The following is a 144,179-nucleotide window of genomic DNA, read 5'->3' as shown; positions in this document are numbered from 1 at the left end:
GGAACAGAAGCTTGGTATTTTAGTTAGCTAAAGCTGTCAGAATGCAATATACCAGACATGGAATGGCTTTTACACATGGAATTTATTAAGTTGCAAGGTTATAGTTCTAAGGCCATAGAAATGTCCAAACTAAAACATCCAGAGAAAGATACCTTCACTCCAAAGAAAGGGCCACTGAAGTTTGGGGTTTCTCTTTCAGGTACATGGCAACATCTGCTAGCTTTCTCTACTAGGGTTTCCTCCAAAGGACTTCCCTAGGGGCATTTTCCTTCTTCATCTCCAAAGGTCTCTGGCTGTCTGGGCTTTAAAGATTTTTCCAAAATGATTCCCTCTTAAAGGCTCCTGTAAGCAACCCCACCTTGAATGGGTGGAGATGCATCTCCATGGAAACCATCTAATCAAAATTTATCACCCACAGTTGGGTGGTTCACATCTCCATGGAAACAATAAAAAAGATCCCACCCAGGAATATTGAATGACGATTTAAGAACATGGCTTTTCTGGGGTCCACAACAGTTTCAAACTGGCATACTTGGGGATAAGAAATTATCTCAATCAGAGGGCAGGTAAAACCATGCTGAGCATAATTATTAAGCTGATCCTCTGGGGAGGAGGAACTTCCATGTGTTAGGCTCCTCCATGAATTGTTCTGTTTCTGTTCGTTCATTTCCTTGTCATTAGCTCACCATCAACTGAACCAACCACACTTTTTTTTTTATCACATAGTTGTGTATTCATCACTGTGATCATTTTGAACACTTGCATCACTCCAGAAAAAGAAATAAAAAGAAAATAACCATACATCTCATACCATTCTCCTCTGCCTCATTGAACACTAGTATTGGAATCAACCAATGTTTTTACCCATTATCCCTCCCATTATTTATTTATTTTTTGTCCTTATTTTTTTCACTCATTTATCCATACCCTGTGTAAAGGGAGCATCAGCCACAAGGTTTTTGCTATCAAACAGTTACATTGTAAAAGCTATATAATTAGGTAGTTGTCTTCAAGAATCAAGGCTACTGGAATACAATTCAACAGTTTCAGGTACTTTCCCCTAGCCACTCCAATATGCCATAAACTAAAAAGGAATATCTATATAAGAATAACCTCCAGGAAAACCTCTCAACTCTGTTTGAAATCTCTCAGCTGCTGAGACTTTGTCTCATTTCACTCTTTCCCTTTTTGATCAAGAAGTCTTTCTCAATCCCATGATGCCAGGTCCTGGTTCACTCCTGGGAATCATGGCCCATGTTACCAGGGATTTTACACACCCGGAAGTCATGTATACATGCGACAGACTATTGAGCAGCTGCAGAAGGAATGAAGTGGTGAGGTATGCAATTAGGTGAATGAACCTTAAAGAGAGTATGTTGACTGAAATGTGAGAAACAATAAAACAAATGGTATCATGCCTCACTCATATGAACTAACTATCATATACAAACTTGGAGAATTGAAATCAAGCACATGGGTTATCAGGTTAAGGCCCATTGTAAAGTTTCCTAGATAGTAAGCTCTTACAGCAGTCACATCTATTCTGGAGTTGTGATTGCTATTTCTAAATTCTGAGATGCTGGAGTTCTTTATATATAACCCGGCCATTCCTTGGAACTTCAGGTGCTTGTGTGACGTGCTATTTCTTCCCTACCATGTTATTACTACTCTGGAAAAGGCTTTTTCGAACAATTTTGCTAGCAGATCCACTTTACTTTCTTAAAAAATTACTGAGGCACCCCCAAATTTTTGCTTACATGGGTTATATTTATCAATCTTTGTCATATTGTAGATTAAAATGGAGATTTAAAAATATTCATTTATTAAATCGGTTAAAATAGCAATTCCATTACATGAGGATAAATAATACAGTTTATGAAAAATTGTTATATTTTTATATATAAAACCACAAAATGTTTTAGTGAGGAGAATTGTAATATTGTCAAATTTTGCAAGTCTCTTTAATGTTTGGTTGAAGGGAAGATAGATTCTCATAGCTGCTCCTACATTCAGATCTGCTGTGCTAGGTTGCGATATGTGAAAGGTTGAAATACATGAAGAAAATTCAGCTTCATGCAGATATGAAGTTGGGAAAGGGAGAAGAATTTAAATAGCCTTTCCAGATAATTGTGGATATTTTTCTTTGAAGAATTTTCGAATGGGACTTTGAAACCTTATCAATGAAGATTTCATCCTCTGTTACTAAAATTCACCAGTCTCTCTTCCACTTTGAATGGATCTTTTACCCACAAAGGATTTTGTAACATCACTTATTGGTCATTTGAAAATATCAGTTTGTAGGTTTACTGACTGATGTCAACCTTCCTAATGGTAGCACATTTTATTATCAACTACCTAAAAATCACAAGTATGAATATCACCACTGATGTCTTCAGAAAAATCTTTAAGTATCGTGACATTGTTCAGCTCAAAGTGGCAGATGCAAGTTTTCCAAAATTCGACTCTTCACTTGAAAGCTGACATTTTATGACTGACGGTAGGTTCACTCAGTTTTCCTTGAAGTGAGAGGTTCACTGTATTCAATTTTTAGAACAGGTCTGCCCAATGCCCAAGTCCATATACCATGTTTTATCAGTCATTCTTTCAGGTAAAAAATTATATTCCATGAAGTACAGGCAATTTAGTTCACAGGTCAGGTCACGCAGGCTTTTCCTCAAGTCCAACATCATATTTAGGAGTGCAGCTAAATATGTCTGCTTCTTACACATACTATAAGATCAAGATCTTATTTATTTAATCATTTTTCCGTGGGCAGGCACTGGGAATTGAACCCGGGTCTCCGGCATGGCAGCAAGAACTCTGCCACCGAGCCACTGTCACACTGTCCAAGGTCAAGATCTCAAAAATGAATAATTTTATTGCGTTGTCCAGAATTTTATAACATTCTTAGATGGAACTGAGACTTCCATTTATTTTTCCTATGTATGTCTGGTGGTAAAGAAAATAACCATCAGTACAGTTTGTTGTCACTGATTTTGATTCTAAGTTCTAAGGAGCCAGCAGTTTTGCCCATGATTGCTTTTGCCTGATCAGTGCAAATGTCAATACAGTGAAAAAGGCAAATGAGACCCTAGTGTTATTATAAAATTGTTTTGATTTTGTGGACTTCTTGAAGTGGTATTGGGGATCCTTGGGTGTCCATAGACTTCACTTTGAGGTTCTGAAAGAACTGCTAACCTTTCAGAGCATGTCAATGCGAGTCTCCCCTGGGTGCCTGGACCCCAACGTGACCCAGTCATCCATGTGCAGGCTGGAGGCGTGAGGACTGACATCCAAACATGAGAATTTGAATCAGCCTCTCTTCTTAAATCACATTTTTCCTGTCTTCGTGTAACCTATATGTTAATGGGGAGACACTGACAATGATCACAATAAATAAGGAAATTATATAGTATATCAGAAGTGACAAGTGCAATGGCAAAAAAAAAGTAGGGAAAGGGGCTGCGGTGGGGAATGAGTTTTGATGTTTTAAATAGAATGATCTGGGAAACCTACCTCAAGCCTCAGTTCGACCTCAGTGACTTGATAAGGCAAATAGTATCCCCATTTTAGAGAAGAGGAAACAAAGTACAGTGGGTTAAGTGATTTATTCAGTGTCTCAGAGCTAGTAAAGGACAGAAATGGGATTCAACCTCTAAATACTGGCTGTCTACTGGTGCGTGATTCTAAGACCCGTTGTGGACTGAAGACAACTTCGGCAATGTTCTAGTGACTCAGCTTTAGAGTTCCAAGTCAATTTAGGGAAACTGGATGACAATTTTTCAAATGACCAAAGAGAAGCAAGAAAAAGGCATGAAAATGTCAGAAGGAATCAGAAGCCTATTTTTTGGACTTTGAATGGGTTTCCTTCTAGAACTTGGATTTCTTCCCTTCCTTTATTCCGCAGGTGTTTAGTGGGCATTCTCTTTCTGTCTTGTACTGTGGTAGCTGCTAGGAGAAGAGACACCTGTAACCTGTGCTGAACAGTGCACAGGTTTATAGGGGTGGGAGAGAAAGGGGGTAGAACCTATCAGACTTTAACCAGCAGCATCAGAGGGTGAGTTTCACTTAGTTCAGCATTAAACATGCTCACATGCATGCACACACATGCATACACACTTACACACCACAGAGATCTCACTAGCAAGGATCTAGGACCTGTCACTGGGAAGAGTCCTGGACCTCTCCCACCCATATTGGGTGAGCATAAAAATAGGACAGAAATGACATTCACTTCTGCATGATACGATCTCCTGCTCCACGGGACTATGACAAGAACCTCATAAAACAGAGAAGCAGGAAACAAAAACCCTATTTAATTTTAAGAGTCGTGGAAGAAGGAACTTACTTATACTATACAAATGAGAGAATTGAAGCTCAGAGAAGCTATTAGCTCCATGTCTGTTCCTTTGATACAGGCCGAAGCAACCATGCAAGTATAACCAATTTCCAATATGAGGATGTCTAGAGTGATTCAATCCCATTCACAGGACTTTCCTGGGCCAAGGAAGCTCAGGCCCTCTTTTCTTTTCACTTTGTGCCTACCTTTTGTTTCAGTATCACCCTTGCCTTTTCTGGCTGTATCGTGCATTCCCCAAATACTTCCTCTGGTCTTAAAAAGGGACAATAGATTTGGTTTCTCTGGTTGAACCGTTGGCACTCTCCCTCTTCTATTGGCTATTACTAGTTCCATCTGCTTCTGGTCACCCAGAGTAGACCTCTTTCCATAGCCCTCATGCCCCAGTATTGGTCTCCTTGATCAGAGAGAGCCCTTACTCTCGTCATTCTCAGGGTCATGCAAGGGCAGGGTCAACCCTGAGAGTTAGCTCCTCCTTAAATCTTGTACCTCACCTGACTCTCTTGCATCACCTTAGTCCTGACCTTGTGAAAATGGGATGCTTAACACCAGCATTATTTTTCCTTCAGAACAAAATACTTTTACAATTATTCTCCCAGTATAGGATACGTACATATAAGATTTCCTGAAAGCACTTAAAATTGTACAACCATTTCTGAATCAAACTGGTTTACCCATGCATCCATAGCTCATCCTTGGATTCTTTTATCCTAGTCTATTTCCTTCCCCAATAATCCATTTTTCAAATGTGTTTTAATGAGTTAAGGGACATAAATCATTGATTTCTTCATTACGTCATTTAAATATTTATTAGTGTCTCCTATATTCCAGCATTTCTTACAGTTTCTGTTTTCTAACTGTCAATCAATAATTGAATAAGTAGGACTCACAAAGTATAGTTACAAAAACAATTTTATTATATTTTTACTCTGAAATTTTATCTTCTTCTGGCCCTGGATAAAGACTTGGGGCAGTACCATGACTTTTATGGTCATTTCTAGGTAAAAGAATATCTTATATTCAATTTAAATAAGATTCAGAAATTAGAATGTCTAATCCAATGTATTATTTAATACTTCAATCTTTATTTAATAAAAGACTTCTCTCTCTGCCTTAGGTTAGAGTAGCTAGCAGCATCTATGATTTTTCAGTGTTGGAACAAAAGAAGGGAGAGGAATGGGAGTCCACGGATTTCACACATGGCTGCCGTAAGAATGAAACATCACACTTGCTGGGCCTGGAGCTGTTAATGTGGACTCTTTTTTTTTACTATGGCAACATATATACAATCTAAAATTTCCCATTCTAACCACTATCAAACATACAGTTTAGTAACAATTACATTAACAATGTTGTGCTACTATCACCACCATGAATTACCAAAAATTTTCCATCATCCTGAAGAGAAACTCAGTACCAATTAAGCAGTAACCCCTCATTTCCCACACCCCATCCAGCCCTAGTTTCTGACTATGACTTTGCATATTCTAATTATTTCTTATAAATGAAATCGCATTATATTTTTCTTTTTGTGTCTGGCTTATTTCACACAGAAATGTTGCTTTGAGGTTCATCCTTATTGTCACATGTATCAGGACTTCACTCCTTTTTACAGTTGAATAATATTCCCTTGCATATATATACTACATTTTGTTTATCCATTGATCTATTGGTGGACATTTGGGTCGCTTCCTTCTTTTGGCAATGGTGAATAATGCTGCTATGAACATCAGGTGTGAAAATATCTGTTTGAGTCCCTATTTTCAGTTCTTTTCGCTATATACCTAGAAGTGGGATTGCTGGGTCACATAGTAATTTTATACCTAACTTTCTGAGAAACTGCCAAACTGTTTATACCTTACTTTCTGAGGAACTGCCAAACTGTTTCGCACAATGGCTGCATCATTTTACATCTTACATTTGTAAGCTTTCCTATTTCACTACATTCTCTCCAACCTTTGTTTTTTTTTTTCTTTCTTTCTTTATTTTTTTTTTGGTTAATAGTAGTCATTCCAGTGTGTGTGTGTGTGTGTGTGTGTGTGTGTGTGTGTGTGTGTGTGTGTGTGTGTGTGAGAGAGAGAGAGAGAGAGAGAGATTCATTTGTATGATTTGCATTTTCCTACTGGCCAATGATGTTTAGCATCTTTTTATATGCTTGTTGGTTACTTATATATATTTTTTTTTAACAAATATCTGTTCAAATATTTTGCCCATTTTTAAATTGGGTCATTTGTCTTTTTGTTGATTAGTTGTAGGATTTCTTTATATATTCTTGATATTAAACCATTATCAGATATGCAGTTTCCAAATATTTTCTCTCATTCTGTTAGTTGTCTTTTTATTTCATGATAAAGTCCCTGGGTACACAGAAATTTTAAATTTTGATAAAGTCCCTTTTTTCCATGTTTTCTTTTGTCGTTTGTGCTTTGGATGTAAAAACTATTGCCTAACACAAGATCCTGAAGGTATTTCCTTAGGTTCTTCTCTCGGAATTTTATACTTTGAGTTCTTATATTTAGGTCTTTGATCCATTTTGTGTGAATTTTTGTATATGGTGTGAGGTATGGGTCCACCCTTATTGCTTTGCATATGGATCTTCAGCACCATTTGTTGAGGAGACTTTTCTTTTCCCACTGTGTGGACTTGGCTACCACATAACAAATCAATTGGCTATAGATGTGAGAGTTTATTTCTGTACTTTCAATTCCATTCCATTGATATGCATATCTGTCCTTGCGCCACTATCATGCTGCTTTTATTTCAATAGCTTTGTAGTGAGTTTTAAAATCAGTAAGTGCGAGTCCTCTAACTTTGGTTTACTTTTCCAAAATGGTGTTGACTGTTTGGGGTCCCCTAGCCTTCCATATAGATTTGATGATTGGTTTTTCCATTTCTGTAAAAAAATACTGTTAGAAAATTGATTGGAATTACATTGAATCTGTAAATTGCTTTGGGTGAAATTGATATCAATTTTAGCAATATTTAGTCTTCCAATCTATGAAAACAGAATGTCTTCCCTATTTTTCAGGTGTTCTTTGATTTCTTTCAGCAACACTGTGTAGTTTTCTGTGTACATATCCTTGACATCCTTGGTTAAATTTCTTCCTTGATATTTGATTATTTTATTACTATTATAAATGGATTATTTTTCTTGATTTCTGCTTCAGGTTGTTCATTACTAGTGATAGAAACTCCACTGTGTTGATCTTGTATCCCACCACTTTGCTCAATTTATTAGCTTTAGTAGCTTTGTTGTGCATTTTCAGGATTTTCTGTATATGGGATTATATCATTTGCAAGTAGGGAAAGTTTTACTTTTTTCTTTCCAATTTGGTTGCCTTTTAATACTTTTTCTTGCCTCATACTTCTGACTAGAACTTTGCAGCCCAATGTTGAATAACAGTGGTAAAAATGAGCATCCTTGGCTTGTTTCAGTCTTAGAGGGAAGGCATTCAGTCCTTCACCATTGAGTAGGGTATTAGCTGTAAGTTTTCATATATACCTTTAATCATGTTGAGGAAATTTCCTTCTATTTCTAGATTTTTAGGTTTTTTTTAAATTAAGAAAGGGTGCTGGATTTTATTGAATTCCTTTTCTGCATCAATTGAAATGCTTGTGTCTTTTGTTTCCTTCATTCTATTATTGTGGTATATTGCATTAATTGATTCACATTTTTTCATCTTTTTCTTTCTCCTTCTCAGCCTGTACCATTTCAATTGTCTTAACTTTGAGTGCACTGATTCTTTTTTCCTGCCAGCTTCATCCTGCTATTGAAACCCTCTGGGGAATTTTTTATTTCAGTTATTGTTGTCTTTAACTCCCAATATTTTCATTTGGTTCCTTTTAAAAATTTCTATCTCTTTATTGAGAATCTCCTATTGTTCTTTCATTGCTTCCCTGATATCCTTCAGCCCTTTCCCCACATTTTCTTTTAACTCCTTGAACATACTAGAGATCATTTTTTAAAAGTCTGCTGCTTAATTTTAGATTTGCTTAAAATATATGACTTGAAATTTCTTTGTAGAAACATTTAGTTGTGCTCTAGAACAAACTGTTTTGGACCATACTAAAGAACAAGAGGGAAATGGAGAACTATCAAAAAGAAAGAAGAAAAAAGTCTGTTATGATGTGTAAAGTTTGATATTCTTCATTGTCTGTTTATGAAGTATTATTGTATTCCTTCAGCTGGGCTACCATTTATTGTTTATTTTGTAATCTTTTGTCGCACTCTATACATTTTAATATTTTAATGTGCTGACTCTGGGATTTAGTTCCTGTCCTGTCAATTCCATAAGTTTGTATCCGGTTAGCGATATGACAGATTTCCTTGAGTACCAGGAGCTAAGAAATCAAACAAATGAATGCAAGAAATATTTTTCATGGTCTTATGCTCTTCTTCAGAGTTTGGCTCTCTTATCAGGAAGATCAGCTTGAGGCAAAAGTGGGGAATCTTCTCCTTTTCTTCTGAATGTGCTTCTTGTCCTGAGTTTGTGCTTGTGGACTTAAGATATCCCCAGTTAACAGGAATCCAAACACCACCTCAAATCCTTATGAAATACACTTTCTCTACTCCAGGGTGCTCTATTATATGTCTTAACTGGTAAACCTTTGTCCCAAGCTGCTTTGACTTAATTATTTCTTACACTGTTTTGGCTGTCTGCTAGCTGCTTCTGTCTGCAGGACTCGTTCTGGTAGGGTGAGCCAAACATGAATATCTTGGTTCAGTCTTTCAGGCTGCCACAGGACACAAACATATAGGTACCACAATATGTGTATAGGGGTAACTCTGCTCCTTCTGGTATAGGACCAGGGACCCACAATGAGAGTGCAGGCCAATGAGAGTACATGTAGGGGATGGTGGAGGGCCCAGTGAGGGCACCTCAAGTTTTTCCTACCAATTTTAAGTTACATTTTCTTGATTTGGTACTCAGTCTGTTACTATAACCCTATAACTCTTTTCTAGAGTTTTTCAGAAGATAACTCTTATTTTTTGCTCATTTCTTAAAGATTCTGTGTGTGAATGGAATCCCAGAGCACTTCATACTGCCATCTTAGTTAACCGAAGTCCAGCCTTGTTCTTAATGCTAATGTGAACTCTTTATTCATTGCTAAGTCCTTCTTTCTACAACCATCTTAACTTGGTCAGGGCCTCCCCTTTGAACGGCTGCTTTCTACCCCCCTCAGCTTCCACCACTCTCCATAGCCCCTTACTGCTGCAGTTTCCTCTCCCTGGCAGGTTGGCCATATGAGATGTTACCCATTCCTCTACTGTTGGATGTTTGGAGTGGTTGTTCTAAGGTTTTGCTGTACTAAATAATGGTAGCATGAACTATCAATGAAAAAAAATTTGGTTTGTATTTTAAAACCAATTTTTTAGATTTTAAGCCTAAAGTTCTGTTATATGATGACATGGATTCTCACTTTAAGTTATTTCAATGTGAACTTCAGTCCATAAATTTGCTCCTCCAACTGACAACTGCATTTTATCTGTAGAATAAATGACTTTGCTTCTCATAAAAAATTTTCAGGAATCAGTAGGTAATTTGGATCCTTTTCCTAATCCTAAAATCAGAATCACAGAATTTTAAAACCAGGACATGAAAATCACCTATTTCAGAAGTTATTCTTTATAGGTAGTACTGTTTCCAAGTCAAGATTGGCCCATCTGACACATTCATTGTGCTAGGATAGATTTAGCTCAATCGATCTGTTAGACAACAGAGAAAAACCATGTTTAAATGTGTTATGCTTGTGCCCTACAAGAAAAGCAGGTGAATTAAGAAAAAAGCAAATAAACATTGGTGCAAGACTCTTTGTGGACATATAGAAAGACAAAGGTGTTGAGGGAATTGGCTGAACCCAGAGTTCTCAGAAAGCTTTCCCTGACTGAGTCTTCTGGCCAATGAGCGTTCCCTCAGCTCCAGGTCCTCAGCCCCATGACTTACTGTTCTCAGTCCCACAACTGTAAGAATCTTCTCCTTCTCCCTAGTTTGCTTTATGTTGTTTTTGTTGATAGGGATTTAAGATATGTTCTTCTCGCCAAACTTCTATTGAGCATTTATTACCAGAAAGTACTTACTGAATAAATGACACGTATGAATAAGAAGATGCTTTGACAGCCATCTGTTCTCACTGAGGAGAAATATAAATAATTTACTCTAATACAAGGCAGAATTAAACAAGTATCAAAAAGAGGTGAAAATTACGGCTCAAATAAGAAAGCAAGAAATCTCATGATGGCTTAAGAATATTTTCTGGAGCCATTGAAAGGGGAAATTTTTTTTTTTTTGGAAGTGTGAGTGATACTTCTTGAGGTAAATAAATGGAGGAAAATAGTATAAATAAAAAAATGTAAAAACAAATAATGTATTAAGCAAATAATGTATAAATATAATGTCCTTGAGGAAAAATGGGTTGTAGGTAAGCCTAAAAATATAGTTTGGGTCTATAGCTGTGCTGTCCAATACAAGAGCCTGTAGCCACATGGTCACTGGGTAATGGAAATGTGGACAGTCTCAGCTGAGGGGTGATCTAAGTGTAAAATACACATCAAATTTCAAAGGCTTAGTATGAAAAAATAATGTATTTTATCTCATTAACAGTATTTTAGATACATTGGCTTAAATAAAACACTATTAAAGTAATTCATCTGTTCTTTTTATACACTTTTTGATGTGGCTACTAGAAAAATTTAAATTACCTAAGTGGCTTGCATTCTATTTTTATTAGAGAGCATTGGTCTAGAACTTACAAAACTATGACTTTTAAGACAAGAAATTTGAATGTTCTCTTGTAGGCACGGATGCTTTTGAGAATTTTTGAGTAAGTGACATGTGGTAGATCCTCAAATCAATAAGACCATAATTTCCACTTCTTATATACACTGATCCCCTATAGCATTTAAAGCTGGCTTAACAAATGTCTTCATTGAATCTAGATATTTTATCTGATTATCGATAAAATTATCTTATGAGTTTTCCATTGATGCATCTTCATGTCAGAAAATTCAGATAAGCAAATAGAGGGAAATAAAACTCATCAAAACTATGTATGACCAACCTTTCTGTATCTGTGCACAAAATTTGTCATCACTGCTGCTACATCCTCTCCTGTACAGGTCCCTTCCTCTCCCTGCTTTGGCTCTGACTCCTGATGTTGCGCTGCCCAGTTACCCACCCTAAAGTTCTTCTCACCCCATTTTGTCTCTTCCACCCCCTTAGATTGCCCTTCCTTTTGAGCTTTGGCACATCTCTCTAGGATTCCTTAGCCCTTCTTTCTCCTCCGGATAAGGATGCCTCACCTAATAGCTTTGGGACTGAATTGTTCAAGAATGAAAGGAACTGGAAAAGGGAAGGAGAAGAAGAAGATTTACAATTATATTTAATATATAATTCCTTATTCCTTATTCTTTCTGACCCCAATGGAAATTTACTACTTAAGGCACAAAGAAAGAAACAGTCCTTCTCATTGACAGATACACTAAGCGTCCTTTAAAGCTGTCCTTGGAGACTCTGTACCTCTTATTTGTCTCTGTTACTCCTGTTATACAAAATAGTTTGTTAAATAAGGGGCAGGGGGTGCAGGGATTTAAATTTTCTGTGCCAATTACAACAAAGGAAAAGAAATGTTCAGCCTAAATGCAGAGAGGTTTATCTTGGATTAATGGCATGACATTAAAGAAAGGATAAAGAGACAAACACACTCGAGTCTTGAGAACAGCAAAAATCTATTTTCATTTAATTATCGAACATTGACAAAGGAGCACACATTGCTTGGAATCTTTGCAATTCGAGTAAGGCAAAACAATAAAATGATAAATAAAAATAGAAGCCTCTTGGCTGGAACATCTTTCATCGGCATCCAGAGCTATTCTAAAATGCCTTTCCCATCACCTCAGAAACTACAGTTCACAGAAGTCTGGTGCTGCCTTCTTTACTGAAAGGCTACACCAGCTGGAATGTACTTTTGGGAGTTATCTGACCATAGCAGATAGTTTTATTATCTCACAGGCAAAGCACGGTCAAAGGGAGAAATTCTTGCATATTTCAGAGTAGTTCGAGATCACTTTAAACATTGCCAATGGAGATATGTCATCCTCCTCAAAACTGGGAGCAAACCCCTACCCCTCCCCACCACCTCCCTACCCCCAGACCTCCTTTCTCAATACTGAATTCAGAGGGTCTGGCTTGGAGCAGACAGTGGCATAGCTTCCACTATGACCAGGTCAGTGCCTACAATGCAGGGCTTTTTGAAAATTGAATTTGGTCAAGTTCAGATATCAATGGATATCTGTGTAAGAATCTAAAAATAACCCAAGCAGAGGAAGCTTCAAAGACTTCCTGGAAGGTGGAAAAGACTAGGAGGTTACAGAGGGCAGTAGGATGACTTCTAATGGCCCCATGGAAGCCATCAGGAATTCCCAAATTGCCAGGAATGCTGTACCATGCTGTCTTGAATGGAGCAGAAACAAGCATAATAGGTCTTCAGTATTCAGAACAGAAGGGGCTGGGAGGTAGGGGAGGGGAGGCTGTCTGTCCTCTGCTGAGGGCTTGAGGAAGGCATACTCTAGGCCCTGATTTCCTTAAGGAACAATTACAAAAAAAAAAAAAAAATGGTTTGCCTGGTAGTTCATGTCTAGTATATATCAGATGTCACATTGGTCATGCAATTTCACCAGCTATTAAGGTTTTCCTTTCATCCTGTTATGCCTAAAACAGTATATCTGAATGGCATTCATAGACCTTTCTTATAAAAACAACAGACTTTTGGCTTTCTTAAGACAGTTACACAGACTTAAAGCCTTTGGATTCATGTTTTATTCTTCCATCTCTCTCACCAATACCAAGAGATTCCTTTACAACATCTCCACCAAAAATCCCTTCATTTTTACTGTTTGGTTCTTAGTTCAAACATGAATTAGCTCACAATAGCTTGCTCTAAATTGGGCACATTTTTAATGACTATTTTAAATTTATTGTATTGTAATGGCTTGAAGCTGTTAGTTGCCTCAGAAAATCATGTTCTTAAAGCTAATCCATTCCCATGGGTGTGGACAGATTGAAAGTAGGAACTTTTGGTGAGTAGGATCCTTTTTTTGTTTGTTTTGCATGGGCAGGCACCGGGAATTGAACCCAGGTCTCTGGCATGGCAGGCAAGGTCTCTGCCACTGAGCCACCACTGCACAACCCTGATGAGTAGGATCTTAAGTTAAGATGTAACCCACCTCATTCAGGGTGGGTCTTAATCCTCTTACTGGAGTCCTCTATAAGAGAATGAAATTCAGACACAGAGAACTTGGTGATAAAATTAAGGGTGGATTCTATTTTATTTTATAAACTTTGAAAATTTTCCAAAATATCTCTACAATGAGCATGCATTTCCTATGCCACTTGCAGCATGACATGGTCTTGGTTATTAAAAATTGTTTGCCTACTGGCAAATACACCTTCCTTTCAATTCTTCCCTGTAACCCTTTGACATTTTGGAAAGGTATATTTGTCAGGGTTCTCCAGGGAAATGGAACTGACAGGAGAAGCTGGCTGGCTGAAGTAGAGATGGAAATTCTTCCTTTTAACTGCTGAAATCATCAGCTCTCCTTTTAAGGTCTTCAACTGATTGGATCAGACTTCTCTCATTGCTGAAAGTGATTTACTTAGTTGGTTGCAGATGAATCAGCCAGAGATGCAATCAACTTCCTGAAGATTTAAATCTACGAAATATCCTCACAATAACAATCAGGCCAGTGTTTCCTTGACTGAACAACTGGACACCATAACCTTGTCAAGTAAACACATGAACTTAGCCATTACAACAGGTGTGGCTCAATTGATCTCCAATTGCCAAAAACACTTCTGGGGCAATATTTCCTGCTTTTTAACTTTTGATTTCTTGAAGACTAGGGTCCTTGAACACTTTTATGCCACAATGACTTCTTCACCTTGTGGAATGAGGTGGAGTGACACCCACCAGGAATAGAGAGCCCAGCTCCATTGGTCATCTGAGGATACGGAGCTCTACAATAGCACAGCTGCTCAGTGATAAAAATTCTTATCATAATATTGGAGATTGCATGCTCAGAGTGAATCATTTATCTAAAAATGTTCATTATAATATAGTGCAATAGGTTTCTAGCCCTTGCTAATTGATGAAACTCAGCTGGGACTTTTGGTCTTTTGGGGTGGCCCCTCCCCCACAACCTCTGCCAAAGACATTTGGGGAACATTTAGTTTATTGCTGGGGGAGATAAGGAAAACATCTCTTAACAGGGACCACCAACATTACCAGAACTCTGATTCTCTTCAGTCTGCTTGTATCCTTTCCTGTCAAACACATTTTGCAGAGATCTTTGGAATTGAGATACTGTGCTATGACACTATGTTCATCACAGTTTTCATTCATTTTAGCATCTGGTGAGCATGTAATGCTATTACCCTGTAGTTTTAAGTTAGCAACTTTTCATATGCTGATTGATCATTTAGATAATGTTTTTTGTAAAATGTCTCCTGTATTCTTGTTCATACTTTTAATGGTTGATTTCATGGCTTCCTCACATACTGGAAGATCTGTGTGTATGTAAATGTACTTATACAATTATATTTATATTTACTAAAGATTTCTTATAATATAATAACTTTCTTAAGTTTAAATAGAAGATATAAGGATATGTGTGTACATGAATGTGCCACTGTGTGACTTCAATGATGATAGATAAAAGCTTGATGGTGAAATTATGGGTGGCTTATTTTTTTTCATTTTATTCTATATGCGTTAAGATTTTTCCAAAATATAATTTCTGCACCGAACATATGTTGATTTTATAAACAGGAAAAAAGCATCTTTAAAGACAATAAGATTGGCCTCAATTCTGGTCCCACGTCTATACCTTCTAGATATGCAACCTTCAGCAAGTCAATTCACTACCTCAGGCATGTTACTCTTCTGTTAAAAAGATAAAATAATATTCACCTTTGCCTGATGCACAGGATTATTGGCAAAACCTTTTTTTTCCTTTGCTTAAACATACTTTTAGTGCCTACATATCAGGTCACAGTAATAGCTAGGCAGATATGGTCTCTCCTCTCATAGAGTTCATTTTATAATCAAGAACACATACATTGAGCACATAATTGCAAGAGATTAACAGTTGCCAAAGAGGAGTGGAGGGTGGCAATGGAAGTATATAATTAATCTAACCTGTTATCAGAGAAACCTTCACCAAGTCAATGAATGCTTAAGCTGACTTGGCAAGTAGTTCTTGGTTGGATGAAGTCTCTCTGCAGGAAGTGAGATCTCTAGATGGGGCAAGAGCAAAGGAAATAATCCAGGAGGAGATAAAAGCATTAGGAAGACCAGGGACGCTAAAACTTGGAACAGGGAGGAGAGCAGAAAGTGTTGAAGACAGAAAAGTGGGCAGGGGCTAGATTATGCAGGACCATGGATTTTGGACTTTTTCCCAAGGGCAATGAAGTGACAGGTTCAGTTGTTTATTTTAAAGAGGATTTGGTCTGATAAGTAGACATGGATTGTTGGGTAGCTTTCTCTTAGCGTGGCTGGCCTAGGTGCCGACATAGCCTTTATCACCCCCCAACAATGGATGGTGGAGGCAAGGGTGGAAGTAGGGAGGTGCAATGGAAGAGAGTAGTATCTTAGGTTGGTTTGAAGCAGCAAGAACAGAATCAAGAAATAGGAGGCAGAATGATAGTATCTGGTGGTGGAATTGACATGGGATGACACACATATATTTGTGTGTGTCTGTGTTTGTGTGTGTATGTATTTATTATTTTAGACATGAGCCATAATAATGATTCATAATAACTAGAGAAACTAATTTGTAAATTAGTCAACTTTTTCAGACATGAAAAACCTAACTCTTTCTACTCTGCCATTCCAAATATCTTTGGAAAAGTAACTTATTTACCTTTCCATCTGAAGATTAGACATGATAATATTGCCATGATATGTTTTTGCAAAATCCTCTGTAACCCTTTATGAAAATTTCTGGTATGATACTAGGAATGATGCATCCTAAGTACACCAAACAAAATGTTTAAACTACAAAAAAAAAGTCATTTGATACCTTTAAAATATAGTCATGGGTGTATTCAAAAACAAAAATTATAACAAGCATTTTTATAACAGACAGTTATATTTTCTTATGAGATATCTAATATATATAGATTGTACTCTTTTAACTTAAAGTTAAAAGGAATATATAATATATAAGGGAAATGTTATATAACTTGCTTTCTTTTTTTATAAAACTGTCTCTACATGTTAGCAAATGGATTTTGAAGTTTAACTGGGCATTTTTAAGTCTACAAAATAAAAATATGTTAAGAATATTGTTTTGAATTTAATTTTCAGCAGTGAACTTTAAGGGTATGATTTTTTTTTTTTTTTGCTATCATATACCACCTTTTTCCAGCCTCATAATAATAATTAAAAAAATCACAGTTTTGAACTCCAAAACCAGATAAAATAAATATGACTATAATTTCACACAAAGAATGAACCTCAAGGTCAGATTTAAAAGCCTCATGGAGATTAGAATGGCACAAATGAATGTATGCATGTATTATATTCAATTGGATAGAGCTGAATTACGTACTTAGTGTGTGCATATCAATAGGTACTTTAGGGAAGCTGTTTGTTCTTCTAGGTAGGAATTAGCCTTGGCTGACTGAGTTTGCAGAGTAGATCAAGGTTATTAAATAAACAATGTAGTAAGACATTCCACTTAACCCAGATCATAAATGAAATCAGCTGTAGGCTGTTTGTGTCTGTGAGGTGGAAGGTAAAACTACATCTCTCTTTTCTCAAATGCAGTGATAAAGAGAAGAGATAGATAATGGTTACTGCTGAGCTTGCATTAAAAAGTATGCTACAGAAAGAGAAGAACAGGTACTAAGGCTGACTATTGCTGAGCCCTTCATTGCCTGAAGCCACTCAAATCAGGAGTGCTGCTTCAAGACTTCCCCATTGGTCATAGAAGAGACAAGTTACCTCTGGGGCTCTTCTTTCTGTAGAGAGCATGGTCTGTGCAGAGAGAGAGAATACTTGAAGAGCCCAACAAGCAACAGGGTTCCCTATTTCTGCAGCCTGTCTGGGCCCCTGGTGAGGCTTTGGCAGACCTAGTTCTCCACTCCTGCCCAGTTCAGCCTCAGGAATTGCACTGTGATATGGATGCCCAAAGGGAGATGGGCCAGCTTCGCAAGGGGAATCTGAATATAACCAAATGACCGAAGCATCCTGAGGTCTCACAGGCTCTCTTGGGAGGAGCTTGTTGAGATGGGATTTTAATTGAATCAGGTTTTCTTTCATTTGTGGGAAAGACATTGGAAGCTATCATTAAAGAGAGCCATGAGTCAAAATGTTCTTGAAGTTGGGAAGCCTGCAATGACTCTGGCAAGGGCACAGAATTTAGGGGTTGTCTGGATAACGGTGGTTCTTGATTTTGTGCTTTTCTCCTTAATGTGTTCGAATAAATCAATCTTCAGTTAAATAACAAAATCAGTGCAGCCCTAGGTATTAGACCAGTCAAGTCCTCGTAACAGAGATATTTAATACAAAGACCTGAGAGAAGAAGATGGAGGCTTGCATCCAGGGTTGCTTATGACATGCATCTGTTCTGACTGTACAGTATCCAGGCTGAGGTGGTTCTGATTGACTGATGCTGATGTCCCAACCATTAAAAAGTTTAAACATACATCACCTTCACTGGAAATCCCTCCCTCTGCCGTCCATAGCCCTTAAAGAACCCTTGAAGTTCACAAGAAACTCTCATGACTAATTATTCTCATTTAAAAAAGAAAAATAAAGCATTGACCATATATTTTGGATCAAAAGATGCATAAAATTTACTCACGTTTTTTTCTATAATGGAAAAATAAGTCTTTTCCTCAAGCTGAAACCAAAGACAAAGGGAGAAAGGTCTGGGGGCATACGCGGTCTGCCCCTCCTTTGATACTGCTGAAACATGCTGCACTGGTTTGAAAAGATGTATGTCCCCTAGAAAAGCCATGTTTTAATCAAAATCCCATTTCATAAAAGCAGAATAATCTCTATTCAATACTGTATGTTTGAAACTATAATTAGATCATCTCCCTGGAGATGTGATTTAATCAAGTGTGGTTGTTAAGCTGGATTAGATAATGACATGTCTCCACCCATTTGGGTGGGTCTTAAGAAGTTTCTGGAGTCCTATAATAGAGGAACCATTTTGGAGAACGAGAGCGATTTAGAGAGAGCCAGAGAAGAATGACATAGCTACGAGAGTCACAAGCCAGCGATCTTTGGAGATGAAGAAGTAAAATGCCTCCCAGGGAGCTTCATGAAACAGGAAGCCAGGAGAGAAAGCTAGCAGATGATACCATGTTCACCATGTGCCCTTCCAGCTGACAGAGAAACCATGACTGTGTTCACCATGTACCTTCTTGGATGAGAGAGAAACCTTGAACTTCATCAGCCTTCTTGAACCAAGGTATCTTTCCCTGGATACCTTTGATTGGACATTTCTATAGACTTGTTTTAATTGGACATTATCTCAGCCTTAGATCTGTAAACTTGCAACTTATTAAATTCCCCTTTTTAAAAGCTGTTCCATTTCTGAAATATTACATTCCAGAAGCTAGCAAACCAGAACACATGCTCTAAGGTTGCGGGACTCTGAGCAGGTGCTCCTTCCTCTCCCTTGCCTGGAAGACACTTTCCTTAAGCTTACTTGATTATAATCTTTTGCTCCATATCATATGCTTCTTTTTACTATTAGTTCTACTTTGATAAGAGTTTACACTCCTGGGAGGTAGGGAAGGAACAGATCTTTTATATATTTTGTTGCCTTTACCATGACTTGCATATTAAATATATTTAGTTGACTGACCAATTAACACAAATAAAAAGGGTCTGCTCAGCGGGCTCAATTATCTCTGCTCTAGGCTAAGCAAGACTCCAGAATAACATGAGAACTTTGTCCTAAAGGAAAAAAAAATATCTCTTTGCCAATTCTTTCATTCCCTAGTTTTCTTGGATGGAGAAGACACTGCCAATGGGCACAGCAGACTCCTGCTGTGGTTGTGGTTATGTGATCTTTCAAGCGGTCAACCACAGCACACAGGGGAAGGCTGTGGGGAGAGCTTCCAGCAGAATGACTCTTATTTCCAGGCAGAAAAAGATGATTATTCTTTGCTTAAACATCTCCAGAAAGAAAAAGAGGACTGACATCCTTTCTCAGGAAGCTTTGGCCATATCTAATAAATCTTTTATACAGGAATAGTTCCTTCTGTCCAATAAAAATTCTTCTGCCACAAATTAAGTCACATTATCTGGTTCTCTTCTTTCTAGAAATGGGTCAGAGCTAGGCACCACTGTGCATTCTGTATCTGGCTATTGATGAAGAGCTTCTTTGTTTATAACATTTCACTAAAATGCATACCTTACAAGGAATCCTACTTAGTAAACTGCAGGACCTAAAGGGGGAGAGATAAGTGTCATTTTGCTGTGAAAGTGTTTCAAATTCACCAAGAAGGAAAAGGGAGGTGCGCCAGGGCAACCTTCTCTGTGCAGTCTTGTGTCTTCTGTTTTGCACTGTTTTGGGTTGTCTGAGTAGGCTGTGTGGGAGAAGGAATGGATTTATCCAGTTGGTTTGGATTTTTGAGGTGGAGACATGAGCAGAATTAGGTGAGATTTCTATGTGATATAGGACAAAGAATCCTAAAGTTATCTGTTCCTCTCATACAACATTGGAACAAGCACCCAGTCTAACTCTGTCATTGAGGAAGTGACTCTTACACAGACAGGAACCAAATAAAATATTTTTACAAGATTGCTTGTCGTGTGGAATCTGTAGAAACTAGACCACCCTTCCTATGGGTTCGTTGCCAAAGTCCTGAAATAGCGCCACAGGCCAGGACCTCTTCCTTATGGTCCTTTGCCTTTCTATGTTCCAAAGAACCAGGGGTGGGTTTGGGGGGAAAGTTTCATTGTCATCATACTTCACTGTGGCCTTTCCGGCCCCCTGTTTATTACCCCCCCCTCCCCGTTACTTCCTCCCACACCCAATCTACCTGTTTAAACTTGGGAGAAAAACAGGGAAAGGGGAAAGAGGAAGGGAGACCAGGGCAGGACTTGGGCTGACAAAGCAGCTGCTTTCTCCTGTGCTATCAGCAGCTCCAAGCCTTCCTGGGGCGGCTCCAAATGCTGGCTGACGTAGGAAATTCCATACCATTTCCAAGTTCATATTTCGGCCACAGATTTTGTTATTCATTTTTCTTTGCCTTTAAGCAATGGGGCTTTTTTTTTTCCCTAAATTAATTCATTAAGCATCCTTAAGCTTGAATAAGATATGGTTCAGAATAGGTTTTATTCCTCTTTTTTGTGCTTAGAGACATAAGCATAGAGAAAACATACTTATACCCATAAATGGATGGGAATACCTATAAGTAAATACATCTTTTGCTATAGATATGTCACTCAATTCTTCAAACTCCTTCAATGATGTGCTCCCCTCGAGTCACGTGATGGTGAACCATCATATACCTAATTTTTACTGACCTGATAACTGACAACTTGATCATGAACTTCTTCAATTCATTGAAGTATAAAATAGGAAGCCACTTGATGTGCAGAGGGATTTGGGACTTTGCGGTTGGAGTCCTTTACTTTCTCAGTTTCTGGGAAGTAAGCAAAGAATTTTATTTCTACATTTCTGTCTCCCCCCAAAACCCTTACAAATTGTTCATCTTTATTTTAGAATTAAGTTAGAAATGTCCAATGCGGCAGTAATTGCTCTTCAAGAGTGTGAGGATTAGACACAGGCCTTAAAGTTCATGTCATTTAAAACTCTCATCTTGTAATCAAAAAAAGGGAGAGGCAGAAAGGTAAAAGGACCTACCCCAATTCAGGCCAGTAAGAAGAAGGGGGGAGCACAAACTAGAAACCAGTACAAAAATGTTCTGTGTAGAACTCTGTATAGGATGTGACATGTTCAGTTGGTCGATGACCAACGTAAAGTGCTGTGCTGTGACTTTGAAACAAGACAATAAAACTCCAAGGACGATGAGGATGAAGGAAGAAAAGAGTCGCCGCAAGCTCAGACGTGCTCTGAAATGTTAAATCTCTTGAAATCCAAGGGAATAGCAATGAAGGGAACTTTGTTCTGGGACAGAGAAGCACGCAGAGAGCTATCCTAATGGAGAAGTCAAACTTCAGGACTTTTGGTTTGCCTAGTTAAACTGCCATTATCTAAACATTATGGATCTTCAGTGGGCCATCATCTGCATCTCTCTTTGTCATAACTGACACTCAGAATGTTCTCAAGCATTGCTAGCAGAAAAGAGGAGCATGGTCTGTGATGGTTTGGATGTTTTATAGACCCCAGAAAGGTATGTTCTTAAAGTTTATAAGTTCCTGTGGTTATAGACCCACAATAAGTAGGATCTTTCCAGGATCTTAATTTAAGTTGAGAGGTGACCCATCTCATTCAATTTGAGCCTTAATCCTCTTACTGGAGTCCTTTATACTTTATAAGAGGTGAAAAGACAGAGAGAAGCTCACACAACAAAAGCCCCAGAGATGCTAAGAGATGAAATTCAGAGAAGCACACACAGAAGCTCAGAGAGGAAGCCACTGCAGCCAGGAGCTGGAAGCAGTAAAACCCGGGAGAGAAGGAAAAGACCAGCAGATATTGCCAAATGCCTAGCCAGGTGACAAAGGAGTGTAGGACCGTGAGTAACTGGTCTACTGTCCAGTCGATGCTTTACTTTGTACATTTTTCATGGGCTCAGAATTATTAACTTGTAAGTTAATATATCCCCATTGTTCCTAATATAACTTATGTAGATAGTTTGATTGAACACCGTAAGTACCTGGAATCTCAGGTAGGACATGAGATTTTGTTGGTTTGTCCAGAGTGATGCCGCGATGAATTCCAGAGTGATTTGATCAGTGAGTGGAAAAGTATTTGCAAAGCCCCCTTTGGGGAATGGTGAGAACAGGGAGAAATTCAACTTCCCCAAGTGAATTCTTGATATTCTCACAAGCAGTGTGGACAACCAAAGCTATAGGTTGAGGCCCCAGTCTTGGGGTTTGTTCATATGAAACTTAACCCCACAAAAGATAGGTCAAGTCTACTTAAAATTTAGGCCTAAGAGTCACCCCCAAGAGAGCCTCTTTTGTTGCTCAGATGTGGCCTCTCTCTCCAGCCAACACAACAAGCAAACTCACCACCTTCTCCCTGTCTACGTGGGACATGACTCCCAGGGGGATGGACCTTCCTGGCAACGTGGGACAGAAGTCCTAGAATGAGCTGAGACTCAGCATCAAGGAATTGAGAAAAACCATAGAATGAGCTGAGACTTAGCATCAAGGGACTGAGAAAACCTTCTTAACCAAAAAGGGGAAGAGAGAAATGAGACAAAGTGTCAATGGCTGAGAGACTCCAAACAGAGTCGAAAGGTTATCCTGGAGGTTATTCTTATCACCTTGTTATCCAAGATGTAATGGAAAGGCTGGAGGGAACTGTCTGAAAATGTAGAGCTGCGTTCCAGTAACCATGTTTCTTGATGATGATTGTATAATGATATAGCTTTCACAATGTGACTGTGTATTGTGAAAACCTTGTGTCTGATGCTCCTTTCATCTACCTTATCAACAAATGAGTAGAACATATGGAATAAAAAGAAATAATAGGGGGAACAAATGCTAAAATAAATTTAGTTTGAAATGCTAGTGATCAATGAAAGTGAGGGGTAAGGGGTATGGTAGGTATAATCTTTTTTTTTCTTTCCTGTGTTCGTTTTATTTCTTTTTCAATTGTCTTTTTATTCCTTTTTCTGAATTAATGCAAATGTTCTAAGAAATGATGAATATGCAACTAAGTGATGATATTGTGAATTACTGATTATATATGTTGATGTTTTAAAAAAAAAAATCCCCATTGTAAAAGTCAACCCGTGTCTGTTATATTGCACTGCATCAGCTTTAGCAAACTAAAACACTTTACCAGAAGAACATATGGAATCTTGTTGGGGCCCAGGGGTTATTTAACAATAAATGACAGTTCACTCTCCCTCAAACCACAGGCATTCCTTCTTGTATCCCTCATTACTTACTTCCCTCTTTGAATTCAGTCAATTGCCCACCAGTGACGGATTATTGGTTCAAATATAAAACTTGGTTCAAATATGAAGCTCAGGGCACAGTCTGAGATCAGATTTCAGATAAATTACTTGTGATTTTGGAGACATGCAAATCGTTGGAGTGGATGTCTGTTGGTAGACGCTTCTTTCTTTAGAATTCCAGTGAGAATGCTTAGTGCCAACAATGTTTTAAATTCAACTATTTCTACCACTATTATTACTGATAAAAAATCCAGAAGCAACAGTGCAAGTTTATAGAGCCCTTTGATGCACAGCTGCATGAAAAAATACAGTAGGGCAAGTTATGCTGGACTGCTCTCATTCTTTAAAATGGTCCAGAAGTCCTCAAACTTAAAATCACTGTATAAAAGTGAGGCATGTAAAGGATCCTATTTTAGGATCCAGTACAATGGGTTCAATTTTCCACTCTGAAGTTTGCTAGGGACCCTGGCAAGTCACATCACCTCTCTGAATCTTGGTTTCTTCATCTGTGTAATGAAAGCATTGGATTAGATGAACTGTCAAGTTTTTCTAAGTCTAACATTCTTTGTGCCTGAAATGGCAAGGGGAAGAGCAGGGGAAGGGAACAAAAGTGCCTGGATGATCTGCCTTGTAGATATTTGATGCCTGCATATGGGCAGTTAGCCATACCAGAGAAATCAAACTCTGCAAAATGGAATTATTTTAAACAGGCCCAAGTGCACCCATTTCTTATTCCTACAAAGATCTTATTTCAGGTAAAATGTTACTGATCCTTCAAAAGCTAAATTTTAATTAGTCATAATATAAGAATCTTAAAATATAACCAGGATTGGCTCACAAGTCAGTTGCAAGGTGAATCACTGTATCTGCCTTCCTCCAAGATGATTTTCCATACTAATATTTGAATTCAGAATTCTTAGATTCTGATTTACTGTCTCCTTCCAGACCATCACGTAACCAGATTTTAAAATTAAGATGAACTAACCTGCTGCAATGGCACACTGTACAGTGTGGTACAATTTAGCTGAGGGTAATTCTTCTAATCATTTAGGACTCTGGTAAATGCATTCATGCATATTTATACATAATTGTGTAGTAATTTTGCACAAAGAAATCCATATCTAGCCATTTCCCTGGTGAACATCTCAAGAAATCAATTTTCTATATTAGCTGTGTTCCTGATAATCCAATCCAAAATAGATGGCTCTTTTCAGAATATGAAGATAAGGTTTGTGGGGTGGGATGTGGAGTATCTAATAAGATCTCAGAATCATATTTGTTCTGTGGAAGCCCAAGAGAGAACTCTTGCATGAAGAGGGATCACAAACCATTTTTGTCAATGACCCAAGGGCTTTTCTATCATGAACACTGGGAGGCCTCTACTGGGGAGATTGTGACAATTAGAACAAGAGTCAGAATGTGATCCCCTTGATACTGCTGAGTAATTCTCCCTTGGATGGGGCCCAAGACAGAGCTGGCAGTTCATTTTTCTTGACAGCAAGGTATGCAATAGTGATGCTCAGTGCATTTGCCGTGAAAATTCTCAGCAAACCATCTACACCACTGGTAATTATTATTCTGCCTTCCATAGCAAGATGAGGTAACAGTGTATACTCAGACCCAGCAAACGTTAGCGAGGTTACCTGTTATGCACTGGGTCAGGTATAGGCCTTGAGAATATGAAGTTAATCATACATAATCTTATTTCTCAAGAGCACTTAGTTGAATCTTGGGATCAAGGAAGCCTGCTGAGAGCAAATGATGTCAGCCATAAGCCTTAAAGGACAGGGAAGATTAAGCCATGCGGACAAGTGGGAAAACGGAGAAAAGAACAGATCACAGAAAAGCTTGATCTCTAGGGAAATGCAAGCCAGCTCGTATGCATAGAGCATGGGTTGCCAAACTTTTCCTGTAAAGGGCCGGATAGTAAATATTTTTGACTTTGTGGCCATACAGGTGCAAATAACTCTGCTGTTGTAAGGTGAAAGCAGCCGTATTAGATTGAATGTGCATGTGTTCTAACAAAATTGTGTTTACAAAAACAGATGGCTGGCCATGCATGGCCCATGGGCCATAGTTTGCCAACTCCTGAAGGAGAACATCAATTGTAGGTAGGGCAGGGCAAGCTTGGCAACTGGGAAGGTCAAGGGCCTGTTGCAGCAGACTCCTCTGCCATATTAAGCAGCTTGGGTTTGTGAGAGCTGAGAAACAATTAAAGCCTGTGTTGCTCATATAAAGGTGAAGGCCACACGGTCATTCTTAATACCCCTTGCTAAAACTTGGAAAGGAAAACCTGCCCCCAGCAAAGGCATTGGCAACTTTATCTCTTCTCATAAAATGCCCAGAGTTCCTTCTAGCCTTGCCCTAAACAATTGATGAAGGAAGAGATTCCAAAGTGGGCTAGGCTCTCATGTGCATGTAACCCTAAGCATCAGTTATCTTCTACCAGGTGTCTCCATAGGCACCATGGGAGTTTTCCTGAGGTTTGTTCAAAATGAGGGAAGGGGTACAAGGGTTCCAGATAGCCCCAGGGATCTTCTCCTCAGAACACACGTGTTTTCTCTCCTCACAGAGAGATTGGCTGAGGGTGGAGACCAAGGGCCCAGGCGCTACCTCCATGTTGAGAATAAGTAGCCGCTACAATGACCAATGACTGGGGACAGAAGTTAAAGGTCATGGTATCTCCTCAGGGTAGTGCGGGCAAGAATGTCCGGTGGTATCGTAAACAAAGCATTTGAACTCCCCTCCCTTGATCACTTCTGATAACAAAACCTTGTGTCAGGAGACCCTGCTGGAACTCTGTTCTCACACGCTTGTCCTAAACGCTTACAAGCCCTTGCACTCCTTCATCCCTTTTGCAGAGTGCTAACCTTCCTCTATCACAGCCGGCTGCTGTGGTAGAAGATCTTCTCCTGTCCCTAAGTCCTAATAAAATGCATGCTTAACTCCTTGCCTGATGTGTCCTTTGGTTTTTGAGCAGTCCTAACCCAAGTCCTCCAAAAGCTGGGTTGGAACACTGTGATTACAAGCTTCTATGCAAATGTATCTTCTATTACATTACCATTTCCTATGTCTTTTATTTCCAGATTCCCACTCCCACATTTGCTATGAACTCAACTGAGAATAATTTGCTCATTCCTCTCATTGCATGACAATTTGTTGTACAATGTGCTCCCTGTCACACATTCAAAACGTACCTGTTTTAGTTTGCTAATGCTCCCGGAATACAATATATCAGAAATGGAATGGCTTTTATAAAGGCCTTAAAATTGTCCAAACTAAGGCATCCAGAGAATGGTACTTTGACTAAAGGAAGACCAAATGGCGTCTGGAATTTCTCTGCCTGCTGGGAAAGCAGGTGGGTGGTGTCTGAGAGCTTAGTTCCCTGTTCCGTTGCTTCCAGCTCTTGATTCCAGTGGCTTCTTCTCTAAGCATCTGTGGGCCTTCATTTAGCTTCTCCAGGGCAAAACCTTGGTTTCAGGCTTGCTTAACATCTCATAGGAAGGCATATGGGGACCTTTGCTGGGCTCTGGTTTCTGTCTATCTTCTGTTGGCTTTTTCACATTGCCTGGGGCCTTTGCATTTCCAAACATCTGCATCTTTGTGTCTCTGCAGCATCTGTCTTTTCTCCAAAATGTCTCCCCTTTTAAAGGACTCCAGTAAACTAATCAAAGCCCATCTTGCATGGGCAGAGTCACAGTTCCATCTAATCAAAATGGCACACCCACAATTGCGTGGGTTATTGGGTCAATCTCCATGGCAACAATCTGATCAAAGTTTCCACCCTGAGCAATAGGTCTGGTCCCCCAAGATTGGTTGAGAATTGTAAGGAAATGGCTTTTCTGGGGTACATAACAGTTTCAAACTAGTACGATACACTTAAGTGAAATAGTATATGTGCTCTTCTTGTAGCTTCTGAGAAGGTAGGTCCAAGGTTGCCAGAGCTCAGAGGATCGCAGCAGGGATTAGAGCACAGTAGGCAGGGAATAAGTGAATGAGTTCTTTTAGTTATCAGATCATCATTCTAACATGAAGGCTCCAGCACCAAAGAGAAGGAAAAGAGGAAACCAACACTACTCTAGGAGTCTGACCTGCTTTGTCTCATTTGATATTCCCAACACATGTGCGAGGAGGTAGACACTGCTCCCATCCTCTGGTAAGGAAATTGGGCCTTGGAAAGACTGCATGACTAAACTAGGCTTCAAATCTCTCTGCAAATGATCTTTTCAGTTTATACTTTTGCTTTTGAAAATTAAATGTTATTATTAAGTACATGCATAAGTACCATGAAGACTGAGATAATATCTTAAAGGTCATTGGCATGTAGTTTCCTCAGTGTTACTAGAAGTCCTGATCTGAATCACAACCTCCAAGAATCAAAGAAATTTCAAAGTTTCTCTAGGTAAATGTCCTTTTTTTAAAACTTTTTAAATTGTATATGATACCATATGTACAAAGCAAAGAAAGAAAAAAGCAATAGTTTTTAAAGTACTATCCAATAAGTAGTTACAGGACAGATCCCAGAGTTTGTCATGGGCTTACCACACCATCATCTCAGATTTTTCCTTCTAGTTGCTCCAGAATATAGGAGACAAGAAGGAATAAATTTATTTTTATCATCACAATCAACTTTCTTTTTCTTTTTTGTGAAAAATAACATATATACCAAAAGCAATAAATTTCAAAACACAGTGCAGCCATTGGTTGAATAGATTTCAGAGTTTGGTATGGATTATAATCCCACAATTTTAAATTTTTACTTCTAGCTACTCTAAGATACTGGAGACTAAAAGAAATATCAATTTAATAATCAAATTCATTTGTCAAACCCTTCCTTTTCAGTATAACTCCACCATCATCTTTGCTCTTTCTACACCACTCTTAAGGAGTATTTGGACTATGGTCTCTAGGAAAATTTTTGTAACTGGAGCCCCACCTAAGCTGGGGGTATGTAGTGGTGAGACTATAAACATTCTACCATTGGAAATGTTAAGTGGTGATATAGAGGCAACCCAGAACCACTTCAGGGTTTAAAAATTAGAAGCATAGCTGGATAAATATGTCAGTTAAAAATGATCCTTGTAGGTAGCAGATGGTAGGTATTTTCAGCACATGGTGCATGTAATACCTTTGACTATTTCACAGCTTGAGACAACTGACCAGCCAAACTGCTGACCCTAAGGCAAATTCTGTTTCCAGTAAACTCCCATGTTCCAACTTAAGCCAAATTATTATGGGAAAATAGAAAATGGGCATGAGTGTAATAGGTGTGAAAGAGAACCATAAAATGGGAGAATGTCCACAATAATGAGGGCTCTACAAAATACTGGAAAAATGTTTCATAAAATGAAAAGCTGACAGTTGCCTATTTTCACCACATATGACTTTAGACCCTGAATTTATATATAACACTACCACTGAAATGTCCCCAAAGAGACAGAGGGGATGCTTAGTTACAGAAGGAAATGCTTCCTCAAATGTCAAGGTAAATTTTAAAAAGATACATGGTCTATACATAAATAAAATTAGATTCAACAATTATAAAATAAAGAAAATGATGTCTGGGAGAGAATTACAAGTTTTAATGTAACCATATACATCGGTTGAGAGTCTCTGTTAATAATAATTTAATCTTTAAAATGTTGATCAGCTGTTGAATTCAAAGTGAATGTTCACTGTGGAAATATTTGTCAACACCTAAAAATACTTAACAGCAAACTCCAAATGTTAAGTCACTTGTTAACCTACTTTTATCTTATCAGTTGTGGTTGATGAAAGAGAATAAACTGATGTTAAAATATGTCAAAGATTAACAGAAAAACCAGACACTCTGCAAAGCCACAGGTATATTCTCTAGCTTTATCTTAAGGGTCTCAGAACACAGATATGGAAAGCATGAAAGGCGTGACATTATCAAGTTTTTCAACAATATGTGCTCTTTCAAGGCCTCCACTGTCAGTCTATAAATTCTTACGTTTACACTCAACTGCTGTGTTTCCTACCATGAATCTGGTCCAGTCTTTTCTGAAAACTCAAACTTGGGCACTTTGCTTTCACTTTGTCATACTAATTTTAGAGATAAACAGAAGCACTGTAAAATTAAGGTTCCTCGTTTAGGAATCTGGGTAAATAATGGTAAGTGGGGAAAAAGAATTCATAATAAAGACACACCATGACTCCAACTTCCTAAAACATTTAGACGAGTTCTCTTGTAGTGATGGGATCATACTTGGCTTTTATTTTCTTCTCATGCTTTTCTAAATCCAACAAAATATTAGTTAGGTAGCTAGAAAGTTATTTTTGAATCCTTTGCTCTCAATAAGGCACAAAGAGAAAATACAAGCAGCAAGCATAAAAAGTATTTATCCTTGATAGTTTTTAAAAAGTACAAATTAAAACAATAATAGGATACCATTACGTTGGCTAAAATGAAGAAAACTTGCAAAATCCAAATTCTGGCAAGGTTGCTTAGGAACTGATGTTCAGACACTGCTAATAGCAGTTTAAATTGATAAAACGCTTTTAGAGAAGACTATGACAATAAATAAAAATATCCATAACATTTAATTAATTGTACAGATAGAAATTTATGCCAAGGGAAAAAATTTAAAAAAGGAAAATAAGCCGCAGTTATAAAGTTTACAGTATCTTTGAGAGCAAAAAAATATATGGAGAAAACAAAATATAAAATAATAAATTGGTTAAGCAAATTGTGACATATAATAATAGAGTATTAAGTAGTCATTAAAATATGAACATTATTTAATAACATTATTTAAATTTAACAAATTTAATAAGCAGAAGGAAAATTGTATATATAATACGAAAATATGTATAGATTTGGCTAAATTTTAGAAGGAAACCATGAAAAAATTAAAATAATTGTTGTGTTTCAGTGATGATGCTATTGGTGACATTTCGAAAAAAAATTTTAGATTTTCTTTTATAACGCAAAGTTATTTTAATAATGATTTTAACATATAGTATTTTCTTCAGCAACATAAAGTTATTCTAAAGATAAGACAGTAAACATAAGATTCAAGGATAGGAGCAAGTTGTCACCACTTTATTTCTACCCTGAATCAGGTAGGCGAGCTTCTTGCAACCTATGAGCATCTATTTTCTAACAACAGAGAATTTAAAATTTGGTGTAATTCTATCTTCTTGGAGTGAATATTTTCTATTGTTTCTTTGAAATTATCAAAAGTCTTTGTAAGAAACTACCATAATCAAAACAGTGTGGTATTGGCATAAGGATAAACATACAGGTGAATGAAATAAAATTGAGAGTCCAAAATAAACCCATACATCTATAGGCAGTCGATTTTCTACAAGGATCCAAAACCATTCAAAGGGGAAAGAAGAGTCTTTTGAACAAATGACATTGTGACAACTGGATATTGACAAGCAAAACACATTGAAGTTGGATCCCTACCTCATACCATACTCAACAATGAACTCAAAATGGATTAAAGACCGAAACGTAAGAGTTAAAACTGTAAAACTCTTAGAAGAAAACATAGGAGTAAATCTTCATGACCTTAGATTAAGAAGTGGTTTCTTAGATAAGACATGAAAAACACAAATAACAAAATAAGCAATAGAGACAATGGACTTCACAAAATTAAAAACTTTGTTGCTTCCAAGGTCCCTGTCAAGAATGTGGTAAAACAACCCTCTGAATGGGAAAAAATAACTGCAGATTATATACCTAGGGAACTTGCATTCAGAATATATATAAAGAACTGCTACAATTGAACAATTTTAAAAATTGGGCAAGAGATTTGAAGTCATTTCTCCAAAGAAGACTATATATATATATATGGTCAATAAGCCTATTAAAACATACTCAACATTAGCCATTAAGGAAATGCAAATCAAAACCACAATGAAGCCACTTTATACCCACTGAGATGGCTATTATTTAGAAAATGGAAAATAGAAGTGTTGATGAGTATGTGGAAAAATTGGAACCTTCCTATCCTGCTGGTGAGAATGTAGATTATTATTCCACATTGACTCAAACCACTTTGGGAAACAGTCTGGAAGTTTCTCACAAGGTTAAACGTAGAGTTACCATATGAGCCAGCAGGTCCACTCCCAGATACCCCAAAGAACTGAAAACATATGTTCACACAAAATCTTGTACACAGATGTTCACAGAAGCATTATTCATAATAGCCCAAAAGTGGAAAGAACCCAAAGGCCCATCAGCTGCAGAATGGAGAAATAAAATATATCTCCATATAATGGAATTTCATTCATCCATGAAAAGAAATGTCTTACTGATCCATGCTATAACATAGATACACCCTGAGACTATCAAACTAAGCAAAATAAAACAGACACAAAAATTCATACGTTCTGTGATTCATTTTATATAAAGCGTGCAGTCCATAGAGACAGAAAGTAGCTTTGTGGTTCCCGGGGGGCTGCGAGGGGGGGTGGAATGGGAAGTGACTGGTTATGGGATACAGCTTCTTTCTAGGGTGATAAAAATACTCTGAAACTAGGGAGCAGTGATGGTTGTGCAAATTGTGAATATACTAAAAACCACTAAATGGTGCACTTTAAAATGGTTAAATTAGTGAATTTTGCCTAAATGAATGAATCCTTGAGGGACATGAATGAAGTGAGGATGGGGAGCTAAAAGTTGGCGATATTCGAACATCAAAAATGGAGTGAAGCTACTGCATGCCCTTTTTCTGATCCTGTTTCTCAGCTCACACAGTGATTCTATGAGATCTCACGGAATCTCCTAATGGATTCCTGTTCTATTAAGTTAACCAGATTTCAGAGAGCCAGCAATTTTGAAAATTTTTTACATGCCACTTTAGATTAAACAAACAAAGCATCATCCCAAAACATGAAACCATTTGTGTGGATTTTTCACAAATGTCTATTCTTTATTTTGGCAGTGGGAATTATAGCAAGTCTTAGTGGCCATAAGTTTTGAAGAGATCTAAAAGGTCATTTAGTTCAGCGTTGCACACAAAGTTAATTCAGATGAATGGAATTCTAGAGCCTGCAGAGGTCCAAAAAGTGATCAGAGAAAATATCCTCATTTACTGATGAGGAAACTGCCACCAGGAACAAGGAGTTTTTGCCAGTCATTTCAGGAGTTCACGGAAGATCAGAAACCAGGCATTGGAATTTCTAATCAAGGGACATTTTTTTATCAGAGCTGATAGCTTCTCAGAATTCAATTCAAGAGGATTTCTCATGCCTTGGTCCTGGGAAGAACTGAATCTCTCTTCTTTAAATGCATAATACATAAAGGCATCATCCCATGTCGATGCTACAGTGCTCCAAGGCTTCCTGGTTCATGCATACAGTACAATCTAATGTATGGAAGAAGCCAAGGTCATAAGCATGACTCAAAAAATGAGCAGTCAGTTTGGCTCACACTGCCCAGCATTGTGTTCTCCTGTTGGCCAGCCCTGCTGTAAAATCACATCCCTGCTGTGAGACACCTGGACAGGATTGTGTAAATAGATCAGGAATGTCCATCACCAATTTCAGAACCTGGGACAGAAACACGCACCCCACTGGGGCTGAGATGAAGCCAGTGGTATCAGTTTTACATGTAAAGGCTGTAATATTAGAGCCTTTACCTTAGAAAATAGTGTATTCATCAGTGAGCAGCGAAGAATTATACTTGCTAAATAAAACAGACTTGTGGGTTGGAAACATCTTTTCTTTTAGGGTAAATGCCAGGTATTTCTTCCTTGTTAAGTTTTCTACCCGCCCCGCCCCACTTCCTACTCCCAGATCATGCCTGCCCTTTGAAAGGAGAAGCAGAATGGCCCCAAGTATATTCCATTAGCATGGCTGGACTGTTGCCAACACCCACTCACCAATTTATTCTTGGTGAGGTAAGTTTGGAGAGAGCCAGGAGCACCAAATGGATGCACACAACAAACTTAGGAAAATTCGGAACAGCGAAAGATGTCACTCTGGGCTGAACGAGCTAAGAATTAGTTGGTGAAAGAACTTGTCCTTGAAGAAGAGAGGAGCCTGGGAGGTGTATGGTATTGGAGAGACCATTTATAAACAAAGGCAGAGAGGAGAAAGTGTGCTTTGTCTACTCTAAGCACCCTGCAAAGAAGGATTTGACTGAAGAGGAGAGTTTGCATAGAAAAGAAGTAGGAGATGAGTTTGAGAAAACACAGGTTAAGGCCAAATTGTGGGGGATTGTCTTGACAGGCTAAGCTGCGCTGACTTTCCTCTGTGGGCAGTGGAAGCTATTTGAAGTTTCTCGAGCAGGGGAGTAATGACGATCAGAGCTGTATTTCAGGAAGTGGAATCTGACAGTAGTGTGTAGGTAGTCCTGGAAATATGGCAGGCAGAGGAGGCTGTAAATCACCTTAGTTTACGCAGAAGTCCTGAGGAAGGGTTGGTCATCCAAGGTCTCCATCTGTGATGGGTCAAGGACAGAGAAGGAAGAAAAGCAGCTCTGATGTCCTGACCAAGTGGTAGAAGATGTGGCTTTGTCTTGGACCAACTTATCACAGACCAAGGTTCTGTTCAATGAGCCTGGCCGTCTATACATAGGCAGGGCCGCGTGGGCCTGATGGAGCAGCTCAGAGGCTTCTCTGGACCGCACAGTGCATGGCAGTGGTCTGGCTTAGTCACTCTTTCTTTGATGAAAGATTCTGATTTAAAAAAAAGAAAAGGAAAAACTGTGTTGGACAGAAAACAGTGAAGAACCCCATGGGTGCCTCCATCTACCTGGTTCAGTACCTACCTGTTATGGATTGAATGGGTTTCCACAAAAGATAACTGAAGTCCTCATTCCTGGTACCTCAGCATATGATCAAATTTGGAACTAGAGTCATTGCAAATATAACTAGTTAGGATGAGGGCATATCAGAGTAGGGAAGTCCATGCAATATGACTGGCATCCTCATAAGATGAGAAGAACTGTAGACACAGAGGGAGAACACATATATCAAGACTGAGACAAACAGGGAGAAGACAGATGACCATGTGGAGATGAAGGTAAAGATTAGAGTGATGCAACCACAAGCCAAAGGACACCTGGGGCCATTAAAATTTGTAAGAGGCAAGGAAGCCTAGCTCTCAAGAGCTCCAGAGGGAGCATGGCCTTGCTGTCACCTTGATCTCAGATTTCCAAGCTGAGAACTATGAGAGAATCAATTTCTGTTGTTTTAAGTGATTTATGCTGTGAAAGTCTCTCTTATAGGAGGGTGAGCTGGTGGAACTGGCCCCAGCCCCACTGCACCCACCCTGTCAGCAGCCTAATCTATTTCCCTACATGTTAGAAAGTTGATGGCACCCCTTCAGCAGACAACCAGGGCTGCAAGTTCGGTCCTAGAGTTCACTTCCCACACCTCCTATCTCATACATCTAGGGTGAGACTGAGATGTAAAGGAAGAGAATGAATGTTAGAGACATCACATTCTAGTGCAAGATTGTTTAACTGCATTACACACAGACTCAGAAACTGTGTTACTTCCAGTCTACGTTCTTTGGGTCTACTGGTCACAATAACTTGCCTCAATTGAATGGTTTGTCACACTCTGTTTTCTGTTCAGTTCATATTATCAAAAGACACAAGTATTCTACCTTCCCAGAAATCTGTAGGAAGACTGAGTCACAGATCCTGACATTTTTACCACCACATTTTGAATAATATTCTTTCCCTTTTCTGTTACCACCAACCTCCAATACAGGAAAATGTCCCTGTCCTAACCCCAGATTTGTTGGTCCATCACATAGTAGGAAAAAATAGGCATTAAACCCCAACCAAATCTGTAAGGATAAGAAAAGAGACTTGAGAAACACAAACATGTTTGTGAAATGGCATATCATTGCTACCACTGTAGGCTCTGGCTCAGGAAACAGATGGAGGAGGTCCTAGGTCTTTGGATCACAAACCCCAGGACAGAAGTGAGGAGACCAGGTGAGCTAGACGAAAACCTGTCCTGCTGAGCCTTAGCTCATGAACGTACAGGTACAGCAGGGCAGCAGCAGTCTCTTCCCAGATTCTCCCCACCCCCTTACCCCATAGGGGGTCCAGAGGAATGCTGTGCCCACCAGCACACATTCTTCTATCAGCACTTCCTCCCCTCAATCCCAACACTGAGATGTCCAAAGGCTCAGGCTGCAGGAGGATGCTGGCAGACACGAGGAGTCAAGGGACATCGTTGCCTGCTGAAGCTTCGCTGGCATGTTCAAGAGGCTGGTTTCATTTGATTAAAAAATCCATCTCCCAGGAAAGAAGCCAGGTCAGCCAAGAGCCCGATTACCAGCAGAAGCTCACAGGGAAGATGAAGACAAGTTAAAGGTTTGGGTCTTTGCTGCTACCAATCAAAGGGCTGTAATTGAAAGCACAGGGAGCACTGAGTCTTCCCAATCCATCTGGTCCTGGGTCCTGAGCTTCCGAAGGGCCAAGGAGCTTGGCACATCGGCTAGCAAAGCTAAAATCCTAGTCAGGGAATGTAATAAGACCCATGCCAGAGAAAGGACTGTGCTTGTTATCGGTATGGGACACAGCTGGTATATTTTATGCCAGCGGTTTGCATATTCTGCTGGGGGGGGGGATACTTATGGGGGGGCATGGAAAGAGTAAAAGGAAGGGCCTGTAAATAGGACCCACACCCTGCACTGGCTCAGAGTGGGGCTCCAGCTAAGCAAATGTCACCTGAGGCTTCCTAGCTTTTCAAAGTCCAGGTGAAATTGCCCAGGAGAGTGGTTTTCAATTCCAAAGTTTTGGACAGTGCTAAGTTTTCCCCACAGCATCTTCAGATCCCTAGAGAGCTTAAATTATCTGCTTGGGTGAAATCCTACCTCCCCCTAAATTTCATAGGCACTTTGCTGAAGACAGGAAACTAAGCTACTTCCTTATTTCCATGTGAAAACATCAAAAATAAGATAAAACTAAAATACACCAGCCACAAGAAGTACATGTGGGCACAGAAGATTTTACAAAAGAGCTAGAGGAAGGATTGTGTACCCAACATGGCAAGAAATGTTTAGAGTCTGTATTAGATATTCTTATTCTCTAACATCTTTTCAGTTTCCCTGATACTGGGGAATGCTTTCTTAGCCCTTAACTGAAACAGAGTTAAATGTGTACCTTCCTACCAGCAGCTATTCTCTCCCTTCCTTTCCCTTTCCCCTTTTCTTTCCTTTTCCCACTCAATCCCTGGAGGAACAAGTGAATTTCTGCTTAAGCCCTTGGCATTTCACCATTTAACTTATTCTATCAGGCAGATCACAATCCAAAGAAAGGTATATTATTTGCTAAGAAGCATAATGGTGCCAGGTGTTAGGACAATGGCAGCTTTTTCCATCTTGTCATCTATATATTAGCTTTGGCTTATTATTTCATTTGAAAAATTGGTTCTGCTAGTATAAGGAGATTTAAGACCATCGCTTTAGGAAACCTGATCCATGACTCATTCAAGTTGTGACGATTAGTCTTGGATAGGAAAAGGAAACTGATGAACCTGTCAACCAGGCTGAGTCCTTTATCTAAAGAGAACAAGATCTGCCTGAGTGAACAGGACAGAGAGAGGTGTTCAGAAGTGGATGTAGCGTCTAAGGGAGAGCCTGAGAGTCTAAACATCCCCTATATTAAACCCAATCTTCAAGACCTTTCCTAGTCTCCAGGAATATCTTATATATTATTACAAATCTTGGAAATATTCTGTTTTGCACTTAAAAAACAGCTGATCTCAGGTGTTCTTGTTGAAAACCAGCCTCAGTTTCCTCTCCTGGTGAAAACTTAACCCTGAGGTTCTGGGATCAGCACTGGTTAAAACTCAGTAAACTCATGCTGATGACAGATCTACAACAAGAGATTTTACATTTTGGGAGAGTCATCAAGGTTTCCAGCTATGCCACTGCTAACTGCTGTCACAGCTTCCCTCTGTTTACTTTCAGCCATTAGACATAAGGGAAAGCTATCCAGGTGGGTGCTTCAGTTTGCTAAAGCTGCCAGAATGCAATATACCAAGAATGGGTTGGCCTTATAATAGGGATTTATTAATTTATAAATTTGCAGTTCTAAGGCCATGACATGTCCAAATTAAGGCATCAGCAGGAAGATACCTTTTCTGAGGAAAGGCTGCTGGCATCTGGGGTTCCTCTGTCACATGGGAAGGTCTGCTGTTGATTCCAGTGGCTCTCTCTAGACATCTCTCTCTGCTCTCTTCAAATGTCTCTTCCTTTTATCCTATTCTCCTTCATCTGTCACTTAGTAGCTGTGCGACCTTGAGAAAATCCTCTTTAAAAAGCCTCAATTTCTTCATCTGAAAAATCGTAATGTTCTACCTCCTGGCATCATTGCAGATATTTGATGAGAGAGTGGACACAAAGCCTTTAGCCCAGTGTCTGGCACCCAGGTAGCCATCAACATCACTGGGCAATGGTGCAGAATTGTTCATGAGTGCCTACAGCCACAGCACCCACTTTTTTGCCTCTGGCAGTGCCAGTGGCAGTCGGTTTTCCCGGTCAATGGGTGAGGCATGAAGACTACATTAAATAGCTGAAAGAGTTACTCTGCTTCTCAGAGGATCTGACTTGGAGCTGAGCAGTCATTTTAAGGAACAAGCTGACTCAGTTTGCTGAGCACTTGTGCAGCCAGCAAAGCATTATAAGCTAGTGGCCTATACATATTTTTTTTTGGGGGGGGGTAATTTTTTTTTATTCCAGTAATATATTATGTCTTTATTTATTCTTGTAACAACCTAAAATTTCCTATCTTACCCACTTTCAAATATACATCTTAGTGATGTTACTTACATTCACAATATTGTGCCTCCATCACCAATAAACAGAAATCCATAATAATTAAGCATTAACATCCCACTTCCATCCAGCCCCTGGTAACCTGTATTCCAGTTTCTAACTCTATGAATTTGCATATTTTAATTATCTCGTATCAGTGAGATCATACAATATTTGTCTTTTTAATGTCTGGCTTATTTCACTTAATTTGATGTCTTCAAGTTCCTATTTCTCCAAATCTTCTCCAACACTTGTTAATTAGTTTTTCAAGCAGTAGTCCTTCTAGTGGGTGTAAAATGGTATCTCATTATGGTTCTTAAAAAAAATCTTTTAAAATTATTTATTTCATTAGTGAAGCTCCTAACTGCCACAGGAATTTATGAATGCTTTTAGGGTGAGCTTGGTAGAAGCTAGTGGCCAACATTTTGCACCGGGGATGATGCCAATGATGGCTTGCTTTACCTTTGACTTTTCTGCCATTCAGAAAAGTCAAAGGAATAAAATCAGGAGATTTTATTCTCCCTGATAAGCTGGGCCTGGTTTCCAATGACATATAGTGGCAGCTAAATGCGACTTCCCAAGCTTTGTATTTTTCCCACGGTCATCTCTCGACTTGGCTGAAAGGGAGGTCACTGTTAACCCATGAAACAGTGGGCTATCCATGAAAGGATACTGAGGTCCTGCAGGGAGTCGGAGGTCAGTAACAGAGGCCACGTTGGTCTCCAGTCCCTTGTGCTCAGCTCCAGGGGCGAAGCACACACACTCGCACTAACACGCATAGGTCCTCGGCAGGGCTGAAGACACACGTTCCTCCTAGTCTAGACTACGAAACTTTCCCCTGGGCTACTGAAGTCGAGATGATGTTACATAGAACTGGAAGGAAGTCAGACCTGGCAAAGGCCAGTGATTCCGAATGCAGAGAGATTGAGTTTAGGGGTGAAATACCTACTCTGCCGGTTGATCAACTATGAGTCAAGAGAGAAAGGTATGATGACCATGCAAGGAATTTTGATAGGAGACAACGCTGTCAGTTAGGTAGGGCAGTCAGTTAGGGTCAGCCACAGGTTACGTGAAAAATAAATTAAGCAAGACTACATGCATCACTAAATTAAGAGAAAACAAAAAGGAATACAACATTACTGAACATGAATGAGGGCAGGCCCTGTTTGGGCAAATTGATAGACAGGTCAGAGATTTTCATTTACAAATATAAGCAATGAATTAATTCGGTTGGCCAGTCATTCAACAAACACTGATGTTCTACAAATGACAGGTAATGTGTTAAGTAAAAGTAAGTAAGACATACACCCAACCTCAAGGAGCTTGTTGTCTCTGATATCAGCACAATAAATATTACTTTGGAGGGGTATATACCTAGCCCAGTAGGTGTCATAAGGGATGAGTAACATATAAGAGGTTCCTTATTATTATTTCTTTCTGTAACTTCATATCAACTTCCATATAGTTAGGTATTCCTATACTCAGACAGGTAAAATTAAGTTGTTTTCTTTTTTCCAATGTTAGGAGACCCCAACCAATGTGGAGAAGTTTGCTCCCTAACCAACTCATTGATGGGTACCTGGGTATTTATGGGCCACAAGCAAAAGACCACATAGGGACAGTTTTCTTTGCTCCCCCTTTCCAGATCTTTACCAGGAGCACCTTGGGCGTTGGAAGTACCTGGCATGTCCCACAGGTGCCATGGGGTCTGGGAAGCTGACCTGTGATCAGGCTCCCAATTATGGTCCCATGCTGGTCACTGTCGTCAGATACCCGGATGTGAAACCCTGACAAGGAAGCAGCTCATGGGGCCGTGATAACCAATTGCAGCGTGACCCACGGGAACTGGACCACACCGAAGAAAAGAGAAAGCCAGGAGCTCTTTCTTCTGCTGTCAGGTGTCAGCAGCTGCTGGGTTGCACCCAGGAGACACTTTCCAGGGCAGGAGGCAAAATCACCATTTATAAAAGAGTAAGTTTGTTTCCAGGTACAGTGTGGGCTTGCTCTATGAGTTGAGAATATGCAGTGCGACAACAGAAGATAAGAAAATAAATAGAACGGATGAAATTCCTTAGATGAGTTACATATGGATAAGTAGACCAGGAGCCTGTGAGGCTGGTTAGACATAGATAAAGTTAGCTGAGCGTGCATGTGCTGGACATAGCTAGGAATAGAAGGAAGATCCAAGAGTCACCAGTTCCTGAATCCCTTAATTATGCATGAGGCATAGGAGGCAATCAACACCCATGAAGTCTTAAAGTGGTCAGTCATTGGTGACGTCCACTCTGGCTCCACACGTCTAAATGATGTTGATAAAAGACATGGTGACCCAGCAGGTGAGTTACAGCCATGGGCCACGTGCTCTTGCCCCATTGCTGTCTGATATGGTAAGTGTAGGTTTGCCCCAGGTACCTTCTATCTGTTGGACCCTCCTGCTCAGACCTCATCTGTGGTCAGCAGGGAAAGTTCTTGTGGCAGAGTGGCAGAAAAAGAGAGCGAGAAAGAGAGAGGAGAGGTAAGGTTGGGGGGAAGCAGGAGAGAGAGAGGCAGACAGACATGAATATTGTGTAAGCTGGGGTTCAGTAATGTGGTCCACTCATACTGCACCTTATCCTAAGTTTGGTAACTGACCTATCTCTTTCCCTTGCCTCTCACTCTACAATAATTAAAAAATGCATCCATTAACCATGTGATTTCAGCATCTTAATCTGATCATGAACCTTTTTGTTCCATGACTTTTGAGACAGTTTGCCTCAAAGTGTATGGGAAGGCAACAAGGTAATTTTCCACAGAACACCAGAGGGATCCATTTGCCTGGTGGTATTTCCTAGAAACTAGTTATTTTGGGGTGATTTCTTCGTGAATCCAGCAAATATTAAAGGCTTACTATGTGCCTTAGGTCTCTGTCTTAGGTCCATAAGTGCAGACTTGGCCTTCATGGTAATTACAGTCCTTTAAACAGAAAGATAATCAAAGTTTAAAACAGAGTAAAATTCCCATGACTGGGGAAGTGTCTAGTGTAACAGCATACAGAGTGAGCATATAACTCAGTCTAGAGCAGTCAGGGAATACTTCTGGAAGAATGATTATTTTCTCCAAGACCACAGGAGGAGCAAATGATGGCAGAGAGAATGAAGTTGTGGCTCAAGCAGAAGCAAGAGATTAAGGAGAGGTCTAGAGGTAAGTGGAAGCCTGACACTTTGTAGAGCTGAAGAGAATCTGGTATGTTTTGAGCCAAGAATAAACAAGAACAGGTAAAACATGAAACTGAACAAGTGAGTGCAGTCTTAAGTCTTGTATAAAGATTAGACTTTACCCTAAGTCATTGAGAACCCACTGAAGGGTTTTCAGGCAACAGAGTGGTATCATGAGATGGTCATTTAAGAAAGATTGCTCTTGATGTTGAATGGTAAACAGGCTAGACAGGAATTATATTGGAGGTAGGGAAACCAATAAAAGCATGCGACAGTAATCCAGGTAAAAGATGGCAGGGTAGGAGGTCAGGCAGTGGAAATAGGATGATTTCGAAGATAGTTAGGAGGAATTATCAATGAGACCTCAGGGAGGATTGGATGTGGGAGGTGAGGGAAAAGAAGGCCTACTGTAGGAAGTTAGATGAGTGGTCTTGAAACTCGGAAAGGAATCTAGGGAAGATAAATAGGTCTACATGTCAACAACTTATTTGCAGGTGGAAATTGAAGTTGTGTTAGTCATTTGGCCCATAGCTAGAGCAGGAAGTCTTAAATCAGGCCATGGATCAGCCACAGGGGATCCAGGAACCACATACAAACCAACCTATAAACAAAATATTTGTTCAGGAGATCTGCGGAGATTCCAGCAAAACACGATATGACAAATGAGGGACATAGCATGTAACAAGCCCCTCCAATGGTGAGATTGCTGAGGAGGCATGGAAAAACTAAGAGGAGGCTCACAGTAGAAGATCCAGAGTACCAAAGAAAAAACTCCAGAATATGGATTCAGAACTTAGAATTTCAAATTCAATTCATATCTAAAGGTATAAAATATATACTTGATAATGCCTATTTAATTTAGCTATTTAGCGCACACGGTCTTATTTTTCTTCGTGTTTACTCCATTTTTAGATTTAGTCTCAAATGATTCTTTTTAAAGAATATCTCAGTCTGAGAACCATGAAAAGGTATCACTAAATGAGAAACTTCTGAACCTGTGTTCTTGCAGAGGCAAACACCCTGAGGAGACCCATCTGTCTTCCAGATGAAGGAGAAGAGCTAGCACACCTAGCGGACGAGGCTGGGCAGGGGTCCCAGCACTAGCCCTGTCACAAACTGCAAAGGAAGGTCAAGGTCGGGCTGGACTGCCCCAGAGGCTGCTCAGAGATGACTGGAGAATGGGTATGGGATGCGAGTAGAAGCCTGACACAGACTCAGGAGCCTTCACTGCATTGTACCCCTGGGATGGAGATGCACCTGTGAACACAAACCTTCCTGACGTAGGATGATGTAGGTGGAGGGTGAAGAAAGGAGACAGTGAGGTCTTTACCAAGATGACTCTTCTGCAGAATAACACAATTTCCAATTCAGGGGAAGGAAGAGAAAGTCGAAGGGGAATTTGGGTGTATTTACTCCTCCCTCCCACCTACTCCAAGAATTACTTTAGGAACATGCTTTATGACGTAATGACCCACATTCAGTTTCTCACATAACATCAAGGATAATTTGTCTCTTTGTGACTCCTATATCAGTATATTCAAAATTCAGGTCCCAGATCCTGACAGCTTTTATTTTGTAGGATTGATATTTTCAGCTGCTTCAGTATTGATAAAATACAAAATGCATTTACGACAATGCAGGGTCAATTACATTAGCAGGCTCTTGGGTCCTGTGTTCCACAACAGAACTCAACACAGGGGCATGGTCTTTGGATCAGGTCTATATGAGCTATACTTTCTCATTTCTCATGTTAGTTCCACCATCTTTCAAAAATCTTTTATTTTAGACTCTGCCTCAGTTCTCCAGAGGTTAAATGGTTGTTGGCCTCACTTATTCTCAGAACCCAATGAAATATCATGAAAAAGAACCAAAGAGAACATTTCATGTGTGAATAAGTTAGTTATCTAATGAGAACTTTCTGGCTATGAACCTGGCAAAATGCTGCTTCTTTTTCTCATACCCCCAATGCAGGCACAAATCCTATTCTAGAGATTGTTAAAAATATAGATAGGTGTGATATATGTGGGTGGGTGAAGGTGCAGAGCTGCCCAGAGCAAGCACAAAAAATTTTAAAAATCTCTCAAAGTTCTGCTTGGATCTCTAAATAATGGTTTTACAGATGTATCTTATTTTACACAAAATATACAGAAATATATGTGTCTCTGGAAAATTGCTTGAAAATAGAGCTTTATTTTAAATATACCTAATTAGACCAGTCTTATTTTCAAAATATACTGTAATAAATATGTTGGTAAAATGAAGGAACTTCTGATAAATTGGTATTTTATTTTTATGTTAAACTTTAGAATATAAAAAGGGATTTGGTTGTTTAGGTAAATGCAATTATCTGTGTAAAAATACTTTGCAAGTGTAAACAGCAATTTATCCAGCTATTTAAACGGTGTATCAGTCATCTGTTGCTGTGTAACAAATTATCTCCAAACCCAGAAGCTTATAACAGTAAACATTTACATTGTACACTGTTTCTGAGTTCAGGAATCCAGCACAGTTTAGCTGGGTGGTTTGCCCCAGGGTTTCTCATGAACTCATAGTGAAGCTATCAGCCAGGACTACAGTCTCTGGAGATTTAATTACAACTGGGGAGTCTACTTCTAAGCTCTCCCTTGTAGCCATTGGTAGGATGCTTCAGTTTCTTCCAATGTGGGATTCTCCACTGGGCTGTGTGCTGGTTTTAAAGGATTTATGTACCCTAGAAAAGCCATGTTTTAATCCTAATCTATCTTGTAGGACCAACGGTTTCTTCTAATCCCTATTCAATACTATAAGTTGGAAAGGGTGGAAACTTGATTAGGTTATCTCCGTGGAGATGTGACTCAATCAATTGTTGGCATTAACTTGATTAGATGGAGACACGTCCCCACCCATTCTACTTGGGTCTGGATTAGTTTACTGGAATCCTATAAAAGAGGAGATTTTTTTGAGAGTTCCTTTTTTGAAAATGAGGAGAGAGCTGCAGAATCACGACAGAATGATGAGAGAACCATGGAGTCCACCAAGAAGAAGGTCACTGGGGAGCTTCATGAAGCAAGAGGCCTGGAGAGGTAGGTAGTAGACGCCCTGTTTGCCATGTGCCTTTCCAGTATAGAGAGAAACCCTGAACTTCATCAGCCTTCTTGAACCAAGGTATCTTTCCCTGGAGGCCCTTAGATCAGCTTTTGGACATTCCCATGGCCTTAGAACTGTAAACTAGCAACTTATTACATTCTGCTTTTTAAAAGCCGTTCCAGTTCTGGTATACTGCATTCCAGAAGCTAGCAAACTAGAACAGGCTGCTATGGTTTCTCTCAGAGTGAGAAAGACGAAAGAGGAAGTCTCTTATAAACTAATATTGAAATTACATCCCACCACTTCTGCTTTCTGTCGTGTTCTACTAGTCACGCAGACCAACCCTGATACAGGATGGCATGGCACTACTCAGAGTTGCCTACTAAAAGGCAGGGACCACTGGGGGCCTTTTTGGAGTTTGGCTACCACAGAAAACAAGATAAATGGATGATTCTTTTCAAAATCCTTGTGTGTGCCTAATTTTTTGCATTCATGCTAAAACGAATAGGCCATTTTCCCCATGAGGTCTTCCGCTAGCCAGGAATCATAGACCTGGAGCACAAAAGTAACATTCAATCAAGTAGTATAAAAAATGTTAAACTAGAATATTCAAGGCCCTAATGTAAGAAAGTATCAGATATCACAATTGGTTGTAAGACAGACAATCAACTGGCAATTTTTCAAGGGAAATGTCTGAAAACTGGTTATACAATCCTTGGGTTGCTCAACCAAGAACTAGTCTTACATATGGAGCGTATAAAAGGGTCAAGAGACAGGGGAATCCAAAAGGATATGTGAGGAAGGTTTGTTTGGAAAGAGTCCCACCTACAAGACACTAATGAGAGCAGCTTTAATAGAAATGTTTGGAAAATTTGAAAAGTGTTCTTTGGGGTTGGGGGACCAAATTGATAGATATCCAACTCTGCCAGGGAAATCTGAAAGTAAGAAAGATGTGCTGGTGAGCTGTCCAGCACTTTGTGAAGGAGAAGAATTATCCTGCACCCTTCGAAACTGCCTGCACAGAGAGCACATACGTGCTCCCTGTAGGACAGAAGAGGCTCCTGGGAGAGAAGGAACTATCCTGGACCCATTTAAAATCCAGTTAAAGGAGGAGGAGATCAGTGGGGAGGTTCTGTGCAGCATGACCACCAAAGACACAAGGAGCTGCCAGCTGATGGAAAGGCATTGCCCATACTGAAGGAATTGCAATATGTGGGGCAAAGAGGAGGAATCTCCAAAGTATCCACAAAATAGCTTATGAAAAAGAATTGGTTTTAAATATCTACACGTCCAGAGAGGGTGAGCCATCTTAGATCTGTACCAATTGAGCAAGAACTTCCCAATACCCCTTCCTTCCTCTCCCACTCCCTACCTGGATCCTGGTTGGCAAGCCTGGGGAGAGGAACCATCACCAGGTAGGGAAAAAGAGAAGGAAAACGTTTTCCCCAGGCCACATGCCAGCTACCAGGCAGCTCACAGCAGGTCCAGCTGGAGGAGGCAAGGAGAGTCAATGTTAACACAAGCTTGAAGTTTATTACCTGGAAATAGATGTTTTAAATTATTGAAAGTAAGTAAATTAATTCATTTAATGTCTAAGTGATTTAGGTTTCTTTTTCATTCCTTTTTTACCTAAGAGTGACCAAAACACATCATGGAACCTAGCCAAGTTTTAATTCCAGCATCAGTTTTTTTAAAAAAACACAGCAGGAGACAGAGCTACTCGTGAGTCTGTCCTATGATTTCTTCTTGTTCAATTTATAAGTTTCACTAGCAGTTGACTCTGTGCTTGAAAGTAGGATCATTTTCATAATAAGACTCCAAACTGCTTCCTAGGAATGCACAGGCTGTATTGTCACAGGTGACAGCTTGACAGAAAGACAAGTGAACTAGAAAACGGAGCCATAATTTCTGTCTTCTCAGTGCCTGTAGGATTGAAGCCATGATGTCAGTTTTTTTCTTGAGGCTTTTTGGTAGATTCTTACCTTCCCAGGTCAAAGCCAAAAGCTTGAAGGCCCTATGTCCCTGTGTTTTAGTTTGCTAGCTACTGGAATGCAATATGCCAGAAACAGAACAGCTTCTAAAAAGATCATTTATTAAGTTGCAAGTTTACAGTTCTAAGACCATAGAAATGTTCAAACTAAAGCAGCCAGAGAAAGATACTTTGACTCCATAGAAAGGGCTGATGAAGTTTGGAGTTTCTCTCTCAGCTGGAAGACCCCATGGCGACGTCTGCAAGCTTTCTCTCCTCACTTCATATGAGGAAGATACACATCATCTTGAAAGATACACAAGGAAAACTGTGGCTGTGTGGGCTCCGTCGGCACTGTAGCTTTTTCCAAAATGGTTCCCTCTTAAAGGGCTCCAGTAAACACTCCACCTTGAATGGGTGGAGACACGTTTCCATGGAAACCATCTAATCAAAAGTTATCACCACAGTTGGGTGGGCCACATTTCCATGGAAACAATAAAAAAGATCCCACCCAGCAATACTGAATGAAGACTGAAGAGCTTGGCTTTCCTAGGTATACACAATAGATTCAAACTGGCATACCCTGCCACTGCTGGCCATTCATCCATTCATTCAGTCAGTCTTTCATTCATCCAACAATATTATCTCCAATCACATGCCAGGGGTCATCTCTTCACTTTTCTCAGACAAGCTGCTTCACCATCTTTGGGATCTAATCACTTTCTCCTATCTCCAAGCTTCCAAGTTTCATCAGCTGCAGTGAGCAAAGTGGTGCTTTTTTTGCAAGAAAATTTGAGCAGGATTTAGAGAAAGTGGGCATTACATGTAAAGGGACATGGAAGTCTGAGACATGTTCCTGTGAGATTATATATATATATATATATATATATATATAATATATTGTATATAAAATATATAATAAGTTAGAAACAAACTTGCAATCTTGAAAATTTGAATGAAAACATATTTTATATTTCATAATGCTTTACAGAATGTTACCATTTTTTTCCTCTCCTAAGGAAATGCTGCCTTTTTTCCCTCGCTCTCTTCCTTCTTTTTACTGCCCAACCCTCTCATGTACCAAAGATCTATTATCCATCTTCATGAGTCTCAAGGAGATAAGATCATCTGACTCTTTAAAAAAAATCAATGCCTTATGCTGCATAGAGCATTTTAAATAAGAATTTTCACCTTAAGTGATTTTTTAAGGAAGGACTTCCCCATAATTAAAAAGTTGTCCTTCATAGATGTGTTCACATATTTTAACAACAAGATCTTTAATATATCAGGAGTTAATTTGGGTGTATGGCAATAGGTAAGAATGTATTAAATCACCTTCCTAAACAATGGATAACCAAGTACTTATGGGTTCATCCTTGCCCCTTATATTTGAAAGGAAAACTTTAACATGAATTAATTTCAATGGCTCTGTTTCTCTCTTCTATTCAGTTCTGTATCTATGCTGGTATAACAGAGTTCTAATTACTGCAGCATTTAAGCACATTTTGAGATCTGGTAGAACACTCATGGCTCAAGTTTCTCCCTTCCACCAGGGTGCCTTTCTACTCCTCCCAAATCTGCCAGACCACTAACATTGGGCTTAAACATGGGGCATCTGGTTTACCAGCAAGTTTAGGATTTTTTGGTTGACCACAAGTTTGCTACTTACAATGTCACGTGATGGTTGAAACCTGAGGCCACATTAGGCTTATTAGTTAGCTAGTATTAATAGGAGACTAATGTTCAGAAAATGGTAATAACTGGTCATAGGATCTTAGACACATTAGCACTGGCGGGCTTAGGGCCAGGGCACTGGTCTTGGGCAGGAACAATCACAAACTAAAGTCCAGCTGGAGGGTGGCTGGGTCCTGAGTCACTTCAGGAAAAAGGAAGAGCTGGTGAGCTGGGGGAAGAGAAGGCCTGGGATTCCAGTATTTGTCTCCAAATCTGAGAGAAGTTAGATGAAACTCTGTCAGGAAGGAAAAACACTAATAAAAGAAAGGAAGTTAAAGAGAGCTATAGCTAGGCTGTATGTTGAGGTGAATTTTCTAAAAATAAGGACTTTCTCCAAATAAAAGGGGCTTATTTATGAGGTCATGGATGCCTGCCATCAAATATATTTCAAAAGAAGCCGTATGTGATGGAAGGGATTTCTGTTTGGGTAGGAAGTTGAACTTGGTGATTCTAAGGTCCTTTGGCATTGCTCATCTTTGATTATTTTGAAATTCTTTTACTTTCCTTGAAGCTTTTCAGCTCATAGTGCTTGTACTCTCTTCCTGAATATTATGTAACTTTCAGCTACATCACATATGTGTCTTGCAACATTTCTTGAGCTGACTTTCCTCTTTTAAGTCGTTACTTAAATTTTTATGCTTGTCTCCCTCAAATGCAGTGACTATTTCTCAAAAGTATTTTTTTCTTTCGCAGCACCTAGAGCCAATGCCTTGCATTTAAAAATAGTTCAATACCTATTTATTTATTGTTCAGCCGTGTGCCAACTCATGTTCTACCATCCTGACTGCAGTCACCAAGAAATGATAAATGATGCACATTTGTAGCGTTACGTTTCAGAAAGATCCCTGTTCTTAGGTGACCACTTCTGAAACAGCCATCCTCATTCATTCCCATCTCTCTCTTTTATCCCCTGTTATTTTTAAAGGAAAGAATAATCCACTGCTGAATTTAAACCTTTGTGTGTGGTCAGAATCACGCATAGAAGGGAAACAGATGGCTAGGTTTTGAGGAGACGATTCCAGGCCGCTGAGGCTTTACAAAGCTAATAAAAGGTAATTTGCCAAATACTTAGAGAGTCACGGGACATTGGAGAATGTTTAAAGCCCCAAGCCCACTGCCCTTGCCAACTCCTCCCCCCCCCCAACCCGCCCCCCAGCTCTCTTTCCTACTCTTCTGGCCCTTGGAAGAACGTGATGTTGCCAGGCTGCCACTGATGCAGCCACTCTGTTCTCCCAGCACATCTGCCGGCTGCTCTGGAAACAGGCTGGGTTGCCACTGTCTTCCAGCAAATGACCTCGGCTCGAGCACCTGGCTGTAATCCCAGAGCCCCTGGGGTGCGGGGGAAACAGGCAGTGTGATGCGGCATTGGGGTCTTTATTTCACTGGGGGGGGGGGGCAATGCCTTGTTTGGGTTTTCATTTCATTTCTCCCCTCCTGAAGGGCATAGCTTGCTGCTTCCTACATCTGCTCTGTCCCATTTTAGCACTTGCGTCCAAAAAGCCTTTTTCTCTGTCCCTGGTTTTTTGTTTTTTGGTTTTTTTTGACTAGAAAGCTTACAAAATGGCCCCATCTGCTTCTCTAAGACTTTGTCCACAAGGAAACCTGGGGCTACGTCAGACACAATGAGAGGTCCTTGGGCTCTGATTGTCACTGCTGTACTAGCTTTACCCAGGCAGCCCCCGGTATTGCCAGGAGGAAATGCTGTTTTGCTTTGTTGTCTTATGCTCAGGGAAGAAATAATGTGAAGTATATATGACTTGTGACAGAGCACCCAGGAGACTGGTGCTGTCACTTGGAGCCCGGGTTGTCAGCAGGAATTCCCAGAGAACCTGAGAAAACTTGGTCAGCGACACAAAGAACTCACTTCATCTGACCACTACTGGTTTTCAGTGATGAAAGGTAGCACTGGATCCTAATGTATGGCCAGGAGATCTATAAAAAAATCTCCTGGATTCAGGTAGGAATCTGGCTGAATTTAGGTCTCTGCAGACCCAGACTCCAAGCTTTTGAATCAGAGCAGCAATTATTTATGGAACTCTTCTTACTTATGTTCTCAGTAATGTGCTAAGTATTTACAATGGGGAGAGAGTGGAGCTTATATTCATTACCAAAAAAGACATACACATCTCAACATGATGTGACAGGTGCTACGGGCATGAGCAGTGTGCACAGAACCATGGAAATGTAGAGGAGGGGACTCAATCTGCCTTTGGGATGCTAGTTGGACTGGAAATCGAGTTGCCATCAATCAGGCCAATTGGTGGAGAAGGGGGTTTTGGGAAAGAGGTAAGATACAAGCAAAGTAGGAAAGCATGAAACAGCATTATCTGAGACACAAAACTGTGATACATCAGGGTGAGTGTAAACCCCTATAAGTGGATGATAATTGTTACAGGACAGAGCTGGAGAGTTATGGCAGGGCCTCATGTCCTCAACAAAGGAGCTGTAAGTGATGGGGTGCTGCCACTGATTTTCAATGAGAAGAGACAAGATCAAGTTAGCATTTTTACAAAGTTACTTTAACAAGAGCCTGGAGGATGGATTTCAAGGGGGGATTGGGCAAGGAGAAACCAAGGACAGGTAAATCAATCAGGTCACTTAACTACTTCTCCTTAACTTCTATCCTTTTCTCACAGCCCACACCCAGTCCTTCCAGAAATTCTGTTGACTTCACTTTCAAAGTATTTCCAGAACCACCACCCCCACCTTCTTTCCACCTCCACTGCAGCCATCCTGGTCTGGTCACCAGCATCTCTCCCCCAAATTACGGCTACCACCTCCTGACAGGTTTCCCTGTTTCTATTCTGGTTCCCCAAATCTGTTCTCAGTGCAGCAGCCAAAAAATGCTTCTCTTAAGCCTTAAATCAGATCTCCTTCCTCTTAGGCTCAAAATCCAACAATCACTCCTCATGTTGCTCAGAAATTGCTGACCTTTATGCAATGGATTCTGATCTCATTTCCAGTTACCCTCCTCTGACTTCCTCTCTCCAGTCACGCTGTACCTCCTGCTGTTTCTTGAACCACCGGCCCAGCTCCTATTTTTGGACCTTTCCCTCTAATCAAGGAACTGCATGGCTTGCTTCCTTCATGTCTTTGCTCAAATATTATCTTCTCAAAGAGGCTTACTCTAACTATCCTACTTAAAATGGCAAAGTGCAGCCTCCCTACCCCAACCCCACCCAAGCCCCTACCATACTTCTTCTTTTCCATAGCATTTACTACATTATCAATTTGCTATGTTGTGATTTACTTGTTTATCGTGTTTTTGTCTGTCTCCCCCTCTCCCCAGCTAGAGCATGAACCCCAACAGGCACAGATCTGTCTGTATTTCGCTCACTGACTGTATCCCAAGTTCCTAGAATGCTGTCTGGCATTTCTCATATCCTGGATAAATATGGAATCAATAACTAGAAACAGTTCAAAGGGAAGATGATAAGGGACCAAAGTAGGACAGTGATGTAGTGAAGAAGAAGAGGAGAAAGATTTTAGACATTGATAAGACTTCCTGATTGGTTGAAAATGCTGGGTAAGACTAATGGAATGGCCTGGAATGGATGCTGGGATTGGATGACTGACTGAGGCAGGGCGTATAGGAGAAGGACTTGTTTTCGGGGGAAGGAAAGGCAATAAGGAGATAGAGTTGGCCAGGAACATTCAAGTGGAGATGTGGCGGGCAGTTAGAACCCAAGAATAAAGTGCAATGGGGAGATCAGAATGGGTGCCATAGAATTAGAAGTCCCTGGCATATTGATATATTGTTTGGTAAATAAGCAATGATTTCCTAACTCACAGTATTAGATGTCAGTAGCCGGGAAGTCCCTTACATAGGCATACAGAAGAGAGAGCAGTTCCAAGCACACTTCAGAATTGTACGCATAGGGACTGTCTAAATTTGTGGATAACTTCAAACTTCATTCTCAAAGGGCAGTTTTTCCTATGAGATGTGAACTATAACATCACAAAACGAAATAAAGATTTTTTTGAAAGTTAAGCGTAAAACGTTCATAGGGTAATTGCATTTTGTTCAATTGGAAAATACTTCACTCACACACACACACATACAAATAAACTTAATTAGGTTGCTTATCTCAGATAACTATCTAAGAGTTGTTGAAGGGGCAAAGTATCATTTTCCTTCTAGACTAAAACACATCTTCCTCCTGGGAATCTCATGGATTTTTTGAAAGGCATTGTAGGAAGGCAGGTAATTTTATCTCCCTTTTACAGAGGGGGCCAGGTCACGACAAGGTTAAGGTACTTCCCAAAGACTGCACAAAAGTCAGAGGGCGACTCCTGTAACAAATCCTCCTAATCGTGGTTCCCATGCCAGGGTCCTCCAAACTGAGGTCACTCTTTCTGGTCACAAAGGCTTAGATAGATTTATGAGATAATCAGAAGAGTAGAGGTCACAGGAGCAAATAGTTTACTCTTTTCTCTGGTATTTGAAAACTCATCTCCTTTAATTGCTTTTCTTTTCCTTTTTTTTTGTCTTTTGAGCTTGGATGCTTTAGGTTCTAAGTCCCATCATTATTTGTGCCTGCTGGTCTTGGCTCCTTTTGACCCAAAAAGATTGGGGGTCCTGGGGAATATGGAGGGAGCTTTCTGTTCTCTCTGTGGTGGTGAAAGGGCTCCTGATTTTGTCTGGCAATGCAGTGGAGTGGGATGGGAGCCACGAACCTGGAATTTGGGGCAAGGCTGTAGCCCTAAGAAGCCCAGTAGAGACTGGGAATATCGGTCCTTTGGCCCTCATGTCTCAGACTGCAAAAGGAGGGAACTGGAACAGAAGGGGTTGTTTTGGTAAGAGATTCTGAATCAAAGATTTCTTCACCATGCTTTGATTCCAGGCTGCATTTCACATTTTCAGTCATTAGAGGGTCCTTGGAGCTGAATGGAGAGAATTTAGATCTCCTGAGAGCCTTAAAACTGGTGCAATGCTGGAAAGAATGTGTGGGAATGAGTATTAGCAAGTACGCGCTCCAGGTTCCCTCCCGGGAAAGAAGAGCCTGTAACAAGGAAGTGACGGACGTTTGAACACCGCATAGAATGAAAAAACAAAAAGCAAAGGAACCAAGAGACACAGGACTCTATTCTTTATGAAAGGTCAGTCTCAGCTTGCTTCACTTGATCGTTTTTTATAGTTTTAATAGCCCAAAGAGGTTCTCCATTCCAGCTTCCTGCCTAGGGTAATGACATCTCAGGCTTGACACCGGGAGTCATTTTGAGTCCTTACTCTTCCTTGCCCTCCACGTGTTACTCCTGCAGAGGCCACTTTTCCCAAGCTGCTCACCATCCATCCTCGTGCCCCATAACACCTTATCTTAGCTTCCTAGGGCTGCTGAACGAAGGACCACAAACTGGATGGCTGAAAACAATGGAAAACTTGTATCTCTCGATGCTGGAGACCAAAAGTATGAAATTAAGGTATGGGCAGGACCAGTCTCTCTCTGAAGCCTCTAGAGGAGGAGCTGGCCTGTCCCCAGGGTTACCTTGGCTTGTGGCAGCTTCACTTCAGTCTTTGCCTCTTGTTCTAGTTTGCTAGCTGCCAGAAAGCAATATACCAGAGACAGATTGGCTTTTAATAAAAGGGGATTTATTTTGTTAGTTCTTCAGAGGAAAGGCAGCTCTCAGCTGAGGTTCTTTCTTACATGGGAAGGCTCAGGATGATCTCTGCTGGCCTTCTCTTCAGGCCTCTGGGTTCCAACAACTTTCCCCGGGGTGATTCCTTTCTGCATCTCCAAAGGCCTGGGCTGAGCTGCGAGTGCTGAGATGAGGTATGCTGAGCTGCTTGGGTTGTGCTACGTTGAGTCTCTCATTTAAGCACCAACCAATTAAATCAAAGGCCATTCATTGCAGCAGGCATGCCTCCTAGCCGACTGCAGACGTAATCAGCAACAGATGAGGTTCACATGCCATTGGCTCATGTACGCAGCAACAAAACTAGGTGCCTTCACCTGGCCAAGCTGACAACTGAATCTAACTACCACACCTCTGTATGTACCGTACATAGGCATACAGAAGAGAGAGAGGGTCCAAGTACACTTCAGAATTGTATGCATAGGGACTGCCTGAATTTGTAAATCACTTCAAATTTTATTCTCAAAGGGCAGTTTTCTTATGAAATGTGAACTATAATGTCACAAAGTGAAATAAAGATTTTTTTTGAAAGTTCGAGTAAAACATTCGTAAGGTAATTGCATTCTGTTCGATTGGAAAATACTTCACACATGCATAAATAAACTTCCTTAGGTTGCTTATCTCAGATAACTATCTGAGAGTTGTTGAAGGGGCAGAGTATGATTTTCCTTCTAGACTTATTATAACCCTCAGTTATAATAGAGATGTTGTGCCTCCTGAAGAAGAGAGTATGGAAACTATAAGAGAACTGTGGACCTTAGAAATTGTCTGGGAAGCAGAATGAGCTGGAAAGCTGAGTGGCAGCTGCAGGTCACTGACAGGGAATGGGGAGGGAAGAAGCCATACTAGGTGATGCCAGAGCTGTGAGTGTTCTTTGTGGCTAGGGCAGAGCTATCAGGACCTTTCCAGCCTCTTTGGAGTTGTCACCTTTTCTTTTTTTAAATCTTGGGTGAATTTCTCATAAAATATTATTTTTTATTACAGTTTAATTGCTCTCGCAAAAATCAGATTGTCTAGGTTTCATAGAGAGAACTAAAGAAAGGACATATTTGTCGAAGACTGAAGCAGGGGCTTAAAGGAAGAAGAGCTGGGTTTTCAGACAGTCACAGTATTCCATATTCTGAAGGGAAAGGAAACATCAATAGGCAGAGCTGGATGTCCTCTCTCTCTCTCTCAATTTCTTTCTGGAACTCTTCTTTGATGAAACTTTAGAGTGTTTCATTACTCCTTTAAACAAGACAGCTGTTTCTTGTCCAAGGAGCTCAATAAATATTCACTGATTGGCTGTTGATAAGTGCTCTTGACTATTTCCACTTGGATTGGCTCTACCTGAAGTGACGTCGCTATGGAGCTTCCATCCAAGAAGAAAACTGGACTTTCTGCAGCTCAGAGATGACCCCAAATTGCATGTGTTCTTGTTTTGACAAACCACGGGCTTCCTATATCTTTGAAGTTGAAGCCCTAGACTCCTTGACTGCACATCAAATGTGAAATCTAAGCAGAAATTCTGTCCAAGTTAAGCATCAGCTCTCCACTCTGTAAACCCAGTCTATCTCCTGGTAACTTATATTCTAGTTTCTAACTCCATGAGCTTGCTTGTTATAATTAGTTCACAACAGTGAGATTGTACGATATTTGTCCTTTTGTATCTGGATTATTTCACTCTATATAATGTCCTCCTGGTTCACCCATGTTGTCACATGCATAAGGTCTTCATTCCTTTTTACAGCTGAATAGTATCCTATTGTATATATAGATCACATTTTATTTATCCATTCATCAGTTGATGGGCAATTGGTTTGCTTTCATCTTTCGGCAATTGTGAATATGCCATTATAAACATTGGCGTGCAGATATCTGTTATATGTCCTTGCTTTCAGTTCTTCTGGATATGTACCTAGGAGCAGAGTTGCCAATCCATCCACAGTGGCTATACCAGTTTATGTTCTTGCCAGCAATGAATGAATGTTCTTATTTCCCCACATCCTCTCTAACACTTGTAATTCTCTATTTATTTCTTAATAGGGGGCATTGGAGTAGGTATGAAGTGATATCTCATTATGGTTTTGATTTGCATTTCCCTAATAGCTAATGAAATCAGAATCTTCTCATATGTTTTTTAGCCATTTGTGTTTCTCCTTTGGAAAAATGTCTATCCATATCTTTTGCCCAGTTTTAAATTGAGCTGATTGTCTTTTGATTGTTGAGTAATAGCTTCTCTTTATGTATTCTGGGTATTAAACCCTTATTGGATAGGTGGTTTCCAAATATTTTTTCCCATTGAGTAAGTTGTCTTTTCACATTCTTGATAAAGTCCTTTAAGGCATCATATGCCAGTTTGAAATTATTCTGTACCCCAGAAAAGCCATGTTTTAATCCTGAGCTAGTCTTGTGAGAGAAAATGATTCTTTTAATCCTGATTCAATATTGTAGGGTGGGAAATTTTATTTTAGGTTACTTCACAGAGATGTGACATGCCCAGTTGTGGATGCCGTCTTTGAATTAGATGGAAATGTGACTCCACCCGTTCAAAATGGGTCTTGATTAGTATACTGGACTCTTTTAAAAGAGGAAACAATTTTGAAGAAGTGACAGAGTCAACATGTAGACTTGGAGAACAGTTGCTAGTTGCTTCAGAGCTGACAGAGCCAACACAAGACCCAGACATCTGGAGATGCAGTGCCCCGCAGACATCGCCCTGTGCCTTCCCATGAGATGCTAAGCAAGCCAGAATCCAGAGTTGTGTCCTGGAGGAGCTAAGTGGCAACACCTAAGGCTGGAAAAGAAGTACAGAAACTAGATTTGTCATCTATTAATGGTCTGAATATAATATGTTCCAGCCACCCTGGAATCAGTTCGGATGTTTCTTTAAAAATTGAACCTAAATTGACATTCACACTCCTGAGCATTTATCCCAGAGAAATGAAAATTTATGTTCACATAAAAATCTGTACTTGGATGTTCATGGTGGCTTTATTGTAATTGGAAATAACTGAAATGTCAATCAATAGGTTGCATAAACCAGGGCACCCCCATGCCATGGAATATGATTCAGAATGAAGTCATCATGCACAATATTTTATTTTAAAATATTGAATATTTTAAATTTTAGCTGTCCTAATCAGTGCATAGGGACCTTTACACTCAAAGGCCAGTGGTGTAAACATCTTTTCATACGTTTATTTGCCATTCCCATGTCTTCTTCAGTGTAAAGTCTCTTTGTATCTCTTGCCTATTTTCTAGCTGAATTTTTTTGGTTTCCTGTTGAGATTTGAGAGTTCTTCACATATTCTATATACCACTCTTCTATCAGATAGATGGTTTACAAAATAAATTCTCCCCGTTTGCAGCTTGTCTTTTCATCCTCTTAATAATTTTTCATGGAACAAATCTTTTCATCTTGATAATGTCAATTGTCAATATTTTTCTCTTATAGATTAGGCTTTGTCACATCTGAGAACTCCTTACCCGATGATCTTCTTTCATGCTTTTTCTAAATGTTTTATAGTTTTAAATTTTACATTTAAATATATGATCCATTTTGGGGCAGTACAACAGTGACTCAGTGGCAGAGTTCTTGCCTGCCATGCCAGATACCCAGGTTCGATTTCCGGTGCCTTTCCATGCAAAAAAATTAGAATTATATATATATATATGATTCATTTTGAATTAACTTTATATAAGATGTGAGAGTTAGGTCAAATGTCCCCACCACCTCCCTGGGTATGAGATCTGATTGCTACAGCACTATTTATTGAAGAAATTATCCTTGCTTTATTGATCTGCTTTTTCACTTTTGTCAAAAAAGGGAACAGTTTTCTTCCTTTTCAAAATCATTTTAGCTATTCTATTTCCTTTGCCTTTCCTCAAAGATTTTAGAATAATTTTGCCTACATCTACCAAAAAATCTTTCAGGGATTTTGATAGAAACTCTGTTCATCCTGCATATCAATTTGGGGAGAATTTGACGTCAATACTATATTGAGTCTTCTAATCCATGGACATGGTATATTCTCTCAATTTATTTATTTATTTAACTTCTTTCTTTAGCATTTTGTAGCATACAATTCTTGAACATGCTTTGTTAGATTTAACCTGTTTCTGCCTTTTTCTAAGAATTGTAGATGGTGCTGTTACTAAATTTGTTTCCACATATTCCTTGCCAGTATATAGAAGTACAGTAGATTGTTGTATGATTGTCTTGTATTCTGTCACCTTGCTGAGGTCACATTAGTTTTAGGAGTTGTTTTGTAGATTCCTTAGGGTATCTAGGTAGACCATCATGTCGTCTGCAAGTAGGAACAATTTTTTTTCTTTCTTCCTAATCTGTATGCATTTATTTTACTTTCCTTGGCCTATTGTGTTGGCTAGAACCCAGAGTGAAAGCAGGCATCCTTGCCTTATTTCTCATCATCGGGAGAAAGTATTCAATCTTTCACTGTAAGTATGATGTTAGCAGTTGATTTTTGTAGATGTTCTTAATCAAATTTAGGAACTTCAAGGGGTGGAAGTTTTAAATTTTGATGAAATCCAATTTATTATATATATTGTTTATAGTCATATCTAGGATCCTCAGGAGCACCTCTAGGTTTGGTGATTTGCTAGGAAGACTTAGAGGACACAGTGTATAGTCATACTAATGACTAAGGTTTACTGCAATGAAAGGATATGAAGCAAAATCAGTAAAAGAGAAAGGTGCATGTGGCAAAATTCAGAAGCAAGCAGGCACCATCATCCAAGATGTCCTTTTTCCAGAAGGTGCGTTTATTTTCTCCAGCAACATTTGAGAAATATTGTCTACCAGGAAAGCTTATTAGAGGCACGGTGTCCAGAGATTTTAGCAGAGGTAGATCATGTAAGGATCCTCTCCCTAGCATATACCAAAGTTTCAGACTCCCAGAAGGAAAGCAGGTAATCAGCATAAACCACACCGTTTAAGCAGTTTAAGCAGTGAGGCACTCATCATTTAGAGAAAGGTAGGAGCTCTCTCAAAATCCAAATTCCCAGATGGGGGCCAAGGGCCAACCTTGTAAGCAGGCCTTTCAAAGGATAGCATTCTCAAGTCTTCAAAGTTAATTCTTTTCTGCACATTTGTGTTGGTTTGAAGTTGTTTTTACCCCACAAAAATATGTTCTTCAATGTAATCCATTCCTTTGGGTGTGAGCCCATTGTAAGTAGGGCCTTTCGTTGAGGCTACTTCAGTTAAGCTGTGGCCCAGCCCAATCAGGATGAATCCTCATCTTACTACCAGAGTCCTTTTTAAGCAGAATGAAATGCAGACAGAGAGAGAGAGAGAGAGAAAGCCACAGGAGGCAAGAAGCTGAATGCAGAACAGAAAGGAGAAACCAAGAGGTGCCACCACGTGCCATACCATGTGGCAAGCTCAAGACCCCAGGATCACCAGCAGCTAGCCACAGCACGCCACAATCTTCTGGGAGAAAGCATCACCCTGATGCTTGATTTGGACTTTCTTTAAGTTTCAAAACTGTAAGCAAATAAATTTTCCCTGTTTAAGCCAAACCATTGTATTGGCATTTGTTGAGCAACCCAGGAAATAAAATAACACCAGTGCTTTTTAATTTTATCTTTACAAAATCTTTGCCTATGCTTATATCATGGCAATCCTTTTATATGTTTTCTTTTAAAAACATTGCAGTATTAATTTTTATGTTTGGTGAATTACTATGTGATCCATCTCAAATAAGTTTGTGTGTATAGTGTGAGGTAAAGATTGAGGTTAACTTTTCCTATGTTGTTCTAGCAACCATTTGTTGGAAAGATTTTCTTTTGCCCTATTGAATTGCCTTGTGCCTTTATGAAAAATCAACTGATGCTAAAATTGTGAGTCTATTTCTGGTTTCTCTATTCAGCCCCATTTGTCTCTCCTTATCCACTTGATTCCTGTAGATTTATAATAAGTATTGAAATCAGGTAAATGAATCTCCTAATTTTGTCCTTCCTTTTCATAGTTTTGGCTTTTTTTTTTGCATTTCCATAGACATTTTTAAATCAATTTGTCAATTTCTGCCAAAATTTTTTAAAAACTTACTGGGATTTTGATTGAACTTGCAATGAATCTTCGGCAAGTTTGGGAAGAATTGATATCTTGACAACGTTGAGTCTTCCAAATCTTAAACATAGTACATTTATTTATTTATTCTTTATTTTTTCAGCCATGCATTGTGGTTTTCTGTGCCATATATCTTGTTAAATTTATCTCTAGATTTTGTTTGTTTTGATGCTATTGTAAATTGAATTGCTTTTAAAGTTATTTTCCAATTGTCTGCTGTTAGTATTTAGAAATATAAATTATTTTTGTATTTTGGGTTTGTATCCTACCACCCTACTAAATTTACTAAGCAGTTGTTTTGCTGATTCCTAGGATTTTATGCATAAATTATTGCATTGCCTACAATTATAATTGTTTTACTTTCCAATTTGCATGCCTCTTATTTCTTTTTCTTACTTCATTGTCTTAGTTAGGACTTTAATACAACATTGAATAGAAATGTAATAATAGACATCATTTCCTTGTTTTCTATTTTAGGGAGAAAGTATTCAATATTAAACCATTAAATATGATATTGTCAGTGTGTTTTCTTTAATATATCCTTTGTAAGATGGAGAAAGTGCCCTTCTACTACTGATTTGCTGAGAGTTTTAATCATAAAGGGATGATGAATTTTGTCAAATGCTTTTTCTGCACATATCAGGATGACTATATGTTTTTTATCTCCAGTGGTGAATTACATGATGATTTTCAGATGCTGAGTCGCCAAGATATTTAAAAAGAGTTCCCTTTTCAGCCTCAGAAGTGTCCCATTTTTGACAACAAATTACATCTTTACCCTTGCTAAAATCCTCTCCCAGTTGCATAGTAACCACTGGGCTTCTTTCAATTTGCAACTTTAGGAACCTGCTATTGCTGGAAAATTGGATTTTCCTGGCTTTATCTGACAGCCTGAGAGTAGAAGCCTCCCTGATATTAATGAGTAGGCTAGAAATTTGAGAATCTAAATAGTTTCTTATCTGATAAGATATCAAAATAAGCAGAGTTCCAAAACCTCCCCCAGTCCAGCTCTTCAAGTGCAGCCACCTGGGTGGAATTTGGGCTCACAGGAAAAAGTTTAGACTAGGGGCCATATGAGATAGAACTTGTGGAAAGAAAGGTCCACTAGTCCCATTGCTTCTTGCTTTATTTTACTCTATGATTTATGCATTAAAGAACCAGATCTTTAACAAACTGGAACCTCCTGGAGGTTTAAAGTAAAAGTAGGTTTGGTAAGAGATAAAAGAGAGCCCACTTATCCCCAAAATGAGTATATATATTTAAAGGAGTCAGAAGTATCCGTTGGGAATTTTTACATATGATCTGGATTATTTTTGAGATGAAACCAAAGTCTTGGGGAATTTTTTTTTTAATAAACCCTCCAAAAATAATACAAACAGAATCTAAAGGTAAAGGTAGGTGCCATTTTTGCACTGTTGTGAAATGCAACAGTCTTTAGGCTGGGATTTTAGACCTGAGTTCTAACCTCAGCACAGATTAGTGTATGGTCTCAGGCAAGTGATGCCACATCTATAATGAGGATAATAATTCTGTAAAAATATGACAGATATTTCACATGTATTATTTCAGAGAAAAGATTGTCATGCCGAATGCAACATAGAAAATTCAAAACTGCAGATGAAATACCCAAGAATAATAATAATTGTCACAATGATAAGTCAAAAACTCTTGCATTCACAACATCCCTGTGAGGCAGGATCTATTATCCCAATGAGAGTGAGACTCAGGTTCACTTGCCCAAGGCCAGACAGCTGGCAAGCGGCAGGACTGAAATTCAAACGCAGGCAACACAACTGTAAAACATTCATTTTTATCTTGATGCTCAATGAAATAACAGCTGATAGGCAGGAAAAACAATTAGAGTTTTCAAAAGGAGCATGAGCACAGGGATGTGGGTGGAAGAACTATCCAGAGCTCTTGCTACTTTAACCATTAACTTCACAGCCACCATTTATTGAGGGCTTCTAGGCAAAGAATTTTATTGATTCAGTTTAAATGCATTTCATTTCTTCCTTCCCCAGACCACTGGCTTTTGCCATTGTCTGGGCTTAGATTACTGGCCCTGTGACATAGCTTCATTGCCAGGTCGGGCCCACTTTGTTGTAGAAACCCCTTTTAACACTCAGCTACTGAGGGTTCAGCAAGCTTGCAAAGCATCCCTACACTGCTCGCTCCCTGGGATTTAAAGAACCCATTCTCTTCACTGGGAACATCCCAACCCAATCCCTGGCCCAGGAGACCTGACCACTTTTCCGGCCAGCTTCCAACCCTCGCTGGGGACGGAGGCCAAGAACGGGATCAGACTGCCCCTGCCTCTGCAGGACTGCACCGTGCCACATTTTTAAACGTGGGCTCCCTCTTACACCAGCTATGGGGGATCCCCACGAAAGCCTGTCCGAGGTCACCACCACGTAGGACGGCAGCCAAACATCAAGGCCAGGCTGAGACAACTGGGCACACAAAAGTGATGTCACGTCTCAGAGGAGCCAAGTGGCATGAGGGTTGGGGTTCCAGGCTTAAATAGAAAGCCAATATTCAGGGTTTGAGTCCAAACCATGTCTGATGCAATTTGTATCAGTGGACAGTAGTAGTATCTCAAAACCCAGGGCCAGAGTCAGGGAAAGGTGGAAACCCAGGGCAACAGCTCTGACAGAGAAAAAACCTCAGTGTTTTGTTTTTGTTTGTCACTATGAACGGAGATGGAGAACTCCTGGGCTGGAACTTTAGCACCAGTTTGTTCCCGGTGTAAGTTTTATGATTGTGCCACAGTGTGAAATTATGGATTCTTGAAGGTCTCCGATAATGGTTTGCAAACCCCTTTCGAGCTGAAGCGGCAAGAAGACAGCTAGTTGTCCAGAAGCACCTGATATTGTGGCTTCCACATATTATTTGGGGATTCTTCAGACTAGTTCTCCCAGCAGCGGCCATGCTGAGTCCCATTTTCACCAGGAATTGTCTCTCAAGTGACTGCAGGCGCCTTGTGAACTGATGGGTCTGGAGACGGCGTGACAAACCAGTCCCCAGATTTAGACATCGGCAGACCCAGAAAGTATGCAAATATCTCACAACCCCGGGCTTGAAGAGGCCTAGGGGTGAATACCTGCCCTGCCCCTGTCCTTTAGGCAGAAGCTGATTGTTTCCCACAGTCTCCTGCCCCAGACACTAGGTCTTTTAGACTGGAGCCAGGAATGTTTCCTGGAGTTTAATGCAGGCCAGAGGTCTTAGGAGGGAACTTGCGCAATGATTAATGACAGGGAAAGCTTAGTCAGGATTATATTTAATTTATACTTAGGTGCCGGCAATTTCTTGTAGACAACTATTTCTCTGGAACATCTCATTTCCTAAGAACCATTTGACTATTGTTCTTAGATGTGCATTTGGGTGCCCTCATGAATAGTTCATGGCAAATCCACAACACTGCCAGCGCATTCCCATCTGGCATCTGCCACTTATTTGTCCCCATATCCATCTCCATTATATTTCCTGAAACGGTGACACTTTTCCTGTATTTACAAAACTGTTCAACTGATGGAATCCTGTACTTAAAAAAAGAAAACAGCAAAGGGAAAAAATGAGTGTCCTCGTATTTTGTCGTATTTGCCTGCTGAAGTCTGTGAATGAAATGTGTTCTGTAACTGGGTTTCTTTGTCTTAAGCCTTACTTAATCCCATTCCTTGACAATTTTCGCCTCAGCCCCCCAAAGGAGATAATACTGTCACTCCTTCTAATTTAAAAATAAATTTTGATATAAAGTCTGAATCGCTGCCTTTGCTTTTCAGAGAAAATGAGGCTTTGAGTGGTTTCCCAGGGAAACTGAAGGTTTAATCGCTGAAATATAAGCAGTAAACAAACAGAAAGTGCACGATGATCACCGGGGGTGGGGAGGGAAATCACTTTGACATAGTCAATATTGCCTTAGTAGGCTGAAATCTTAGGATCTTTATAAAAATGCCTGGTTTAGCACTCGCTTCTATTGTCTGAAATTTTTGCATCAAGCTTCATCGATACCAGGCTGTTTTCTCAGGTGAAGAGCCACGGCTGGAGCTCACTCATGGGACTTCGTATCAATTTCTCATGTTCCTTTTAGGACCAGATTTCTTTCTGCATTCATGTGACAGCATGGGAGTTTGTCATCTACCGCTTCCTCTTCACTCTGGCTGGACAAATGTCCACAGAAAGAATCCAGCTGCAATACATCCTCTCGTTTATCTACACAAGCTCATGCCATCATTTTATTCTCTTAATATTGTAGGGGCAGTTTGGGTTTAAAACACCATAACCGGTTTAACTATTTCTTTGCCCCTTCTCAGCTGACCTTTTTGTTGAGGAAAAGATCAATCTCTAGAAATCCAAATCAAAGACTCTCTCACCATCTTCTCGGAGGGTAGACTTCATTCAATGCTCTCCAACATATCCTGGGAGAAAATAGGAACAATTGTTTAGCATTCAGTGCTTTAAATACTCATGGTTGTTTTATACTTGAAAAATATCAATTAACCAAATAGCTTCCTATCTTTAACCACAAAATAAGACCAATTATCATTACTCGAACAGAGACTTCTGGATTAATTTTAATGAATCTTCATTTAAAAATATCTGGTGCAATGAAAAGGTAGATGGTGCCTAGTTTAGAAAAGTGAAGTGAGTCCTGATTGCTTTCAGAAACCGACAATATAATGGGGGGAATATGGGGTACCTGGAGACATATCTGAGACTGCCAAGATACTTGGGAAACAAAGGGCCTGTTTTTGTTCATCTTTTTCTCTTGAGGTCTTCAGGTAGGTTAGATAGGGGAGAAGGAAGAGAGAAGTGATCCTAAGACCCATAACAAAAGTTTCTTTTGGCATATACAACCTACCTAGCCCCTAGTCCTCACTCAGGTGGGCACCTGAAAAAGTACCAATGAAAAGTGCAGCTCATCAGTCCTTTACTAGCATAGCCAGAGGGGGAAGGGCCCCTCCGAGTCCTTATAAATGCCAGGATCCTGACTTCAGGTTGCTTCTCTTCCTTTGGTGAACACCTGTGCTCACCTTCCTTCGAGCTTGGGCTTTCACTAGGCATTTGAGCTTACACACTGGCTAACCCTTGAATTCTTTCCTGCAGCTGAGTCAAGAACCTTCACGGTGTCAGCCCCTGGTCGGCGTCTAGACTTCTGAGAATTTCTGCAGCTCTTAGGCATCCGGCTAAGAACTCCTGGGACCCGCCAGCATTGAGCTTATTAAACCATTTGGCTGCACACTCTGACCAATCCTTGAATTCTTTGCTATGACTGAGTCAAGAACCCTCTCAGCACCAGCCCTGGGTTGAAGCCTCGATTTCTCTGAGAACTCCCAGGGATGTGTAGCTTCAGTCTTTCAGAACATCCTTGGGTGATTTAATTAACCTCTCTGAACATCATTTATTTTGAAAAAATGACAAAATAATAGAACCTAAGTTTGGTTTATTCTGAGGCTCCAAAAGCATGATGCATGCGCCTGGCACATAGTAAATGCTCAATAAATATTAGTAATCAATTTTTTCTAAATGGGGTGTGAGTTACAACCCCTATTAGAATCTCTCCTTTCATCTCAAAATGCCACATGTAATATGACTCAAGGCAGAGCATTTTAAATTAAAGATCACAGGTCTTTATATCAGAACTGCTGTAAAGCCCTATAGCACTGACATTGAAGGACCAGTGCATTCCCAAAAGATTTGACCTTAAGTAATTCGGGGTGCACTTTCTACTGGGAAAGAAAACAAATGTTGCTTAAGCAGTAAGCTACTGAAGTTCAAGTTTAGTTGATACTCAATTCCAAGGCATATTTCTTTTAACATTTGAACACTTTATAAATTCGTTCACCTTAATAATCAATTTCTACAGATATGTCAAGTTTTTCTGTTCTGATCCATCTCCAAACAGCACTAAAACTGTTATTGAATTGCTGATACATCTTAGAATTTATGTTGATTTAAAATCAAACACAGTATATGATATTTCTAATTTCCTTACAATTTTATAATTTCTTTGAAAATATACCAATTTCTTTCATAAGAATCTATGGATTCTTTGCGTTACTACGCTGTCTTTGGTAATATAGAGTTAATTTGGATAGAAAAACTTGTGATTGCATGTTGGGTTGGTGTTTGCTTTTGGCTACCCATGGAAAGTCCATCCCTTTGATCTTATCAGCATCTCTCTGAATAGTAAGTGTAAGGTCTAGGAGGAATCAATGTGTCTGGAATGGAGTCTTGCCACCTCTGGAACAATTCTCAGTGCCAACTTATTGATGACCCATGTGACCCACCGACTGTCCCTGTCAACACCTGCCAGGCATAACCCTATGGGAACTCTGCTTGTGTCAAACCCTTTGTGTCAGGCCCCTATGAAATTGAGAATGATTTTCTAGGAAGAACAATATGTGAGGAGAAAGCAAGATTTCGCCTGCTTAAAATATTTACCTTGCCTTTCTTTTGGCATTAGCACCTCTAGTTGATGGTAATGCATGCGTATATGATATGCTATTAATATACAATATTGTTAAATATTATATTATAGACTATAAAATGTCAGGTCTAATTCATATATATGTGTGTGTGTGTGTATTAGTGGATTTATATTGCTAATGTCGTTGAATCACATATATCTTATTTTTGCAATTCCACTATTACTCAAATTCTACCCCAGAATCCAATGCATTGATAAATGGTTGTGAGAATTTTAGAATGTTGGGCTATATTGTATAGATCCCTTTTGCCTATCATTTAGTTGATGTATTGTCAGGTTTCAGCTTAGTTTTTTCCCAGTTTGAGTTCATTCAATTTTGAAAGTGAAAGAACTTACAATTATCATTTAATGTTAAAATAAGAAAGATTATGATATTTTAGAGTACGACTTTTCTTCTTGACTGTAACTCCTATAGATTGCAGAATATGTGGTCAATTTTATAAGCAAGACATCCCTTGGGGGCAGTGTACTGGGTGAAGTTAATAAAATTACAGATGTGTATAAATACTCTGATAGAAAAATGGAATAAGTGTGAGAAATAACAAAAGAAAAACATATATGTGGTCAATTCATACATGGGGAAATATGAATTTATTAATAATCAAAGGAGTTTAATGCAAGCAAAAAAATTTTTTTTTAAACTAAAATTTGAAAGTGTCATTTTTGCCCTTCAAATACAGTTTAAACAAAGCAAAACAAAGCATCTTCACTGATAGGGGCATGCCAAAATAAACATTTTCATACACAGTTAGTCCTTTCTTCTTGGAAACTTTGCAATAGATATTTAAAGCTTTAAAAATCTAAAATCGCTTTGATCCAATCAATCCACTTCTAGAAACGTATTCTAAGAGGGGAAAAAAAGGATGTTTATTAATATATAGGTTTAAGGATAGTTGTGACACACATCCCACAATAGAAGAATAAAAAAATTATGGGATATGTATATGAAATATTTCACAGCAATGAAAAAATCCTGTTTCCAAATAACATACAATGACATGGGAAAATGTTAATGAGTGAGAAACTGAAATGTTTTGAGACAAAAAGCCAGATGCTAAACTGTATATGCTCTCTATTCCCAACTTACTACACAAATATATAGAAGTTTTCCTGGGACCAAAATTGTGGCCATATTTTGAGGGAGTGGAGCCATAAAAATTTCCACATTGTATTGCGTTCAGCATCAACAGTCAAAAGAGGCCATAGGCCACATTTCAGGAGGGCAGAATTGTCTTCCTGAAAAAGGTTTTCCAATCTGATTAGGTTTCTTAACAACAGCAACAAAACTTATTCATGTGACGCACTTTATCATTTAGAAATTTTTTCAGATTTATTTTCTCTCTGGGTCCTCAAAACAGTCTTTGTGTTGGCTGCATGGTCTACATCCATTTATAGATGAGCAAAGAAGGCTCAGAGAGTCAGTGAGTAACAGAGTCCTTAGCTTTCACCGTTAGACCTCCCCATTTTCATTAGCACTCATTTCATCTGGAGATGAAATTCATAAATGCCTTTAATAGCTTTTGGAAATCACTTCTAGTTAGCCTCTTGGGAAATGCATTACTTAGATTTAGTCTAGTCTATTTATTCTAAAACTGCCTAGATCCAGAGTCAATGATTTATATGTATAAAGTATGTTACTGGCGGCCCCCATCTAACCAATCATCACGAGCACCAAACACAATTGCAACCACCTTTCTAAGGAAAGACAAGATGGGTCAGAGAAAAAAAGCATCATTCCAGGGGACTTCTCTGGGGTCAGAGGGAGAGCATTTCTAGGGAAGCACTGATAGTCGAGTCATAGAGATGTCCCAGCTAAATGAGTTGTAAACCAAAGCTGCACTTGACCTTTGCATGAAGCCAACAGGAGGAACTTCCCTACTCTATTCTGTGCCTCTTGGCTGGCATTCAAGGTTAGGCTGGGCAGAAGAATTGCTTCAGGCTCTGGTTAAAATGCAAACTCTGATTCATAGACCTGGAGTGGGGGCTGAGGTCCTGAATTTGTAACAACTTCCTAGAATATGCTGCTCTGCTGCTGGTGGTGTAGACCAAAGTTTCAGGATCCAATACCCGGAGGGCTGGGGCAGAGGTTGCGTTTGATTCTCATTACCACCTGGTGCTTATCCATAGCTAATTTAACAGCGAACTCTCACGTCTTTGTTCCTTCATTAACAATTGTTCAATGTTATTAAATTCCTTTACAGAGACTCTCACACTTGGCTCTGCATCATAAACACCTGGGAAGCACACCCAGTGTGCCCAGGCTTCATCCAAGTAAAACTAAATCAGAATCTCAGGAGGAGTGATCAGAAATGTTTGAAGATTCCCAGGTGATTCCAATGTGCGGCCAATGTGGAAAGCCTCTTACGAGAGAATGTAGAAGGGCTCCAGGCTATGCTGCTGACATTTTGAAGTCAGAGTTCTTCCTTTGCCTTTAATGTTAACCTGTAAGTCTGCTGGAAATAATTCCACCAGAAGTCTCTTTGCAAAGAGGTCACCTCTGAAGAAGAGAGAGAGTCACTTCAAGGAGATATCAGCTGATGTGGAAGCTAGAAGACTTTTTTTTCCCCCTTCTTTCTCTCAATTAGAATCATATTGTAGATTCATTTGGGGCCTTTCAATTCTATATCCTATGAATCTATTCTCTGAATCCCTTTGTAGAGACATGGGTGATTATTTTTCTTCATGGATACCCAAGCACAAAAAGCAGACTTAGCATCCGGGTGTGCCCTAATTACAAACATTAGAGGGAAGCCAGGGACCTGACAGCACCTTGAGACCAGGGCTCCAAATATGTGACCCATTAAGAAGAGAAAATCCTTTTTTCTATGAAGTTGACTCCCTCAAGCAAGCTAGAATATATAAAGTTGAGATGAGGAAGAGTTCTTAAAAAAAAAAAGATAACCTCCATTTTCCATCTTTCTCTCAAATATCTAATGGTTCCCAATTGTAATTGCTTGTAAAAAAAAAAAAAAAAAAAGAAAAGAAAAGAAAAGGAAAAACTGCTTTTTTCTACAAGTCAACCCCATGTGTCATACAAATTTTAAATGCTAGAAACGTATTTAAAACTTTGTATTCTTACGATCACCATCCCCCCCCCCATTTTTTCAGAATGTCCTCATAGTATAGGTGGCCAGTATATTTATAAGCACTCAACAGGAAAAAACAAGCATTGGTAGGGAAATAGAAGACACCCACGCTGGAGAAAATAGCCTCTTCTCTCGGGAAATTAGAGGAGAGTTCAAAGTTCTGAGCCAATGCATTGTTCAGCACATGGAACGTCACTAGTCATGGTCTGAATACATAATATTCACTTGATATCTCAAAATTAGATTTAGAGAAATACCCCAGAGTACATTCATTCATTTAACAAGTATTCAATGCAGGACTATTATGTTCTTTGGTCATGGTCCTGGTCCTCAAGATTTTAGACGCTGGATTATTTTTCTTGTGCTACTGTAATACAGCTCCACAAACTTGGTGGCTTAAAACAAGAGAAATGTATTTATTCTCTCACTTTCCCAGAGGCTAAAAGTCTGAAATCAAGGGGTCTAGAAGGTCATGCTCCCTCTGAAGGCCCTAGAGAAGAAGCTTTCCTTGCTTCTTCCTAGCTTCTGGTGGGAGTCAATAATTCTCAACATCCCATGGCTTGAAGCTGCATGACTCCAGTCTCTGCCGCCATCTTTCCATGGCCTTCTCGCCTGTGGGTGTCGCTGTAGCTGTATCTCTTCTCTTCTCATAAGATACCAATTATATCGGATTAAGGGCCCACTCTATTCAAACCAACTTATAAACAACTTAGAAAACAACTGAGGAACCCAGATGCAAGGGTCAGACAGATAGATAGTTAAATCCTAGCTCTGCCACTTTCTTAGCTATATGTTCTTGGTCGTGTCATTTATAGCTTCAATTTCTGCATGTGTCAAATCTGGGTAATCATAGTAACTACCTTTGAGGATTATTGTACAGCTTAAATGGAGTCTTCTGCAGCTAGTCATATAGCCTAGTACCATGCCTATACTGAACAAGCAAGAAATAGGAGGCACCTGGAGGACTCCGCAGTTGCACAGAGAAATGAGTGAATAATCTGAAGAGAGAGGCACTTCTGTTCCAAGACTTTATGGATATGAATATTATTGTGTTGAAGCCAGCTAGACCAGTATTGAGAGGAGAAATATCTAGAGTAACAGCCACAGAGCCTTCAATTTATGAAAAACAGAGACACCCAATTATCTGTGGGGCTGAAATCAGAGACAATCTTGATTAGCTTGAGTGTGATATAAGAACAAGTTGTTTCTTAGTTTCCCAGCTGTCAAAACAAATACCATACAATGGGTTGGCTTAAACAATGAGAGTTTATTGGCTCACAGTTTGGAGGCTAGGAGAAGTCCAAAATTGAGGCGTCAGCAAAGCGATGCTTTTTCTCTGAAGAATCTGGCGTTCTAGACTGGTTTCTGGTAATCCTTCAGTTCTCGGCAATTCCATCACACAGCAGTGCACATGGTGGCATCTTCTCCTTTCTCTTCCAGGTTTCCACTGAATTCCAGCATCTTGCTTCCTCTCCTGCAGGTGGATTTTTCTTCACAAATCCTCCAGTAATCAGGATAAGGCCCAATTTCACTCAGTTGGTCCACACCTTAACTAAATAGGACATCTTCCAAAGGTCCCTTTTACTGTGGATTCACACCCACAGGAACAGATCAAGGATATTTTCCCCCCTGGTGTACATAACTCAACCTACTGCAGTTCCTAACCTTCTCCTTTTGAACTCCTGAATCCAACAATTTGTTCTTCCTGTACATGCATGTCCTCAGTTAGAAAATGGACGTCATTTGTGTTGTTGCTACAGATAACATGTGCGATGCAGTAAAACATTGCACAAAATATATGAACACACTAATTATGCAAAGCAAGGCATAGTACCCACACCAAGAAGCACTACAGGCAATCCTGAGTGGCCTGATACCAGCCACCAGAATTTTTCCAGCTATCCTCCATGCTTCCTTTCCCCCAACTTCCCATCCCACCCAAATCTAAGAGTAAAAATGATAGGCTCCCACCTATTTTACCTGGTTTTATGGGCATAGCTGATAAAGGGAAATCCAGAGAATAATAAGAAAATTGGGTTTAAAAAGATGAGCCGTGAAAATTCCACAGACTGGCCAGATGTTAAAAAGGGCTTAGGTTCGATTCCCAGTGCCTGCCCATACAGAAAAAAATAAATAAATAAATAAAAAAGGGCTTAGGATCCAAGGAACCATCCTCACTGGAGGGAAAGAGAAGGCATGAAAGGAACGAGTGGCATCTCTGTTTGCCTCCTGGAAGACAGGTCAAACATTAGAAGATAAAAATACACTTATCTGAAAATGTAAAGATGGGTGAACAGTGTGAGCTAGGGCTGATGGGAACCCAAATCAAGGGCTATGTAACACTGAACAAATGGCTTAAATGGTGCTACACTGGGACTTAAACATGACCTGAAAATACTGGCTTTGTTGCCTATTCCTGCCTGCTAATTGAACACATTCAAGGACTACAGCATTGAGTGAGTCTTTGTAGAATGTGGGCTCCTGGAACTCTGAGGCTGTGGAATGTGTGAGCCAAAGCCATAGGAAGGTGTTTGGGCAATAAGGCCAAGGCTGGATGCCCTAATAAGACTATTTCTGTGGCATGATGTGGGCTGAGCCTCTGGCTGCCAGCTGTCCTCTCTTTGACCTGTGCTGGGTTCCAGATCTCAGAGCTGGGTTCTGTTCATGGATCCCAAGAGCTGCCCGCTTCCTATTCATAAACTAGAGTCTCTACAACTTTTATACCCTTCTTTAGTGAACCCCTAAGAAGCTTTCTAGACATTCTCTTTTCCCTCATCTCCCCCATGAATTTTTCTTTTTTTTTTCTTTTTCGGCAAGGGCAGGCTCCGGGAATCGAACCTGGGTCTCCAGCACAGCAGGCAAAAACCAGTGCACTGCCCTCCCCCATGAAATTTTAATATCACACATAAACTGTATATTCATTTGTATATGACCCCATGCAAGGTCACAAACCATTTTAATATCTAAGCTTTTGTTTGTTACTCATAAACCAATTTCTACCTCTTGATGGGCAGTATCATCCCCACTGAGAGTACACATAATAAACCCTCCTGCTTAGGAGGGCCACAGTTGGGCTCTCACGTTTGTAACTGTGGACCCTGATAAGTTCATCCCATCTCTTCCTGTTATATCCAAATCCATAAAGTTGATGTTATTTTTATCTACACCACACCAAAGCTTTATAGGATTTTGTTAAAATTTTAAAAATTGGAAGAAAAAATTTTAAGTAATGATAATAGCTACTCTCTATGTGTCAGGCACTGTGCTAAACATTTTGCTCATTATCTCATTAAATCCCCACACAGCTGTATGTAAGGAGCATTAGCTCTGATTTACCCACCAAGACACCAGAGTTCAGGGGCATCAACAACTGACCCCCAGTTACTCAACTGATCAGTGGCACAGCCAGAACTTGTCTGACTCCAGAATGTGAGCCTTAAACTGAACGCTGCCTGGTGGCAAGGAGAAAGGAAGATCTAATCCTGCCTCACCTCACTTCATACGAATTTTGCTTAAGAGGTTGAAAGGGAGCTCTTTTGCAGAGGGGGTAATAGTTTTAAAAAACGTATTCATCTGCTCTCTCATTTGTACTTCTCTGTGCCTTACCTGCCACCTCTGGAGACTGAGCTGAGTGGTGGGATGGAGTCAGATTTAAATTACTTAACAATTAGTGGAGCCTACATACCTGCCAATCAGAACAGTAAAGGACCTGGAGCTGGGAGCAGGGTCCTGGGGCCACTGCTTTGCAGGTGTCACCTACCTGCTAGATGGTGCTGAGGTGAGGGCTGCAGTGGTTGGACATGCGGAGGAATTCAGGCAGCAGCTATTAACCTCCCAATGTGGAAGCATTTTAATATTTACCAGCTGCTAGGGTCATACCATTGGCTACCCTGCCCTGGGGAAATGTAGATATGAGAGCCCTAGGAAATTTATAGCATGAATGCAAAGAAAGGTATGTGAAAGTTCATATTCAGCTTCTAACATTCAAAAGGACATTTTGAATCAAGATGATAGGCTTGAAAATCAAAATTTGCTGAAGGATGTAAGATTTTCTAAGTTTCTTCCTCAAACATATTGAGAACCAAGTCAATGAATTCAGAAGGACTTTTTCCCGTAGTGTAGAGATTATAGATTACGATGGATTATGGTAGATTATGATGACTGGGCTCAAAAGGTGCCACCCAAGAGTTAGAGGGCAATATGGCATAAGGAAAAAAAGCCCAAATCCCTTCAGGTCCAGAAGGGTTTGGGGGAGGAAATGGGGACACAAAGGGAAAGCAAAGAGGGCAGAAGTTGATACTCACCCCCGCACTACCCTTTCCATCTAACTTTGATGAAGAGAGCACCATTTGGAAATATCCGTCTAAGTCAAGTCAAGTCCAGAAGTAAAGAGGATTTTCTCTACTTTTTCACCTTAGCTTTGGGGAAGCCACATGCCCCTAAGAGAATGCAACCCTTGGCTGGGCATCAGCTCAAAAATGACACTGGAGTGGTCAGGAGCAGGCAGTGGAAATCAGATAGATGAATATCCCTGACGCGGTACCTCTTCCATGCTATAAGGTGGCCCAGAGGGGACTTAGGCCACCTCTGTGCTAGTGGACTGCAGAGCCCCAGGGCTAGGACAGAGAAGCCTCTGAAGGGAGTAACTTGTAAGCTTAAGGCAAATACTCACAACATGGGTGTCAGGGGCAGCTCCTCAAACCAAAAGGCCGCATACAACCAGTGGCAGCATCTCAATGGCCACAAGTTTGAGAAATGATCCAGCCTCTCTCCAGCAGAGCTCTGATAAGATCCAGTGGATTTCTATAGATCTGAGAAGGAGCTCCCTCAGCTGCTATATGTAAGGGATTGTACTATGACACAGACTAACTATAACCTGCAAAGGTGACTATTTTGGTTTGCTAAAGCTGCTGGAATGCAATAGACCAGAAATATGTTGGCTTTTACAAACAGGATTTATTAACTTACCATTTACAATTCTTAGGCCATGGAAATGTCCAATTCAAGGCACTCTGAAGACAAGCTGCTGGCGTCAGGGACACCTCAGCCACAAGGGAAAGCATATGGCCAGCATGTGCTGGTCCTTCTTTCCAGCTTTTGCTGCTTTCAGCTTCTGGTTCCAGTGGCTTCATCTCTGTTTCCTGTGTGTCCTCTCTCAGCTTCTGCAGGGTTTTTCTCTATGAGCTTCTCTTCATTTCATCTCTCTGCCTTGTATGCACTTTATCCTCTTATAAAGGACTCCAGCAAGAGGATCAAGACCTACCTTAAATAAAAGGAGGGGTCACATCTCAACTGAAATAACCTAAATAAAGGGTCCAACCCGCCAAAGGTCTACACTCACAGGACTGGATTAAAAAGACATGCCTTTCCCGGGGACATAACAGCTTCAAACCACCACAATGACCTTCCAGTAACGTAAGTAACATACATGTGGAAAAGGCTTTGCAGGGCACAGGCCTCTTTTGGTTGCTTCTCCATGCCTCTGTCCACCACCCCTTTGTAGCCACCTCGGACTGCATTGCTTGCTCCCCTCTCATAACTCAAAGGAAAAACTGATATTCGTCATTTATACTTTATTTCAAACTGAGACATGCATCACTCATCTAAGGAATATTTTTATTGTTTATTTATGTACTAGTTCCTGTTTATTATTATACAATTATTATTTTCTTTAATTATGGAGCAGGAGGTTTTTTCTAGCTCAAAGTTCATGGGCCCTTGCAGAGCTCCTTAAAGCAGTCCTTTGGCTTTCGGCTGGGTTATTATTGGGCTGAACCTTATGAAGTTGCCAATAAGCAGTAGTTTTTGTCCTACAAAATTGGCCATTTCATTGGCCTCAACCTGGCAATGAACTACTTATTACAAGATTTTACTTCTAGAAATCAATTGGGCGACTAGAAAATACTTTTAAAAATCGTAAGACCGGGCAGTGCACTGGTGGCTCAGTGGCAGAGTTCTCGCCTGCCATGCTGGGACCCGGTTTCGATTCCTGGTGCCTGCCCATGTTAAAAAGAGAGAAATCATAAGACCCATTTTAAATTCTAGTTTTTATTCAGGGAAACTGCTAATAGTATGCTGTATCCTACAAAATAAGTGATGATTAATCTCTCCTTTTAATTTTTAAAAGGATGGAGAGAGGATATCGAAAAGTATCTACATCTCTATCCAGCAGAGGGGTTAACCATTATAGAGGAACAACTTGAGGAGACATATTTTACTTAATCTCTCCTTTATCTACTCCAGAGTAGGGACTTTTTAAAAAAAGAACCTCAAAGTGATGCATTTGAATTATCCTTAATGATAGAGTGATTATGGGTAAAAATTAAACGTAATCTCTTTTGCAAGGAGTTGGTGGAGAGAAGGCACAAGGGGGTTAGAAGTTATGTTGAAAGCCAGTAAAAGAAACAAATAAACCAATATTAGGTAAGCCATGAGTAGTTACATGTTTCCATTTCACTGTCATTAAAGGGGAAAACTATTACAACCACCTGCTATTGGAAAGTGTTTCACCACTATTTTCTAATGTGCTGGTTGAAACTTGGCAGTTACTTCAATTTAAAACCTCTATGTATTAGTTCGTTAAGCTGCAAGAATGCAGTAAACCGGGAACAAAATGGCTTTTAAAAAGGGGATTTAATATGTTACAAGTTTACAGTTCTAGTGCTGAGAAAATGTCCAAACTAAGGCAAACAAAACTAAGGTTTTGTCCAGGACAAAAACCCCTGTCAGCTGGGAAGGAATATGGCTCGCATCTACTGGTCCCTTACTCCTGGGCTCTATTGTTTTCAGCCTCTGTTTCCTGTAGGGGTTTCTCACCTGGCATCTTTGAGATGTCACTTAGCTCCTCTGAGACACAACTCTGGGTTCTGGCTTGCTTAGCATCTCATGGGAAGGCACATGGTGATGTCTGCTGGGACCCTCATCTCCAAACATCTGTGTCTTGTGTTGGCCAGCTCTGAAGCAACTGTTCTCCCAGCATCTGCATCTGCTCTGCACTCTCTCAGAATATTTCCCCTTTTAAAGGACTCCTGTAAACTAATCAGGACCCAACTGGAATGGGTAGAGTCACATCTCCGTCTAATTAAAAGGTCACATTCACAACTGGGCACTTCACATCTCCGTGGAGATAATCTAAAGTTTCCAGTCTACAATATTGAATCAGGATTAAAAGAAATAGCTGCTCCCACAAGATTGGATCAGGATTAAAACATGGCTTTTCTGAGGTACATAATAGATTCAGACTAGCACATTCCATCTGAACCCCCCAAAAAAGACATTTTCCTTCCATATGCAAAATATATTAAATTCCATTATAATATCACAAAGCCTTAAACCATTTCAGTAACAATACAAATTTAAGGCAAGTATAAAATCTCATCAAAGTCAGCTACAGGCATGGTCTGTTCTAAGGCAAAAATTCTCCTCTGGCTGTGGACCTGAGAAACTTAGAACAAGTTATCTGCTGTCAATATAAAAAAGAGGGATAGTCATAGGAGACATGTTTCCATTGACATTGGGAGAAATTGAAAGGTATGCAGTGGTCATCAGACCCAAAGTTCCAAAAACCTGTAGAACAAACTCCCATTGGATTTCAAAGTCTGGGAGTCATTTATCCTTGGGGCTTTAGAAAGCAGCAATCCTATCCTTTCCAAGGGTCTATGCAGCAGCTCTGTTCTCTGTAAATGCTGGAGTGTTGGCTGCAACTTTGAGGGACATTGGAGAGAACACCTATTTCTCAACTCCACCCTCTCCAAGCTTTGGGGCAACACTCAGGATCTCTGACATCTCTGGAGTATGTGTTTCACCTCTCCAGATCAATGGGGTGGCAACCAGGCTCCCCCTAATCCCCAAGGAATGTGCTCCACCCTCTTCAAGGCCTGGGGCACCATAACTCTTCCAGAACATCTAGGCAGAAGACCCACCTTCTGCCTTCAGGGCAAACTCACCCTCTCGAATGCATGGATGGGTCGGTTCTCCTGGCCCTAGGTTTCTTGGCTGTAGACCTGAGCTTCTATAGTTCTGCCTCTGAAGCCATTTTTCCTTCAATTTTGCCCCTTTTCTGTCCCTTTTATTCAAGACTTGTAGTGGATCTGTTCATACAGCTCTTGCAAAAAATGTGTTGATTTTCCACATAGTACACAAGGATCAAAACCATCAGACAATTACACTTTCCACAAATTGTTTTGCATAACTCCCTTTCCAATCCTGGCTTTTCCTGAAATCCTGACTGGTTCAATGTTTGGTTTAACATTCATGTAGGGCACTATTCACTGGGGTCTCATTTTTTGGAAGTCCAGAATTTTCCAAACCATTAGTTTCTGTTCTCTTTATACCCAAGTTTCAGTTCTCAACTTATTTCATTCCTCTCGTATTTTACTATAAACTTTAAGGAGCAGCCAAGCTGCATTTTCCACACTTAATTAAGAAATCTCCTCAGCTAAGTATCTCAAGTTGTTGTCTTTAAATTCTAACTTCCATCCAAGAGCAATACACAATTTTGCCAGATGCTGTGCCACTTTAAAACATGGGTCGCCGTCCTTTCAGTTTGCAATAGCACATTCCTCATTTCTATTTAAGGCCTCATCACAGTTATCTTTTGAGTCCACATTTCTACCAGCAGTCTCTTCAAAGCATTTTAGGCCTTCTCTATCAAAATCTTCACAATTGTTCTAGACTCTTCCCCTTGTCTATTTAAAAAGCCGTTCCAACATGTTTGGTATTTGCAAACCATAGCGCCTCACTTCTCTGGCACCAAAATCTGTATTAGTTTGTTAAGCTGCCAGCATGCATTATACCAGAAATGGATGAGCTTTTATAAAGGGGAGTTATTATGCTGCAAGTTTACAGTTCTAAGATTATAAATATGTTCTAACTAAGGCACCCAGAAAAAGGTACCTTGGCTCAAGGAAGGGTAAGCTGGGAAGGTAAGTAGCTGGCATCTGCTGGTGCCTTGCTCCTGAATTCCATTGCTTTCAGCCCCTGTTTCCTGCAGGGGTTCTTAACTTGACTTCTGTAGGCCTTCACTTAGCTCCTCTGGGACATAACTCTGGGTTCTAGATTGCTTAGCATCTCAGGTCTGCTGGACCCTGCATCACTAAACGTCGGGTCTCGTGCTGGTTCTGTCAGCTCTTAAGTAACTGTTCTCCCAATGTCTGCATCTGCTGTGCTCTGAGCTCTCTCTAAAATGCTTCCTCTTTTAAAGAACTCCAGTAAATTAATCAAGACCCACGTTCATGTAATCAGAAGGTCATACCCATAATTGGGCACTTCACATCTCCATGGAGATAATCTAATAAAAAATTTCCACCCTGTGATATTGAATCAGGATTAAAAGAAATGGCTGCTTCCACAAGAGTGGATCAGGATTAAAAAAGGATTTCTAGGGATAAATGATAGCTTCAAACTGGCATCCCCTATAATTACAGTTCTTGCAAGAAAGATTCTGATTTTATTTTCTGTGCCAAAGTTTTGTCCCCAAATACTGTTTCACTGAAAATAAGGAGGAGCTGCAGCAATTGCTATCACAGGGAATATATAAGGCTTCCCAAAGAATTTCATTTAATTAATGAGTTAGATACTATAATCCTCTATGGTCATTTTAGTTTTTATATTTCCCATCAGAGTAAAAAACATTCATGTGAGCCTCAAGTTCAAGGTCAGGGAATGTTGTCAGTGGAATAACTAATGTCCAAACTCTGAGCTTGTTATCAGATTACATCACATTTTTTATGTCAAAGATGTAAGGACACTTTAGTGGCATAACCATAAAGCTTGGATTTCCCCTGACTCATATTATCTTAAATATCACTTTTAGCATATATTACTATTTTTTCTGCTCTCTTGGTACTTAATCAAAAACAGCCTCAAGATACATCATTGTTAATTTTCCTTGTTTCTATTCCTTTGTAAACCCAGTGAGAAAAGAAATCATACTTTCTTTTTTCTGCCATAAAGACATATCTATTAAGGGGTAAGCAGGCATTTATCTGCACAGCTAGGTATCTGTCCAATTTCAACAACCCAGTGAAGTCCACAGTTGAGCTGTTTTGCTAAAAATAATTTATTTGAACACTGGATTCAAAATTTCAGGCTACAAATTTGATATTTATTTCCAAACAATGGGGAATTCTAAGGAGCTAGTGGAAAGAAAGCTATTCTATGCAGGTACATTATACGGAAGTACTCAGGAGCCTTAACAAAGATCACATGATTTTCAAACGCAAGAGTGGATTGAGATCAGACAACGTGTTCTCCCTCACACAAAAGCCCCAGAGTTCTGGATATTTGACATCTCTCCCACTAGTTATTCCTACTGTGTGCTACAAAACAGACTGTTCTCTGGTCCCTCGACAAGATTTCATCTCCTGAATTGTATAATATTGTCTCTACAGGATTTCTGTATACCAAAGAAACATAAAAGCAAAGATATCCCTGGAAAAGTCAGAAAGACCTAGTCCAGCTTCACCCCTGATGGCCAAACATTCAGAATTTGGCTTTAAAAAGCAAAAAAAAGGACATGAAAAACGAAACAAGCAAGCAAACATGCAAAAAAGCCCACTGATGCTTTGTTCCTTTTTTGTTATTTCTTGGGTTTGAATGAAAATTTCACCTCGGGAAGCAGAAACAAACAAACACCCAAGAAAGCATGCAAAACTCTCCCAGCGCTACATTTGCCAGATAACCCATTATAGGAGCAAAAGATCGCAACCCTGACAAATAAATCACTCTGAGAACTGGGGCTTCCCAAGGGTAACATCAGAGATTATCAGCCAGGCAGAAATGTTAACATACATTTTCCCATGATTGCAAGGCCCTTTGATAATGCTTTTTTTTTTTTTTCCTTTTGCAGAAAAGTCACAATACCCTGCATGACAGGAACATTTTATGCAAATAGCAGTAAACTGTGTGAACCTGCCCAGCCAGTCACTTTTGCCCAGGCAAACACCCCCCACATAAAGATTTTCATCCCACATGCAACATTATCCCATAAGGCTCCCCAGGACGTTAAGGGATCTGCGCTTAAAGACTCAATTTCCAGGTGAAAAAAGGATCAAGTTTTGAGCAGGCTGAGCTCTTGGTGGTGACCCAGTAAGAGGAGGCTCTATTGACATTGGGAGAGGATTCTCCCCTAGATAAGTCTGCATGGCTGAAAAGGAGATCAGATCCTGGGTCGATCTAACACCAAGGATCGTGAGATTTCAGAGCTGGAAGCCCCATCTGTGATGAGTAGGTCTGATGCTCTCTCTCTCTCTCTCTTTTTTTTTTAAATAATGTATTAGGTGCACTTTTAAATTTTTTTATTAATTAAAAATTTTTTTTAAACAACAACAAACACAAACTTTCTTACCATATGATCATTCCATTCTACATATATAATCAGTAATTCACAATATCATCACACAGTTGTATATTCATCATCATGATCATTTCTTAGAACATTTGTATCGATTCAGAAAAAGAAATAAAAAGAAAACTAAAAAATTCTTACATACCATACCCCTTACCCCTCCCTTTCATTGATCTCTAGCATTTCAATCTACTAAATTTATTTTAACATTTGTTCCCCTTATTATTCATTTTTAATCCATACATTTTACTCAACTGTCAAAAAAGTAGACAAAACGAGCTGATGCTCTTTTATCTACTCATTTCAGTAGGGAAACCAAAACATGGAAAGGTGATGGGATCTGTGCAAGGTCAGAGAGCCCATTCATAGAAGAATCTGGACCAAATCCTTATTTATCGGACCACTTGTTGTCTATATTCATTCAAATTTCATTCATGTCTTAATTAGTAACAATTTAAAAGTTGGTGCACTGTATAGAGTTCTGAACAGATAGCAATAAATAAGATACTACCTATGTCTTAAGAAGGTACTTACCCTCAGCCAAGAAGGGAAGACGGAAGTAAAAAGATGGATATTATGGCAGAAGGTTTAACAATACCCATGTCCATCGCCCAGGAAGTGGCTACATCAGTCGTGGCATTTCCACATTGTGGGAGAGCAAGCTGTCCTTAAAACCATCCTACGCAGATCCACAGTTCCTGTGGGGAAAGATCTCCAAGTTGTATCCTTAAAGTAAAAAAAGTAAAGTTAACCTATATTTCTCAAATGTATTAGCTTTACTACATGAAGGGTTTGAATTTGATGGGCAGTTTTCCAACCCTTTTAAAAGCTGTGGAACTTCTTTTAATTGAAATTGGATATCGAAGTTGAATAGACAGAATAGAAAAAGACAGACCTGCTCTCGTTGAATTTGTGGACCCTTAAGAGCGTCTGGTCCAACCCTTTTCCACCATTGTACCTTTCACCCCGCCAGCTCCCCCCACCCCAGTAGGGAGAAGGGGCTCTGGGGCTCTTCTGGGAAAACTGAGGGCTTCCAGAATCAGGGCAGGATTGAAAACCACTGGACTAGATGACCTTTGAGAATCTGGGTTTAGGTAGAAAAAAATATATCAAATTGTATCCTTATAAAGTAGAAGCTAATTACAGTGAAACTTTCATTGGTACCTATTTTCGGGAAGGTTCCCTGTGTTACACACTTTGTTCCAGAAAAAGCCTTTGGTTTAATACATAAGTCAGATTTGTCCTGTATCCTTCTGAAATGAAATATTGAGGAGATTTTTAAATTTTTCAGTCATTTGTTATATTCTTGTGGTGAAGCTGAGTGTTCAGTTGTGTCCTTTAGATATACAGTGCTTGGATAAGTCTGTTTGCAAATTCTTTAAATAAGGAACCATTAGAAATATACTGATAGTATATGGACTAAATTTTTCTTTCATTTCTTCACTCCTCTCTGTATTTCATTTCTCCACCCACCCCCTTTGCAAGGTAACTTTTCAACTCCTGCCATCAAGTGAGGTTGGACCTCTCACCTTCCATCTTTCTTTACTTGTGAGAGTGCCCACATGTTCCTTTCTCTGCACAGAATCTGTGCTGTGCCTCTGAATTTGTTCTTACATGGCAGCCAAGGACCTAGGAAGTAGAAATCCAGTAACATACTCTGGCAAGCCAGTCAGGGGGCATTTCTCTCTGACCGTCTGGACTGGTCAGAGAAGCTAGAAGTCAGCAGAAACCACCAAAGCAAACACAAGAGGAGAGCAAGTCCACCAGAAAATGAGGACTCTATCCCAGGATGCTAAGGAGCCCAGGAGAAAGCATGGCCTGTCGGGATCTTGATTTTGGATTGTTATCCTCTAAAACTCATCTGAACCTGTCTTCCAATGGATAGTCTCTCATCTTCTCTGACTCCTGGGCGAATTGAGAGTATTTGGCTCTGTGTCAGTTTGGAAGCTGCTAGAATGTGATACACCAGAGCTGGAATGACTTTTAAAAAGGGGAATTTAATAAGTTACAAGTTTACAGTTCTAAGGAAGGAAGTGAAAGTGTCCAAATTAAGGCACAAACAAAAGGTTGCCTTTATTCAAGGAGGGTCCATGGCTCAGGAACACCTTTGTCAGCTGGGGAGTCATGCAGCTGGCATCTGTCTCTCCAAGTTCTGGCTTGCTTAACATCTCATGGTGACATCTGCTGGGCTCTGAGCATCTCCAAACATCCTTGTCTTTGTCCTCCACATGTCCGCATCTGTGTCAGCTCTGCTGTTTTTCTTGTTTCTGTTGTTTTCTGAAGTTTCTCTTCAGAAATGTTTCCTCTTTCAAAGGATTCCAGTAATCTAATCAAGATCCACCTCGAACAGGTGGAGTCACATCTCCATCTAATCAAATGCTAATATCCACAATTGGGTGGATATAATCATGGAGATAATCCCATCAAAAGATTTCCAACCTGCATTCTTGAATCAGGATTAAAAGAAACAGTTTCCTCCAAAAAATGGAATCTGGATGAAAACATGGCTTTTCTGAGTGCCTGGGTGGTTCAGTGGTAGAATGTTTACCTTCCATGGGGAAGACCCGGCTTCAATTCACAGACCATGCATTTCCCCCCACCCCAAGAAAAGATGCTTTCTAGAATACATAGTATTTTCAAACAGGCATAGGTTCCTTGACAAAGGGTTGCAGCATACCCTGTTCACGAAGACCAGAATCAACCAGCGCAGACCCAGTTTTCAGTCTATGAAACTTCAGCATGAGTTTTATATCATGCTTGTGAATAGCAGCCTGCTTATAGCTCATGATTTTCCTTTCCTAACTGCCTGCCCTTGTGGACGTCATCATCCAGCAGCAGATGCTGAAGACAGTATCTTTTTACAGGCTGCTTAATCAGTATCACTATCGTTAAAACCATAGCGTGTCTTGCAGGCAATCTTTTCTAAATATCCAGAAACCCATTGTCTCTGAATAGTGAATCATCAGTGATCCCTTATTTGAACTCTTCGCATTGTACCTGATGGGTAACTTTGTGAAGTATCACTTGAATTATTATTGCAATTCAAATCCTGAGTCAGTTGGCCTGAGGTGCATCCAAAATTCTGCATTTCTAATGTGCTTCTAATATAATGCCGAAGCTTCTGGTTCATAGACCATATGGACTTCAGCAAGGGTATTAAGATCCACCTGGAGCATATGCCTCAACTAAAATAGCCTATTCCAAAGGTCCATCCACAAGAGATTTACACCCACAGAAATGGATTTTCTTATTAAGAACATGATCTTTTCTAGGTCAGTAAAGCTTCTGGACCACCACAAACACCACCGAAGAAAATCCCATCAGCAAGTATCTAGTAGGAAGCTTAGATTTTCATCTTTCCCTGGAGCCACAGCTCCACTGCTGGAAGACAGTGGAGGTTGAGTTGGCAGCTGAACTTGGATTACATACCTGCAAGTCTATAATGAGGTCCACTACCCACAATAATGTCAGTGGAGACTACCTGAACAGCAGTAAGGAGGCACCCTTTTCCTTTCTCAGTGAGGATTGTATCAGAATGAGCTGAGACCTTTAGGCGAGGCTGAGTTCTCCTACTCCTGTTTGGCAGTAATGAAGGCCCACTTTCCATGATACATAGGGGATTCAAATGGGGAACATGGACTTCTACCACTACCTAGAAAGAAGAGGCTGTGACTCTCTTCCCCTACCAGTGTAGTGTTAGAGGAGACCTGCTAAAGGGGAAGATTTAAATCAGATCCAAAGTCTTATAACACAACCAAAATGTCAAAGATACAGCTGAAAATCATCATACCAAGAATAAAAAATGTCTTAACTAGAATAGGAAAAGAAAGTCAACAGATGCCAACACTGAGATGAAACATATTTTGGAATTAACTTACAAGAATCTTAAAGCAGTCATCATAAACATGTTTCAATGAACAATTATGAAACAGACTTGAAACAAATGAAAAATATAAAGTGTGAGCAAAAAAATAGATACAAGGATGGACCAAAATGGAAACTTTAGAACCTAATAATACTATTACCATAAGTAAACACAAAAACCTCTATGGTGGGCTAAACAGCAGAGTGGAGAAGAAATAAGAAAGAATCAGTGAACCTGAAGATAGAACTGTAGAACTTCCAATCTGAAAAACAGAAAAAAAAAATGATGAGAACCTCATGGACTTATTGGACTACATTTGTGTCACCAAAGTTCCAGACAAAGAAAGAGGATGGAACAAAAAATATATGCAAAGAAATAATAGCTGGAAATTGCCCAAACTTGGCTAAAAAAAATGTTAAGGTTCAAGAATATGGCTAAACCCAAAACAGAATAAAAATCATAAAAGGTTACACCAGGACACAATATAGTCAAACTCCTAAACAGTAACAAAATAAAATAATCTTGAAGCAATGAGAGAGGAAGGATGCATTTCCTATATGAAACCATCACTTTATATGACAGAAAACAAAGCTGAGCTAACTAGCTCACTCATTATCCTTACTGACCCAGCTGACATCGAGCCAGCAGCCAGACATGTATGTCACTGAAGCCATCCTATCCAATCCAGCCCCCGTACACCCTGGCAGCTGACCATAGAGGCACTGGTGAGCCCAGACCATATCAGCAGAACTGCCCAATTGACCCACAGACCCATGATTAATAATGAATACTTTTTATTACTTCCCGAGCTTGGGGGTGGCTGGTTACATGCTGACAACTAACTGATATCATCACCAACTATTTCTTATTGGTAAAGAAGATAGTGGACCCGAGATCCTATTGAATCTTGTACAGTTTACATCCTTCTGTCAGTACTTTATATTTTTTTAAATATTGTGATTGTAAAAACAACACACAAACCTTCTTGACATACAAACATTCCATACATGCTGCACAAACAATGGCTCACAATATCATCACATAGTCGTGTATTCATCACCATGATCATTTTTTTTGAACATTTGCATCACTCCAGCAAAAGAAATTAAAAAAGAGTGCTCGCTTCGGCAGCCACATATACTAAAATCGGAACGATACAGAGGAAATTAGCATGGCCCCTGCACAAGGATGACACGCAAATTCATGAAGCATTCCATATTTTTAAAATGAGAATAAGAAAAAAACTATTACCATAAGCAGACACAAAAACCTCTATGGTGGGCTAAACAGCAGAGCGGAGAAGAAGTAAGAAAGAATCAGTCGGGCGGGCCACGGTGGTTCAGCAGGTAAGAGTGCTTGCCTGCCATGTCCAAGGACCCGGGTTCGATTCCCAGTGCCTGCCCATGTAAAAAAGAAAGAATCAGTGAACCTGAAGATAGAACCGTAGAACTTCCAATGTGAAAAACAGAAAAAAAAATGATGAGAGCCTCATGGATTTATTGGACTTTTAAAATGAGAATAGGAAAAAAACTCATATATACCATATTCCTTACCCCTCCCTCTCACTAACCACTAGCGTTTCAATCTACTCAATTTATTTTAAACTTTGTCCCCCAATTATCTGTTTATTTTTTATCCATAATTTTTACTCATCTGTGTCAGTACTTGAAAGACAACACTTCTTTTGAGTGAAAGGAATTTGCATAAACCACATAAGGGCTTAGAGAGAATGCCTCATTTCAAAATATGCTTGGATGAAAAATAAATAAAAATAAAAAATAAAAATAGAATACGCTGGGATGAATATGAGCAAGCATTTACATCCACCAAGGAAACATTCTCTGGGGGGGTTGGTCAGTTAGCTCTGTGTATTTTCCTCTGTATGGGAGCCCCAGTGACCTCAAGCTTCACCAGGGCTATTTCTAGGAAACATCTGAAGTCATTTCGGGGAGCAAATGTATTTATTTCTATGGAGCTATAAAATGTAGTTAGAAACAAAAGCAAACAAATAACATTGTCTAATGTCCCTTCCAAATCAGAAAACAGAGAGATCTTGAGTTGATTGAGCTTTCAGGAACCCCAAATATGTGTCATCCCTGCAAAAATGAGCAAGGATCCTGAAATATGTCCCCTCTGTGGAGCAAACAAGAGTTTAGCCTTCTCTGTATCAATAAACATTGTTCTCCTCTCTCTTCTCTCTCCCATAGGAGAGATCTGTGGATGCATACAGGCTAGTTTCACCCACTGAAGACCGTACCTTAGTTTATGGGCCAACAGTCCCCAGTGTCAGATGGTAATGGCTTCCAGCTTCCCAAAGCCTGGGAGGTCTTCCTTTTGAGAAAGAAGCAGGAGGAAGGAAAGTGAGATTAATTTATGCAAATATATGCAACATAATTCAGATGGTCTTTGCCAGATAGCACAAATGGCTGGGGTGATTTAGTACTTTCCCACTCTCCACAGAAAGAGCTCTAGACACCAGTTCTTTATTCTAGTGGCAGTGTTCCTGGACCAACAATCAGGCTTTGCAGCAGCAATTTGTTGCTTTACCTTTAAAAATAAACAGACAAATTCAATCTAACATCCAACCTGAATAAATAAACCCACAAGGGGAGTCTCAATATCTAGAGAAAATAAACCAGGCCTGCAAGACTTAGAATCAGGAAAATTTTAACCTAAGAGAAATTATGAAGGCGGAGTTTAAAGATGGAGAGTCAGAGCTTGGTTAATATTGTGAAATGCTGGAGAGAGCTGAGGGAGGGGCAGCTGAAAAGAAAAAATTAGTTTCCTGCGAACTTTAGAAACTCAATTCTAATAGACTGAGAGAAGATGATAGTGGCTTTAGGAATGAACAGGGATGGAATCAATAAAAATAGTGGGCCAGTTTATAGGAAATTTAGGTAGAAAAGGTAAGAAATACAGTGATAGTTGAAAGATGGTGGGAAGTCAAGAAAAACATTTTTTTTTCATGAGCAGTGTAAAGAATTGCAGGAATTAGACTAATCCAGAACAGCGAGTGGGCAGAAACTGAAGCTACAAGGGAAAAAGGAGATAAGGGATGGTCCTCAAATAAGAAAGGGGAGATAGGATTAAGAAATGTTAAGAACTATTTAAGAAATAGATTTAAAACTCACAAATCGGACATTTAAACACAAAACTGTCTAAACTGAACCTAATTTAGCTTATAAACCCCCATTTCCACTTAGTATTTCAGTCACTTGTGGTTTTGAGCTGGGTCATTTCAAGACTTAAACTCGGACAGTTCAAAATTAAAGATTGTCTTCCTCCTTCTTCTCCTCCTCTCTTCCTCAAGAGTGATCTGAATTTCTAGGAGGTTTCCCTGCTGTCTTGGCACCTTGGCTCCCACTGTTGTGTGGCTAGAGGAACCTGGTATATGGGCATCACCGCTTCCTGGCATGTGCTGCTGATATCCATAGTCCCACCACAGTTTCTGGTCTCGTGTTCCATACATTCTAGTCAACTGGACCCCACTGAATGCTTCCATGCCCACCCACATTCTGGCAGACAGGGTACTCTTTTCTTTGTCATATCATGTTCAGCAGCTGCTATCTAAGCCCATCTACCTACTTACCTCACTGCTGACCATTACTAACCCATCGTACATGTTATACGCGGAACTTCTCTATGAGGCTTGTAGCTTCCTCAGCTAAATCTGGTAAGCAAAGCAATGCTTTCTTCTGTCTGTAATCTCTTAAACTTTTCTGGGGGTTCGGATTGTTTTGGTTTCCTGGATACTACAACAAATACCATACAATGCGTTAGTTTGAACAACGGGAATTTATTGGCTTATGGATTGCAGTCTAGCAGAAGTCCAAATTCAAGGCATCACCAAGGCTTTCTCCCAGAAAACTGCAGTGTTCTGGGGATGGCTGCTGGCAACCCTTTGGACTTGGGCTTTTCTGTCACGTGGGAATGCACGTAATGGCTTCTTTTCCTTTCTCTTCTGAGTTCCATTGACTTCCAGCTTCTAGCTGCTCCTGTGGCTTCTCTTTCTGTGACCAATTTCTTTGGCTTTATAAGGAGATCAGCCATAGTGGTTTGAGGTCCACTCGTATTTAGTTTGCACATGCTTTAACTAATAACTTCTTTAAAAGTCTTATTTACAAATGGGTTCACACTAGGGGTTGGGACTTGAACATACCTTTTGTTGGAGACAAGATTCAATCCCCAACACTGATGCTCCACCATGTACAGTGTTGGAAGAACTCTTCTCTGGTAACCTCTAACTCTTAAACTCCAGACATTTTCTTCCATCCTTCCTCTTGGGCCAGCTGCTGAGATTTTCATGGCCATTCCCAGTGGAGGAAATGCAGCTCTTGAGTCATCATTTTGCATTCTTCCCTACTCTATGATGATGGCTTCCTTATTCACTTCCTCTGACTCCATTTGTGAGGAAGGGATTCCCACCCTTGGAATATGGGGATGGCCAAGCATCTGACACCTGACACAAGAGAAATGAGACTGACAACGGTTATCAGTCGCATATACTCACAGCTTCAGGAGGAGGACACCACACTTTATGCTGGACCACACAAGGGTTGCACGCAGGCACAGAATGAGTAGGCAGGAGCTGTCAGAGGTAGGCTTTGTAGCAACAAAAGGATAAGGTGACCCCCGGGTTCTTACAGAAGGATGTGATTAGCTTGTTTTAATAATTTCAAGGGCTGGCAGAGATCTGAAGCCCACTACTCAAGGATAAGCAGCCCTGTGCCTTCTTTCCATAAGAAAAGCTGTTTAGTTAGAGGACCTTATCTGTAAGAGCAGAGTAAACGGGGGAACTTGTGGTCAGGCCATTCAGGGCCCTCGAGATTTTCTCCAGATGTCAAAAGAGCGCTTATATTAATTTTAGACCTTACACACCAGTGGCCAAAACTATTTAGACCTTACACACCAATGGCCAAAACCCAAGCTGCTCGAGGCACTGCTGAATGTGATATTTAAAGCCAAACTTTGTCTGGAATGTCTAGCAGGAATGGTTTTCAGATTCAGCTAGATCCTTGTTTAATTAGCCACTTAAACAAGTATTTTTTTATTCTGCCACAAATTCCAAGTTTCCTTACTTAGTTTGTAAAGTTGAAGCAGGCAGGTAGAGGTTAGTACAGACCTGCGATTTTGATTGGCCTGCCTTGAAGTTCCCACCTTTTCAAGGGTGCATCAGTAGCAACAGCCTCACATGTAAAAGAGAGCACATTATCATATATTTACTTATGCTCTAGTACTTAATGTGGTTTTACTTCCTCTCAACTACACTGTGAATTTCCTACAATCAGGAAATGCATCTGCTCTTTTAATCTAACCTACAGAGACTCATACAATGTTACACAATTATGAAGCTCTTAATACATGATGGTTGAATAAATGAGTGAAGCAAGGAAGAAGGAAGCCAAAGAAAACCATAAGAAACCAGGGTATGCTCACTCTGACTGCTTCATGTCTTTTTCTTGCTCAGCATGTTGACTGCTTTTTTCTCTCTCAAAGATAAGTTTTCCTGTTACTCATTTCATTGGAGGAGAGAACCAAACCTGAGTTCCTTTGTCACATCTTTGTTAAAGAGACAAGTCCAAAACCCAAACCAAAAATCTCTTAGTCCCAAATTGAATTCCTATTTAACTCACCTTGTGTTAGGTGTCCCACCTCTGACCTACTCATTTATGACAAAAGACTGGACCTTACAGAAGGTACCTTCTGTAGAAGTGGCTCCTGAAGGCACCTTCTTCTCCAACCCATGAATGGTGCTTCCCAGAAAAAGGAAGAGAGATCAGGCATTTAACCAAGAAGTTAGATTCTATAAGATAGACTATTACATAGTCATTTATAATGACTACTACAAATATGTAATAAAAAATTATTGGTTTGAAATAAGTGGTATAAAAAGCAGTATATAAAATAATAAATAAACTTGCATATGAATCTGTATTTTATAAAAATAATGTTAAATACGAAGAAAAGATGCTTACTATGATTAGGCACCAGGGAAAAGCAAATAATTCTCCATGGGTAGTGAAATGATAGGTCATCATATCATTCCACGCTAAACTTTCCCGTGTTTTCACCATTATCCAGAATAGACATAAACTATGTTTATAATCAGAAATACATTACTTCTTTAAAAATATAATCATATCTATAGTCAATTGACTTTCAACAAGGGTGCCAAGACCACTGAATGAGGAAAGAATAGTCTCTTCAACAAATGGTGCTAGGAAAATGGCATACACACATGCAAATGAATGAAATTGGACCCTTACTTCACACCATATACCCAAATGAATTCAAAATGGATCAGTTATCTAATTATAAGAGCTAAAACTATAAAACTCTTAGAGAAAAAGATAGAAAATCTTCAGGACCTTAGATTAGGCAATGGAATCTTAGGTCTGACACCAAAAGCATTAGCAACAGAACAAAAAGAAGTGAATTGCACTTCATCACAATTAAAAACATTTGTGCATCATAGAACATTATCAAGAAAGTGAAAAAGCAATCTGAAGATTATAAATCATAAACCTGATAAGGATTTAGTATCCAGAAAATATAATAAACTCTGGCAACTCATCAACAATTAAAGCAACTCAATTTTAAAAACTGGCAAAAAAGTCTTGAAAAGACATTTCGCCAGAGAAAATACACTAATGGACAATAAGCACAGAAAAGATGTTTACCATGATTAGGCACCAGGGAAATGAAAATCATAGCCACATTGAAATACCATTTCACCTCCACTAGGCTACTATTTAAAAATCTGAAAATAACAAGTGTTGGCAAGGATAAAAAGAAATAGGAACGCTTACATGTTGCTGGTGGCAATGTAAAATGGTGCAGTTGCTATGGAAAACAGTTTGGTCCTTCCTCAAAAGTCGAGCAGTATTACCACTGACTTGGCAATACCACTTCTAGGTAAATACCCCAAAGAATTGAAGGCAGGGACTCAAATAGATATTTGTATGCCATTGTTCAGAGCAGCATTATTCACAATAGCCAAAAGGTGGAAGCAACTCAAGTGTTCATCAACAAATAATTGGATAAGCAAAATGTGGTACATACATACAGTGGCATATTATTGAGTGATAAATAGGTATAAAGTTGTGATACATGCTACAACATGGATGAACCTTGAAGACCTCATGTTGAATGAAATGTCAGACACAAAAGAAACAAATATTGTATGACTTGATTCATATAAAATACTTAGAATAGGCAAATTCTTAGAGACAGAAAATAGATTACCAGTTACCAAGTGCTAGCGGCAGGGGTAATGAAACCATATTGGTAACACAATATTCAGGTATGTTGGGTTTTTTTTTGTTTTTTGGTTTTTTTTCTAATTATTGTCTTAGGATAGAGTCCTAGAAGTGGGATTATCAGGCCAAAGATTAAAACCGTTTTTAAAGCTTTTGTCTGTTGTGATTTTTTTTCAGAAAGGCTGTACCAATTTACGTTTTCAACAGTAGTGTATTAGCGTACCCGTAGAAATAATATTTTTTGAATCCAAATTGAGACATACAAATTGACAAATATTGATATATTTATAGGATAAAAGTAAAGAATTATTTAAACTCAAAACTATTCTAGGAAATTTAGGTTGTGATTTAAAAGATTTTAAAGAAATGACTGTTTCCCTTTTCACAAATGGCCAAAGCATTACTAGATTGAGTGAATTTTTCTTTTGCTGCATCTACCCATAAAATCTAGAATTGGAATGAAATTCAGAATCCTTGTGTTCAACCCCTTAATTTTACAGCCTAATTAATTTAACCCAGAGAGATAAAATGAGTCCCCATGTTGGTTTTGGGCATCTAGAAGTAAGAGATAAGTCTTAAGGCAGAGGAAAGAAGGATGAGGGAGAGGGAAGAAGGTTTGGGAGATAAGAGAAAAAAGTGGATGAGAAGAGAGAAGAGGGAAAATGGAAAAGAAGAGAGAGAGGGAAAAAGAACAAGGAAAGGAGGAGAGGAAAGAGGAGGCTTGCAGTATCTACAGTCAGGGACTCTTCCTGTGGGGTTGCAGGCTCTCTTGACCTGACCCAAGGAATCACCATATCAAGGGCACATGTTTTGGCTTTCCTCTCTTGGTCTTAGTCATGCCGACTGGACATTTGGGTCCCAATGAAAAACAGATGCCATGGAACTGAACTTCCCAGAAAAACAGACCAGCAGTTCATATTTATCTCCAGAGCTAAGGAGCTATGAGTAATGAAAACCTCAGAAAGAGCAGGGAAAAGAACTACTAGCACCCAGAGTCTTCCATGTAAAGCCATCTGTTTAATTACAAAGGAAACTGGGACAAATATGTTTTTAGTTATAGGGGTTTGGAAAGAGACAACTAAAGGGGGATCTTCTTTCCTTTTTTTGTATTAGACAGGACTTCTTTGGGTCCCAAGAGTCAGAAATGCAACTAAAATACTTTAACTTTTAAAAGAATTTATAATTGAGAACATCCAATGGAAAACATGGACATGATGAGATCTTGGAAATCAATCCATATGACAAGTCTTTCTCCCTCCTTTCTCCCCCTCCCTCTCCACTTGGCTTTCCTGGGTATTGGTATTGGGTCCATCCTGGGCAGATTTCCCCATGTGGTAGCAAAGACACCCCCTGGAAATTCTAGTAATGATCATCCTCACCAACACCAATCACGGGGATGGGTGACATCACCTTTCAGAGAGTTCCACCATGTCCTGTGTGAGCTCTGATTTGCCTGTTTGGGTGCCTGTATCCATTGCAGAACCCATCCTTGGGAAATGAAATAATTTGATTAGTTGGCTTGGGCTGGAAGAAGATAGATTCTACCTCTTTTTGAGCAAGTTGTGGCTATTTATGTTCACCTAGAAAAATCATCCATTTCCTTTGGATTTCCAAATATATTTGCCTACATTACATATAATATTTTCTTAATAACCTTTTTTACCCTTTTCATATCTGGTAGTGTCTTTCTTATCCTTTGTAATTTTTGGATATTTGTGCCTTGTGGTGGTAGTTTCGAGGCTGTATGCACCCCAGAAAGGAGCATTATCTTTTAATCCATTCCTGAGGGTGCAGACCTGTTGTAGGTGGAACCTTTTGACTAGGTTATTTCAGTTGAGGCCTGCCCTAGGTGGGTCATAATCCTCTTACTGAAGTCCTTTAAAAGAAGTTACAGGACTCAGAGATAAGGACACACCCACAGAAGCTGAGAGAGGAAGCCACTGAATCCAGAGGCTGAAAACAATTAAATCCAGGAGAGAAGGACCAGAAGATGTTGCCACATGCCTTGTCATGTGACAGAGGAGCCCCAGATCCCAGCAGTTTGTCTTCAGAGTCCAGGTATCATCCTCTTGATGCCTTGAATTGGACATTGTCACGGTCTAAGAAAGATAAATTGTAAGTTAATAAGACACCATTGTAAAAGCCAACCCATTTCTGTTATATTGCATTTCAGCTGCTTTAGCAATCCAAAACATTTTTTTTTCTTATTTTATCTTTCTTGATGAAGCATTTAAGAAATTGATCTTGTTTCCACTGACCAATTTATTGTTTCATGGCCTGTTTGGCTGTTGGGTTTTGTTTTTGTTTTGTTTCTTTGTATGTTGTATGATAGGGGTCACATTTCATTCTTTTTCCATGTGACTATCCCATTATTGCACCACCATTTGTTGATTTGTTTGGTGGGAGGTGGGGGAGGTGGGGGGTGGGGCAGGGAGTGCATGAGCCAGGAATGGGAACTCGGGTTTCCCACATGGTGGCTGTTGGTTTTTAATTCCTAATTAACATCTGCCACTATTTTTTACTAATGCCTACTCCCAGTCTGTTTATAGTTTACTTGTTTGTTTCTTTTCTAGATTCTTGAGTAGAATTCAAAGTTCAGTTATGTTCAATATTTTTTTAATAATGAAAGCATTAAAGGCTATAAGTATACTTACCCCAAATCCAAAGACTTTAATATGTGACATTCCTATTGTAACTAATATTATAATCATGTGTAATTACAGTATGTGTTTTCTCCTTGACCCAAGAGTTATTTAAAAATAAGCAGTTTGTCTTATTGGTTGTTGATTCGAGTTTCAAAATTATTAGTTTTGGAGTTTCAATGAAATTTTGGCTTATTATATCATGGATAAAAAATGGGATTTGTGTAATCTCTATTATTTATTTCTTCTCTTGGAGTTGAGACTTTTTGCAGCCTAAAATACAATCCATTTTTCAAACATGTATTGTACTATTCTATTTTGGTTTGCTAGGGTTACTATAATGAGTCCCAGACTGGTTGGCTTAATGATAGAAAAATTATTTTAACTTTTTTTTAAATTGTTAAATATAACATGTATACCTAAAAGCAATAAATTTCCAAGTACATTTTTAAAAGCAGTTATAGAACAGATTTTAAAGTTTGGTGTGGGTTACAGTTTCATGATTTTTCGTTTTTTCTTCTAGCTGCTCCATGACACTGGAGACCAACAGAAATATCAATAAAAGGATTCAGCAGTCATACTCATTTGTTTAATCCTATCTTCTCGTTATACCCTCCTTTGCTTTAAATAACATATATACACAAAGACAATACATTTCAAAGTACATCGCAACAATTAATTGCACAACACTTTTCAGAGTTTGGAATGGGTTACAATTCTACAATTTTAGGTTTTTATTTTTAGTTGCTCTAACGTACTGGAGACTAAATGAAATATCAGTATAATGACTCAGGACTCAAAATCATTTGTTAAACTTTATCTTCTCTGTGTAACTCCACCATCACCCTTGATCTTTCTCCTACTTTTTAGGGGTATTTGGGCTATGCCCATTCTAACATTTTCATGTTGGAAGGGGATGTCGATAATATGGGATGGGATAGAACTAGTTGATGTTCTGGAAGGGCTGACCACTTTGCATTTCAGGACTTATCTGATCCAGGGACCCATCTGGAGTTAATGACAGAAATTTATTGTCTCACGCTCTGGGAGGTTAGAAGTCCAAAATCAAGATGTTAGTAGGACCACGCTTTCTCCAAAGTCTATAGCATTCTGGCAATGGCTTCATAACTCAATCTTTGCCTCCATCAAATGACCATCTGTCTCCTTTTGTTTCCTCCACTTCTAGTATTGGGTCCAACTTTCCCCTGCTTATAAGGACTCTAGTCATATTAAGGTCCACCCTTTACTGATAACATGTTCAAATATCCTGTTAACAAATGAGTTCACAACACAGGACCAGGGGCTAGGACTTGAGCATGTTGTGGGGGATGTGATTCGATCCATAGCATGTCCCCAGAAGAGGCAGATATCTAGAAAAGGAGGGAGATACTAATGATCTGTGATTTGTGGTTTAAGAGCCATATGGGTCAGATCCTCCAGCCCCAATCCTTACCCAGACTGCAAACAGACTCACCCCAGGATGCACTCACACTTGGTTTGGGCCATGACTGACTGAGACAACAGAAATGTTGACTGCAAGAAGGAGCCCTGAACAGGGGCACATATGGGAGACAGGCCTCCCGCCTGGACCAGCTCCTGGCACTTCATCAGTTCACCCCACGTCCTTCCGCTGAGTGGGCTGCTGTGAGTGGATGTTACCGATATAGTTATCAGACAGGATGAGAAGCCAGATGTGGAGCATAGGAGAAAGAAGGGAAGCTAAAAAGCACCAGGACCATAGAAGAACTCATTCCACAGACTAGTTCAATGGGATGACAGCCACACTACCAGATTCTGGAGGCCACACTGACTAAAAAAAGGCACACAACCACTGGCATATCTGCCATTCTTATCCCTGGACATGCCATCTCTGCCCTGGTCCCCCAGAATGGGTTCTCCATGTCTCTGCCTTTTCTCTCCTCTGGCTCCAGAGTTAAATGTGAGGTGGGGCCTCTGACTGACAAATCTAGCTTGTATGCAGCAAGGCCTGCAAAAACAAAGATCTGTGCTCTCCGGTCTATAGATGAGGAAAAGCTTATCTCCCACCAAATCTCACAGGGAGAGGAATTTCCCCAATACAGGGAGGGGTTCAAATGTTTGGCAATACAAAGTCGAAAAAATGTCCACCCAAAGAGCAAATGAAACCAAGCGAAAGCATGCTGAGTTGCCTTAGGTAGTTTCTTCAAAATTGTTCATATAATCACACACCTTCCAGATGGCACAGTGATGCTTCTGATGTGCTTCATAATATCAAAAGCCATCCATCATAGCCCTTCTTACCCATTGATCTCTATTCTGTTTCTTGAGCAGAGTAAAGATCAGTTGCTTGGAGGCACTTGGAGCAATGTAAAACAGGCATTTTAACATTCAGCTTGAGACTCTTCCTTCATTTTTTGGTGACAAGTGTAAGCTAGCACTTAATACATTTTGTCAGCCAATATGGGTCAAAATTATTTGCAAAAAAAATGCATAGTAATAGCAAAGAGAAAGGCCACAGAGAAGTAGAGGAGTTAAAAAATACCTTGCTGATCACATTCAATGGTACACCATTATGGGGGGAAAAAATCAATTCCTACCTCTCCTGATTCATTAAAATAGCTTCAGATGAATTCTTTAAATGTTAAAAAATATAAGAGAATTAAGAGAAAATGGAAGAAAGGCTGTTTCTCTCCTGGTAGGAGCCTGTTCTAGTTTACTAGCTGCCAGAATGCAATATACCAGAAACAGAATGGCTTCTAAAAAGGGGAATTTAATAAGTTGCTAGTTTACAGTTCTAAGGCCAAGAAAATGTACCAATTAAAACAAGTCTATAGAAATGTCCGATCAAAGGTATCCATCCAGGGAAAGATACCTTGGTTCAAGATGGCCGATGAAGTTCAGGGTTTCTCTCTCAAGTGAGAAGGTATATGGAGAACACAGTCACGGTTTCTCTCTCAGCTGGAAGGGCACATGGCGAACATGGCATCATCTGCTAGCTGTCTCTCCTGGCTTCCAGTTTCATGAAGCTCTCCAGAAGGTGTTTTCCTTCTTCATTTCCAAAGGTCCTGGCTCGTGGACTCTCTGCTTCGTGATGCGGCAGCATTCTCTGCTCTCTTCGAATCTCCTTCATCCTCCAAAATGTTTCCTCTTTTATAGGACTCCAGAAACTTTTCAAGATCCACCCAAATGGGTGGAGACATGTTGTCCCCTAATTCAGTTTAACAACCACACTTGATTGATTAAATCACATCTCCAAAGAGATGATCTGATTATAGTTTCAAACATACAGTATTGAATTTGGATTATTCTGCCTTTACAAAATGGGATTTTGATTAAAACATGGCTTTTCTAGGGGACATACATCCTTTCAAGCCAGCGCAGAGCCTAAAGGGAGTTTCAGAGTTCTGCAGGCACCTAGTAAGACCTCCAATCCCTCTTACCCTCCAGACTCATAGCCTTACACTACAATCGAGCCTGAGGCTGTCTGCTCTTTCTCATTATGACCTTTATCCCTATTCATATACAAGAAGCCCAAATTCTCATCCACCCTCTTCCTCAGACTCTCATCTTCATATGGCACTATACATCCCCTCTTCCTATCCCACTGTCTACCTTCCCCAATTCCCAAAACCTTGCTACTCTTCCTTCTGGAATTCATAGTCAGACATCAACAAACACCCGGATAGCCTTAATCTCGTGCACTTTCAGAGGCTGTGATCTCCCATATGCTCCTTGGACTGCTGGACTGGGAGGTGGGATAGGTGTCCTCTTTGCTCCATATCATCACTTCCACATTATTCTCCCTCCTTCATCCCTTCAACCCCCCAGCTATGGCTCTCATGCTATCAGATTATTTCTCTACTGCCTTCTTTGTTATAAACATCTACTGACCCCCAGGATCACCCACCTATCCTTGAAAGACTTCAGTTCCTGGCTCACTGTTGCTCTCTCCAGTAATATTCAGAAGTCTCATAATTCTTGGAAATTTAAATATCTGCATAGAGGATCATTCCAAAACCTGAATTCTTATTCCCTAACCCTCTACTTTGATGATTTTGATTTCCATCCAGCATAATCTTTTCACTCCTATTATCATAGCCCAAATACAGTTGTTGCAATAGCAGAATCCTCCCCATTAGCTCAATTCCAACCATCATAGTCTCCTGACACCTCAGTCTTTCCAGTTTATTCCTCTCATTATCCCCTACTATTTTTTCACTCCCACCAGGAACTAAAATACATTGATCTCGGTATCATTTTGCTTTCCATCTCCCCATAATGTTCTCATTTTCCTCCTTACCCAGCTTAGATCCATAGACCAATGTTATAATCACTCCTCAAATTTGCCTCAACTCCTCTGCTCCTCTCTTGCTCTTTCTTTTCCCCTATTGTCAACGACCCAATCCTGATTAAATTAGCTGACTGCCTAAAAACAACAGACCTACTGGTCTCATTTCAAATTCATGATGAAGGTTGTAGGGCTGATCATAAAACTGAATCTTGAATTCTTTGAAGCAGTCTCTCATTCTCCAGTAGGTCATTTTCATCAGCAGTGTAAGAGCCCCACTACTAGTTAGTGCATCATTTTCCCACCATGGTTTGACTGTCTCAGGGAAATCTGACCAAGAGGGCCACACTTCCTTATGGTACTCAGCACCCTCTGCAAAAAAGACTCTGAGACCTTTTACTGTTGTCTTCAAATGGATCTAATGGTGGCACAATGGACTGCAGAGGGATTGAGCTGTTAAGACAGTCCAGCTGTTGCTATTCTTCCTTAATAAATATTATGCAATCCTGCCCCTCATCTCCCAAGCCAACCAACCATAGCTCTAGTAATTCACCTGATTTCTGCCCCTGGCAGCCACAAATTTCTCTCCTTTTACACTCAGTATAGGTGTACGTCTCTGAAATATTACCTGAAATGCATGAGAACATTCTGTGAACCTAGAGCAGACCTTAGTACTAGTTTGTCTCATTTAGTATTTAATCAGAGCTGAGGCAGACCATCAAATTGGTAAGAAATTTTCCCTATCTGGAATAGAATTAGAACAACAAAGGCCCTGTTTGGGCAACTTTCTTTGCACCTATTTCCTGGTCCTCAGCCAGCAATTATTTTCTGTATACTTCCTTCTTGTCATGCAATAAAGTGAAAGCCATTGATCACCCAGTTGACCATACAATCTAGTTACTATGTTCATGATTCCCATAAACTTCCCTCAAATCCCATCATTGGTCCATGTCCTAGTTTGCTAGCTGCCAGAATGCAACACACCAGAGACAGATTAGCTTTTAATAAAAGGGGATTTATTTTGTTAGTTCTTCAGAGGAAAGGCAGCTAACTTTCCACTGAGATTCTTTCTTACATGAGAAGGCACAGGATGGTCTCTACTGGCCTTCTCTCCAGGCCTCTGGGTTCCAACAACTTTCCCCAGGGTGATTTCTTTCTGCATCTCCGAAGGCCTGGGCTGAGCTGTGAGTGCTGAGATGAGGTATGCTGAGCTGCTTAGGCTGTGCTACATTGCACTGTCTCATTTGAGCACCAGCCAATTAAGTCAAATGTCATTCATTGCAGCCGACTGCAGATGTAAATCAGCAACAGATGAGGTTCACATACCATTGGCTCATGTCCACAGTAACAGAACTAGGTGTCTTCACCTGGCTAAGCTGACAACTGAATCTAACTACCACAGTCCACCAGACCTTCTTCCTGCCTCTTCCACAAATCTGTGCCTCTGTTGATGTCTCATGTCACTAAAACTATCAAGAATTTACAGGGTCTGTGATTTTACTCTACTTGCAAGCTAGCAAGATAACTTACCATAGATACATGGAAGTTGGCAAAAGAAATGAGACTTCTGGGCCAGAAGCAAAGAACTCTATTACAACAATAGCAGTAGCTTCTGTTGATTCCCAAGTCTCAAATCCCACCAAGTAACACAAAGGATCAAGTTAATGGGGAGAAACATTGAGTTTAGGGAACCTGGTTCTTTTATAACAGGCAGTAAGCATGCTTGCCCTTGTTCTGGAGGAAGACGTGATCTTCCAAGAGTATAAGATACTCTGCCCTTTGCTTTGGAAGGAGATGCACTTTTTTTTTTTTTTTCACCTCCAGGGCTTTGTGCTATACAACCATCCTTGAATAAACAGTCCAAAACAAAGGCAGTCTGTGCCTCTGCTTGTAAGATGTACAGAAATATGAAAAATGCATAGAAAATTGTCTCCCTACAGAATGGTTCCATTCTCTAGGGTTCATTGGCCTTAGAATTTTTGCAATTACATTATTTTGTCATTTCATTGAGAAAATGCAAGAACAAGAGAGCCAGGTGTATGTGTTTAAAGTGTCATCTTTGTCTCTGAAATCCTGAAATTTGTGTGAACTTTATTTTGATGAACATGCTTTACTCCCATGACAGGAAAACTCAATTCATTTTCAAGAAAGAAATTTTTTTCTGATTAGGTAGGTCAAATGCCCTTTCACAAATGGAATTCCTCAGTCCTTTTTTAATAATGCAAAATCTCAATTTGATTTGAAGAGAAAGGGTTGTCTTTCCATTATTCCTTCTAAAGCTTCTTCAATGGCTTCTCCTCTGATATCCCTGAAGGGTTAGATTCCCTAAGTTTTCATATCTAACAGGGTTTTCATTTAGATTGACATCATTTTAGTTGGCCTGGCCTATTCCCAGTAACTAAGCACCTTGTACAGATTGCTAGTTTAATGACATAGTTGTTTTCCTGAGCAAAAGAATTAAATATGACACTTTCCAAGGCATTTCTGGTTCATATGATCGATCTGTTTTGGGGTAGGTTTTATGGTTTGCTTAAGGTTGCACCATATAGCCCCCTCTATGAAAGGAATTAACATTTCAAAAATGAAACTTGGCACATGATGTGTCATTCATAAATATTTGTTAAATGAATGGGTGAATGAGCACATGATGTGCCATTTATAAATATTTGTTAAATGAATGAGATAAGAAATAAAGGTCCTAGGATGGTAGTGAGTGATGATCAAACCAAATCATGATCATATGTCTTTATTTGTCTACAGCACTTTTAAACGTTATAATTTGAAACAGACTGTCCTACAAGCTCATAAAGATGCTATACTTCATAATTGTGTTAGATTCAGTTGTCAGCTTGGCCAGGTGAGCATACCTAATCTTGTTGCTGTGGACATAAGCCAACAGTACGTGAACCTCTCTGCTGCAATGAGTGACGTTTGACTTAATTGGCTGGTGCTTAAATGAGAGAGCTCAGTGTAGCACAGCCTAAGCAGCTCGGCATTCCTCATCTCAGCACTAGCAGCTCAGCCCAGGCCTTTGGAGATGCAGAAAGAAGTCACCCCAGAAAAAGTTGTTGGAACCCAAGGGCCTGGAGAGAAGACCAGCAGAGACCATCCTGTGCCTTCCACGTAAGAAAGAGCCTCAGTGGAAAGTTAGCTGCCTTCCCTCTGAAGAACTAACAAAATAAACCTTTTATTAAAAGCCAATCCGTCTCTGGTGTGTTGCATTCTGGCAGCTAGCAAACTGAAAATAATTATTTTCAGGTTTACCTTTGTTTTCTACTATTTTTTAAACACTTTTTACTGTGAAATATAACATATATACAAAAAAGTGATAAAATTTCAAAGTACATTTAAACAAGCAGTTAGAGAACAAATTTCATGGTATGGGTTACAGTTCCACAATTTCAGGTATTTCCTTCTGGCTGTTCTAAGACAACGGAGACTAAAAAGAAAATATCACTATAATGATATTATATGAGTCATACTCATTTGTTAAATTTTATCTTCTCTGTTACAACGCCTCCTTCTCCTTTGATCCTTTTCCTAACCTTTAGGGATATTTGGGCAATGACTAGTGTAACTTCCTCATGTCGAAAAGGGGTGTTGACATTATGGGGTAGGGGATGCAACTAATTAATGCTCTTGGAGAGACTGGGAACTCTGGATTTCAGGGCTTCTCTGTCCTAGGAACCATCAGGAGATTTTACGTTTCAGAAAAATAAGCTTAGTGAGCAAACCTTTTATAGAGTCTCAGATAGAACCCTGGGTATTCTTTACGGTTTACAGGGATTCTGTTGGTTGGGGCTTAGCATACCATGGCAATTAGCAGTATTCACTGAAGCTTGAAGAACAGTAACTTCTGAAATAGCCTCTTGACTCTATTTGAAATCTCTTAGCCACTGATACCTTATTTTGCTACACTTCCTTTCCCCCTTTTGGTCAGGTAGACATTATCTGTCCCATGGTGCCAGAGCCAGGCTCCTCACTGAGAGTCATGTTCCACATTGCCAGTGAGATTTACACTTCTGGACATTGTATCCCATGTAATGGGGAGGGTAATTATTTTACTTGCAGAGTTGGGCTTAGAGAGAGAAAGGCCACATCTGAGCAACAAAACATCCTCCAGAAGTAACTCTTGGGCACAGTTATAGTTAGGCTTAGCTTTTCTGTTACAGAAGTAAGTTTCATAAGAGCAAGCCTCAAGATGAAGAGCTTGGCCTATTAACGTGGGAGTTCTTAATGTTTGAGAGAAGAAAAGGGATTTCCCAGGTGGGAAAGTTTAATAGTTTCATATTTTTTCTCCAGTCCCTCAAGGAACTTTGCTACTACTTTTCAATTATCTTATGCTCCACTGTTAATGCAACCATTTCCTGCCAAGCTGTTGATGAATTTGTAGTGAATGATCAGGTTTTCCTTGTACAATGAATGGCACATACTTGTGGCCAAATTAAAAAAAAAACTTTCTACTTCCACCTTTCCTTCTTCCCAGAGCCTATACCCTTACACCCTCTTGAAATACCCTTTCAATGGAAGATGGGATAATCTGTGTAAGAAACAGTACAATTAATCCTGTTATATGCGGAGTGAAATCATAAGCCCTTGTATACAACACTCTTAACCAGTCAGTGAAGGAGTGATAAGTCTTTGAACACACAGAGTTAGCTAAATACTCAGCCTTTACAAGCATATCTTGGGAAAGGTCTCTAAGAGCTAGACAGGTAAATGTACTAACTTTTTACTCACAGACAAAATTCTGAGCTTTATTCTCAATTGTTAACTTTCAGGGAGATCTTGAAATATCACTGAAGCCACCCAAATTTCCTAAATGTGTATATCAGGCAGAAAAGGAGGAGGGGGGCAGTGGAAAGATAAGGAAAGGAAGGGAAGGGAAGGGAAGAGAAGGAGGAACATAATTGAATTGAAACATCCGTACAATGTCTATATCTTCTGTCTCAGAAATCTGTGTCACTTTTGGCCAAAGTTACTTTCAAAAAGTATTAGTTCCCTATAGACAGCTTAAAGCCTTCCTTAAATGTCATGGCTAAAAATGAATCAAATCCCTGGCTAATTTCTTTCAAGACAAGACAATACAAGATTATGTTACATTGCTTGCTTCTGCCTGGAGTTCTTCCCATCTAAAAATAAATAAGTATATTTAACATGAGAAAGAAATCCTAAACCTTTAAAGAAAATCTTGGTTTGACTTGTTACATGACACGCTAGTGTGCATACAAGCTGCTATATTTGTCCTCACTTTGTCTTGGCTTTAGGTGCTTAAAGGCATACCAAAGAGACATCTTGCTTAAATTACCAAGGTTCAGGCTTTTAGGAGACCCTGTATTAGCAAGGAGGCGCCTCATTCAGACTGTGCCTTCTCTCTCTAAACTTGGGTCACAACCTCCAGACAAGCTGGCAACTCCAAATGAATTTAAAGTATTTGAGAAACTAAGTTGGGTGGTATACCACCTTCTCATTCATTGTTGTGTCACTCAAGCCTTAATAATGAGGTCCATTTTTTCTATCTTTAAAATGTAATGAAATCTCAGCTCAATTCATTTGGGACTCATTTTGGAAAGCAAGTGGATAAATGTATCAACAGTCTTAAAATCATTATAGCTTTCCTCTTAGTCATTTTTCCTAAACAAAGCTTCCTAAACATTCAAAATGTTGTCATAGTGTTGGAATGTTGAAAAGGCTCTAAATGTCCAATCACAGGACACTAGTTAAATAAAGTGTGATTTTATTTACAAAGAGTTTTTAATAATATTAGCAAATACTTGAAAGAAAATTAATATATTGATATTGGTTATCTGGATGAGGGAGCTAGGCATGATTTTTTTTTCTTTGAAGATTACTGTAATTGACATCTAATGTTTACCTAAGAAGAAAAGTCAAATTAATTTACTTTGTAAAGTAGATATATGCAGGTGCAGATTCTAGAGAGTTTAACACACCATGTGTATTTAGGCTTTCATGTCAGATAACTTTTTCATAAGGCTCAACTTTCTACCTAAAATACTCTTCCAGCTACTAGAAGAAAAATGCTGTGCATGGTAATAATGTATTTCATGACTTATTAGGAAATTATTTATCATCATAATCACAGCTACCCTTTACTGTGTACCTGATCTAGAGCAGATGCCAAGACAAGTGCTGTCATTGAATTTAATTTAATTTTTATTGTATTCATTAATTTGACATATATTTTTAAGCAACCATTAAATCCTAAGCACAGGACATTTTTAAGCACAGAAATACAAGGGTGAATAAGAAAGTGTCTTCCTGATGAAGGAAACCTGACGTTAATCAAATAAGGCAAGTCATGTTATGGCGCCGATAGATATGTGGGAGGGCACAAAAGAGGGGTGACTGCACCCACGTCAGGGGAGAAGGTCACAGCAGACATGCTTCAAGGAAAGGCTAATGCTTGGGCTGAACCTAACACAAAGTTCCCTGTTCCTGGAGGGAGGGAAGGCGAGTCTGAGTCAAGGAACCAAGCTGCCAGAGGACCAGCTTGACTCCTTCTTCAGAAACCACTAGCCGATAGGTAGACTTTCCCCAGCTGGCTGAGGGCTCCCAGGACAGACATTATAGATGTTTTCCATTTTCTCATATGTAGATTTCATATTTTCTCAAGCTCATTTTACCAATAATGTGATTTTTAAGTTTTTTATTTATTTATATTTTTGGGGGCATGGGCAGTCTCCAGGAATCAAACCCGGGTCTCTGGCATGGCAGGAGAATTCTGCCATTGAGCCACTGTTGCACCACTCCAACAATGTGATTTTCTACAATCCTTACTTCTTGTAATCCTGTAAAAGTGTTTATAAATACTTCCATAAGTGTTCAGTAAGTATTTATAAATAGTTCCAAAATGCATAACTCTTTGGATTAAAGAATGGCCCACAGAAATTGGCTTCCATGATGGCAGAAAACCTCAAAGCTAGTCTTGCTGACAGGTCTTTGTCAGATACTTAAACTGAATGACTTCCTTAAATTAAATTTCTCTTAATTTAAGAGAGGGGAGGACAGATGTTCCTGCAAATTCCATCAAAACCTTAGAAGGAAATAGGCAGTTATGACTTCTTGGGAACTAAATTTACATTAACTCCAAATATAGCTAGCACTATCATTCAATTCAAGCCCACTTGCTAATGAAGATGTTAATACTACCCAACATTTATTGACAAGCATCTACGTGCCAGGCACTCTTCAAAATGCTTCACACAGATTATCACCATTAACCATTATATCCACCCCACAAAGCAGAAGTGTTTCTAACCTCCATTTACTGATGGGCTAGCTAATTGTGAAAAAAAGCCATGAAAGTTCATTTTCATTAGCCACTTGATACCTCGAGTAAACAAAATCAGCCATACTGAAAGGGGTGTAGCACTTACTAAGAAGTGATTTAATTGCAGGTTGGCTCAAATCTGTTTAAACACTATTCTCCCTGTTATTGGAATCCACTAGCTTTCAGTTAAGCAGTTATACAAAGCAAATATAACACACCTTAACCTAGGACCATATTGATTACATCTTTATACATTTGTAAATATTCGGTATTCTGCCTCTGAATTTGCAGTAATAAAAATATTCTTTAAATGATCCATCTTAAGAGGACATATCCCAAGTTAGATCACTTGAATACGGATAAAGGAAAAGGGAGGGGTAGGACATTCCAGAGTCCCAGGCTTTGCAGAGGGGTTTCCATCATTCCTATCTGTTTGGATTTTACTAGGGGGCAGCCAGTTACTGACTCCAGGCTGTTTCCAGAAACTTCCAATTATAATCAGCTCAAAGATCCCCTTCTTCCTATTAAGTTGATTATAAGGGTTTCCAGATTAATAAACAAGCTCAGAGTTTAGCACAGGAAGCAGCTATTATATTATAAATCATTATACTCACAATTTTGCCATCTGAATAGATAATGCTATCCAAAGCAAGGCTTCCTTCCTCTGAGATGGATTTTAATAGTCCTAACAGAATGGAACTTTTAAGAAATAGAATCTCCTTGTCCTTGAGGTGTTGTAAACCATTAAGAACACTAGTTTTCCTACAGGTAGATGGAAAAATGGCACAGCTTCAAAGATGCTTAAGCCTCATTCAGGCAAGTCCTTCAGACAGATGGGAAACTGCAATTGAGACCTAGGACTGTAGAGCTCATACTGCTGTGGAATGACTGGCTGACCAATTTTTCTTCCATCTTAATTCTTTTCACAGAACAGCCAATGACTGAAAAGCATTCGAATTTGTTAGTCCCAGAGCAGTGTTCCTCTGTGACATCACAATAAATGGTGAGGGACAGAGAAGGTGGGAAGTGGTGGGGACTTCATACAAATAAGACTTGGGTCTCATATAAGCTTCAAAACAGTTATCGATCCAGGATCAGAAGCTGTTTTTCGATGGGTAAGTCAGGGCAGGCGGAGGGGGTTGGTGGTGGAACTGACCTTGCTTAGTTTTTGCAGGGTCCCTTGAGGAAGGAATGGAAGATAACAAAATCTCCATGTATCAGTTAGGGCTTTTTTTCTTTCACTTTATATGCAGGAGATTCTTTATAAATGTGTCTAGCAAGAACTGTTTCATGAAAACCAAAGACATCCAATGCAATATATTTGTGAAGTATTAATAGAACTTTTAAAACATAGTTCCTTTTTTTGGCCATGGGCAGGCTCCAGGAATCGAACCTGGGTCTCCATCATAGCAGATGAGAATTCTGCCACTGAGCCACTGTTACACCGCCCAACATATTTTCTTTTATAATTGCATTTTGGTAGACCTTCTTTGCATGCCAGACAGATTCATTTGTTGGTCAGAAGCTCATCAATAAGATAATGACCACAAAGATTTAAAATGTCCCTTGAAATAGGAGCTGGATGCCTATTCAGAAACCTGAGGGCTTGGTTGATTCGTTGGTTAGTTAGTTGGTTAATTGGGGAAGAATCTTGTGGTCAATCTTTTCTCCAACTTTCTATCAAGAGCACAAATGTGGAATAAAAGTAAACTGAGATTAAAACAAAGCAGCTATTTCTTTATCAGTTCACTTTGAAAAGGGATGCTTGTCATCTGCATCCCCCTTAGAGCAAACGCTTATTGAGTACCTAGTGGGCAAGACACAACTGGCTCAAGGTCCATTGGGGAAAACAGATGGACATCCAAACAGTGATGAGAGAACAGAAGGCAGGTGCCACAGTGGAGGCAGATGGTAGAAAAGGTCTTGTACCACACTGAGCAATGGAGCTTCCAGGGGTTCAATAATAAGGAAATTCTAATTCTTACCCTCAAAGAGCTTAGGGTTTGGGTTACTTCCTGCCACCACAGAGAGGGAAAACTAGATCTAAGTCCAGAACTCACTGTCCTGTAATTGCTGTAACTTTTGTGGCTCCTATAGGTGGTCAGTTTGAGAGAATAAATGGCTAATCTGCCTCATCAGGAAGTGATGAGGGGAACTTGGTGCTGCATCTATTATACCGAAATAATGAACACCTATTGAGAGCTTACCTTGCACCATGTATGATCCTAGACATTGTGTATGCATTATTTCATTTAACCTCTACTGTAGTCCTATGAGATAGGTACTATCTTTATTTCCATTGTATAAATAAGGCCACCAAGCCATAAAGATATTAATTTACATATCAAAAGTAGCCTGGTCTCTTCAGAATCTGCTCTTAATTCTTCTATTGCTCCATGCCTCCATTGGAGTAATAAAGTAATATTAAGAGTAATAAATACCTGTCCTGATTAAAATAATACCAATATAATAACAGCTTATATAATCAAAAGCTTCCTAGATCTCTGCATACTAATTACTTATTTTAAGAAATATTAAATAAAAGAAAGAAAATTCACACAATCTTCCGGCGTTTCTAATAATGGAATTTGTATCGTGGTCAAACTACAAGTAACATGTTACATTATGCAGAAGCGGAGGTGAAGGACTGATGTATGATCTGCTTCTTCCTGGGCAACCAAGGGAGTCTTGCAAACTAAACCACCAGTGAAAGTATTTGATAGGTTCTTCCTGGCTCCTCTAGAATGAATCTTGGCAGCTGCAGAACATCAATTCAAATGCATAAATAGAAGGACATGGATTATCACAAAGAGGACAGTCCTGAACTCAAGTAATTCCTATTTATATCTGAAATAACCAGAAAAGTTGCGACCAGATTATACGCTGTAGGGTCTTAATTTTAACTTGGTGCAGGAATCCGGGGTGCTGTCTAGAGTTGGGGATGTTTAAATTGAGACGGAAAAAAGGACTGAGAGCAGGGAAGGGTGGAAAGGGGTAATCCTGGAAGAAGGAAGATCACATGCAAAATGCTGAAAGTAAAAGAGGGCATGAGAGGTTAAAAACTGAACTAACTGAAGGTTGGTCCTCAAGAAAGGGCCTGGAGAGAGGAAGCAGAGGCAGGCTGGGGAGGAATTGATCCCTGAAGTAAGAGGAGGCTATTGAAAGATTTCAGTAAAGGCCAAGTTTCTCTACTTCCCAGGCTTTTGCTAAGGATTCATGAAGAAATGTTTATGAAGTACATTTACAGTCTTTAAATGTGAATACTAAGGAAATACCAAGGTGTTTACATCTCTCCCCAGATGGCTGATGCAAAGCATCTTTCATTAGGTCTCCAGGAAAGACACTCAAGGATCTCCTTTTAATTGGGAAGGAGATTCCAGACATTTCCTCATAGCTAATCCCATGAAGCCTGAATCAGAGATCAAAAACTTATACGATATATATATATATATATATATATACATATATTGGGTAGATGGAAATACTAGTGGTCAATGAGAAGGAGGGGTAAGAGGTATGGTATGTATGAGCTTTTTCTTGTTATTTCTTTTTTCTGGAGTGATGCAAATGTTCTAAAAAATGATCGAGGTGATGAATATACAACTATGTGATGACATTGTGAGCCATTGATTGTACACCATGTTTGCAATGTATGTATGTTAAGAATGTGTTTGTATGTTATTTTATGAATAAAAATTTTTAAAAAAAGAAACCTACATGCTTTAAATGACAAATATTCACGCATTGACAGACAGTTTTGGTAGATTCATTCTTCCAAAGAGATGCTTTTGCTCAAAATTTACTGGTAAAGTGATAAAACCATCTCCCGGCCCCCAAAAAATCCTTCTTTGTTGCATGGGAAGATGGGATGCAACAACCACCAGGCATTCACAAAATACCCTTAACTATGGGCGTCCCAGGCATGCAACAAGCAATAAACAGCAACTAGGACCCGTGGAGCCACTGCAACCAAGTAAAGCTACAGCAGTTACTAAAAGCTTGAGTGAAGGGTGGAAAAAAATCCACTGTTGGGAAAACAGAAGAGTACAGCCCAATTCCAGGGCCAAGTGGTTGGGTCATGCCGCAACATGCCTAGGTAATCACCACTTTGCCAAAAAGTGCGCACAACAGGTACCAAATGAATCTTCATCTCCCCTTTTATCCTTATCCTTTTCTAGCCCAAGGACAATGGCAGATGATTATAACCACCTTCCTCTGGAACTTATAATCACTGTACCTATTCACCCAGCCACCAAACTTTTATTGAGCTTCTGCTTTGTTCTGGGCACCGCACTGGCAACAGGTAAACAGAAATTAATAGATCTAATCCCTGCTTTGAGTTGATTGCAGTGAGATGGGAGAGGTAGACAGGGGAAAATGTATTTGTAATAGGGAGAGAGACAGGACTAACACAGCCATGGGAAGCTGTGGAATATATGTTGTCCCCACAGCCAGGGACACGATAAAAAATAAACAGGAATTCCCAGCTGCAAAATCTCACCAAACAATCCTCTTTACTCAAGACAATAGTGGATCTTTAATAGGAAAAACAGGAAGCATCCTATTCAAAATCCCACTGGAAGGATGCAGGCTGAATATTCATTAGGCCAGGGGTGGAGGGGAGGAGGAGTGAGAAAATAGCAGGAAGCCAGGAGCGACCACAGCATGAGAATTTCTCAAACTGTGGAGTCGTGTTTCTTAGACAGCTTCCATAGAGGAGAGGTGTTGAAATTTTTCCTACCCAGGACAAAATATGGCAATGATAACTCGCTTAGATAATGAAATAGTCGTTGGTTCCTGAAAATTGTCAGTTTATAAATTCTATATACATTTTACTATTAAGGCATCTGAGAGGGAAAGCATTGTTTGCTTTCTGTACAATCATCTGCAGTCAGATTAAAGGAATACAGCGACTGTATGAAACCATAATTATGGTGTAGGGAGGTAGGAAAGCTAACAAAGGATGCATTTTCTTCCTACTCTTTTTGATGCTGTTGTTTCTAAGCCACTGCTTTCTTGCTACTGATAAATCCCATCCTTGGGTCTAGCTGACTGGTTGGTGGGCCGTAAGCCTAGAGGCAGATAGTTGGACAAGGGGGTCATATATACCCAGTATTGCTATAAATGCAGGAGAATATATACCTCTAGAAGAATGAGGGTTCATCTTTTCCTCTCTACGTCTGCAAAAGCCAAAGGAAGAAATGCGTATCGACAGTATAATTAACAGTCAGATGTCTTGCTGAATTGAGACATCATCAATGAATGTGGCTCCTCAAAGGGACAGCTGGGAACTTTTAAAAGGTGACCTGAAAAAGAGGGTTTTATGATAAGAACTGAGAAATACTTGCTGGCAATATTTAAGTAAAACAGTTTAATGCATTTGGCTGCTCTGCTGAAAGGAGATCGATGTTCTCTATTAGCCAAATCAGAGGCCAGATGTGTTTGCTTTCCCTGCCCCTGAGAAATGATAAGGTCGAGACGACCCAGTTCTTTCACAGAGTGAGTCACAGCTTTCACCTTTCTTTCCCTCTTCCTTCCACTGCCCACTCCACCTCCAGCCTGCATTCTTTTATCAAATACACAAAGCTACAGCGCCTCAATCCTTTGTGTTCAGGTTCTTTCTCAGGCTTCCTCCTGGGGAAGTGGGAGGGGAGAGTGGCAGTGACTGCCTCGTGTGAGAGAACACCCAACTCCAGGAGGCGGTGCGGGCAGGAGCAGAGTGGGGCAGGCGGCAGATGTCACTACCTACTCCAGTGTCACCTTTTCCTCCCACAGACACAGGTGAAGCCTTGAAGGGGGAGAAAAGGGAGTCTCAGAAAGGTGGCCTGCTGAAGGAAGTGACAAGTATGGCAGAGGAGGCTAGAAGGGGGAATTGATGATTCTTCTACCAGCTTTGCAACAAAACCTTGATTTTATATATACATGTCTCAAGGTCTTGTTTGCATCTTTTTTAAGGGGCCCCAGCTCCTTTCTTCCTACCTGGGCGTGTCCCTGCACACAGGCCTCAAGATAAGGGCTGCTTAACTTTTTTGAGAGAAAGATGCAGTGGGTGCAAATCTCTCTCTAGCCATGATTCTCTCTGCAGAAAATGTACACGCATGCAAACTTTTTTGCAAAAAAAAAAAAAAAAGAAGAAGATCAGTTTTGGCCTTCTCTGGATCTTTCCATATTCCTCTTCTCCAGTGTGAGAAATCCACCTAAAAGCTCTTGGCCAACCTGCCATCCAGCCCCCTTTAAGAGTCTTATATCTGTATGCTTGCAGATACAATGCTTTGGGATTCTGAGCTGTCCTCTTTCCACTCCAAGACCCAACGGTCTGTGCTGTGTCACAATAAGGCCCTTTATAAAATTACTCTCGTGTATTTGATTTCAGGGTTGCCTCAACTTGATGTGGCTGGTTATCCTGTTTAGAGATGAGTCCCCGAGACCTGAAGGCATCTTTTTGCTTCTTGTGAGAGCATAGCTGGGTGCCAACCCCATGTCTTGACTCCAGAACCCTGCTCTGTCTTCTGCATACCACACAGCTTGTTTTCAGAGGCTTTTATGTTTCATCCTTCTCAGCTGGGCACTTACTTAAAATGTGATTCTGGTCCAGATATTTGCACAAGAATTTGGGAATTCAGGTAGCTCCACCTTCAGGGTGAAAAATACTTAAAAAAAAAAAAATCAAAGCATTCTTTGGCATTTCATGGCATGAAAATAAATACTTCAGGTGTACACACCCGTCTGTTTGGACAGGTTTTACATAAATGAGTCCCTCCACAATCTGGTGTGACTTGATCCAATGCTACTTCCCAATACCCCTGATTTGCCTCTTATTTGTGGTTTCCCCCTCAAGTCACCCCAAATGCCTAACCCAAAGGTGGTCGGGAGCCTTGGAAATGAGGTTCGAATCTGGCAGACTACTGGCATCCTGCCAGAGAAGACTCTTTTCTGCTTCGTTCTTTTGAAGAATTTCATAAGTAGTTTCAAATAAATCAGTGCAGCTGATTGGGATGTAGAGTTTATAATTTTCCACCTTTAAAGGAATGATTCCGGTAAGCTTCTCTTTATAAAATGGTGGTATGGGGAGGACAAAGAGCTCCTCAATGGTCAGTAAGGTTCCTGGGCTCTTGGGTGATGGTGAGTTATAGTTTTGTTGATGGTACAGGGTGGTCCTGTATTTACATGTACATATCTGAGGACAAACTCAATGATAGCGTTGTTGGTAATTCCATTTCTATATTAGGAAAAAGAAAGACAAAAAATACTCGAATATGCATATCAATTACGTGTATGTGAGGACCTTCAAATATTACAGTGAGAATTAGAGAACTCTTAGGACAATTCTAAATAACCTGGTAGAGATAAGAAGAGGTCCATTTTGGCCTTAAAAGACAGGCAGCTCTATTTAGCTGGTGGGCCAGACGGGGGGAAGCACAAGTTGTAATACCAAGAGGTTTGCAGAGTCACCAGGAGAAGGCTGGATGAGGCTTCTCAAATTCTGGCCTTATCTTGATGCCTTTGGACCCTGAGATTATACAGATTAGGGGAGATTGATTCACCTCACCTACGAGCAGGCAAATTGAAATGCAGTTTTCAATTTGGAAGAATTGAAAAGGGTGCCAAGTTCGAGGAGGGAGAGGTAGAGAAAGAAGACTCTCCAGAACTGTCCCCAACACGGTGTGCTTTGAGATGTGGGGCAGCTAAAGCCCTCACGGGGCAGGATGGAAATTTCAGTGCTAATAACCAGCTTTTCTTTTTTCTACTTGGCGATCTTATTTAAATCACTAAGCAATCACCGTGGAGGAGGGGGCAGGGAAGAGCTGCCCCTAATCAGCCAGTCTACGGCTCAGGCACAGGTACAAGGCCGAGGGCAGCCCATCCTGTCTGCCTGGACGCACGGACACCCCTGTGCTGTGTTCCGTGCTTGAGGGTCTGAAAGAAATACTGAGGGGTATTTCTTTCTAGTGACTAGAAAACACTGCATTTCCATCAAGAACCCAGAAACTTGGCATCCTAATGTTAATTGAAAGGGTGCCTAGTGAGAATGGAGTGAAGCCAGTGTGAGGCCTGATGCCTTCTCCACTCAGACCCCACCATAATTAGGGTTTTCTGATGTGTGACCTAGATTGGATGTGTCTCTCCCCTGGATATGCTATCTGAATGCTGCCAGCTCCCGTCTCTCTATCTTCATTTCCCTGTGCCCCACGCTGGCCACTCCTTATGGTCACATAGTCTTTTTCCACAAAAGGCATTTCATGCAAATGACCAAGGAGGGAGGAGGGGGCCAAGGAATGGGTGTCATCTATACACTCCAAAGAATGAGTGAGATTTCCTCCCATGGGTCTGAAAAAATGCAGAAACTCTTGGCCGGCCCCACTTTCCCCAACCCCTTATCCCAGCCTTTTCAGCAAATCTCCCTCTGGGGATCTCACACAGGGTCAGGCCACCTGGGCAGTAACCACAGATGCCTGGGAGGTTTGTTCCAGAACCCTGGAAGGTTAGGAGGTTTGCTTATAAATAAGAATCCCAGAAATCCAAGGGGCTACCTGAGTCAAGGCTACAGCAGTTTGGTTGCATGGTCTCCCCTCCTAACCCTTCTCACACCTGCACACTTGTGCACACACACACATATACACACCCATACCTGCACTCAAGTGAGCCAGGACAGGCCTTCTGTACATGAGCCACTGTCTGCTGCAGAGGTGAGATTTTGGAGCCCCCTAAGTATAATGCTAAAATTGTTCTCGAAGTTTCTCCCTACTAGGATTTGGAAGAGCATCAAGAATTAATCTGATAGTTTTAATCCTAAGAACACACTTTTAGAAAATAATTGTATGTTCACACATACATGCACACACACGATATACATATAAAGATGTTCATGGGAGCTTTTCATTTATAGTGGGAAAAATAAAATCTATCAAAGTTTCTAGCATTAGAAAATGCTTAAATAACTCATATTTTATCCATACAATGAATCACTGATAGAAAAACATGTTTTTGCACATTTTGCAAAAATGATACAGTTCTCCAAGAGGTTACAATGTCTGTCCTTGAATTTGGGTGTTATGAGTGTTTTATTTCATTCTTCAGATTCTACTGTTATTTTCTTAGCTTTCTATAATTCATTTGTGTTACAGCTGTAAAAGAAATAAATAGCAATAATGAAAGCTGAAGAAAAGAACTAGGTCTTGTTTGGTCTTTTCTTCATCTCCACCTATCTCTGCCCTATACCTCTCGTCATGGAATTTCCCAACTTTTTTTTCTGAGGCTCAGTAAAAAAAATAAACAATGCCAAAGCTGATACCTAGACCAGGTCAAAGCTTGCTTTTCTTCAATAAAAGAAGGCACTCTGGGTTAATTCCCTCTCCTTTCCTCCTGCCACCGCTGTCAAAGTCCTAGCTCCAATACAGAGAATCTGACACGTGTTGCAAGCAGCATCTTGGCTTTTGATTGTCACCGTGACCTTGTGAGGTTCAGATTGTCTTAGCCAGAGTCAAATCCCATACACACACAGACACAAAGGAGAGAATAAAAAAATAGGCTGATTTAGGATTCAGACTTACAAGATGGAATCCACCCAATTCAAACAGCAGAGGATAGATGTAACCTCTTCCCACGTATTTGGGGCCCTGCATTGTGCATTCCATTTATCCTCTTTGTGGACTGAGGGGATGGAATTGCTTTAGCTGAAGGAAGCGGCACGAATTTACTGATTTATTAGATTTGCAGGTTGCATCCATCATTCCGACCTCTGCATCAACTCTAATAAGGAGACAGGAAAACACTCAAGCACGGAACATAGCACAGGGGTGTCCATGCGTCCAGGCAAAACAGGATGGGCTGCCCTTGGCCCTGTACCTGCGCCTGAGCAGTAGACCGGCTGATTAGGGGCAGCTCTTCCCCACCCCCTCCTCCACAAGTGATTTAAATAAGATTGCCAAGTAGAAAAAAGAAAAGCTGGTTGTGGGCACTGAAATTTCCATCTTCCCAGGCCTTTCTTTTCCCCACTGCAGAACTGCCCCACGAGGGCTTTAGCGGCCCCACATCTCAAAACACACGGTGCTGGGACAGTTCTTGAGAGTTTTCTTTCTCTACCTCTCCCTCCTCGAACTTGGCACCCTTTTCTCCCCTTCCTCCCAGACACGAGCAACATTTAACAGAGAACATGGTCTGTTTTTATCTCGCACTGATTCTAATTTCTCTTCAGCTGAAATGCCCCATCTCTGGTGAACATTAAAATGCAGCTTCTCTCCTCCCCTGCACCCATTCTTCCTTTCAGACTTCTGAAATCTCTTTCTCCTCCTGGCACACCGCCCCCCTCTTCCTCTTTCCCACGCCCCCACAATAGTTTCGTTCCACCCTTGCCTACTTCTTTTCCCAGACAGATGCAACGTGTCCCCACCTGAGACAAAGAAAAGAGGCTTTGTTATACACGCGGAATCTTAAATATTATCATCATTTAATTACTGCATTCTGCCAGGCCAACTTCTTGGCAGAAGGCATTACTCTAGTTAAACAGGCTTTTAAGTTTTCCCAGAGAGGCTCCATCAGAGATAATTTGTGAATAGAGCCTATTTGGGGCGTTGCCACTGGTGTAGAAGAAATGACTCCGAAGTAACCAATCTGTTAAAAGACAAAGCGAGAAAAGGTTATGTGCTTCCTTCAGACACAGATCCAGGCTTTTAAAAGCAGCCCCTTCCCTCATATTCAGCGTTTCTAGTACAGATCAGTGCACTGCATTATTAAGTGGCTTAAATTTGGTTCTTTTTTCTTCTTTTTTCAACACAAGGAGAGCTGGGTCACATTCATTCTGCCTTGGGTTGTCAGCAATTGTTCCCCTGAAATGGTGTGTTCAGGCAAAAAGACAACTTCTGGAATGTGTACCAGCCAAGAGTGTCTGGTTGACCCTACAAAAGGTGTCAAACACTTTTAAGTTCTAAAATGTCATCTGATCCATAGAAAAGACCAAAGAGGGAGAATTCTGGGCAAAAAACTATAGCAAGTCCCTGGACTTTGCAGATACTCTTATTTGCTGCATTTGTTAACATGAATTAGAAGAACACAGATGCATCTCATGCTGTCTGAGCACTTCTAACTTTATTTGGTCAGGACATGACCCTCCCATTTCCTTCTAACATTCTCACAGGAAGTGTCTCATTACAGAGTTCTTTAGTCATCTCAGCCTGGAATGGTTCTTCTCTTGTACTCATTTTTGGCTACCCAACTTGAAAAAAAAAAAAAAACAACTCATCCTAATGTTGGGGGATGGAAAGAGTTAACACCTAAATGTCCATCATGCAAAGGGTAAGTGTAAGTTTCCAGATCAGAAAGTTGAAATCACTTTGAAAGCATCAACTGGTTCCAAACTCTAAAACAGCTAAGGAAATTACAGAATCAAGAAGATTCATGGCAAGGTCAGGGAAAAGTGTTCGCATTTGAACTAAGGTGAACTCTACAGACAGAAATTTATGAAATGTCTCCAAAAGAGAAAACAAAATGGAGGGATCAAGAGAGAAAGAGAACTCACGTCACTAGGATGATAGGACGTCATCTTTTTAAGAAGAGTAGATAGGTCATCTTTTAGTCCACTACTTTGACCTCTTTAAAAGATATATATATCAAAATCCCCTGTTCCAAGCACTCCTCCATTATCAGCCCCAAAGTGCCCATTATCTGTAGGTATCTATATTAATTATGCACAAGGAGCTCACTTTGCAGCCAGCGTGCCTTTGGAACATGAGTTCAGATGAGTGCAAGAAGACTGTATTGTACAGTTGTAGAGAAACACAGGAAGAGTCAAGAAAGGGCATTTACAGATGACATCAAACTAGGTGCCCTGATGAAAAAGGTGAAATGGGAAGTTCGTGGCTGAGAACAGTGGCTCGCAGGGTCCTTAATGTTTAACTGAGTTTGCTCACCTACAATATTTCCATCTTGATGTTGCCCTCTTTGTTCTGGTATTGAAAACACCAGGTGGAGCTTTGAGCTCTGCAGCAGGGCAGTCTTTATACAATGCCTAGCAAGGAACCATGTCCATATTTCATATATCTTTCTGATCACAAAATGCGTATGCATGCCATCGGGTAATATTCAGGGATCTACAGGGTCCGGATGATCATCCCGCTTCCCTTTCATGACTTCTGGATGGCAATGCCACACTTACATCTCTGAGCAAGGCAGGTGGCACTTCTCTGAGGGTCAATGACCGAAAGTTTAATCACACTTCTCTGTGGTATCTCTCCTTACTTTAAGAATTATCAACTATTTGACCACTCATTCTTTGCCAGGATCTAGGCTATGTAGTAGATTGAGTCATGTCCTCCAACAAACACATGTTCTTAAGCTTAATCTGCCTTCTTGTGGGGGGGAGCAGGGGGAGCCCATTGTCAATAGAACTTCTGGAGGATGATACTTTCAGTTAAGATGTGGTCCAACTAAGAGGGCAAGTCTTAATTTGAATTACTGGGGTGGGGACCTTAAAAAGAGGACACAGATGCCAGAAAGGAGGGGACATTACCATTGTGACTGGAGGCAGAGATACAAACCAAGGAGCCCCAAGGGTGGCCAGCAGCCAGTGCCAGAAGCTACAGACTCTGGGAGAAAGCAAGCTTTGCTGATATCTTAATTTGAGACTTCCTTTAGCCTCAAAACCACGAGCCAATACATTCCTGTTTTTAAGCCAAAACCAGTTTTTGGTATTTGCAAGAGCAGCGGTGGCAAACTAAAGCCTGCAAAGTATCTTAAATTTACCGTAATACATTGTTGGGGATTGAATCATGCCCCCCACAAAAGGCAAGTTCAGGTTCCAACTCCTGGTTGTATGGAACCCATTTGTAAATAGAACCTTTGAAGATATTATTGGTTAAAATGTGCCCAAACAGAATAAGGATGGGTCTTCATCCAATATGGCTAACGTCCTTATAAGTAAAGGAAGTTGGTCACGAAAGAAGACACAGGGAGCAGTCAGAAGTTGGAAGTGAATGAAAACTAGAAGAAAAAAGAGAAGAGGCTGCCGAGGATTGTGGCAGCCAGCCCCAGAATGCTGCAGTCTTTAGGAGAAAGCGTTGCTTTATGACACCTCAATTTTGGACTTTTCCTAGCCTCGAAACCATGAGCCAATAAATTCCTACTGCTTAAGTCAACCCATTACACGGTATTTGTTTTAACAGCTGAGAAACTGAGACATAGAACATTCAATGCATTTGATTAACTTTGCCAGTGAAGCATTGTTATTCTCATTTTACAAATAAGGACAAGACTCTGAAAGGTAGTACATACATATGTGCATACGTACATGCTTAACTACCTACACACACCTTGCCCCAGGTCACTGTTAAGAAGTAGCAGACATGAGGTTTGAATTTAGGGTATAAGTCTAAAGTCCCCCTGTCTTAATAATGCCTCCTCTGAAATTCCTCAAAGAGAGGGGTTCAGTTCATCTCCATAATTCCACCCTATATATTCAATAGATTATTGAGGACCATGAAAAATATTCTTTAGGTATTTCCTTCCATAGCAATTCTATATCTCTAAGATTCTGGAATATTACTCAGCAAAGATATCTGCCCTGGAAAAATTAAAGGAACTTAGCTGCCAATCCTAGCCCATAGGGGAAAGAACCAAAATTTAGTAGGCTAACCTAAGAACTGGTATGTAAGTATAAAAATATCAACAAAAATCAAAGAGTTATAAAGTTTGGTACAAGTATCACTCCATCTTTGAATATTAGAGGCTTATTCATCTTAGAATAGCCAGAACCAAGGCTTAGACAGTCAAATTAAAAAAATCATAGTATAGGACTTCTGAATAAAAATTGAGAACTGGACATACTTACTGCCACTCCTTCTTGAAACCCCACAAAATGAAAGTAAAAGGATGTTTTAAAAAATATTTTCATTGACAAATCTTCACACATGTACAGTCCATACATGATGTACAATCAATGGCTCACAATATCATCACATAGTCATGTATTCATCACCATGATCCTTTTTAGAACATTTGCATCACAAAGAGAGTGGGAGAACAGACAATAACAATGAACATTTGGAAGCTGGAAAGCAAATAATAAATCACAGCCATGAAAATCTTGACTTGCTTTGCAGAGCCCTGCTGAACCTGGGGAGTTGATATCAGCAGGTACCTTTGAAAGTAGGGGTAAATATGGAGTTAAAGATAGAGAATTGGCCATTAGTTTGTTAAAAAAAAAATAGTGAGACCCCCAGATTTCCATCTCCTCACTGCCCAAATCCAAGCACCAGGAAAATTCTCTTTCTCCTCTCTAGGAGAAGGCAGGAGGCTTATTCTCTGGAGAGAGTAAAGCAGTTGGTATCTGGACTAGGAAATGCCCATTGAGGGTAGGGACTCATAATAAGAATGGGTTTGTATTTTCATTTGTAACCCCAAAGTAGAGACTCTCTAGTCATCTTCCTCCAGTTGGCTTCCCAAATGCTGGAAGCCAAGATTATACCTTGACTTAGAAGGTTATTCTTTGGGGAGTATAGCCAATTCATGAAAGGGGAGAGAAACCAAAGTTACCAACGTTAGTGATTTCACGGACAAAATGGTGCAACGAATACCAAGTAACCAAGACCCACCATGGGCTCAGACCTCTAGCAATCACCATTTTAGCACCCCATGGCTAAATATGGGCAGAAAGCCAAGAATCATCAGATATTTAAGGAATGTACATAAAATAAAACACAAAGACTAAAAAAAAAAGTTTGCCTTTAAAGTATTTATTAATTCATTAAATATAATAAGAAACAATTGCATGTTAACATAAAGTAGGCAATTTTATGAAAAATAACTATTTTCAAAAGAAAAATTTGGTGAGAAGAAAGGCATTGTTTTGTATTTTTACAAAACTCTTCAATATGTTGCAGTAAGTTATTATGGTTGAAGTATTTGAAAAAAATCCAAAAAAAAAAAAAGGAGGAGTATTTCAATAGTCTTTTGGAACAATTGTGACTATCCTTCTTTGATACTGTAGCAAAACCCAACATTGAAGGTTTCTTAAGGGTTGGTTGCAAGGTGGAATTTGAAACCATTTCAATTAAATTTTCATACTATGTTACATTAAAATCCATTTGTTAATCTTTCAGACAAACCAAAGTTTAAAAGCAACTTGGACGGCATGAGGAGGAGAGAGATGCAGGAGAGAGAAAAAATACTTAATATTAATATCCTCAGGGAGACGTGACAATATTTTGGATCTATAAAACAAAAATAGGATGATATACCTAATGGACATTCAGGACCCCTCAGTTGTATTTTATTCATACAATAGAATACTGACAGCAATGAGACTGAAACTTCTTATTGTGTATTGTGATGTATTTCACAAACGATGTTGAGTGAAAGCAACCAGATGCAAAAGAGTACATATTCTGTGAATCTACTTATGTAACAGTCACAAACAGTCTAAAGTGACAGAAGTCAGCATGGTAGTTATTCTCTGGAGGGATGGTGATAGGAAACCCTACATATTTCTAGTGTGAAAATAAAAATAAAAACAAGTTTTATATAAAGGATCAAGAATGAGAAAGGCATCAAATTTCTCAATAGCAGTTGGAAGTTAGAAGACAACTTTCTGAGGAAAATGATTTCCATAAACAGCCAAACTATCAATTAAGTGTGAAGGTAGACTAAAAGGATCCTTCAGACATACAAGGTCTTTAAAGATTCACCTTCCTTGCACTTTTGCTTAGGAAGTTTCTGAGAGCTCCTGGAAAGCAGATACACCAGAAGATATTGCAAAAAAAGGAAGACATGAAATCCAGCAAATAGATGACCCAACACAAGAGAGAGAAAGGATGGCGAGTCCTGAGATGATGATTAAGGAAGAGTCTAAGGTAAGAACTGTGTGACCAGTTAGGGAGCCAGCAGCCAAGACTGGCACAGGTTAGAAGATCTGAGAGAGGGGTCTTCAAGATGATGAATTCATAGAAGAGTTGAATTGATAGATAAAATAGAGAAGAGATTTACACAAAGTAAAAGTTTAAGAAAGTTTAGGATTAAATAGTAATATATTGTGCCAGTTTGAATCTATTATGCACCCTAGAAAAGCCATGTTTTAATTCCAACCCAGTCTTGCAAGGATAGCATTTCTTTTAATCCTGATTCAACACTGAAGTTTGGAAGCTTTTGATTAGGTTATCTCCACAGAGATGTGCCATGCCCAATTGTGGGTGTGAAGATTATTAGATGGAGATGTGACTTTACCCATTCCAGGTAGGTCTTGGTTAGTTTATTGGAATACTTTAAAAGAGGAAACACTTTGGAGAGAGTCAGAAATGACAGAGCCAACAGCTGAAAGAAACCTCAGAGCTGAGCTGACACAGATGCCAACATGTGGAGAACAGAGACATGGATGTTTGGAAATGCTTGGAGCCCAGCAGATATTGCAATGAGATGTTAAGCAAGGCAGAACCTGGAGAGAGCCAAGGGAAGCCAAGAGATGAAAGCCAGGCCTGGAGAAGCAGTGAGGAACCCCCACAGGAGCAGAGGCTGAAAGCAACAGAGACCAGGAAGGGAGCAGTAGTTGCCAGCCACATGACTTCCCAGATAACAGAGGTGTTCCTAAGTGTTCTAATTTGCTAGCTGCCAGAATGCAATATACCAGAAACAGAATGGCTTTTAAAAAGGGGAATTTAATGAGTTGCTAGTTTACAGTTCTAAGGCCAAGAAAGTATCCCAATTAAACAAGTCTATAGAAATGTCCAATCACAGACATCCAGGGAAAGATACTTTGATTCAAGAAGGCCAATGAAGTTCAGGGTTTCTCTCTCAAATGAGAAGGCACATAACAAACACAGTCAGGGTTTCTCTCTCAGCTGGAAGGGCACATGGTGAACACAGTGTCATCTACTAGATTACTCTCCTGGCTTCTGGTTTCATGAAGCTCCCTGGGAAGCATTTTCCTTCTTCATCTCTAAAGGTCGCTGGCTCACAAACTCTCTACTTCATGGTGCTGCATCATTCTCTGCTCTCTCTGAATCTCCTTCATTCTCCAAAATGTTTCCTCTTTTATAGGACTCCAAAACTTATCAAGACCCACCCAAATGGGTGGAGACATGTCATCACCTAATCCAGTTTAACAACCACTCTTGATTAAATTACATCTTCAGGGAGATGATCTGATTACAGTTTCAAACGTACAGTACTGAATAGGGATTATTCTGCTTTTATGAAATGGGATTTAGATTAAAACATGGCTTTTCTAGGGTCCATACATCCTTTGAAACCAGCACCCATCGACCTTTCTTGTGTGAAAGCAACCTCTTGTTGGTGCCTTAATTTGGACACTTTCACTTTCTTAAAACTATGAACTTGTAACTTATTAAATTTCGTTTTAAAAAATCAGTTCCAGTTCTGGTTTATCACATTCTGTCAGATTTCGAACTAACACAGATTTTGGTACCAGAGAAGTGGGGTGCTGCTATGGTTTGCAAATACAAAAATGTTGAAACAGCTTTTTAAATGGATAAGGAGAAGATTTTGGAAGAGTTGTGAGGAGCTTGATGGACAAGGGCTAGAATGCGCTGAAGAGATGGTTGCTAGAAATGTGGACTCTAAAGATACCTCAAAGTAGGCTTTAGACAGTAATCATGCACATGTTGTTCCAAACCAGAAGGAAGGCATTCTTTGTACATGGAAGACAGAATTGGAGAGTGATGAATTTGGATATTGAGCAGGAGAAATTTCCAAACTAAATATGGAAAATGCAGTGTGACCTCCTTGACACTTGTAGCAGAATGTGAGAGTATAGAGAAGAATTGAGAACTGAACTCTTGAGGACAAAGAAGATGGAAGTTGGTGTTCTGGAAAATTCTGGGCTTCCAGAATGTGAGACGCCAGTGAATAGACCCCACCTGAGGATTTATCCAACCTTGGATGTAGTCAGCCATTATAGGACAAGTGAAGATGGGAGATGGAGTTATCCAGAATGGATTTGTGGAAAGTCCTTTTGTTTGATGGACATAGTCTCAGCATATTGCATAGAAAATCAACAAGATTGTTGTGACATCTGTATAAATGGGACTGCAGCCAGTCTGGACTAAAAAATTCAGAAAATGGACAAAATGGAGGTAAAATGTCTCCAGAGGCAGAACCATAGAAGCTAAGTCTGGAGCCAGGAAGCCCCAGGCCAGGAAAGTGAACCAACCCATACACATTGAGAGGGTGAGTGTGCCCCACAAGCAGAGGGTAGGTCTTCCTTTTTGTTGCTCAGGCCTCAGAGCGGGTGGAGCACATAAACTGGGGATTAGGGGGAAGCTGGCTGCCACCCCATTGTTCTGGAGGGGTTGAGTGTGTGCCCTGCAGTTGGCAGAGAGCCCAGGTGAGGCCCCAGTGCTTAGAGAGGGTGGAGCCAAGAAAAAGTTTGTCTCCTCAATGTCCCCCAAGGTTGCAAACTCCATGCCAGCATTTGGAGAGAGCAAGGCCACTTAATCAGCCCTTGGAATGGGTTGGACTGCTGCTTTCTAAAGACCTGAGAATAAATGACTCTTAGACATTGAAATCCAATGGAGTTTGCCCTGCAGATTTTAAGAACTGTGTGAGTACAGTCACTCCTGTGTTCCTTACAATTTCTCCTCGTGGAAATGGAAATACGTATACTATGACTGTCCTCCTTTGTGTGTTGGCAGCAGGTAACTTGTTCTGAGTTTTAGAGGTCCAAAACCAGGAGAAAATTTTTTGTCTTAGAACTGGTAATGCCAACAGCTAACTCTGATGAGATTTTGTACTGGTTTTAACTTTGTATATATTTGTATTGTTACTGAAATGGTTTAAGGCTTTTGTAATATTGTGATGGAATGAATGTATTTTGTATAAGGAAAAAAAAGATGTCTTTGGGGTCCAGAGGGTGGAATGTGCCAGTTGGAATCTATTATGCACCCCCAGAAAAGCCATGTTTTAATCCTGACCAAATCTTGTGAGGCCAGCCATTCCTTTTAATCCTGATTCAACACTGCAGGTTGGAAACTTTTTTGTCAGATTATCTCCACATAGATGTGACACAACCAATTATGGGTGTGAACTTTATTAGATGGAAATGTGACTATACCCATTCCAGGTGGGTCTTGATTAATTTATTGGAATCCTTCAAAAGAGGAAATATTTTGGAGAGAGTCAGAAATAACAGAGTTGACAAAGAGAGAGCCAACAGAAAATTCAGAGCAGAGCTGAAACAGATGCTGACACTTGAAGAACAGAGACACAGATGTTTGGAAATGCTTGGAGCCCAGCAGATGTTGCCATGGATGTTAAGCAAGCCAGAACCTGGAGAGAGCTGAGGGAAGCCAAGAGATGTAAGCCAGCCCCAGAGAAACAAAATGAGGAACCCCCATGCAGACAGAGGCTGAAAGTAACAGAGCCCAGGAGCAAGGGACCAGCAGGTGTCAGCCACGTGACTTCCCAGCTGACAGAGGTGTCCTGACCCATTGGCCTTTCTTGAGTGCAGGTAACCTCTTTTTGGTGCCTTGATTTGGACACTTTCAATTCCTTAGAACTATAAACTTGTAATTTATTAAATTCCCCTTTTTAAAAGCTGTCCCAGTTCTGGTTTATCACATTCTGGCAGCTTTCAAACTAAAACATATGTGTATACATACATTTTAATAGCATTTGTGTACTCTTGCGACTACTATGTTTTGCACGTTATAAATGTAAATAAAATATAAATAAGGAAAGGATGAAGCAAAAAGCAATACAAATAAGAGCTCTATCATTTTCTCCCTTTACCTCAGTGGATATCTTTGCACACCCCCTGCCTGCATCTCACAGTGCACCCCAAATACAATGGGACAACTTTCTTGCATTAATCATATTAGTGAGGAGACGTCATGTCTTAAAGGAAACAGGCCACAGAAAAATGAAATGTAAACAGCTGGGAGAAAATGCTGAAAACAGGTAGAAGGCAGCCTCTACTGTAGTGGGTCTTGTTGGGTACCACGAGATTGGTCCTAGACATCCCAGGAAAGCATGAAATCCTAGAGCCTCAGGGAACCAGTGGTTGGGGAACAGAGAATCCTAAACTCTTGGGAAAAAGCAAGCACCTCGGAGACCATCTCAATTACACCTCTCATTTTACCAATGAGAAATTTTTACTCTTCAGAATCTTGCCCAAGGCAAGTTCTATATCCGTTGAACAGATCTTGATTTTATGCATGCCCGAATGAAGGCAAGAAAAGTAAATATAAAGAGAGCTTGTACATATTCGATTCCCTGTTCTGATTGTCTTCCACTGCCTACCCATACTGCCAATTGTCTTATTTTCTGCTTTACGGGATATGAGATTTCTCCTGAGCAAAGCCTCTACAATTCCTTATAAGGGCTCTGAGCTGGAGCTGGGCAGTTGCTTCAGAGAACATTCTCTGAAATATATGTAAAGCCCTTCATAGCCTTCTTGTTATCTAATAGGACAAAATCTGAATCCAGGCATGCTTTCCTTTTCCATTCTACCAAAGGAAAATAAAACCAAAGAGCCTTTTTTTTAAGTGCTTAGGCATTTTAAATAAATAAAGTGCTTTAGTCCATAAATGTTAAAGGCAGTCTACTTATTACAGAGGTATACTTAAGTGGCTAAATTGAATGAGTTCTAACTTACAAATTGATCCTGTTGACCCTAATTGCTTGCAACAGTGTGCACAAAACACAGAGATTCACATAATTGTGACTATAACTCCTATTAGCATTTGTGAATGCATTTAGAGCCAAATAGCATGCTATGCTGGAAAGACTCTACTAAAATTTCCCCTGCAAAGACAAAAAAATTACATACCTTCCACCAGAAGGTACTGTCATGAACAGAGGCTGTGCCAGCTCTGTTGTGAGTCTTTAACCTCTCAATGTCTCAGTTTCCCACCAGCACAATATTAGCCGATTATTCAAATGCACATTGTAATTATGCCCTGGTTCAGGAATTCTGCTTCTGGCGAAGACAGAGTAATAAAGAGAGCTCTATCCTACTACTTGGAACAAACACACAAGAAAACAAAAAAAAGAAAATATATAAAACATCAGTTTTCAAGGCACAAGGTATCAGGCAATGAAGGGTAATAATCCCTGAGAGATGGGAAACAAATAAAGTGAGCCCTACGACGCCCCAGTTTACGGCCATGAGAGAGTTTCTAGGCCATGGAGCTAGAAGTAGGAACCCAGGCACAGCCTGGGGGGGATTTCCCTGAGATAAGGAGATGAAGACTAGAGTCCAGGAAGATCAAGGCAGATGGAGTTCACAGAACAAAGTACTAGGCAGGAGATGACTGAGCAGAGAGAGAACCCAAGAGTTTAGAGACTGGGTCTTGCTTATATTTGCGGGGTGTGCGGTTCTTTGAATTCTGGTGTTATTCCCTGATCTGTCTGCTGATACTTGTTTTTCAGAGTTTGCAAATAGCTGTCCATGTTTCCTTCCAGGTTTCATTGGTGAGTGCAGGTGAAGATAAGTGGAGGTGTGTGTTCACTTTAGATGGAAGGCAGAATTCCAAGATGGCTCCAAGATTCCCACCCTCTCATGGACATGCATTTTTAAATCCCCTGCCCTTGAGTGTGAGGGGAACTTGTGAATATGATAGGATATTACTCCGGTGACTGATATTGTATATGTCAAAGGTTAGAGGATGCGATTAAGGTCCCTAATCAATTGACTTTGAGTTATTCAAAAGAAAAGGTGTTCTAGAAGGGGCCTGATGTAATCAAGTAAACCTTAAAAGAGATCAGAAAGATTTGGAGTGAGTTAGGCTATCCTGACGGCCTTGAAGCAGCTTTTGTGTCCTTTCAGGAGCAAATGATTCTGCCAACAACCCTGTGAGCTTGGGAGAGGACCCGGAGCCTCAGATGACACCAGTCCCAGCTGACACCCTGATTTCAGCTTTCTGAGGTCCTTAGCAGAGAACCCAGTTGAAGTCTGCCTCTTACAGTGACACAATAAAGGACATTGTTTTAAGCCCCTCCATTCATAGTAATCTATTTTGCAGCAAAAATCTAAGAACACTATCTCTGAACAAAGGTTATACTGAGAGTATTGATTATTACTCAACGTGTTTTCTAACAAAGCTCTTTGTTTATTTTCCTTCCTCTGCATTCCCAATATAGTACTAGGGAAATAGCTCAGATTTACAAATCTATTCAACTTCAGCTTTCTAGTAGTGTTTAATCTAGCAATCTGTCTCTGTGCGATTATACACTGCTCCATTATTTCTATTTTCTTGGCCTCTCCTGGTTCAGCAAGGTCACTGAGTTCTGTGGAAGAAAAATTAATCTTGCTAGATTGCATTAATTATCACCCCCCTGAACCGCTCAACAGGGACAAATAACAAGCCTGACATAATTAGCGAACTAAAAGAGGCAACTATTTAGAGCCATCCGTCAAATAGGCCAAGATAAAGCTACCATAAATTGACAGCTTGTTTTTCCCCAAATGTGACAGTTGTCAGAAAAAGGTGTGATTTCCAGGTGTTATAAATTCCTGTCACAGACATCCAAACCACATGGGGTAATGCAGAACACATGGAAACAAGACAGCGTGTCTCTTGGGATGCCCCTTGAGGAGAAAAAAAACTGTAAACATATTGTTGGAGAAACACTAAATACATATGGACCCCTCTTACCGATTCACAACATCTATTCAAGACAACCCAGGTTTGTGTAGAAAAGAAACCTGTTAACTTGACTTATCCCAGCATTTCCCCAACTTTTTTGCTCGAGTCATTTCCTCGGCACATCTACCAAAATCCCTGAACATTGAAAGATTTTTGCATGGAAGATATTTTAGGGAATGCAGATTTAGAGATTTAAATTCATTATCTGTTTATTTATTCTGCCCCCTCTCTCTGATGATATTCCACTTTAAGTTGACAATATGTCAAGTGGTCAGAAGAATTCCTAGCATAGCTGCTCAGAAATAGAAATTGCCACCCTAACTTCACCTCAGGTCAATGCAAAGCAGAAACGCAGCCCACAATCTCTTCAGATAAAATGCATCCCCTGTAATGCAAGAATTTCAGGCACTAAAGATCAGTTATGTCTGAGCAATTCAAAGCATCCACCAGACATTTTCTAAGCAGTACATGACTAGCAAGGACCCTAGCAGAGCACTCATTTTGCAAACCCACAGAAAGTCCTGCCAAGGAGGCACCCAGGAGCGGATATAACCTAGGGGGCCCCTGGTAGAGGAAGAGGTAGAGTAGCCAGGCTGGAGAGTGGCAGTCAGCTACAGAACAAAAAGCTTGGGGGAAAAAACCCATGGAAAAAGAGCTGCCCCCACTTCTTAGGTAGGGCCCTGGACAGGCCTGGATGGGGAGAGTACTCAGAAGAAGGAAATGCCAATTTGCAACAGATATTAGATTTAATCAATCAGCCCCTGGAGGAAATTTCTTAAAGTTGAAAACAAAGGAGGAGGAAAGAGAGAAATGCAAGAAACTGAAACAATAAATCATTTTACATTTTGCATTAATTCCAAGATGCACTTTTTTTCCCCCCACATTTTATCATCTCTGAAATCTTTGTGCTTGGGATGTGCTTCTGATGGGCAATTTCTCCCAGTCACTGTCCATCAGGCATCAGCGTGGCCCCGTGGTCACTGATGCACAAGTACGACCTTGCTCACGATTGGAAGTGCTGTCGTTGCTTCAACTGGCTTATGTGCTTTGTCGGCACTGCACATGTTGGGTTTAATTGCTGTGTATAATGTCTTCAGGAAGATTATACCATAGTTCAGCACTGAGACCAAAACTTAACAATGCATTAAGAAAGGTGTGGAGACAGAGCGGTGGAGCGTGTATGGGGTATTTGCGAAATGAATACTCGTTAGAGGAGAAATTACTGCAATTCCATAGTTTCTTGCAAAACAACGGCCTGGGGCATTACAGCCTTGCTGGTGAAAGGGTCCCTGGACAGGCAGCATCACTTGGGAGGGTGTTAGAAAAGCAGAATCTCAGGTTCTACCCCAGACCTAATGAATCAAAATCTGTATTTTAGCAAAATCCCCAGGTGATCTGCACATACATTAAAGTTTGAAAGCACTGCTGTAGAGGATATAAAATGAAGCTATATTACAGTGAGTTATTGAGACACACGCCAGGGAACACCCATCAGACACCAAGCAGTGCAGCCAAAGGCAGGGCAAATTGCGAACTCCTTCAGAATCAATGAAAGACATTTCAATGAATGAGAGACTGGTGTGCCCAATTCACTCATCAGACAGAACTGTCATTAAGGAACTGTGTCATAATTGAATTGGCTTTTTTCCTCCCTCTCCTTTTGTGGTACATAAAATAATGATGTGATTTAAGGCAGAGAGGATTTTAGATTCAATTAAATATGGCAAGAATTATATCTGTAGGGACACTGTAAGAAATTAAAACGACAGGTTCTCCTTCAGCGAGGAGGGACCTGGGAGTCAGCAGACAGAGACAAAGGCACTGGCAGTTTAAGTGGGAGAACCAAGGATGCCAAGAAAGACTAGGAGCTGCTGGAGTTTATGAGTTGCTAGGGGAACTCACAGGGAGCTGAGTTTCCAGCGATGTGTCCTTCGGGTCCTCCCTGCCTGGGTTGTAGGGCTACATAATAATAATAGTGCTACTCAATCCCTTATTCTTTTCAGAGAATTTGTATAGCCATTACTTTATAATCGCTTTCTTTTAATTGTTAGCATTTTGCCCAGGGGCAAACTGGGGCTCAGAAAGCTCAGGTGACTTGCTCGAGAAAGAGGCTGTCAGAAATGGATGTACCACCCAGGGAGCCTGACACCTAGTTCACTGCTATTTCTTCTCCTGCCCCCGACTTCTTTGTAAAAACTGACTTCGCCATTAAGTCAAGGAGCGTTCTGATATGACTTTCAAATAAGTCATTGGATGATTGTGTTTCCTTTATTAGAAAGCATGTATATTCCTGGAAAATATCCAGGGCAGTGGTTACAGATGAGAAACATTGGCTTGTGTCTTGCTGCAAGGAAGGTAGCTGGTGGATGGTCTTCAGCTGTTACAACTTCTCATCCACTGGAGCTTTTCATGCCAAGGCCACATACCCCCATTCTGTTCCCACTAATAATTGAGCAGGTCAGGGTTACTTGAGCCAGGCTGTCCTGCCCAATGTGGGCATCCTCTGATAGTCAATCTTTGCTCTGAAGCTCTAAACATTCTGGCCAAGATCTTCTCCAAGAGTAGTGCAGACTGCTGCTCTCCTTACTCAACCTTCCTTTCTCAGCCTCCACCTTTCAAAGATATCGGACCTGCCATGTGACCTGAAGGTCTCCTCTTCCAAGTCCTGCTTTCTCCCCTTTCTCCTCTACAGGTGTTTCCTACAGTAAACCTCTTGCTTGTCTAAGCTGGCATCTGCTTCTCAGGGGATCTAAACTGGGGAAATGTATCTTAAGGGGAAACTTGTTACACAAATGTAATTGTGTGCTTATTAAGGCCATTAGATCCCTATTCCCTACAATTTGCCTTTCAACTCATCTAATTAGTTGCACTCGCTTATTATGAAATTTTTTTTTTCTCCAGGATTTTTCCTTTGAAACTATTGGTAGGTAGTAATATAAAAACAATGAAAGGGTGCTTGGGTGGTTCAGTGGTAGAATGCTCGCCTACCATGCAGGAGACCCGGGTTCAATTCCCAGACCATGCACCCCCCACACTCCACCCCTCAAAAAGGCAATGAAATTAAAAAAAGAAATAATACAAAGAAACCTTGTGCACCCTTTACCCACTTTCACCCAATGGCAACATCTTACAAAAACTATGGCCCAATATCACAAACCAATAGGGCATAAAATCATGAAAAGATGCTCAACTTCACTAGCGATTAGGGAAATACAAATTAAAACCACAGTGAGATATCCTCTTACACCTACTAGAATGGCCTTTATAAAAAACAAACAGAAAACTATAAGTGCTGCAGAAAACTATAAGTGCTGGAGAGGATATGGATAAATAGGTACAGTCATTCACTGTTGGTGGGAATGTAGAATGGTGCAACTGCTCTGGAAGGCAGTTTGGCAGTTTCTCAGGAGTATAAAATTACCATATGATCCAACGACCCTATCACTAAGCATATATTCAGAGGAACTGAAAGCAGGGATGCAAATGGACATTTTCACACTGATGCTTATGGAGGCATTATTTATGATTGCCAAGAGATGGAAATGACCCAAATGTCCATCAATGGACAAATGGATAACAAACTAGTATGTACATACTGTGGGATATTACACAACTATAAGACAGAATATAAGTCATGACACATGCAACAGCATGGATGAATCTTGAGAACATTATGTTGAGTGAAATAAGCCAGGTGGATCTATCAAACTACCTCACCTGGGGAACTCCTGATATTCTCTCAGGCATTAGGGCTCCCAATTTAGTAAGCCAAGCTCTCGATCTTGAGGCTTGCCCTCATGAAACTTATTTCTGCAATGGTAACTCTAGGCCTGCATGTAATTATGCCTGAGTTTCCCAGAGCAATTCTTTTGTTGGTCAGATGTGGTTCCTCTCTTTAAGCCAACTCTGCAAATAAACTCACTATCCTCCCCCTCTACATGGGACATGACTCCCAGGAATGTTAGTCTTCCTGGTGATGTGGGACATGACTTCGAGAGATGAATCTGGACCTGGCATCATGGAATTGAGAATGACCAAAAGGGGGGAAAGAAATGGAACAAAATAAAACTTCTGTGGCTAAGAAGTATCAAATAGAATTGAGAGGTCATCCCAGAGGTTATTCTTATGCAAGCTCTAGCCAGATATTTCAAACTACTCAGTATGCCATAATACAACCAACAATATTCCTGAAAACCCAAAGTGGTGCCCTGGCCTCTATCTAAGTCTGTATAAAAGTTTTTCTTAGTAAGTTTATTTTCTCAGAAACTCAAGGCCTCCAGATTGAGCTTATGCCAGATGAGTCCTGAAACCGAGAGGTACCAGTGTCTCCAAAAACAACAATCAAGTTCATTCCTTTACCCCAGAAGATCAACACCCTTTCCAGCATGAAGAAGTTAACATGGTCATTGCCCAGATATCCTTGAAGATTGAGAGAAAGATTAAATGAGAGGAAGGACGTGTAACTGAGAAATTAGGATTTTACAAATGACATGGCTACTGACTCATTATATATAGATATTTCTTTTTATAATCTAGTGTTTTATACTAGCCAGAAGGGAAGACATGAATTTGTTGAACTGTAATCCAGTAGCCCTGATTTTTTTTATCACAATTAAACTTTTTTTCCCTTCTTTTTTTTTTGTGAAGAATAACACACATACAAAAAAGCTATAAATTTCAAAGCACAGCACCACAATCAGTTGTAGTACATTTCAGACTTTGATATGGGTTACAATTTCACAATTTTATGTTTTTACTTCTAGCTGCTCTAAAATACTGGAGACTAAAAGACATCAATTTAATGATTCAGTGTTCATATTCATTTGTTACATTCTATCTTCTCTATATAACTCCACCATCACCTTCAATCTTTCCATCCCTTTTTTTAGGCAAGTCTAAATTTTTCATATTGGAAAGGTCTGTCACTAATATGGGTAGGGAGATGGAACTATCTGATGTTCTGGAGAGGCTGGGCTAGGTTTCAGGACTTCTCTGGAGCAGGGACCCATCTGGAAATTGTAGGTTTCTGGAAAGTTACTCTAGTGCCTAGAGCCCTTGTGGAATCTTATATTTTGCCCTAGGTGTTCTTTAGGATTGGCTGAAATGGTCCTGGTTGGAGGTTGGCAGGTTATGATAAGTAGCAAGGTCTACCTGAAGCAACCTCCAGGGTAAGAGCAACCTCCAGGGTAGCCTCTTGACTCTGTTTGAAATCTCTGCCACTGATACTTTATAAAAATAAATTTTTTTTAAAAGTCTATTATCAGAAACTTAAATACATGTTACCAGGGGCCAGGGTGGGTATAAGTGTTGGGCCATTAAGGTTTAATGGTACAGAATTTCTTTTTGGGGTGATGGAAAATTTGGGGGGAGGGTGGATGGTAGTGCCAACATTGTGAATGTAATTAACACAATGAATTGTATATTTGAAAGGAGTTAAAATGGAAAATTTGGGGTTGAATATATAAAACTAAAAATGTTAAGAATCATTAAAATATATATATCAAAGCCAGGATATTGACGTTGATACAGTTCAGGTAGGGGGCAACTCCATCACCGCAAGGATCTTCATGGGGCCCTTTTGTAGCCACATTCGCCTCCTACCCACACACACACTTTCCTAACTCCAGGCAGCCAGTAATCTGTTACCCATTTCTATAATTTTGTCATTTCAAAAATGTTGTAAAAATGGAGTCACACAATATGTAACTTTTGGGAATGGGCCTTTTTTAGTCAGCATAATTCCCTGGAGAGTCAACCAATTTTGCATGTATCGATGGACCTTTCCGTTTTGTTTATTTAACCACATATTCATTGAAGGACATCTGGGTTGTTTACAGTTTGGGGCTATTATGAGTAAAGCTGTTGCAAACATTTGTATACAATAACTTGTGAACACAAGTCTTCTTTTCTCTGGGATAAAAGCCCAGGGATACTAAAGCTGGGGCATATGTTAGTTGCATGTTTAGCTTTCAAAGCAACTGCCATGCTGTTTTCCAGAGTGACTGGACCATTTTATATCCCTACCAGCAATATAAATGCAATCCAGGTTCTCCATAACTTCACTAGCATCTGGTGGTGGTAGTATTTTTTATTTTAGTCATTCTGGTAGGTATGGCGTAGTTTTCTAGGACTACCATAATAAACTAGCACACATTTTTTTGGCTTAAAATGACAGACATATATTCTCTCACAGTTCTAGAGTCAAGAAGCTCAAAATCAAGGTGTTGATTTCCTTGCCTCTCTCCTAGCTTCTGATGGTTGATGACAGTCCTTGGAATTCCTTGGCTTGTGGCATCATAACTGCAACCTCTGCCTTCATCTTCATGTGGTCTTCTTCCTTGTGCATCCTCACTTCTTCTTTTTTCTATCTTTATTTTAACATGTGTTCCCCCTATTATTTACTTCTTTTTAATCCATAAGTTTTCCTCATCTGTCCATACCTTAGATAAAAGGAGCGTCGGACACAAGGTTTTCCCATTCACACAGTCACACACTGTGAAAGCTGTATCATTACACAATCATCTTCAAGAAATATGCTTACTGGAACACAGCTGTACAGTTTCAGGCACTTCCCTCTAGACTCTCTAATACACCTTAAACTAAAAAGGGGATATCTATATAATGTGTAAGAATAACCTCCAGGATAACCTCTCGTCTCTGTTTGGAATCTCTCAGCCACTGACACTTTATTTTGTCTCATTTCTCTCTTTACCCTTTTGGTCAAGAAGATTTTCTCAATCCCTTGATGCTGAGTCCCAGCTCATTCTAGTATTTCTGTCCAATGTTGCCAGGGAAGTTTACACCCCTGAGAATCATGTCCCACATAGAGAGGGGGAGGGCAGTCCTCACCTCTTCTTATAAGGGCACCAGTCATTGGACTTAGTGCTCATCCTAACCCAGCATGTCCTCATGTTACATTAACTAATTATTTGTCCAAAGATCCTATTCCCAAATAGAATTCTCATATTCTGAGGTTCCAGGCAGAAAGGTATTTGGGAAGACTCAGTGCAGGTGTGTGGTGATATCTCAGTGTTCTTTTTCTATTAGAGAAGTGAAACGTTTACAGAAAAATCATGCAGCAAATGCAGAGTTCCTGTATACCACTGTATTATTAACACCTTGCATTAGCATAGCATGTACTATAATTGATGAAAGAATATTATCATTATTGTACAATTAGCTATAATGATTTAGGTTCATTGTGTTGTACGGTTCTATGTCATTTTTTTAAAAATTTTATTCTAGTTTTACATGTATGTAAGTATGTATAAAACACCTAGATTTTCCCCTTTTAACCACATTCAAATATGTAATTCAAGGCTATTAATTGCATTCACAATGTTGTACTGCCATCACCACCATCCATTACCAAAACTTTTCCATCTCCCCAAATAGAAACTCTGAGCAATTAAAACATTAACTCCCCATTCCTACTCCCATCCTTGGCCCCTGGTAACCTACATTCCAGTTTCTGACTCTAAGGATTTGCTTATTCTAATTATTTCATACCAGTGAGATCAGAGATATGACCTCAGTGGTTTTGATTCATATTTCTTGGAGGCTAATGATAGTGTATATCTTTTTATTTGCTTATTTGTCATCTGTATATTGCCTTTACTAAAATATCTCTTCTGATCCTTGGCCTATGTGCTGGAGTGTTTGCTTTTTCACTCGTGAGCTTTGAGAGCTCTTCATATATTCTAGATACTAACCCTTTGTCAGAAATGTGGATTGGAAATATTTTTTCCCTGTCTATAGTATGTATTTTAATCCTCTTAACAAAATATACTGAAGACAAAATTTAAAACATTTTGAAGTCCAATTTATCAATTTTTCCTTTTATGGATTGTGTATTTTACATTGTATCTCATGGTTATTTATCTAGATTTAGAGCCCAAAGATTTTCTCCTGTGTTTCTTTTAATACTGTTATGATTTTACATTAAGAGATGATACATTTTGAATGAAATATTTTTGTTTAGTGTACGAGCCTTAGGTTGAGGTTAATTCCCTTCCCCCGTCCCCATGAATGCTCTAGCATCATTTGTTGAGAAAAGACTATCTTCCACTGAACTGCATTTGCATCTTTGTCAAAAATCAGCTGGGCATATTTGTGTAGGTCTATTTGTGGGTTTCCTATCCTGTTTCATTGATCTGTATGACTATTTCTCTGCCATTACCACTTCTTAATTATTCTAACCATATAATCTGACTTGAAATATAGTAGACTGATTCCGTGTACTTAATTCTTCTTTTTCAAAATTTCTTTAGCCACTCTAATTCCTTTGCCTTCCTGAATAAATTTTAGGGTATATTTGTCAATATGCATGAAAATCTTGCTAGGACTTTGATAGAAATTATATCAAAACTGCACATCATGCTGGAGACCCAGGTTCGATTCCCAGTGCCTGCCCATGCTAAAAAAAAATAACAAAAAACAAAAAACTGTACATCAATTAGGGGAATATTGGCATCTTTACTTTATACAGTCTTCCAATCCATGAACATGATATGTCTCTCCATACTGTGTTAAAAATCATCTCTGAGGACGGGCCACGGTGGCTCAGCAGGCAAGAACGCTTTCCTGGAATGCCAGAGGACCCAGGTTCGATTCCTGGTGCCTGCCCATGTATATAAAAAAAAAAAATCATCTCTGAGATTTTTTAAATTAGTAATTGTTTTTATTATGTAAGTCTTATCCATATTTAGTTAGATTTACACCTATGTCTTCTTCTTTTTTGAACACTGTGTTTTAAATTTCAGTGTCCAAGCATTCATTGCTAGTTTATAGAAGTATAATTGAGTTTTGTATATTCATCTTATATCTTGTAAATGTACTTATTTGTTATAGGAGCATTTTGTAGAATCTTCTGGCATTTTTTGTGTAGAAGATCATATTTGCTGCAAATACAGACCATTTTACTTCTTCTTTTCAACCTGTATGCCTTTCATTTCATTTCCTTGTCTTATTGGAATGGGTAGAACTTGCAACACTAGGATGAGTTAAAGCAGTGAGAGTAGACATCGATGATCTTTGTTCCTGATCTTAGCAAGAAAGCATTCAGGTGTTTATCCACAAGTATAATGTTAGCTATAAGGTTTTTGTACATTCTCCTTATGTACAATGTCCCCTTTTGTTCCTATTTTTCTGAGAGTTTTCATCATGAATCAGTATTGACTTTTGTCAAAATGCCCTTTCTTCTTTGATTGGTATGATCGTGTGATTTTTCTTTGTCCTTTTAATATGGTAGATTACATTGATTGATTTTCAAATATTGAACCATCCTTGCATCCCTTCCATACACCCACTTGGTCATGACACATAATTCTTCTTACTATTGCTAAATACAATTTGCTAATATTGTGTTAAAGATTTTGATGTCTATATTCATAAGATATTGATATATATCTTTCTTCTTTTATATTTTACGTTTGGTTTTATTGCTAACTTCCTAAATAAAATTGGGAATTGTTCCCTCCTCAACTATATTCTGGAAGATATTGTGTAGAATTGGTATTCTTTCATAAATATTTGGTAGACTTCTTCAGTGAACCCGTCTGAGAATGGAGATTTCCTTTCTTTTGAATTTTTAAGTTACGATTTAATTTCTTAAATAGTTATAGGGCTATTCAAATTATCTTATTTTGTCTTGAGTTGTAGTAGTTTGAGGTTTTTGAGGAGTTGGTTCATTTCCTCTAAGATGCCTTATTTGTAAAATTGAGCATAGTATTCCCTTATTATCCTTTTGATGCCTGCAGAGTCTGTACTGGTAACCCCTCTTTAAGGGGCTCTTTTTTTTATTCTTTATCAATATTCTCAGAAGCTTGTCAATTTTATTACTCTTTTTAAAAAACAATCTCTCTTTTCATTGATTTTCTGTATTACGTTTTCTGTTACATTTCTTTTATTTTAACTATTATCTTTATTACTTGCTTCTATTTGTTTTGAGTTTATTTTGCTCTACTTCTCTACTTTTTCTAGGTTCTTGAGGTGAGGGCTCAGATTGATTGACTTTCCCTTTTTTTTTAAAGTATGTATTCAGTGCTATAAATTTCTCTCTCAGCATTGCTTTAGCTCTGCCCACAAATTTTGATATTTTGTTTTTTCATTCACTCAATATATTTTTTGTTTCCTCTGAGAATTCCTCTTTGATCTGTGGATTATTCTAAAGTGTGTTGTTTAGTTTCCAAGTGTTGGGAGATCTTCCTCCTGCATTTTTATTATTAATTTCTACTTTGATTCCAAACTATAACATACCATGGAGAACACACTATGTTGAAATTTGTTGATGTTTTTTCTAGCCCAGAATCTAGGCTCCCTTGGAATATGTTCTGTGGGTACTGGAAAAGATATATAGTCTACTGTTATGGGGTCAAGTGTTCTAAAAATGTTGATCAGCTCTTGTTTGATGCTTTGTTCTATATTTTTGCTCTTTTTTGGTATAGTTGCTTTATCAATTGCTGAGAGATAGTGTTGAAGTCTCTAACTATAGAAAAAAACTTACATATTTTTTTCTTTCAGTTGTATAAACATTTTGCACCTTTGTTGTAGTGTATACACACTTAGGATTGTTTAATGTTCTAGATGAGTTGACCTTTTATAAATGGATAATCTCTCTCGCATGTAAGTTTTTTTTGTTCTGATTTTTACCTTATCTCATGTTAATTTAGTCACTCCTGACTTCTTTTTTTTCTAAGTTTTTTTTTCCCTTTATTAGAGAAGTTTTGGGTTTACAGAACAATCATGCATAAAATGCAGGATTCCCACACTCCACCAACGCCTTGCACTGGGATGGGACATTTGTCACAATGGATGATAGCATGTTTTTATCATTGTAATAGTAAACCCTTACTTCTCTTGATTGTTTGCATGATACGTTATTTTTATCCTTTTGCTTTCAACCTGTCTATATTGTTATATTTGAAAACGTTTCCTATAGATAGCAAATAGCAGAGTCATGTTTTTTAAATCCACTTTCCCATTTTCTGTCTTTTACTTGGTGTATTTAAATGATTTAAATGTAATGTAATTATTGATATGTAAAGGCTTAACTTCGCCATTTTATATGTTATTTCCTGATTGTTCTTTTCTTCATTTTTCCTGACTTCTTGTGGGAAAAATGTTTGCTTTGCATGGACTGTCCAGAGTTTTTAGCTGTACTTTGCGGGAAGTAAAGGGAAAAGTGTATCTATTTCACCTAGCTGGAAGAAGTCCTATTTTTGTAAATAAAGTTTTATTGGAGCACAGCCAAGGCCATTTCTTTATATATTGTCAATCTGTTTCAGTTTGCTAGAAGTGTTGGGAACGGGTTGGCTTTACAATGGGGACTTATTAAGCTACACTTTACAGTTCACAGGCTATGAAAATGTCCAAATTAAGGTATCAGCGGGAGGATATCTTCTCTGAAGAAAGGCTGCTGGCAGCTGGGACACCTCTGTCCCCTAGGCAGGCACAGGACAGGCATCTGCTGGTCCTTTGCCCCCAGGTTTCTTTGCTCTCAGCACCTGGGTCCCGGGGCCTCCTCTCGGTCTGTGGGTCCTCTCTTAGCATATCTGGGGCTTTTTCCTCTTTAAGTCCTCTCAGCTCTTTCGGTCCTTTATCCTCTCATACAGATTCCAGTAAAGGCTCAAGACCCACCTTGAATTGGGCGGGTCACATCTCGATTGAAACAACCTCATGCAAAGCCCCACTCACAACAGATCTGCACCTCCAAGAATGGACTAAAAGAATACGACCTTTGCAGGGAGCACATAACAGCTTCAACCAAGCACAGGACCTAAATACAATGGCATGTGTCCTTATAGGAGAGAGGCAGAGAGAAATTGTGCTTCAGAAGAGGAAGATGCAATGGACCATGGAGACAGAGATTGGAGAGATGTAGGCACAAGCCAAAGAATGCCAGCAGCCACGAGAAGCTGGAAGAGGCAAGGAACAGATTCTCCCCTATAGCCTCTGGAGGGAGAACAAAACCTTCCAAATTTCTAGCCCCCAGAATTGTAAGAAAATACATTTCTATTGTACTTAAGCCCCCAAGTTTGTGGCAAATTGTTACAGCAGCCACAGGAAAATAATACACCCTAATACACCCCAACTCCAATGGAGCCGAATACTTTCATGGGAGCCTCCCCATAAAAGGCAATACATGAACTGGAAGGAACAAAACCCTGCTCACTTGTCAGGTCTCCTTCCACTTGGGATAAGTGAGTATCTGGAGGATGGGGGCATCTCACGTAGCTGCAAAAAAAGGTCTCTCCCAGGATGCTCTGGAAGTCCCTATTCTCAGAGAAACCTGGAACCTTCCAGCAAAACAAGAAGCATTGCTTCTAGGCATCTTCTTTTACCCCCAAACTCCCAAGCCCATCTGTGCTGAAGCTATAGATCAAGTTCTAAATAAAAGTTGGGGATAATGTCAGTTGAGGAAGAAGAAATGAGAGGCATTTAGTGAAGTCTCTCACTGAGAATGCTCTCTACCTGTCGGGTGTACTAGAGTTTAAAAAGAAAGGCAGCTCATTTTATTCCTCTTCACCCTGGAAGTAGGTACAGGATTGTTCTCGTTTTTACAGATGAGCAAGCTGCAGCTCAGAGAACTGAAGTCACTAAATACCAAAGCAGCTCTGAATGGCTTTCCCCTGTTCAGTACACACCAATTACAAGGGAATTCTCAAGGACCCCGCTCTGCCTTTTAAAAGAAGGTCCTAGCAAACCCTGATGTAGGCACCGTTTGTCTGTCACTATCAATTTTCTTCTTCCTTTCCCTCTCCACACACATGCGCACACACACACACAATTTAATGGCAAGAGACCAGTTTGGTATACTGTGTTTTACTCTCTGGGATTTGCTGACATCTGCTGACACATGGAAGGATAGCACTGAGTGAAAACAAGTCTCCTAAAAAGGCGCAGCTTGCTGGAAGCAGCAGGGCAGAGGAAGCCAGTAGAAATGTCATTAAAGAAGGCAGTGAAGATAAGGGCAGAGAGCACAAGAAATGAGACCTGTGCATAGCTGCAGACCCGAGGCCATGCTGTTAGATTCCCAGGACTTCCCATTGTGCCATATAAACCCTGAGTGTGGATGGTCTGACACAAGGCCTTGGACGTTGTGTTCTAGGCAGCATGTAATAGGTGTTTAATTTCTAATATTGTCAATAATAAAACCATCTTAGCCACTCACTGTGTCTTAGTTTGTTAAAGCTGCCGGAATGCAATGCACCAGAAATGGACTGGCTTAGGCAGCTGGATTTCCTTTGGCTTTCTCTGTCATGTGGGAAGGCACCTGGCAATGTCTGCTGGCCCTCCTTTCCAGCTTCTGGGTTCACACGGTTTTGCCCTTCCTGCATCTCCAAATGTCTGGGTCTGAGCTGGCTCTGTGCACTGAGCTGAGGTGCTGGGCTGCTTAGTTCTCTTCTGACCTCTCTCTTTTAAGCCTCCAGCTGACATGGGTAAATAAAAAATATTCAATATAATCCTTTAGCTGAAAAATGCTTAGTATATTCTTCGCTAGCTAAAAAACTGGCATAATCATTTCACTCAAGCAACCTTGAATTATTTTAAGCATAAAAAGCCTTTGTTGAAATAGTTTGCTGTTGATCTAATCTCAACTAAAGAAAAATTTACTCTCTGTTCCCAGAAGCCCTCTCTTGCTCTGCTTGCAGGAATAAAACATCACATTTGAACTAATATCAGCACCTCCCTCCTCTAGAAGTACAAGTTCAAAAGCCTGAATGGTCAGCAAAGAAAGAAGGGTCTGCCCGGCAGCAGGATATGCTGAGCAAACAAAATGAAGCAAGTGACTATTGCTTAATTTTAATGAATCATGTGATGTTTACTTAGGTTTTTGGGGGGGGGGGGGTTTCCCCCCCTGCTTTCTTCTTTCTTCACCATTTCTTTGTCTATTTGGGGGTTCTAAAAGTTTAGACCACCCTTCCCACTCCAAATTGGTTTTGGAAAGTTTTTCCTCCAGTTCCTAGATGATTCGCCTTTAATAAACTCATCTTCTCATCAAAATAAACTTATTTCTCCATTTGACACAGGACCAGGCGGTCCTGACTATTGAGGATGGTGCTTTCTGGAAGTAACACAGATAGTTGAATTAAACATTACCCGCTGCAGATGTAATCAGCCACAAACGCATTTCACATCACAGAACAACTGAGCGCCATCCCCTCGCCAAGTTTATACTTGAACCTAGCTACTACAGTGAGTTTTAGTTTGCTAGTGCTGCCAGAACGCAGTATACCAGAAATGGACTGGCTCTTATAAAGGGGATTTATTTAGTTATAAATTTACAGATCTTGGAGGAAAGGCGGGTAGTTTTTAGCTGAGTTCCTCTTCACATGGGAAGGCACACTGCCATGTCTGCTGGTCTTCTCTCCTGACTTCTGGGTTCAGATGGCTTTCCCGGGGGCAGCTCCTTTCTGCATGCCCAAACATCTGTGTCTGAGCCAGCTCTGAGCTCTGAGCTGCATTGTGTTGGGCTGTGCAGAGCTGTTGCTTTCTTTTCTGACTTCTTTCAAGCCTCACTCATTGCAGCAGTCACTCCCTTTAACCGACCTCCAATATGAGAAGACATAGATGAATTTCACATGCTGATGAAATTCACACGGCCACAGAACAGCTGGGCACCATCACCCAGCCAAGGTGACACCTGAACTTGACTACTACACACTGGGAAACCCTGAGAGAATTACTATGACTCTTTGCCCCTGCTTCCTGGAGGCCCTCGCGTAGAATATTTTAGAACCACTCTAACCAAAATCTCATCAGCACAAGGTATGCTTAGATTAAAAACAAACACGAACCTAAATATACACCTAAAAAACTCATTTCCTCTTGCCAGTACCTATTGGATCTAAAGGCGGGAACAATGCCTGGATTTTTAAGATCATGAAGTACCATCTCCTCCCACAAGATGGTGCCAAAAGTTGAGCTTCAAGCTGGCTGCCAGTTTCAGTACATTGGGCAGCGGTTACCAGTATTTTCCAGCTTCTAACACTGCTTTAAATGTGTTGGGATCACTAAGCAAGATAATAGTAAGCGCATCCATCCCATCTATATCTCCCCCACATCAGACACCCCGTTATTCACGATTTACTCCTCCAACACAACCACTGAAGTATGTACAGATGAGACCTCCAATCTCCAACACTTTGCCTTCCTCCCCAGTCCAACTCTCTCCAATCTCAGAGAGCATCAAAATGCCAAAACATGCTGCCTCACAGATGCCACTTCTTCCTCAACTTAGATGACAAAAAAATAAAAAATAAAAAAGGAAAGAAACTCCTGTCTACTGAGTATTACTGTTTCTGGCATTTGCACATAATCCCTCGATCCCAAAATTAATAGTAATAATCATAATAGGAACCAATTGGGGGAATTTGCTAACAGCCAAGTACCATGCTCAGTGCTTGCATACATTATCTAATTTAGTTCTCCCAGGATCCCTCTGAAATG

General features: G+C 39.9%; 2 long non-coding RNA genes and 1 other non-coding gene across 6 annotated transcripts; 2 read left to right on the top strand and 1 right to left on the bottom strand.

The window, feature by feature from the left end:
• Window positions 1-63,815: 63,815 nt before the first annotated feature.
• LOC143669710 (uncharacterized) lies at window positions 63,816-107,112 on the bottom strand. 3 transcript variants are annotated; one of them, XR_013169003.1, is made up of 6 exons: window positions 106,755-107,112; window positions 103,590-103,667; window positions 86,939-87,012; window positions 81,351-81,542; window positions 74,438-74,732; window positions 63,816-64,311 (listed from the first exon to the last, which is right to left on the bottom strand). It is a non-coding gene; the product is annotated as an uncharacterized LOC143669710 (long non-coding RNA). The 3 variants fall into 3 exon arrangements; XR_013169005.1 differs by having other exon boundaries at window positions 74,438-74,728; XR_013169004.1 differs by lacking the exon at window positions 103,590-103,667.
• Window positions 85,797-85,904, top strand: LOC143670076 (U6 spliceosomal RNA). The gene has a single exon (XR_013169257.1). It is a non-coding gene; the product is annotated as a U6 spliceosomal RNA (small nuclear RNA).
• Window positions 107,113-107,115: 3 nt separating the features above from the next.
• Window positions 107,116-142,719, top strand: LOC143669709 (uncharacterized). 2 transcript variants are annotated; one of them, XR_013169002.1, is made up of 3 exons: window positions 107,116-107,255; window positions 121,839-121,982; window positions 142,382-142,719. It is a non-coding gene; the product is annotated as an uncharacterized LOC143669709 (long non-coding RNA). The 2 variants fall into 2 exon arrangements; XR_013169001.1 differs by lacking the exon at window positions 142,382-142,719 and adding an exon at window positions 127,910-128,076 and having other exon boundaries at window positions 107,129-107,255.
• The last annotated feature ends 1,460 nt before the right edge of the window (window positions 142,720-144,179 follow it).

Source organism: Tamandua tetradactyla, chromosome 26 (genome assembly GCF_023851605.1).
Source record: "Tamandua tetradactyla isolate mTamTet1 chromosome 26, mTamTet1.pri, whole genome shotgun sequence".
In the NCBI taxonomy this organism is placed as follows: domain Eukaryota; kingdom Metazoa; phylum Chordata; class Mammalia; order Pilosa; family Myrmecophagidae; genus Tamandua; species Tamandua tetradactyla.
This window is presented reverse-complemented; position numbering and strand designations above follow the sequence as displayed.